General features: G+C 41.3%; 1 protein-coding gene and 1 pseudogene across 1 annotated transcript; both read left to right on the forward strand.

Annotated features, from left to right (window-relative positions):
• The first annotated feature begins 24,827 nt into the window (after positions 1 to 24,827).
• LOC148013050 (uncharacterized) lies at positions 24,828 to 80,803 on the forward strand. Its single transcript, XM_087667574.1, has 4 exons — positions 24,828 to 25,940; positions 64,401 to 64,547; positions 79,630 to 79,710; positions 79,819 to 80,803. Exons 1-4 carry the CDS (start codon positions 24,924 to 24,926, stop codon positions 80,059 to 80,061), a joined length of 1,488 nt encoding a protein of 495 aa, XP_087523700.1. The 5' UTR covers positions 24,828 to 24,923; the 3' UTR covers positions 80,062 to 80,803.
• On the forward strand, positions 59,757 to 64,373 carry LOC148013051 (uncharacterized; annotated as a pseudogene).
• Positions 80,804 to 144,179: the final 63,376 nt, after the last annotated feature.

A 144,179-nucleotide genomic window follows, 5' to 3' on the forward strand; every position in this document is an offset into this window, starting at 1 on the left:
CAACTGTGTACAGCAGTGATTTACTATTCAAAACTAAGAATTTCAGCACCAAAAATAGCTCCAAATGGTTGCCAAACAATAGACATACATTCCCCTAACATCCGGGCATCAAACGGGACCAATCGGACATCAAATGACAATGCCAAACAAGCTGTAGCATCAAATGTCAAACTGCCTATGGACTATTATGACAGTCCCAAAATAGTGTTAAATCAGTCAAAATGCTATGCCAACACATCAACCATCAAAACCAAGCATCAAAGCATGTTTATATACCCAAAATGGAGCCTTTCCAAGTGCCAATGGAGGGGGATAGCTGCTGTTGTGACTGTCAATGCTAAAGACACATAGTGGAGGGCTGCGTGATTGCACCAACTGTAAATGCTAGTCCTAGGGCTGCAAAAAATGATGGACAAGCTTCGGAGGGGTCCGGTTAAAGCCAAGGAAGGCCTCAAACAAGCTCCAGCAAGGGGAGAGCAACCCACATATGAAATGAGAGCTGGGAGTGTAATGGCTGCCCTATTTCAAGAGGGCTGAAAACTAAGGTAAACCCTGTAAAGAGTGAAGCAATACCTCTATGTGAATGCCTTGAGGGTGCCCAAAGGGGCCGAGAAGGTGCTCGGGAAGCCGGGGAGTGACGGGAGCTCGAAGGAGTCAGATATGGCTGCCGGGAAGGAGACCCAATGTGAGTGAGGAGTCGATTGGAAGCTGAGAATGCTGCAAGCCAAGCTCAAGAGTCAGGAAGCCGAGCTCTGATACCAGTTGAAAGGTGAGAATGATCGAAGCTTGCACGGGAGAGCTATGGCGGGAGAGCAAGAGCAAGAAAGAGAGAGACAAGAAATGGGAACTCCAACAGTCACAATGTGTGACCGGGCCTTCCTTTATTCAAACTGTCACTAAAAGAATAAAGAATAAAGTTACGGTGACGGGCACCCGCCACATGTAGTGTGCAGTGGTGGTGATTGTTAGTGTAGTAATACACGGGCGGCTAGGCGGAGGCACCTTTACCCCCAACACTAGCTTCACATCATTTTTTTGAGTTTACATTTGCTCCCATTTGCCTTCCTCGCTATACAAAGTAGGTCTTCATCGTGATAGAGTAGCCCAACTAGGATCTTTCACCTAGTCAAGTTGCCTTACTTAAAGGATTGAATACCCATGGCATATGATCGATAGCTTAGAACAACACTCCCCTTCACTAAAAGCACCCTTATTAGAGGGAAAGTAATAGACACATCCCCAAAGATGACTACCCCAAAACTTAAACCTTTAATACACACATAATAATAAATCATTATTGCCCTCACCTTAATAAGCAAATAGCATGCAACTGAAAAGTAAGTAGATAGAGATACTTGGCACAAATAAAATAAATTTCATTATTTCCTAATCTTATTCAATGCCATCCAAAAGGTACTAGATACAAATATATCCAAACAACACACTCATTAGTAGCACTTACACCCAAAAGAAATGGTTGAATGGTCCTATTGGCCTAATGCAAATAGGACATAGAAAACGTAGCATAACAACACTGAAACTCACTTCTTTGATCCCTATGACACTAGCACTCTATAGAATGCTAAAGCAAAGGAAATACACAATCATTCTTTGATGAGATAACACAAGACAATGGGCGCCACAATGCTATAACCCATTGACTTTTAATCTCCTAGACAAATAAGACCCATGCCTAAGCACAATTAGTCCCTCAAACAAGGACTAAAACCCTAACGCTAAAGGCTAAAAATCCTAACAAATGCAATCCTCTCCTCATTACAAGATGCAACTTTGATTGTGGCTATTTTGGCACTAGCAACACTTGGAGATATGTACTTTTTACTTTCCACTTGCATTGATTCTCTAGAGACAATCCACCATTGTGGGTCATATTCTCATCAAGTACTCAAGATAAATTATACAAGCCATCCTCATCTAATGAAGGCTTATGACCATTTATATTTATCATGATTCCTACCTTAGTACCAAGATTGATGGCTTAATTGGGGTGGTAGACCTAATTGCATTTATACTGGCCATTTCATCTCTCAAAACTTCCTTAGAATCTAAGTCCCCATTAATACCCTTTTTGAAACTCAAACACTGTTAGGATACATCTTTGCTAGCTCTTGACTTAATCTCATCATGACACTAACTTACAGATTTCCTATTTTTGGCTCCATAATCACTAGGATTCTTCTATACTTGAACTATCAATTTTAAAATTGGAATATAATGCAAGATTTTTTATTTCCATACCCATTTTAGGTGTGGCATCTTTTCATTATGCTTGGATCTACCCACATTGCAACCTTCATTTTGTCTTATTGTTCTTTTCTTCTCAAAATTAGCCCCTTGATTTTCCATGGGGACTTGCACTTTGGGCATGATTAATGGCTTAGAAGTTCTAACTTTAAAGTCATTGACCACCATTTTTCCATCCCTTGGATAGAACTTGGACCCTTTTGCTATTTATTTAGCCTTCCCATTATTCCATCTTTTGGTGCATGTTACAAAGGGTTACATGTCGTAGGGTGATCCATGATGCTAATCCTATGAATGAGCTTAGCTTAACAAAAACAAGAAGATGACCCAAATGGCTTTTCAAAAGCCCTCTGTAATGTTTCCCACTATGGGATTGTGGGATCCTTAAGATTTCATTTGTGTTATGCACACTCCAACAACAATATATGGGCCTAGCTCCACTTTGGACTTGACCACAATGCCCTATTCACATATTTTTAAACGATTGTAGAGAATCCATATCTATTTGATTAAAAGTCACATAATCTAGTTGACCCATGGAGTTCTGGTCTTGCCTTTGCTTCTTGATTGTTCCTCCTATAATAACAAATGAATTAACTTTTCAAAAGTAATTGGCATTATACTATTACGCATACCTAGAGTTAGAGAGGTATGGAATATTTAATGAGATGTTGGAAGCGAATGAGAAGTGAATCAAGAACTTTTGAGATCATATCATCATTTGGAATGACTCTATGTACGTTGAGAAGTTGTTCGTGTAGAGCTTTGGCCTTTGTGTGTGATCCACCATGTCTTCTTCTTCAAGCATTCTCATATTGTTTATCTTGTTCTTGAGAAAAGAAATCCTAACCATTCTTTGACTAAAACATACTCTTCAAAACATCCCATGCTTACTTTAATGTTTTACAATATCTTATATGTGGTATGATGAAATGCTTTATGGTTAAAGAAATTATTGCTAAAGCTTGTGAAGCCTTTGTATCCCACCTCTTTTGTTCTAGAGTAGCTATGGAAGTGCTTGCAACTACAATTTATGTACTTGTACATGATGCTTCACTACTTTCCTAGCAGGAGTAATTGTTCCTAATTGAATTTCTTTCCTAAAAACATAATCCCACAATCTGTTTCTACAAAACTGTTTCTAACCGTAAAGCTCTAAAGAGATTTTTCCTACCATCCAATTTATCTTTCTAAGTGACAACCTCAAAGATGTCCTTATCTCTTTGAGTAGCCATGATAAGAGATGCACAAAAGCAAATACCATCACAAAAATCATTGCCAAATCTCACAAAAAATATCTACAAAGTTATTTATAAGAAATCAAGGATTACTTCATTTCACAAAAGAATGTGCTTACAACTGTCCTATATAGGAAACTATATACCCATCAATTTCGATGTCACAAAAATTTATATTCTAATCCATTGCTCAAAACAAAATTCTGATGGCATGAACAACTCAAAAAGGGGGGTAAAACCCTAGGACATCTATTTAAATTTATTTCGAATTGTGTGAAATGTCTAAATTTTTTTTTACTAAAAATTGATTAACAATTGTGCACACATGGTGAGATGATGGAAAAAAGAATAACATAGAAAATTAGCCAAGCACACAATCACGGAGAAGAGAGCACACAAACAAAGCACACGCTATATTCTTTGAGAGACAAAGGAACACTAATATATCTTAATAGCTCGATTTGTGAACTACATGAGCATTGCAAAACCCTAAAAAGATAATGTTGCTCATATCACATCACACTCGTATCTAGGGGAAGAAACATTGAGTGGGATAAAAAGTGTTCATGGTGAAGTCCCTAAGTCTTCATAAGTAACACCACACCATAGAAGAAATCAACAAGCTTGCAATGCGTGTGATAAACAATTAAGTTCCAAATGGTTACATCATTTTTTTATAACATTTCCAACCTCAGTTGCTCCTCACATGCAACACTTATTAGCTTCTTCCTTACTTTGTCTTTGATTTGTAGTTGTTGTGTTTGGGGTTACATTACTCCTCTTGCTAGTTGAGTGACAAGCTCTAGGCACCTTTCATTCAAGGTAGTAGAATAGACTGGACATCAAAATCAATAAGATACATGTGACTTGATTGATAGGGAGGGAATGCTAAAGGTTGATAGCTACTAACAAGAAGATGGTAAGGCTAATATCTTTAATTCCCCAAGGAGAGTGTTTGCTTTTTGACCATGCAATGTGATGGTGCTTGTGTAATGTGCAGTAAGGAGTTGGTTCTAATGCCATGAGAGTCGAAACTTCCTCGGTCAGTCCCATACTTGAGGAGCAAGTTGGTATAAAGGGTAGGTGGGTGTGGTGGAATACTAGGTGACAAGTTTGTTGAGCAAGCTTGTGATGTCCTCCCCCCTCCCCCCCAAAAAAAGGTGCCCTAAATTGTGATGTGGGAGAAAGACTCATTTGAAGTAGATTGGGTTGCCTATAGATGGCAAACTAAATGGAGTAGACCTAGTTGAAGGGTTTTGACTATATGAAGCCCATAGCCAACATCAAATATGCTCCACGAGTACAATTAAAGTCTCAACACAAGAATCAAATATGCTTTTCCTAAATATGTATAATAAATATCTATATGTCTTCATGTGCTCCACACAAGTCATAAATTCCTCTTTTTTGTCCCATATTGAGCTATGATTGAAAGCTGAGAAGGATCGAAGCTTGCTTGGAAGAGCTATGGCAGGAGAGCAAGAGCAAGAAAGGGAGAGAGACCAAATGGGAACTCCAATAGTCACAATGTGTGACCGGTCCTTCCTTTATTCAAACTGTCACTAAAAGAATAAAGAATAAAGTGACGATGACGAGCACCTACCACCTACAGTGTGCAATGTCGAGTACTATCAATGTAGTAATACACGGACGGCTAGGCGAAGGCGCCTTTACCCCCAACAACCTCCCACTTAAAGGAGAATCTACCAAGTGATGAGTGAAAAGAAAAAGAAAATACAGTACAATATACACATGTACAACAGGATGAGGAAAAACATCATCTCATCCAACACCCATCAATCTCCTGAGGAAGGCAAAGCGTTTAGTAGTGAGGCTTTTCGTGAGTAGATCTATAGGATTTTCGTTGGTGGAGATCTTAACAAGGTGAACAAACTTGTCCTCCATGACCCCACATATGAAGAGATACCTCACCTCAATGTGTTTCATCTTCACATGGAAGACTGGATTCTTGGCTGGATTCTTGGCTAGCTAAATAGCACTCTTAGAGTCCGAATGCAGCACATGTATAGTATCAATCCCAAGGTCATGAACCAAATGGCCCAACCATATGGCCTCCTTGCAAGCCTTAGTGGCTGCAACATACTCAGCCTCAATGATAGAGAGAGCCGTACACTTCTGAACCACGGACATCCTGAACCTTGGACATCCAAGAGATAGCACCTCTAGCATAGGTGAATACATAACCAAAAGTGGACTTCCTACTATCTGCATTCTCTGCATAATCGGAGTCTGTGTACCCCACAACTCTTATATCCTGGCTACCATAGCAAATACACAAATCTTCTGTGCCCTTCAAGTATCTCATCATACCCTTCACGGCATCCCAATGCTTCTTGCTAGGTGTAGCCATATAGCGTGCCACAACACCAATTGCAAAGGTAATATCTAGACGAGTGGCTATCATAGCATACATCAAACTGCCCACGGCATAGGAATCTTGGCCATCTCAGCCCTTTGCTAATCTATCTGCGGACAATTGGCCTATGAGACCTTCACATAAGAAGTAATGGAAAGCCAATAGACTTCACGTCCTACATGCAAAAATGCTCAAGGACGTTATGAATGTACTTCCTCTGTGAGAAGTAGAGTAGTCCCTGATGCCTGTCACGCTTAATGTGCATACCAAGAATGTGAGAGGCATGTCCCACATCCTTCATCTCAAAGCTCTTCTTCAATTGAGATTTAGGAGCATCCAGCTCATCATGAGCTTTTCTTGCTCTATCAGCATATCATCCACATAAACTACCAAAATAAGCAATGAGCCATCATGGGCTTTTTTCATGTAAAGACATGGATCCATAGTACTCATGCTGTTGCCCTGTGACTGCATAAAGGCATAAAACTTATGATACCACTCCCTAAGCGCCTGCTTCAAGCCATAAAGACATTTCTTCAACTTGCACACTAGGTGTTCATTGCCAGGTTCTGCAAAGCCCTTAAGCTGCTCCATGTAAATCTCATCATGCAAATCCCCATGCAAGAATGCAGTCTTGACATCCATCTGATACATGTCCAAGTCAAGTTGCGTGACTAAGGCCAAAACCAAGTGTAGGGTAGTCATCTTGACCATAGGAGAAAAGACTTCATCAAAGTCAACTCCATGCTCCTGTTTAAAACCCTTAGCAACAAGTCTTGCCTTATAAGCTAACTTGGGGTTTTTAGATATGCTCAATGCCCCACCCTCATAAGGTGCCACCAATGATCCATGGTGCTCAAAGTTGTAAGGCCCTCATTATGAGGAGAAGCCAAATGTGAGCCCGGACATTGGTTGAGTCCTGACTTGTATATCAAATGAGGTCTATGTGACCAGATGGCAAAAAGGTGACCATTGTGGGTCTAATCTTTGGGTTGGATTGAGTAGTTAAGCTGGTAACAACTAGAGGCACATTGCATCAAGTTGCGGGGTAAGGGAGTTAAAAGAGGCCCCTATTTTGGGGTCCGGGGGCAGCATCCCTGGCCCGATGGTAAAGGGAATATTCCCTAGCTGACTAGTGGAGGCTCATATGGTAGGTCGATCATGCCAACCTAACCACCTTCGTGGGCTATAAAAGCTAAACACCTTCACAACCATCGATAATCTATCTTTCACCCAGTCAGAGTTGTTCCAGCTAGCCTTAAGCCCTTCACCTATCTTCTGTCTAGATTGCCATCTAAGCTTCACTGTGGAAGTGCACGGGTGGACAGAGCTATCTCTGTATCAGTTTTTTGGAGCTAAATAAATTTTCTAATTCTCCTCTTATCTGTTGTGTACTCTCTATCTCTATCTCTTTCTCAGATTCTGTTCGTTGAGCTGTGTAATTTTTACATAGTATTAGAGCCCAGGGGACTCTAGGGATCGAAGAGTGCGCAAGAGGCAAAGGCTTCAATAGCAAAGAGGAACAATGTCGTCTTCCAGAAGTGGTTCTGGTGCATCAAGAAGTGGTGCAGGAGGTAGTGTTGTTGTACCAACTATTCAAACACGGAGGATTTGTCCACCAACCTTCAGCGAAGGAAAGTTAGATGGTACAAACTATACCTTGTGGAAGTTCAAAATTACAACTATCCTTGATTCTTATGAGCATTTGGAGAATGTGCTGGGGACTAACGTAGAACCACAGCCTACCCTTGACCCATCAAATCCTAGTGTGATGATTCCTTTGAATGCAGATCTTCTACGAGCTTGGAAAGGAAGGAATGCAAATGCATTGTGTGCCTTAGTTACAAGCTGTTCTAATAGTGTTATGACTTTGATTCAGCATACAACCAAAGCATCAGAGGCTTGGAATGTACTGAGGAGTCAGTATGAAACGTGAAACCAAACAAGGATTCAAAACTTGGAGAATCAACTAGCAGCGGAGAAGTTTGCTAAAGGAGAGACAGCTGAAGCATTCATCACTCGGATTAAGAATCTGTGCAACCAGATGACTGGTGCTGGGATACAAAAGACTAGCGAGGAACTAGCTTGGAGGAGTCTTCGAATTTATCCACAAAAGTTTGATGGACTAGTAACTGCCCTTAATACTCAAGTGAGACCTCAAGCTTTGAGTTTTGAGGAGTGTGTGCATTATTGTTGGAGGAGGAGTTGAGGCTAAAAGCCCAAGAAGGAAGCAACAATGGAGATGTTGCATTCTCTACCAATGCAAAAGGCAAAGGTGGTTCCTCCACCAAAAAAGATGGTGACAAAAAGAAGAAGAGCGGCAATAAGAAGTTTCAAGGAGATTGCTTCTACTGCAAGAAGAAAGAACGTGCAATCGCAAATTGTCGTGTAAAAAAGGTAGATGAAAAGAATGGTACCCTTAAAAGTAAAGGGAAAGAGACAGCCAATACGACTAAAGCAAAGTTGGAGTTATTCATGGCGACCATTGAGGAGGTGTGCTCCTCAACGCAAGAAGAATCTACCATTGACTCATGGGTGTTGGATAGTGGGGCCTCCCGTCACCACATGACCAATAAGAAAGGCCTATACAGTTCTATGCAGCCTCTACAAAAATCCATCACTGTGACGGTTGGAAAAGATGCGAAATGCCCTACTGCTGGCACAAGTACTATTTCATTTGTTGCTGCAAATGGTGATGTCAAAAAGCTTTCGAATGTGTTGTATATTCCCGAAATTAAGAGAAATCTATTATCAGTTTGCTGCCATAACTGATCTTGGTCATGAAGTGAGGTTCAAGAAGATAGGTGCAGAAATTCTTGACAGTGATGGCGAAGTTGTTGGCAACGGAGAAAGAAGGAACAAGCTATATGAGCTAAGTGCTCTTACAGCCATCGTTGGAGTGGGCACAAGTAAGCTTTGGCATGAAAGGTTTGGACACATTGGATTTGCAATGTTGAAGGAGATGCACAAGCAAGGTATGGTTGCTCACCTACCTGCAATGACTGAATTGATGGAACCATGTGAAGCTTGTATGATGGGCAAGCAACAAAGAAAGTCATTTCCACTAGAAAGCAAGAAAAGAGCACAAGCTTCTCTAGAGTTGGTGCATGTTGACTTGTGTGGAAAGATGCCTACATGGACCGTGGGGGGATCTTCTTATTTTATGTTGATTGTCAATGACTACAGTAGGAAGATGTGGGTGTACTTCCTTCGTAATAAGGCTCAAGCTTTTGGTAAATTTAAAGAATGGCTAACACTTGTTGAGAATGAAACATGGAAAAGTGTGAAAAAATTTAGAATAGATGGTGGTGGTGAGTTCAACTCAAAGGAGTTTGAAGACTTTTGCAAGAGCAAAGGGATCAAGCGTTAATTGATGACGCCTCACACACCTCACAGAATGGTGTTGTGGAATGCAAGGATCGCACCATTGTGGAGTTGGCAAGATGCATGCTAAAGGGCAAGGGATTGCCTAACCATTTTTGGGCTAAAGCTGTTAATACTACAGTCTACATTTTAAATCGAAGCTACACAAAGGCTCTCAAGGGAAAAACGCCTCATGAGGCTTACACTGGTAAGAAACCATCTATCTGACACTTTAAATTTTTTTGATGTGAATGTTATGCACATATTCCAGATGAGAAGAGAAACAAGTTACAATCAAAGAGCAGAAAATGTATATTCTTGGGTTATAGTGATGAGCAGAAGGCTTACAAATAATATGAACAAGAGGCAAAGAAGATCATCGCGAGCCGTGATGTGGTGTTCAAGGAGCAGCTACATATAGTGGAGGAGGAGAAGGCAAGTTCTTCCACTTTATCATCAAGCGAAGAAGTAGTCCACTATGAACCTGTCCCAAGAGTTGTCCCTATCCTTAAGGAGGAGGAAGCATCATCTTTAGATGATGAGGAAAAAATTCACCAACCTGATATCACCCCATCGGAAAATCCATTGTCGTGTTGGGTGAAGCAGCTCTATGACCACAATAATCCTATGCCCACATCTATTGAGAAGAAGGCAGACGGACCAAGGAGGTCTCAGAGAATAGAGGAGCAAAGGAGGGCTTCTGCTCACATAGTCAATATGGCCTTGATGGGCTGAGATTATGAGAGAAGTAAAGGAGCCAACTGACTTAGAAGAAGCACTTGCAGATCCAGTATGGAAGGCAACTATGCAAGCCGAGTATGACATCCTAATGAAGAATGACACTTGGGAGCTAGTGGATCGACCAGCAAAGCGGAAGGTTATTGGCACCAAGTGGATCTGGAAGGTAAAGTACAAGGCTGAAGGTACCTTAGAAAAGTACAAATCTAGACTAGTTGCACAAGGATTTTCATATGTTGAAGGGTTTGATTTTCAAGAGTCATTTGCCCCAACTACCAGAATGACCACTATTCGCACAATACTTGCAGTAGCCACCCACAAGCAGTGGCCATTTTACCAAATGGATGTTAAGTCAACGTTCTTAAGTGAAGGTGTATGTGGCTTAGCCACTAGGGTTTGAGGCCCCCACAAAGTGTGTAAGCTAAAGAAGGCCTTGTATGGGCTAAAACAATCCCCCCGAGCATGGTACCAGTGGATAGATAAGTTCTTTTTAAGCTTAAACTTCAAAAGATGTGCCTCAGATGCTAACTTGTATGTTTACAGGGATGGTGAAAAGTCTGTAGTGATTGTCCTATATGTGGACGACCTTCTTATTACAGGTGACTATGAAGATATGATCAACCAAACTTGAAAGGCTTTGAGTTCTGAGTTCGAAATGACAGACTTGGGCTTGCTGCACTATTGTTTGGGAATTGAAGTCTGGCAAGAAATATCTTCATCTCTCAGAAGAAGTATGCATGGGAGATCTTGAAGACATTTGGCATGACCGAGTGCAAGGAGATAGCTACACCTATGGAGGTGAATGCAAACTTATCTGTTGAGGATACATCAGCACAGGCAAACATTGGGAGGTATAGGAGGATGGTCGGCAGCCTAATCTACTTGTGTAATACTAGACCAGATATCAATTTTTCTATTGGTATTTTGAGCACGTTCTCAAATAAACCTCATGAGAGTCATTGGAAGGTTGGGATGCGGGTGCTAAGATACTTGAAGGAAAGTCTTGACTATGGTATCACATACAGTTTCAGAGCTTCTCTTATAGGGAATTGTGACTCAGATTGGGTAGGAGACAGTGATTCCAGGAACTCAGTTTTTGGTTATTGTTTCTCTTTGGGTTCAGGAATTTTCTCTTGGATTAGTAAGAAGCAACCAACAATGGCATTGTCTTCTACCGAAGCAAAGTACAAGGCAGCTTGTTTTGCTGCATATGAAGTAGTATGGGTGAGAAGGATCCTATGGCATATGGGAGTGTAGGATGAAGAACCAACTGTGCTGAGATGTGACAATTAGAGTTGCATTGCCATTGCCAAAAATTCCAGTGTTTCATGCACACACCAAACATATAGAGATCCAGTATCACTATGTGTTTGATTTGATGGAGGATGGGATAGTGGTCTACTGTCCAATAGAGGAGAATGGAGTGGATATCTTCACCAAAGCACTTATGAAGAATCTACTTCAAGTTCATCTTCAGAGACTTGGCATTGGACCAAGGAGATAGTTCACCTATGGGTGGACATTGAGGGGGGAGTGTTAGATATGCTCAATGCTCCACCCTCATAAGGTGCCACCAATGATCCATGGTGCTCAAAGTTGTAAGGCCCCCATTATGAGGAGAAGCCAAATGTGAGCCTGGACATTGGTTGAGTCCTGACTTGTATATCAAATGAGATCTATGTGACCAGATGGCAAAAAGGTGACCATTGTGGGTAATCTTTGGGTTGGACTGAGTAGTTAAGCTGGTAGCAACTCGAGGCACATTGCATCGAGTTGTGGGGTAAGGGAGTTAAAAGGGGCCCCTATTTTGGGGTACGGGGGCCGCGGATGGTGGGGGTCTGAGGGTAGCGCCCCCGGCCGACGATAAAATGAATATTCCCTGGACAACTAGTGGAGGCTCATATGGTAGGTTAGTCATGCCGACCTAACCGCCTTCACGGGCTATAAAAGCTAAACCCCTTCACAACCATCGATGATCTATCTTTCACCTAGTCAGAGTTGTTCCAGCTAGCCTTAAGCCCTTCACCTATCTTTTTTCTAGATTGCCATCTAAGCTTCACTGTGGAAGCGCACGGGTGGATAGAGCCATCTCTATATGAGTTGTTTGGAGCTAAAGAAATTTTCTAATTCTCCTCTTATCTGTTGTGTACTCTCTATCTCTATCTCTTTCTCAGATTCTGTTCACTGTGCCATGTAATTTTTACAGGGGTGTCTAGGGGTACTTTTCAGCTTGTACACCCATTTGCATGGCAGAGTCTTCTTGCCAGCAAGTAAGGAAACCAAATCCCAAGTCATATTCTTGTGCAGGGAGTTTATCTCAAACTGCATAGCCCTCTCCTAGGAGTGATGGTCACCCATGCACATAGCCTCATCATAGGTAAGAGGCTCTCCTGCATCTGTAACCAAGACATAATGCATCGAGGGCTCAAATTGATCAAGTGGACATCTAGCTCTAGTAGACCGTCTCACTGCAGGCTCTGTTGCATGTCTAGCATCCTGTCCAACACCTTGGCCATGTGTACCAACTACTGATGCAGACTGTCCAACTGGCTGTGCAGGAGCATATGGCTCCTCCTGGAATATAACCCTGTGTATCTCTACCACCTTCTTAGGTTGCCTATGCATCTTGTCTTCATGGAAGACTACATCATGGCTGTGGATGACTTTCCGCGTCTACGGATCCCAAAGGCGACAAGCCATCTCGCCTGCATCTCCATAGCCAAGGAAAATGCATTTTGATACTCTTAGGATCCAACTTAGTCTGCTTGTCCTTGGACACATGGCAGAATGCCTCACATCCAAAGACACATAGATGTGCATAAGACGGAGGTTTCGCAGTCCATACCTCCTCTGCAACTTGGAAATCCAAACCACTAAAAGGTGATCTATTGATAGCATGCACAGCTATTGATAACATGCGTACACGCTCCTAGATGGTTCTATTCATCCACTCAGCCAAACCATTCTGGGGTGGGGTATAGGAGGTGGTTCAACTGACGGTTAATACCCCTCTCATTACATAGCTGCTCAAAGGCACGTGACACATATTCTCCCCCATTGTGAGTCCTAAGGCATTTCAACCTATGCCCAGTTAGGTTCTCAACCAATGCAAGCCATCTCTGAAACATAACCAAGACATCTGACTTAAGCTTAATGGGATAAGCCCAGACTTTACGCGAGAAATCATCAATGAACATCACAAAATACTTTGCACCACCCATAGACTAACAGGGCATAGGCCCATAAACATCTGAATGTACCAATGCTAGGGGCTCACTCATGTGTGTCCTACCAAACTTCTTATACATATTCCTAGTCTGTCTGCCATAAAGACAATGCTCATATGAATCAAAACATGCATAGTCAAGGGGCGGTAAGTACTGCAAACCAGAAAGCATTTTCATTCCCTTCAAAGACATATGGCCCAAACGGGCATGCAAAAGAGATACATGTGGGATGGAACTGACTAACAAAACATGGTCAATAGAGGACCCATCAACTACAAAAGGATAGAGGTTGCCAGCCTTGGCACCTCTAGCAAGCACAAGTATGCCACGAGTGAACTTCCAGGCTAAATCCCCAAATGAAACATGAAATCCAGCATCATCAAGCTACCCTACAGATATAAGACTATGTATAAGTGTAGGTACATGACGTACATCCTGTGTAACAAAAAAGTATTGCTAGTAGAGAACTATAGCCGTACATCCATAATGCCAACAATAGCATGACATGTCATCACCCAAGCGAATTGAACCAAAGACAGTGCGGTAGGAATGGAACCACTTATGGCATGGTGTAACATGAAATGAAGCACTAGAAACCAAAAGCCAGCACTGCACATACATAGAGTGAAACCTCAGTCAACGGCATAGCATCACAAGAACTAGTTGCAAGTATGTACTCCCCATCAAAGTCATCAGTCAACATGACATTTATCTCCTCGATTTTTATGCTCGATTTCACAGGCATAATGATGCGATCAAAGGACTTTTCCTATACTTTGTCTTTCCCCTTCTCTTTGCGCTTTTATTTGTGCTTCTCATGACACTATAGGCGTATGTGACCCTTCTTGTCGAAATGATGACATGCCACATTAGCATTTCTTCCACGAGACTTACCACGCAACTTAGACATAGAGTTATGTGAGTCTCTGCCATGTCCATATGCACGGTCATTCTTTCCATTACCATCTCTGCCTCTAATAGTCAAAGCATGCGACACACGAGAGGCGTCGAAGTTCTTATGGTTGATCTCTTCCTACAGAAGAGCACTCTCTACATCAGGCAAGTTCATAATAGTAGCAATAGCACATAAAGTGGTGCAAAATACATCCCATGACTCACTCAGAATCCCAAGCAAAAACAATGGAGAAACCTCATCATTAAAGGTAATGTCCTATGAAGTCAAGTTCTTGAGAATAGTATGAAACTGCTAGACTTTTCTTATCATAGAGGGTCTTAATTTTATCCCAAAGTTGTCAAGCACCCTGTTCTTCCTCAACCATGTTATTATGCACATGTTCAATGAGAGACAAGATGAGGATGGACTTACATAACTCATCAAACTCATCCCATTTGTAATCAGTCATAGTTTCAGGTTTCTTGCCATCCATCCTTAGTGGCGTTATCTGTGATTTCTACACCAATACCTACCAAACTTGGCTTGTTCAATAGGCATGATTCGTACCATCAAGCTTATTGATATTGAAGATAGAACTATTAGTAGAAGAAGATGCCATACTTCAGTCCAAAACGGTGCAAACTGTTCAAATTTGCTTGTTGTTTTCTACTGTAAACAACCAAAATACCACCAAAACCAAGGCAAAATGACCACGAACTGATAGTTAATGATGCTTCCTACCAAGTACCATCAAATGTACATAAAATCAAGATGATTCAACATGAAAATTCCACGTTAGTCCATGCATAACTTCTTGCTGTAATAAATTACAGCCATGTACAATGAAAGCAAACTCTAGGCAAAATGAATGCACCAAGTCAACCACTGACTATCAAAGCATAACTAGCATCAAGCAGGCATAAATCAGCATGTGACAGTTATATGGACATCGAGCAAGCACCCAAGCATGTCAAAAGAATCCGTCAATAAGCCGGCACACCCCCTGTGGAATAGGGCAAAGTGTACACAACACTAGCAAGACCTGACACAAAGATGTTTATGCTCAGGGAGTGCAAAGCCCAAATCAGTCCAAGTACATCAATGAGGACCATGGCATATTAGCCATGCAACATCCAAGTGAAGATCTCAGTCTCAAGTATCCAAATGCTCAAGTAGCATAAACCACCTGCTCAATGTCTGGCAAGCATATCAAGACGCTCCCACTAGCACAAAAGCCATAAATATCAAGCAAAGAAGCTCAATAAGAGCATATGATAGCACCAGTGCCAGAAGATCCAAGATCAAGCATCAATAAGATCTCATGAGCATATAGGCCATGTAGCATCCGTACATAGCATCCATAGACATCAAGTACATCCAAACTATAACTCTGACAAGCCAAGAAATAGCCAAAGTTAGCTCCAAAGGCAATCAAATGTCAAGCCAAAGTAAGGCTTAGTAGCATCCAACTCCAAACAATGTAATGGACATGTAGTGTTGGCATAGGCCAAGCATGTCAAGACCGGTTAGACATAAGTAAAGTACATGCCATAAGTACAGCAGAGATGGAGATCAAAATGCTATGCAAAGCGAGCTCAAGCTCAACCAATGATTCGAGAGTAAATCCAAGCTCTATGTCAATCCCCGAGAGTCAACATATCAATGTATGCATCCAAGACATAGCCCGAATGCAATAGGCATATCCAAACATAAGCAAAAGAGCTTCATCCTTGAATATTCTAGCAGCAAATAAATGTCCAAAACTAAGCAAAACTGTGGCTCAATCCAAGCTCAAAACCATAGGCATACTTCCCCATATATATATGCGTAGGCACCAACCGAGCATAATCGGGCATCAAATGACCATGTAGCATAAGCATAAAATGTAATGACAGGGGGTTTCCCTATGTTGGGCTGCCTGTGGATTGTGTAAAATAGTCAATGGCTGAGCGAATTCAGCCCCAAAAGCATCTCATATCATAGGTAGACATTCCCCTAGCATTCAGGGAGCATTCGGGACCAACCGAGCAACAAATGTTAATGCCAACCAAGCATAAACATAAAGTGATGATGTTACACTGTGTGTGGCTGCCTGTGGACTATGGAAAACAATCTTGGATTGAGGTAAATTAGTCCACAAATCAATGTCAATGATAAGCACTAATGTTGAGCATCAGGGGGGTGTTCCCCAAGTGCCAATTAAAGTGTTTTCAAACTGCCAATGAGTGCCACAGGAGGGCTGAAGTAAAAAATGAATTTTTTGTAGGTCTTTGAGTTGGCCCAAATTGATATGGGGCATGTGGAAGGGTTGGGCAAGGTCAAGGCAAGGTTGGGGGAGTAGTCAAGGACCCCCAGGAGCTCCCTCTTGAAGGGCAAAGTCACCAGTAGAGAGTAGGCATCACAAGAAGCAAGATGAGATGGTTGCCTTGCTTCACAAAACCTGTGGATTGAAGTAAAACAACAAAAGAGAGCTCTAATACCTCTGAAGGAATGCCCTGAGGGTGCCCAAATGGGTCGAGTAGGTGCTTGGGAAGGCGGGGAGCAACAAGAGCTCGGGAGAGTCGGTTATGGCTATCAGGAAGGAGACCCAATGAGTGTAGGTAATTGATAGGAAGTTGAAGGAGTCACGAACCAAGTCTGAATGCTCGAGCAACCATGCTCTAAAACCAATTGAAAGGTGAAAATGATAGAAGCTTTCTTGGAAGAGCTATGGCGGGAGAGCAAGAGCAAGAAAGAGAGAGAGAGAGAGAGAGAGAGAGAGAGAGAGAGAGAGAGAGAGAGAGAGAGAGAGAGAGAGAGAGAGAGAGAGAGAGAGAGAGACCAAATGGGAACTCCAGCAGTCACAATGTGTGACCGGGCCTTCCTTTATTCAAACTGTCACTAAAAGAATAAAGAATGAAGTGACGCTGACAGGCAGCCACCACCAGTAGTGTGCAATGGCGTGTAATGCTAGTGTACTAATACATGAGCGGCTAGGTAGAGGCGCCTTTACCCCCAACAATGACATCAACTCATGCATCTTAAAGTTTACACAGTGAAGCATCAAGTTCACACAACACAAGTGTCTTAATCCTACATGCTTACAAATGGTCACTTGTTCATGGCTACTATCCCTAAGCTCAGTATCCTAGTCACATGTCTTTAGCTACAATCAATATTGTGTCTTGATACACCATTATTTTAAGGGTCAAGTTGTCAACTTTTGAAGTGGCAATTGTTGAATTGGCTTCCATTAAACTTCTTTAACAAAGGCATCATTTGTTGCAATTGAATCCTCTCCTCTCTTATATCTGTGTCATCAATTTGACCACACCCAAATGTCCATTTTGTTGCTTATCATCAAATTTTTATTAAAGATATCTCATGTGATTAACTTCATAGTGTTTTGAGGGTTTTTATGTTGGGGATGCTTTTTAATTTAGGCTTTGACTAAGAGATTGTCTTGTCATAATTACCATAGACACCTTGGAGCCATTGTAAAGCTCATTCAAGTGTATATATTGCTTTTAATACATTTTGCTAATCACAACTTACCTCCCATCTTATCTGTGTCTTGTGTATGCATTCTTGTCAATCTCATACTTTCACTAGCCTAGGAGTGCACCTAGTTCTCATTAAAGGGGGGACTATTTGTATTTGCACTTGTTTGTGTCATAAAATCCAATTTTTGTGGGGATGGCACAATTTTTTAAATGCCCAAAGGACATATCTTTGGCTACCTCACCTTGAGGACCAACTTCACAGTACTAACGATTCTCTTTGGAGCTTTCTACTTAAGAATATGTTAATTGCAAAGGGGCTTTAGGATGTGGCTATGGGGCAAGAGCCTTGTGAAAGTGCGAGAGAGGATTGCATCAAAGGAAAACTCTCTTAGAGAGTGAGGTTGTACGAGTGGTGGTTAAAGATGTCCATTAAAAAACATTAAAATCATTTAAAGTAGTAAAGGTCGCATCTGGGTTAATGCCACATCATGGCATCCTTGTCCATGCAACCCTGAGGACTTGGGATGAGGTAGGGTGATAATGGCAAACAACAAAGCATGTAGGTGAGTAAGGAAAGTAGGTATGGAGATATTATGGAGTTAGATTACCTGGCTACAACAAAGCAAGTTGAGGTGGACATCAAAATAGAGAATGCTATCCATATTGAACTCAAATAATTCTCAAAGAGGGAAAAAAACTTGGTGCAATATAAGAAGAAGGTTCACCACATGCACATGGCCTACTCACCATAGTGGATCTAACACAAATTTATATACTTCTATTTTTTTGATATTTTCTTTTTGTTTTTATGGGTTGTATTATTATTGAAGAGGAGTTTAGGAGGCGATTTCTTGCTATATACAATGTGCAGAAACTCTCAAGAAATATAACTTTGTTGGAAGTTGATTTTATTTTGCACTTGTGGGGTCAAAGGAAGAAAGAATTTGGATCCTTGGTTTTGTGGTGGGATATTGTGGTAATTTCACATGTCTTGGTTTGCCCAATTCATATTTCTTTCCTTGGCCTCCCCAACTATGTGGATGGAGAGGTGAGAACACTAGTAGAGTCACTAGGAAAGGTGGTGTATATCTCAGCTACATCCCATACAATCCTCAAAACGAATAAGTAAGCATGCATATTGTGGGACCATAGAATAGATACAATCAAGTTTTTGGAAGGTTATGTTTCTAATGGTTTGGAAATTCTAGTGGAAGTTAGGTTTTATTTTTGCCTATACTCATGCTATTTATGTCATGGTGTAGGGCATTTTGCAAGCGACTTCTTGTGTTGAAATGGTGCAAGGGATCATACGTCGAAGCAATAGGAGTGCTAAAAGGGCAAAGAATGGTGGAAATCAAGAAGCCAATAAGTGCAAAATCGAGAAGAGGGGCACTATCAAACATGATGCTACTACCATTGGTTGATTGAAATGTTTTTGTTGTCTTGGATGGTGATGAAGAGTTTGAAGATATAACAAACACTTCTATCAATAGAACAACAAAGGTCTCTATTAGTTTATGGAATGCAAGGGACCTATGCTCTATGTATTGGGATTTTGAGAAGAAGAAAGCTAGGCATTCGAGCACTATAAGAGATCCAGATTCAGCAAGAGGATTATAATGAGAAAATTTATCATCTTACAAGATCCAACAAGGGGATTGGGATGAGAAAAATTTATTGTCATACATGTATTGCATGGCAAAAGTGCTACAAGGTGATGAGGCACTCTGTTGGTGAAAAATATATGGCAACCAAAAGTAAAGTGGAAAGATGAGGTTGGTTGTTTGCTTTCTTTCTCAATCCAACTAGGGCAATAAGAACAATAAATTTTCTTTGTTTACATTCCCAATGCATCATGTAATAAAGTTAACAAATGGAACAACTTGGAAAGCAATACATAATTGGCATTGACACACTCAGTAGTAGGTGATCCCAGCATGAAAAGAGGTGTGAGTGATAGATCACATGTTGCATGTGCTATGTTAAATGAGGGAAAAAATCACTTTGGGGATTATTTATGCTTGATGCAAGGTCCTATAGACATGGTGCATATCTCAAAGAATATCAATCAATAGTGTTACTTAGCGTAATCATAAAAAAAGGGAGTTCTAGAGGCCTAGAGTAGGCTTATGCTAACCAAGGTTCCTAGCGACTGGCTCCCAACCCCAAAATATGGTTGATGATTGTTGACATCTTTGGATTTGACCATGTCCAATTAGAAATTATCTACAAGTTGGTATAATTTGCTGAAAATAGTCAAAGTCCTTGGGCATTCAAATTGAATACACCTCTTTCTAGATAATGGTACCTATTTAACTAAGGTGAAAGAGGTCTAGAGGAATGCTGGTGCTATGCATTCTAAACCCTTTGAGGATTTAAGGAGATGCATGTTCTCGCAATGAGACTATTGTTAATAATATGGGAGGATAGAGCTGGAGATAGAAGATAAGATGTTGTTGCCACTTCTTATCATTTTTGCTATACTTGACATTCTTAGTTTGTATCCTGATAATGAAAACATTTTTGAACATTAGGATGTTGAAAATTCCATTAAAGCTTAAGAGGGATACCAAGATGACAATATTAAGATTTAATTAAGAGCTAAATTTGACTTGGAAGGTGAGGAACCGCACCCAAGTTTCTTCCAAGTATTGAAAGCAAAATTGAAGGGGGAGACCATCACTAGTATCCAGAATGTGGATGAGGCTATCCACAATGATGATGTGTCCATCATAAGGGTATTTTAGCAATACTCATCTTGTATGGTTGGTCAACCCCTAAACTATCTTGCTTGGTATTTTGAGGTCCTTAATGATTTTCTCAACCCATGTATTAGAAAGGTGTATGTTGACTTTGGTTGCTTTGGATAGGTAGATGATAAACTACCGGAGACCCTCACCATGTTAAATGTTTGTTACAAAATCAATGTTAAGGCACTGGCCCTCTACACAAAGTAGCTATTACTAAAAGTTCTCCACAAAGATCAACATGGTTTGTATTCAGGGTGCTATTTTAAATTTAGTTTTTGGAGGGGAACTTGCACTCAAGAGAGGTGGGGAATTCATGTTGGTCAACATGGATATGGTAACAAGTCATGAATCATGCAAATAGACAACAAAAATCCACAAAAATAAATAAAAAGAAAATCATTTTATTTTCATAGCAATTATCAAAAGACATGCACAATGGCTCATTTATCATCACTCTTCTCCTCATAGCTTAGTATGACCAACATGGCACAACATGGTCACATGTACTATAAACCACTTCACCCTACCTACAAGATTGTAGATGTGCATTTTCTATGGTCTCTTTTTGCTTGAGGGGGTAGGGCTTGTGGCCTAGCATCAAAGGGGATAGTAGTGCACAAGTTAACTGCCTCAATGTACTTGTTGTATCTTGGCACTTAGATACCGAATCGAAGCCCATCTAAACAACAAACAATCAAAGAGGCTAAACTTAAATGACATAGAGGGAGGACTAGTGAGGGGCAAATTAAGGTATCAAATTTAAGTGAAGCTCCTCAAAAAGGAACAAGACTCGAGCAATATGATGTACCATGTGCGCAAGGTTGAAGGCTAAGATCGCATGCTGAGTCATTGTTAGAGGCTTGTGAAAGAGTTAGATGGGATATTATAACTATTGCATTAATGGCTATGGGATTTGGTACTTCCTTCCACAACATGATTGTAAGCCTATTCTTTAATGTCACTACCGTGGTAAGTGTAAACGACTTTTATTCTCTAACATTTCAAGTGAGAAGATATATGAGGTAGGGCTACTCCCTTGCCCCATTGCTATTTGCTATTATTCCAAACCCATTGCTTAAGATGGTAGACTACAAGATCCAACGAGGGAATTTGAAAGGCTTGCTACTTCTAAATGGGCCTATGGGCTTATATGTTGCATCAAATTTTTGTAGACGACTATTCAAAATTTTACCATTGTGAACAAATACAATCTTGATAGGCTCATGAAGATCTATATCGATTTGTCATTGTCTCTAGGTTAGTGATATGCATTAGGAAAATTCAATTACTTTATTTGTCTTATCAAGGGAATGTTGAATGAAGATCTCAATACAATTCTAAAACCTTAAAAACCATGCTAGAGTTTTAGGTACGTTGGATACTCGATGGGGATTGCTTTGATGATGAACCATGAGTTTTAGTAGCTAGTTCAGAAGGTGGAGGACAAAGTTCTTCTCAACTCAATTATGACACTTGCAAACTCATTTGTAGTAATCATCTATGCCTTGTCTTAGGCTAATTAGGAGCTACTAGAAAGGAAGTGTAGGGATTTTGCATGAGGGTATGTCAGCAAATGTAGATGGCATGGTATTACTTGGGAGATTTTACATGCATGTAAGGCAAATGGGGTCATGGGATTGGAGCTATCAAAGATGAGGAATCTGAATAACCCTTCAAATTAGTAGGAAAAATTCATCTTGATGTGCCGTGAGAAATCATTGTGAGATATTGCATTAGCAAGGCATGCCTAGTAAGTGGGCATGACTTAACTAGGAGGACGTCTTGCTTGATTGGACTTGAAAATTTCAATATCAAAAATAGCCAATGCCCTACTATAAGATTGGAAAAGCACAGTCAAGCCATCTTTTGAGTGATCTATGGGCAAGATCAGAAGGGGAGATGCTCCATTGATCCAAGTGATATGGTTGCTCACCACATGCTTTCCAAAATGGGGATATCCTTGTACTAAAGGCTAGAAGCTACCTAAGGCTCTTGCCAAGAAGGGTGTCTTACGATGGGCTAGCATATGGAATTACTATAGGGAAGAAATGATGGACATGCAAGATCTAGAAAATTCAACAGATGAAGCTAAAGTGAGGTGTCTAGGAGAGCTCTTGTAGTCCAATGCTAATTGCTAGCCTATGTCAAGGTTGGTGGTGCAAACCCACCCCTTACAAGTCATTCATTATCCCAAAAGGTAAGAAAGCTTGATCAACCAAGAGTAAAAATAACTTTAAAGAGTAGAAATGATGTTTTTATGTAGATGGCTACAAAGTGGAAGGTCCTCTTACTAAGAACTAGATGGAAAACCTAGAAACATAGAATGTGAAGAGTGTAGGTGAGTACTCCATCCACTAAACTAAATATGCTATCATGGAAAGTCATGGCCAAGAAACTAGATATTAAATATATGATTGGCAAAATCATGAAAGTGTCACCTTGTGCCCCATGTGTTTTCAAAAAAAGAAATGATACCTTAACTATTATGGCATTGTACCTCAACACAAGCCACGTGGAAGAGGATTAAGAGTTGGGTTCATCATTTTAGGATCTAATGCTAGTAGGGGAGGCCCTAGAATTACCTTTTTGGAGACAGATGATCTCTAGATGAAGAGATGAAACTTAAGATATGGGACACCATTAGAGCAATAGCTATTAGAGGCACATGAAAAAATCGGAACAAAGTTGCTATGTCAAAAGAGTCTAGGCTCAAAGTTGAGCTAGCTGTTTTTGGATGTTGTGGTAAGGAGTCTTTGGCTATTTTGTAATCACTCAAAAAGAAAGGACAAGTGTATAAAGTTAGCTATATGTTGCTAAAAAAGACATGATGCTAACTATCTTGAGTGTCCATCATATCTTTGTGATGCACTTGTAAATATTTTGTTGATAGCAATACCATATTTACTTGCTTTGAAAAAAGAGTATAGCTATATAGCTATTAATATGCAAGCATGTTTTATTTATGACCTTGAAAATGAATTAAATTCAACAAGAGAGGAATATAGATCCATTTTTAAACAAAAACTTTTCTTTATTAATTATTGCTTTACATTTTGTGCTCTAGTTTCTCTTTTAATGATATATTGTATTGGCTCTAAGTTTCTCTTGAATGACACGTAGGATTAAAGCACATTTTCAAGGTACGGTATCAAGTTGCCACATGGCTTAGATATCCTTCCATACAGTGTAAACAAGACTTTTGTGTGGGACACTTGAGCAAGGGATGATGATGAACGATTACCCATGCAAGGCAGTGGGGCACGTGGTGCATGTAAACTTTGTATTTTTGGGGCTAAGTAAGTGACCAACAAAAGCACAAGCTTGGTGTTGCAATGGTCCATCTTTAGGTTTGTGATGTAGTTCTTGGTGGGGGAGGGGTGGAATATGAGAGTGTTATGAGGAGGGAGAGGAAGGTGGAGATGGCCACTTGGTTTGTGTGATGGGTAGTAGCACCCTTCACTTGTAGCTTGTCTTCTTGAAGGTCTTGCCTCCTACTTCTTGCCTGCATTTGTTCATACCTCTGGCTATGAAATGAAGGTCCCTATCATTGAAGCTAGTGTTATTGAGTAGTCTTGTTCTCTACCACTAATTATGTTAGCATTTGTAGGGAGATTGTTTTTAGGATGAGCTCATCCACTCAATCTCACTATAGAAACTACCCATATATATGCCATGGCCTAAACCACGTGATCTCCATCAGTTATTACCAACCCTATTGATCAATGAGTTATAAATGAGAAGAAGATGATGACTTTAATGTGAGAGAGAGAGAGAGAGAGAGAGAGAGAGAGAGAGAGAGAGAGAGAGTCTAGGTTAATGTGACATGTGAAATTGCACCAATATATACAAAGAGTATATCTCTCATCTAAAAAGATAAAAGACATGCCAATGAGACTAAATGTTATATGATATTCTATGTGAAAATATGTCTATGGGACAGATGTAAGTGATATTGCTAAAGAGAGAAGAATGAAAAAGATAGAAATACTATTTTTCTCAACAATGAAGTATCTCCCTTAGATGGAAATGCAACTTTGTGTGGCTAAGGTGTCTCAACACCTATCTCATGCGGTGATAAATGATAGCTCTAATCAACATATGATAAGGGTTTGTGGGTCTCCTCTCGGGTGGATGTGAAAGTCTCCCTTGATTGAGTGCTAATGTTCCATCCAAGGAGATACCCCAGAGAGAGAGAGAGAGAGAGAGAGAGAGAGAGAGAGAGAATAGCATAACTTAAGATCTCGAACCCCAATAGGTGGGAATGAAAAATCAAGAGAAACTAAATTGTTGTGTGATAACATACGACCTCGCTTCTCTTGTGTTGTTGCATTGCGAAGCGACCTAATGGCCTTGTTGGGTCACTTGATAGCAACTTCGCGACCTAGTAGCCTTGCTAGGCCACTTAATAGCAACTTGATGCGAATCCATGCGATACTACACTGGGAAAAGCGCTAGTATCGATTACATACCTGAAACGGATTCATGCATCGGTACAGTCGTCGCTTAAAATGAAATACGCAAAACGTTTATCGAATAAGCCTCGCTAAAACCCTTAGCCAAATATTATTAACGCTGCGCCATCATCGTCATGCAGGCCCTGTGCTTGCGGTCCATGGTTGGCCACACCTGCCTTCAACAACGGCATGACAATACAGGCTTCTCTTCTCGATCGCCACATTCTCATTCGCAGGTACAGCTTCTTTTTCTTGGAGCTCCGCGCAACAGCAGACGTGATGCTACAGACAGAAGCTTCCCGTCCTTTCACGAAGCTTTCAGCGGCTCAAAGCCTCAGCTCCCAGAAGCAGGGGGATGGAGAAAGACAGAGAATATCGCATTAGCTCGTGAATGGACGGGGATTTTAGATACATCTGATAGCACGGAAAACAATTCCACCATAGGCGAAACTGTACCGTTAGGGAAGCTTTCAGAAGCACGAGGGAGAGAGAGAGTCGCATTGGTTTGTGAAAACAAAGGTACATTGGGAGGAGATGGCAGAAGCACGAAGAACAGTTCTCGTATCGGTTTAACGGAAGCCAAAACTTTGCTATTCCTCCTCAGTTTTTTCGGAAGAGCTTTGCTGTTTGTAGGATTCGGAATAGGCTTCAGCACCTCTGCCATGGCGAAGCCAGCTGCAACGCATGTCACCACAGGGAGCACACAAATGTCGAAGAAAGAAGACAGTACCATGAAGCACAAAGAAGCAGATAAAAGTGAGGTTGTTAGTCCCAATGAGGTAAAATATCAGCAAGTTGTGAGTAGCCAGCCTCAGAAGTATGCTGATTTAGATAATGATCGCCTCAGTGATGCTTTCTGGAAAGGCATCCCCACTCCTGTTGATTCTATCATGCATAGTTTGAAGATACAGCTTGACAGCAACCCCCGTGATGAGATAGCTCTGGGAGTTCTCCTGCGTGCAGTTCTTGAAAAACGCGACATGCTGCGTGCATTGACAGTCCTTGAGAAGTTGCTTGAATTGCAGCCTAAATCATTGAAGTGGAAGTTTCTAAAGGCTCAGACACATGAGTTCCTGGGGGACTATTCAGTGGCAAGACAGGAGTATGAAGAACTTTTGAAGTTGAAGCCATTTTCTGCCCGATTTCTCCAGGTGATACAAAGCTATCTAAAGTAAGGAGTTCTTACAAGCTGGAAAGTGATGGCTGCTATATTTGATAATTTACAACTACAAATTGTGAAGGGCAAGATCCCTTTGGTCAGGCTTTTGACTAGAAGGCGCTTGAGTCAATACAAATGTACTAGATCTTAGATGATCCACTGCATTATGACACAGCCTACATAACCATAGATGGATGTGTATGTGGTGTGGGGGGGGGGGGGGCGGCGGGGGGCACACGTGTTGCTAATTTTTAAGCATGCTGTTGGACTTGTCACTTTATAAATCCATGCTTGTATTTAGGGATATTCAGAGACTATATTGACATGAACCTGCATAGAAACATAATAAGTAGGGTTTGCATAATAGATTTACATGTAATGCACTTACCTTCACTTGTAATGCATTTGGGTGCCTAGGACCAAGGACCCATTGGTTACTTGGTGGGCTTATGATATGCCATAATCTCTAGAGTAGTGCACACCCTTGTAGTTGATTACCATTTGGCAATCGACTTTTTCAAAGGGACTAGTTGGATAGGCGATGAAATTAGTTGGGTTGTTCCAAGAGCTTATAGGCAAACTCTTTTCATATTAGGGATCATTAATTCTCATTGACTTTCGAGGATGCAACATTGGTAGGCCGAGATTGGCAATCTGTTTTGGGTGGACAACAAAGATTGGTGATTTGCAGGATAAGAGTCATAGAATTTAAAATTTTTTGTTCCTTCTTCAAACAATAGGATAGATGTTTCTTCTTCACTATGGCAACTTCTTGTTGCAAGTGGAGGTGACATGTATGGAGGTGGTGTCCTATAAATCCAAACGACTGCATCACTTGACAATCTCTCCACTTCGGGACCAAATTTTGGGAGGTTGTCTCCCCAGTGTGCATGGAAGATTGCTCCTTGGCAAATGGGAGACTTGTCTACTCTACATCTTTTGCCTCTGTCCTCTTGACTCTCTTTCTTAGCTAGTGGGGTGGTAATGGAGTATCCATACATGTTCGATGGGCCTCCACATCACCATTCATGTGAAGGAGTAAGGGGTGAAGGCAAATAAACTTACCATCTCAAAATTCGATGGCAAGTGGAAAAGGAAGCTTGTCTATAATGAAGGAAGGAGTTGGATAAAGTCCTTGCTTCAATGTGGCAAACAAAGGGATTGAAGATTCTTTATATTTAAAAGAGTCTTATAGATGGAGTGGCTCTTTGTTTGGAGTTGTACTTGAAGACATATGCTATGAATACTTGGTGGGAGATGCATGCAACCATTTGCTAACACTTCACTCAATAGATGACAAGTTGCAACAAAGGAAAGGGTACAAAACCTTTTGGTAGACATAGAGGAGGGCTTGGAGAGGTTCTTCACTCCTTTCCCAAATTTCAACTATCTCTCAAGTGACAATAACTTTCCAAGTTTATGGGCAGCTTGCACATTCAATTTTTGTAAATGTGGAGTTGGCCACAACCCAACACATATTTGGAGTAAGACGTGTGCAAGAAGGTTGGTTAGCGTATCTAGTCTATAGCTGCAAAAGCCAAGGATAGAGAAGCAAGTCAACAAGGAGTGGGGGAGACTCTTCCAGGTTGCATGTGAGCAAACAAGTGTTTTAAGAGGCATAGTGTGGAGATATGCTAGGGTTTTCAAAAGAAAGCATAGAGTGTATGACCATGATTGATACATAGGCAACTCAAACACAAATGCAAGAATGCAAAAACACAAATAGAGAAGAAAGAGAACTCTAAAGTGAATGAATGAATGCTGTAAATGATGGAAGATGCTCAAAGGTAGAGCTGTCCAACAGCCGAAGACTATTGTGGTTCGGTTGAGGGAGAAGTCGAAGAGTGATGTCCATTGGAGATGGATCCCGAGCATCGTAATCACGACTCAGAGTAGAGATGCTGAAAATGGAAGGGTAGCAAGTTGGAAACCAAAATGCAGCAGTCTTTGGGGATAGAATTGGTAAATGTAGCAATGTAACTCCAGAAGAAGATGGCAGTTGATCACTTGTGGCATGGGCAATAGTTGGAAGAGGAGGATTTGATACGGGCCAGCCTGAAGAAGCACAAAATGTAGGGCTGAACTGATTACCTGTTTGCTGAGTTGGAGTAGTTGCTAGGTGATTAAGGTGGGCTGAATGCAATTGTTGGGCAGCAAATCAGCAAACGTTGTGAGAGTGTGCAATGGAAGAGGAACACAAACGTTGAGAGAAAAGGAGAAGAGAAAAGATAGTAGGAAGTGAAGAGAAATCTGCACTGAATCTGAAGTGAGTGCTGAATACAATGCGGACGATCAATCCTTGCATGTAGCGCAAAGCATCAATTGGATCAGGCTAGAAAATGATGACAACATTGGAGACAGTGATGGTGACGGAGGTGGAGTATGCAGCCAGCAATCCTCGCAAATGTTGAGGAAGAATGGCCAAGTTAGAGTGTGCACTGCAAGAGGAAGAAGAGAATGTGTTGGGGGTAAAGGCGCCTCCGCCTAGCCGCCCGTGTATTACTACACTGACAGTATCCGTGCTTGCACATTGCAGGTGTGGCGGGCACTCGTTACCGTCACTTTATTCTTTATTCTTTTAGTGACAAATGAATAAAGGGAAGACCGGTCACACATTGTATCTATTGGAGTTTCCACATTGTGAGTCTCTCTCTCTTTCTTGCTCTTACTCTCCCGCCATAGCTCTCTCGTGCAAGCTTCGATCCGATCACTCCGCGGCTTCCTGAGTACCTACCTGGCCCATTTGGGCACCTTCAAGGCATTCCTTCAGAGGTATTGAAGCATTCTTTTGAGTGTTTATTTCAGTTTGTAGGGTACAACAGGAAGGGGCAGCCATAGCTTCAACCATTGGAGCTCCCCCATTTCATATCTTGGCTCTTACTTGATTAGCTTGACAAGGCTTTGTGTAGGCCTTCTTTAGGCCCTACTTGAGCCCTCCTTCCACCCCATTAATGCCACGTGGACCAACAGCATATCCAGAAACATCAGCCTTGTTTGGGCTAGCTTGAAGATCTGCAAAAAATTCGTTTTTTACTTCATCCCTCCCCTGGCACTCCTTGGCAGCTTGAAAACACTTCATTTGGCACTTGGGAACACTCCCTTAATGCTGGGCATTGGTGGTTATCATTGGCATTGATTTGTGAATTGATTTACCTTAGTCCAGGATAGTTTTCCACAATCCATAGGTAGCCACAAAGTGTTACATCAGCCACAAAGTGTTACATCAGCACTTTATGTTTATGCTTAGATAGCATTGGCCATTTGATGCCCAGTTGGTCCCAAATGATCTCCGAATGTTAGAGGAATGTATGTCTATTGATTGGCTATCATTTGGAGTTGATTTAGTAGCCTGAAATACTCAGTTTTGCACAATAAATCATTGTTGTATACTCCAGGACTGAAGCTTATTTAGTCACTTTATACTTTGCCTATTGGTCACACGGGTGCTTCTTGGGTGTTTCATATATATGACTATTGGGATGCAAATGAAGGTTGGTAAATGCTTTGGATGGTTTTGAAGTGTATTTTGAGCCTTGTTTGAGCTCCGTATTGGTTGGCATTTACTTGACATTGGTCTACATTGGTATGCTTTGTGTGACCTTGGATACTTCGTCAATGGTGCTCTTACATGCCTTATTTGAGCTTGGATGCTTGATTGTTACGGCGTTTGTGCTAGTGGGAGAGTTTATGTACATTGTCATTTGATAAATATTGAGCACACGGGTTATGTACTTGAGCTTTTGGATACTTGCGATTGGGATTTCCTCGTGGATGATGTATGGTTGATATGCCTTGGTCCGTGTAGATGTACTTGGGCTGATTCGGCTTTGTATTCATTAAGTAGACACCAATTTGTGTTAGGTCTTGGCAGTGGTATGTACATTTTGCCCTTTTGATTGGGGGGTGTACCAACTTTATTGACGGACTTTGTTTGACATGCTTGGGTGTCGGCTCATGTCAATTTGACTGTTACATGCTTGTTGATGTCTGCTTGATGTTGGTTTTGCATTGACAGTCAGTGATTGACTTTGAATATTGGGTTTTGCCTATTGTCAACTCTCATTGTACACTGCTGTCATAAATTACAGCAAGCATATATCTTTGGATTGTCATGTATTTTTCATGTTGAATCATCTTGATCTGATGTACTTTTGATGGTACTTGGTGGGTAGCATCATTAAATACTTGTTTCTCGCCATTTTGCCTTAGTTTTGTGGTTTTTTGGTCATTTTCTGCAGTTTACAGCAATCTGTTTTGAACTGTTTGCACTGTTTTAGCTTGCAGTATGACATCTTCTTCCACTAACAATGCTATCTTCAACATCACTAAGCTTGATGGTACGAATTATGCCTATTGAAAGAGCCAAGTTTGGCAGGTATTGGTATAGAAATCGCAGATAAAGTCACTAAGGTTGAGTGGAGAGCAGTCTGAAACTATGACTAATGACGAATGGATGGAGCTTGATGAGTTATGCAAGTCCACTCTCATCTTGTCTCTCATTGAACATGTACATTACAATGTGGTTGAGAAAGCACAGAGTGCTTGGCAGCTTTGGGATAAGATCAAGAATCTCTATGACAAACAAAGTCCTGCAAGTCAAATGTATTGGTTAAAACAGCTTATGGATCTCCGTATGAAAGAGAATGTGACCATGCTAGCTCATCTGAGTCAGTTTCATGCTATTCTTAAAAATTTGGTTTTACAGGACATTGATTTGAAAGAGGATGTCATTCCATTGTTCTTGCTTGGAACTCTTAATGAGTATTGGGATGTATTCCGCACTGCCTTATGTGCTTCTACCACTACTCTAAAGCCATTTGATGTTGAGAGCTCTCTTCTACAGGAAGAGATAAACCATAAGAATTTGAATGTCTCTCGTATGTCTCATCCTTTTGACAGTTAGGCTCCGATACAATGGATATGAATTGCGCAATGAAAGGCGCAAAGACAAGGGAAAAGAGAAAGTGTAGGTAAAGTCTTCTGAATAAAGCATAGTACCTGCTAAGTCAAGTGTTAAAATTGAAGAGATCAATGTTATGCAGTGCGAGGATAGTGATGGGGATTATATCCTTGCAGTAGCTTCATGTAGTGCTTCGCAAATGACAAAGATACACTCTATGTATGCATAGTGTTGGCTCTTGGACTCAGGTGCATCCTTTCATGTGACACCTTGCCGAGAGTGGTTTCATTCATACCGTTCTGTTTCGGGTTCTGTGCGCTTGGGTAATAATAGGTCTCTTGAGATTGTGGACATTGGTGATGTTAGGTTGCAGTTTCCTTCTTGTAGTAGTTTTGTTATGTACGATATCTGTCATGCAGTCTTATGTCCGCTGGACAGCTTGATGATGCAGGGTATTAAGTATCTTTTGAAGACTTTGCATGGAAGATTACTTGTGGCAGGCTTGTACTTGCGAGAGGTGCCAAGGTTGACAGTCTCTACCTCTTAGTTGTTTTTGGATCTACAGTTAATCATGCTTTGTCTGTGGGGTCTTTACCTCATGTATCTCTTTGGTATGCCCGTTTGGGGCACATGTTCGTTAAAGGAATGAAAATGCTTTTTGGTTTGCAGTACTTACCGCCCCTTGACTATTCTCATTTTGATTCTTGTGATCATTGTCTTTATGGTAGGTAGACTAGGTCTACACATAAGAAGTCTGGTATGTTACACATGAGTGAGCCGTTGGCTTTGGTTCAATCTGATATCTGTGGGCCCATGCCCTGTCAGTCTATGGGTGGCGTGAAGTATTTTGTTACTTCCATAGATGATTTGTCACATAGAGTATGGGCTTATACCATAAAGCAGAAGTCCTATGTATTGGCAGTTTTTTAGAGATGGCTTGCTTTGGTAGAAAACCAGTCTGGGCATAGGTTGAAATACCGAAGGATAGATAATGGGGGTGAGTACGTCTCACGTGCTTTTGAGCAGTTATGTGATGAGAGGAGTATTAAGTGTCAATTGACCGCTCCCTACACCCCTCTCCAAAATGGTAGGGCTAAGTGGATGAATAGGACCATCCAGGAGAGGGTTCATTGTATGCCTAGCCTTGCAGGCCTATCCTAGCACTTTTAGGCTGAGGCAATTACGACTGCCGTGCATATCATTAATAGATCGCCCTGTAGTGCCATTGATTTCCAGGTTGCAGAGGAGATACGGATAGGAAAGCCTCCCTCTTATATGTATTTACGTGTCTTTGGATGTGAGGCATTTTGCCATGTGTCCAAGGACAACCGTAATAAGCTTGATCCTAAAGAGTGTTAAATGCATATTCCTTGGTTATGGAGATGCAAGAGAGATGGGTTACCGTCTATGGGATTTGCAGACGCGGAAAGTCATTCGTAGCCATGATGTAGATGCATAGGTAGTCTGAGAGAGTCGTGGAGATATGCAGGGTTATATTTTAGGAGGAGCCATGCGCTCCCGTATAGCTAGCTAGACAGCCTGCAGTAGCAACAGATGCTCATGGCCATGATGTTGGACAGAATGTTGGGCATGCAGTAGAGCCTGCAGTGTGGCCTTCTACTAGAGATAGACGTCTACTTCATAGATTTGAGCCCTCCATGCACTATGTCTTGGTTACAGATGCAGGAGAGTCTCTCACCTATGATGAGGCTATGCACAGGGGTGACAGTCACTCATGGGAGAGGGCTATGCAATTTGAGATAGACTCCTTGCATAAGAATATAACTTGGGATTTGATTCTCTTACCTGCTGGTAAGAAGGCTCCATCATGCAAGTGGGTATACAAGCTGAAAAGTATCCCTAGACAACCTAAGCTGGTATGCAAGGCTAGATTGGTAGCAAAGGGTTTTAAGCAGGAGCATGGTGTTGACTTTGATGATATCTTCTCTCCTGTGGTTAAGATGACCACCTTGTGCTTAGTCTTAGCTTTGGTTGCATAGCTTGACTTGGACTTGTATCAGATGGATGTCAAGACGACTTTCTTACATGGGGACTTGCATGATGAGATTTACATGGAGTAGCCTAAGGGCTTTGCAGAGCTTGGAAGGGAGCACCTAGTGTGCAAGTTGAAGAAAAGTCTTTATGGATTGAAGCAGGTACCTAGGGAATGGTATTATAAGTTCGATGCTTTTATGCAGTCACAGGGCTACAGCTGTAGTGCTATGGATCCGTGCTTGTATATGAAGAAAGCCCGTGATGGATCTTTGTTTATTGTAGTACTCTATGTGGATGACATGCTATTAGCAAGGAAAGCTCATGATGAGCTAGATGCTTTGAAGGCTCAGCTCAAGAAGAGCTTTGAGATGAAGGATCCGGGACGAGCCTCTGACATACTTGGTATGTGTATTAGATGCGACAGACATCAAGGACTCCTCTACTTTTCACAGAGGGAGTACATTCATAAAGTCATTGAGTGCTTCTACATGCAGGACCTGTAGCCTATTGGCTGTCCATTGCCTTCTTATGTGAAGGTATCATAGGTTGATTATCCGTAGACAGATAAGCAAAGGGCAGAGATGGCCAAGATTCCCTATGTACTCGTAGTGGACAGTCTTATGTATGCCATGATAGCCACTCGTCCAGATATTGCCTTTGCAGTTGGTGTTGTAGCACGCTATATGGCTACACTTGGCAAGAAGCATTGGGATGCCGTGAAGGATATCATGAGGTATTTGAAGGGCACTGCAAATATGTGCATATGCTATGGCAGCCAGGATACAGGAGTCGTGGGGTACATTGACTCTGATTATGTAGGAGATATAGACAATAAGAAGTCGACTTCTGGCTATGCGTTCACTTATGCGGGAGGTACTGTTTCATGGATGTCCAGGGTGCAGAAATGCATGGCCCTTTATTACAGAGGCGGAGTATGTTGCAGCCATTGAGGCTTGTAAGGAGGCCATTTGGTTCATGACCTTGGTATTGATGCTATTCCTACCTTGCATTCGGATTCTATGAGTGCTATTCAGTTAGCCAAGAATCTGGTCTTTCATGCGAAGACAATGTTGGGTATTTGACTCACGTCTCACTTACTTCTACGCTCATATGGGAGTGTCGGTGATCAGTAGGACACTGGGGCATTTTTTACTCTTGGTAGGAGAGGTTTTTTCCCCCAGACTTATGGTCTTATTGTCGTATGTACTTATGTGCTTATGTTACACACTTATGGGCACTTAGTGTGTGTCGGGTGTGAACACCCCCTACAACCCTAAGGTTTAAGGGTTGTACTTTGTACTTTCTGGTTACACTCTTTCAATCTATTCTCTTGGGTGTCGTGCTTCACTCTTACTCTCACACTGTCTACTGAATCCCAGTTGCACCTCGATCCTTCCATCTCACATTTGGTATCAGAGCTCAGCTCCTGCCTGCAGTGTGCAGTCCTGACCATACCCGAGCCACCTCTGCTCTGCGTCTGCTCCAAGTCGTCAGTCTTCAGCACGCCAGTGCTGTTCGTCAACAGTCGCCAACGTCAGAGAGCCACTCGCTTGTTGAGCGCTGCCCACCCGACTGCCCCGTTAGACAGCGACTCATCGTTTCACCGTCTGCCCAGCCACGTCAGTCGTCAGGCGTCATGTCAGCTGCAGGTGCAAACGTCTGCCAGCGCGCAGGTTCAAACGACACACGTCTGCTCGCTAGTTGTAGCCATCCTGTTCGTCAGCGCCCAAACGGCCGCCCGTCTGCCCAGTCCACGTCAGCACTGTCGCCTGCGGCACGTTAGCTGTAAAAACGTCTGCTCGACTGTTTGCCCGCCCGACCCCGCCTGTTAGTTTGCCGCCAGTTGCAGACGTCACGCCATCACGTCCTGTCCGCCCGCTGCAGTCTACGTCAGGTGTGTTTTAAAAAAAAAACAAAAATATTTAATTTTAGCCTAGAACAAAGTTCTGGAACATGAGGTTCATACGCGGCAGGCACAGCACGAATACATGCGACAAATTTGATGTAAATTTCTGGACTGGATCATCAGAAATTTTGGGGCTTTTGTGTATTTTGAGGACAGTTGCATATGAACTGATGGTATAGTCACAAAAAGATTGTTTTGACAGAAATTTTGGCAAAAATTTTGGGGATTTTGATATAACAGTGTTGCTGAGCACTGTTTGTACCTTGGAAAGCGTGCATTAAAATACAGTTTTTGACAGAGTATGCCCTTGCACATTAATTGCAGAAGCGTGTTTGCTGCAATTTCTGGAAATTTGCAGATTTCCAGTCCACACTGCTTTGACATTGCTCATTTTGTCTTTGGAAATTTGTCATCATGGCAAATCAGGGAGGTGATGTCTTTATGTATGTATCCAAGGAAGACAGATTGGATGGAAATAATTATTCGCTATGGTCATTCATGATGAAGAATGTATTAGTGGCCAATAATTTATGGGATTATGTCAGTGGAGAGGAAACTCGACCGGGAGTTGTAGCTCCCGTTACTCCTCCTCCCCATGGCGCACGTGGACAACGGGGACCTCAGCCCGCTCCACCTCAGCCACTTCCTCCAAGAATTGCAGCTCAAAAAGCTTGGGATACACGTGATGCACAGGCCTTGTTGCTGATTGCTCTGGCAGTTCAGCGGTCCATCATACCTCACATCCGTTCGGCATCTTCTTCACGAGATGCATGGTTGACTTTGGAGCATATGTTTGCAGGAAAGAATGAGACTCGGATCTCTTTCTTGAAGAAAAAGTTGGAAACTTTGAAGATACATGAGGGTGATTCTATGCAGGATCACTTAAATAAGGTTCAAGACTTGAGAGAGCAGCTCATGAATGTAGATGAGTATTTTTCGGATGCACAGTTGATATCCACCACCTTGAATTCCTTACCTCCTTCGTACTTGTCTTTTCATACTGCATTGAACCTCACCATGAGGATTACTGAGCACCCACTCACTTTTATTCAGTTGGTTAGTTTGCTTCTAGAGGAGGAGCAAACATGGAAAAATAGTGGTGTGGATGCTATAGTCTCTGAGCAGGCTTTTGTGGCAAGACAGAAAGGCAAAAACAGCAAGGTGAAAAATGCTCCACAGAGTTCTGGCACTTCGGGCACATCGCAGAATCAGACACAAGGGGGGACGCAAGCTAAAAAAGGCAAATGTTACTATTGTAAGAAGCCCGGCCACTATATCACTGAGTGCAGGAAGCGTATTGCTAAAGAGAAGAAGAAGGAGTCAGGAATGTCTGTTTCTACTACTGCTTCCACTGCTAGTGAGTCCGCGTCCTTTGTTGTGGACAGGGACTATTGTTTTTACACTTACAGTTATGACATCTCTTGGGCCGATAGAGCACTTAGCTCTACAGAGGATGCTGACACTTGGTTCTTTGACAGTGGTGCTTCTAGACATATTACATCTCGCAGAGATTTGTTTGCTTCAGTTAGTGCATCTCCCGTTGGGAAATCGGTACAGTGTGCCAATAATGCATCATACCCTGTTCGTGGTATTGGGGAGATTCAGCTCACAGCCTTTGACGGCTCTATTCTCCGCCTGTAGGATGCTTTGTTTGTGCCTGGAATCAAGAAGAATTTGCTTTCTATTTCTTCTTTGGCACGTTGTGGTTTGCAGGTCACATTTGATGATGACCGTTGCATGGTTAGAGATAAAGAACGCATGACTTTGGTCTTGACAGGATCTTTGTGTCATGGTTTATATGAGTTGGATGCTCTTTCAGTAGATCAGTCGGTATACTTGACATCCACTCTTACTCCTTCTATGATACAGGCGGAGTTATGGCATGCTCGTTTGGGGCATGTAAACTTTGGCAGCTTGATGCTTTTGCAGCGTACTCAGACGCTGGATGGCTTATCTCTCTTGGAGAGACCTCCTGAGCACTTATGCGAGGGATGCATTTTGGGGAAAATACATCGTTTCTCATTTCCTCATGATGTTGCTTTCAGAGCAACAACCAGATTGCAGTTGGTGCATTCAGATGTTTGTGGGCCTATGCAAACCATGTCATTGGGCGGTTGTTATTATTTTGTGACATTCATTGATGACTTTACACGTTTTTGCTGGGTCTACTGTTTGAAAAAGAAGTCAGAAGTGTATGATGCATTTTTGGCTTTCAGTGCACTTGTTGTAAATCAATCTGGATGCAAGATTAAGACTCTCCGTTCAGACTGAGGGGGAGAATACATGTCCTCTATGTTGAATTCCTTTTTGCAGCAGAAGGGCATAGTCCATCAGTATACTACAGCCTATACTCCACAGCAGAATGGGGTAGCAGAGAGGAAGAATCGGTCACTCATGGAGATGGCCAGATGTATATTGAAGGCAAAAAGCTTGCCTCATAGTTCTTGGATGGAAGCAGTCATGTGTGGTTGCCATGTTTTGAACAGATGCCCTACCAAAGCCTTGAAGACCATCACATCTTTTGAGGCTTGGAACAGCCGTAAACCTTCTGTTGGTCACTTTCATACCTTTGGGTGTCTTGCCTATGCCCATATTCCACAGGTACTTAGAAAAAAGTTGGACAACAAGGCTGTTAAGTGCATTTTTATGGGATATAGCAATGAGAGCAAAGGCTACAGACTCTATGATCCCGTTACAAAGAAGGTTTTTGTCAGCAGGGATGTTGTTTTTGATGAAAAATCAGAATTATCCTTGGCTGGTTTGGACACATATCAGGCTGCGCGTGATGTTTTTGAAGGGCTGCTGCCCATTCCTTTTGGTGATTCAGCTGGAGCTTCAGAAAATGAACCTAATGTTCAGCCAGCTGCTCCTATGGAAAGTGCAGAAATTCAGCCATTGGCTGATTGGAATATTCAGCATAATGCTGAAACTGAAATTCAGCAAGAGCTTGCACAAAGTCAAGATGCTAGACAGCTACCTAGATGGTATTTGCAGACTATGCAAGATAGTCCTTTGGATGCACCCATGGCTGGTCGTACTGGAAGGCAAACTCGTTTGCATGATTCAGCACATACCATGGAGTTTATTATGGCAGCAAGTACTTTTGATAATGAAGAGTCTGAATGTTAGAGTCTGAATGTTATGAGGATACACAACACAGTGTGCATTGGATGGCAGCTATGCAAGCTGAATTAGATTCTATTACTAGAATCAAACTTGGGATTTGGTGTCCTTGCCATTTGGGAAGAAAGCCATTGGAACGAAATGGGTCTACAAACTGAAAAGGAAAGCAGATGGATCCATTGATAAATACAAAGCACGGCTTGTAGCTAAAGGCTACCCACAGAAAAAGGGCATTGATTATGAGGAGACATTTGCTCCTACTTCCCGTATGACGACCATCAGGTCTATGATTGCTTTGGCTGCACATTATGGTTGGACAGTGGATCGGCTAGATATCAAGACTGCATTTTTACATGGGGAACTTCAAGAGGAAGTTTATGTACAGCAGCCCATTGGTTTTGCAGTTGAAGGCTCAGAACATTTGGTATGCAAGCTCAAAAAGGCACTATATGGTTTGAAACAAGCTCCTAGAGCTTGGTATGCAAAAATAGATGCTTTCTTGCTTGGTCAGGGGTTTCTAAACAGCTCATCTGAGTCTACCCTTTACGTATGTAAAGAAGGGGGATCTATGCTGATTATATGTCTTTATGTTGATGACCTTTTGCTCACTGGAACACATGCTGATCAGATTTCAGCATTCAAACAAAATTTGCAGCAAACTTTTGACATGTTTGACTTGGGAGTTTTGCATTACTACTTGGGCATCGAGTTCATACATAATGCTCGAGGTATTGGGCTATCACAATCAAGGTATATTGGGCAGCTTCTTGAGAAGTTTGGCTTACAGGATTGCAAGCCAGTTTGTACTCCCATGGAACCTGGACTGAAACTGTCATTACATGATGACAGTGATTTGTTTGATATACATGCATATGCTCCTGTAGTTGGATGTCTTATCTATCTATGCAACACTAGGCCGCACATACAATTTGCAGTTTCAGCTTTGAGCAGGTATATGCATCAGCCACGTACGTCACATTGGCAAGCTGTCAAGCGTGTTTTTCGCTACTTGCAGGGTACTCGATCTCTTGGGTTGCTTTATGCCAAGGGGAGACCACTGCAGTTACATGCTTACAGTGATTCTGATTGGGCTGGTGATTATGATACACGTCACTCCACTTGTGGCAATTGTTTCTTTCTTGGCTCTTCTTGCATTTCTTGGCTTAGCAAGAAACAATCCATTGTTGCCACATTGTCATGTGAAGCTGAATACAAGGCAGCTTTCACTACCACAGTTAAATGCGTATGGCTTAGACGCTTGCTAGCTGATCTGGATGTATATGTTACGGAGCCTACTCCTTTGTTCATTGACAGTCAGAGTGCCATTGCAGTGGCACGGAACCTAGTGTTTCATGCCCGCATGAAACACATTGAGATCCATTATCACTTTGTCAGAGAGAGGCTACATGCAGGTGATATCAGCCTTGTCTATTGTCCTACCACTAGTAATGTGGCAGATATCTTCACCAAAGCTCTTCCTCGTGACAAATTTGAAGCATTTCGCGATGCTTTAAATTTGATATCCTTTGGTGGCGGATGATCCTTGTACTCTTGATCACTCTTCACTCCAGGGGGGTTTGTTGGATATTTGACTCACGCCTCACTTACGCCTATGCTCATATGGGAGTGTCGGTGATCAGGACACTGGGGCATTTTTTACTCTCAGTAGGAGAGGTTTTTTCCCCCAGACTTATGGTCTTATTGTCGTATGTACTTATGTGCTTATGTTACACACTTATGGGTACTTAGTGTGTGTCAGGTGTGAACACCCCCTACAACCCTAAGGTTTAAGGGTTGTACTTTGTACTTTCTGGTTTCACTCTTTCAGTCTATTCTCTTGGGTGTCGTGCTTCACTCTCACTCTCACACTGTCTACTGAATCCTAGCTGCACCTCGATCCTTCCATCTCACAGACAAAACACATTGAGGTGAGGTATCACTTCATACGTGGGGTCATTGAGGACAAGTTTGTTGATCTTGTCAAGATCTCGATTGATCAGAATCTTGTAGATCTACTCACTAAAAGCCTCTCTACGGAGCGCTTTGCCTTCCTTAGGAGATTGATGGGCGTGGAATGAGATGACATCTTTCCTCATTCTATTGTACATGTGTACATATTATACTGTCTTTTCTTTTTCTTTTTCACTCCTCAGTGGAGCAGATTCGCCTTTAAGTGGGAGATTGTTGGGGATAAAGGCGCCTTGGTCTAGCTGCCCATGTATTACTACATTGACAGTACCCATTCGTGCACATTGCAGGCGGCTGGACGCTCATCACCGTCACTTTATTCTTTATTTTTTTAGTGAGAGATAAATAAAGAGAATGCCAGTCACACATTGTGATTGTTGGAGTTCCCACATTGTGAGTCTCTCTCTCTCTCTCTCTCTCGCTCTTGCTCTCCTACCATAGCCCTCCCTTGCAAGCTTCGATCCTTCTCACCTTTCAAAATGATCTGCCCCAAAGTGGTAATTGGCTACATATATCCAAAAATGGCCTAAATTGGCCGACTAGCAGCACGGACCTAAAAAATGCAGTCGGCCAATTAAAAACTGTACGACCAGCCCCAGTAGTGCACAAAATGCTTTTACCCTCTCAAAAAAAAAGAAGCTTGGCTTTGAACATGCATAGACTAACTACTATTCATTGTGAAGATTGAGAACTGACTGCATGCAGAGTGTGAACACACCTAAATCAACGGAAAAAGAAATGCATGCTCTAGAAAGAGGTGTCTCCTCCGTTTAAACACATGATAGACATGTTAGAGCTCCTAATGTTCATGTCTGACTTAGACTGAGGCTCACTAGCAAGAGATTGTTGAGTGAAAATTCATTACATACTGATTGGCTATTTAAAACAGCTCCAAAATAGCAAATTACCAAAGATTTCATTAAAGGGGGAGTAGTTCTAGAGAGTTTTTGTGTCCCACATGCAAAACCCTAATTCGGAAGGATCCTTTTGCATCTATAAATAGACAGGCAGCCCACCATTGAGCCTCATCCTTGTGTGTAGGTTTCTCACTCCCACATGCAAATTTCAGCCATCATCCACCTTCCCTCTGCTGTCTAGCCCTTGTTGATTGTAGCACCATCCTCTCTAGCACTTTGCGTCTCCATCCTTGCTGTTGCCTTGCTGTCTAGGAGCCTCAAACTACTACATTTTCAGTTGCTAGCTCTGTAGCCTGCAGTTCCCTCATCATCAACACTTAGATCAGCTTGCATTTGCAGCTCGAGACTTGGCAATAGGCCGATCTCCATCGGGCGATTGTATCAGCCTGTGTTTTTGCAGCTGGTATGGCTGCTCACGTCATCCTCCATTTCCTCTTTTGTCTCCTCGGTCTCCTACTGCCTTGGTGATCAACCTTTAGCAATTTCTCGCACTCCAACATCTCCGACTAGTGGTTATAGCACTTGAGATCATCTCTGGTGGATGTCAGACTCCGATACTCTTCGGCTCTACCCTTGAGCATTTAGGATACTCTTACATTTATTCACAATATTCATTCACTTCAAAGTTCTTCTTCTGTCTCTTTTTGCACTATGTTCGAGTTTCAAGTTTTGCATCTAGGATTTGGATTTTGTGTTTGAGTCTTTGTGTTTTAATTGTGGTTGTACTTTGTGTGTTTCCTTAGCGCAAACCCTAGTACATCTTCATTGAGATGATAGTATATGACAAACATGACTGCTAACACCCCCTCTAAGATCCTAGATGCGGTTGAAAGCCAAAGAAGATACAGATTTGAGGGTGATGGGAAGAGTACCAATGCCGAGGAAGTTGGTTTATGTAGATTGTTGATGAGGAAGCTCCTCAGGATCCTGGGAATCCCCTGAAACATGAGGAGGTAGGGAATCCACAGTTGCATCATCGATATCGTTCCCCTCTGAAAGGGATGGGAGGTATGAGGGAACCACTCGAGGAGTGGGTGAGAGATGGAAATGGGACCTGTGGAATAGATGGTGCATTATATAATATATTCTACGTTCTTGTTCAGTCAGTGCAATATTTCTTCCTTCATCAGTCCCCATCATTATATTCTACATTCTTGTTCAGTTAGTGCAATATTTCTTCCTTCATCTTTTGCTTCCTTTCTCTCTCTCTCTCTCTCTCTCTCTCTCTCTCTCTCTTTGTGCACTTGTTTCTTCTGTCGCGCACTCACATGGTATCAGAGCCTAACTGAGAGCACGGAGGTGAGATCTTTTGCAGAGGAGGAGCCCAACCATCAAATGCAGCCTTCAGCCCTTGCGTTTCAAACGCAACATTTTGTGGAGGAGGCGTGAGATTTTTTGTGGTACAGTTTGCATTTTGTTGCAAATGCAGCCATCTAGGAGGAGGCGACATCACTCAGAAGGAGGTGACATCATCTGGTGGGGTGGCAACAACTTTTCTTCCCCAGGTGTCATCTTTTCCTCTCTCTTCCTTAGGCGACATCATCTTTGGTACAGGCCAAGTCCTTTTGTGCAGGTGGCACATTCTGTTACCTGATTCCTATCTTGTGTTGCGACTTTCTAGGCGATTGCAGATTTGAAAGATGTCTTACTAGTTTCAAGGCTTTGATGACTCAGACAAAGAGCTTAGCTCACACCACTCGTCTGAGCGGAGACGTGATTATCGGGAGTTTTGTGATTACCAACAACGAGAGGAGTCTCCTTGAACTTGTCTTGCTCATCTATCATAGCGGGCTCCATCTGAAGTGAAGGCCCCATCTGAAGTGAAGATGCCTTCCTTGAAACCCTCTATTCAGGTGCATGTTCTCCCTTCTGTGCCCAAAGAAGACAAATTGGATGGTTTCAACTATTGCTTGTGGTCCTGCAAGGTGGAGTGTATACTCAACACCTTTTATCTTTGGGAGCTTGTTTCTTCACCTATTCCTTGTCCTCAAGAGGATCTAGCTAATGGGTCCTCTATGGACCGTGTTGCCTTATGGGATCGGCCCAACTCTTGAGCCAGATCTTTTCTCTTTACAAGTTTGAACGGCTTTGTTCTTGCACATGTTTGCAGGTTGGAGATTGCGGTGGAAGTGTGGAGCAAGCTTGTGTCTTTGTATCAGCACAAGACATTTGTCCAGAAGATCTCCCTTGAGAAGAAGCTACGGATGCTCAATCTTGATGACTTCCCTATGAAGGAGCACATCATGAAGATGGAGGATGAGAGCTGAGTTTGCCTCTCTTGGACGGAAGATCTCTTCTGAGGATATGGCTATGATCCTTTTGACTCAGTTGCCCTCTCCTCGGTTCTATGTCTTCTACACCAGTCTTATCACCTTGAGGACCCGCGAGAGACTTTTATGGAAGGAGCTTTCACCACTTGTCTTGGAGCATGACGAGCGACTCAGAGAGGTGGTGTCCAATGGTTTTGGCTCCACCAAGGCATTTATTGTAGGTACAGGAGGTGAGAAGCAGTAGAAGGAGAAGGCCAAGTAGAAGAAGAAAGAGGACAAGAAGGATTTGAAGGAGAAGAAGCCCAAGTGCCTACAATGTGGGAAGGGCACTCATCATGAGAAGTATTGGCAAAAGTACTTCCATTTAAAGCCAAAGGAGAAGGATTTAAAGGATTTGAAGGTGACCCTTGCTATGACAGAGTTTGCCTTTGTGCATATACTTGTCGAGGAGGATACAACTCTTACTTCTTCTTTCGAGGAGAAGCCTTGGCTCGTGGATAGCGGTGCTTCTTCTCATATGACCTATAGACAGGATTGGCTTCAGGATTTGAGATCTAATGGGGGCACCGTCACTATTGGTGACAACTCTGTGGTTCTAGTTCATGGAGTGGGGATGATTCCCCTATTACTAGATAGATAGTCTTCTTCTGCCAAGAGTTCTTTATGTTCCGGAGCTGGGCTTCAACCTCTTATTTGTTTATGGTCTTACCTAGCTAGGTAGCTACGTGGTCTTCACCAAAGATGCAGTGACTGTAGAGGATGAGTCTACGAGAGTGGTTTTTTGGACCAGTACACAAGAGGATGTGCTTTACATGCTCACAACTTTAGCCATGTGGTCTTTCCACAAGCTTGGGCTGCTTTGGCATGGTTGTTATGGTCATTTGAACATGGATGCGATTTGACGGGCTTCTCAGAGGAAAATGGTGGAGGGACATTCTGATTTCCCTCCTATTCACAACCTTTGCCCTAGCTGCTTGAGGGGCAAGCAACATCCCCAGGTTTCTTATGGTCATTTGAACATGGATGCGATTTGACGGGCTTCTCAGAGGAAAATGGTGGAGGGACATTCTGATTTCCCTCCTATTCACAACCTTTGCCCTAGCTGCTTGAGGGGCAAGCAACATCCCCAGGTTTCCACATGAGGGGCTTCTTCATCGCTTGAGTTGGTTCATACTGACCTTTGTAGACCTATGGGCTTGGCCTGCCTTGGGAAGGCCAAGTATCTAATGCTGATTGTTGACGACTTTAGTCGTTATGTGTAGCCTTGTTTTCTGGAGTACAAGAGCAATGCGTACTCCTGCTTCTCTGAGTGGAAGGTGTTTGTGAAGACACAAACAACTTTCAAGGTCCGAGGCATACTAGTGGATCACAATGGTGAGTTTACTTCTAATCTCTTTTCTTAGTTTTGTAGGGATCATGGGATTCGGGTGCAGTACTTCCATCTGAACACACCATCTAAGAATGGTGTGGTAGAGGGGGCGAATTGGACCATGTTGGAGATGGTGCGATCTGCGTTGGAGCATAGGGGCCTACTTCATTCCCTTTGGGGTGAGGTAGTGGCTATACGAGTTCACATCCGCAACCGATCTGTGACTTTTGCTTTGGTGGTGGACATGACCCTCTACGAGACTCTTTGGGAAGAAGCCTTGTGTGTCCCATTTTTCCATCTTCGGATGTGAGGCATATGTCCGTGTGGACAAGAAGAAGAGGGAGACGAAGCTTGACTGGAAGTGGCGGAATCTTATCTTCATGGGCTATAGCATGACCATGAAGGGCTATTGGCTCTACGATTGGTCCACACGGAAGATTGAGGTGAGTCAGGATGCGATCTTCGATGAGGTTGTGGCCTCTGACAATCCAGTTGATGGTTCTTGTGCAGGTGATACCTTGTCATCAACTGACCCTCCTCCATCCTCTTTTCCTCTTCCTCCTTCCAGGTTCCCTATTAGTACCTCTCCCTCATCATCGTCTCCTCCCCCTCCACCTACTTCTTCATCTAGCCCTGCTTCCCTTCCACCCTTGACGGATGCTACTTCTTCATTGATTACTTCCATCCCTTCAGTCTCCTTATCGGAGTCCTCTAGCGATCCTTCACAATTTGAAGGGGAGCCTTCTTCATATTTGGAGGATGTCTCTTCACTTCAAGAGGGGGAGTCTCTTTCTTTGACAGGTGCATTATAGGTATTGGAGACTTCCTTGTCTCCCTCGCAACAGGATGAGCCTCTCCACATTCCCTTATGGTATAAGCAGCTTATGCAGGATTTTGGTGTTTCTAACTTTCCAGCTACCCCTTTAGGTCCCGTAGATCCGCTCGATTACAAGCCCAATAGGATAGTTCACTCTGTGTGAACTATGCTCTTATGTTAGATTTGTCAAGATAGAGAGTCTACTATAGTTGATGAGGCTCTTGCACAAGATGTTTGGAGGCAAGCTATGCAAGGTGAGCTCAATTCTAATGAGCGAAATTAGACATGGGAGTTGGTTCCGTGTCCTCGGAAGCGGAAGGTGATTGGTGTGAAGTGGGTCTTGAAGACCAAATATCTTGCAGATGGTTCCTTGGATAAGTGTAGAGCGAGGCTTGTTGCCAAGGGTTTTGCACATTGTGCAGGATTGGACTATTTTGAGACTTTCGCACCTATAGCCCGGATGTCTATTATTTGGGCTACCTTGGCTATCGTTGCCCATCATCATTGGCTTGTTTACTAGATGGATGTGAAGTCGGCTCTCTTGAATGGCATCTTAGAGGAGGAGATTTATGTTTCAGAGCCTCTAGGTTTTCTTGTGCAGGGGAAGGAGGACCATGTCTACAAGTTGTGGAAGGCCCTTTATGGCCCGAAGCAAGCTCCCAAGGCTTGATACCAGAGGATTGATTGATTCTTCTTATAGAGTGGCTTCCATCGATCAGTACATGATCCCAACCTTTACTACAAGGTTGCGGGTGACAGCTGCGTTTTGATTATTTTGTATGTGGATGATCTTATCATCATTGGGAGCTCTACACAGGAGGTTGATCGGACTCAGGAGATTTTGAAACGGGAGTTTGACATGATAGATCTTGGGATTCGTCACTTCTTCTCTGGATTGGAGATTTATCAGATGGCACAAGGCATCTTTATTCTTAGGCTCCAGCACAGGTACATCTCCGAGCTTCTTTTGGAGTTTGATATGGCGGAGTGCCAGTCTCTTTCTTGCCCCATGGACCTTGAGTCCAAGCTTGTGGTAGCAGGAGACCCCCTATAGATGCTACCCGTTATAGTACCTGTTGAGCTAAAAATGCATTAGCTTCACTTAAACAGCCCCAAAACATGCTTAAAGGAAGAAACCTTGTTTGTTTAAAAAGAAATGTGTTCCTAGAGAGTGTTTGTATCCCATAAGCACAAATCCACTTGGGAGGCCCCAAACTTTCTATAAATAGGTATCTTGCCCTCCATTCAGCCCTAATCTCGTTTTTGCAGGTTTCAGGTGTTTTTAGCTTGTTGCCCACACCCTGTTTGTGGAGGACATCGCAGTCCAAGCTGTCCATTGCAGTCTTCACTCGTCTGGTGAGTGTTTCCAGCCCTCCGTCATCAATTTGCTATTGTTTTCAGTTGGGCGACTGCTGCTGTCCATCATCTAGCCGCCACCATCTAGCTGTCGTGCAGCTTGCGATGTCAGCATACTGCTGCGTTTGCAGACCGCAGTTGCTGCCCTATAGATTTTCTCTCTCCTCTAGCTGTCGCCATCATCTGCTCAGCTTGTTGCTGCTGTTTTCTCTCTCCTATAGCCTATGTTTGTTGTTTTCTCTCCTCCCAGTTGTGTTCACAGTTTTCTCTCCTCACTTACTTTTTTAGTCTTTCTCTCTCCTGCACTATCATTTGCATTAGATCTAGCCTTCCTTGGCTGTGTTTGCTAGTGTTCGATATCCAGAGGCTGCCTTGTTGTGATTCGGGATCGGTTCGGAGTATGTCACACTCTCTAGCTTATTACCCTTGCCTCGATCCTTGAGATACAGGAGTTCTCATTTTCTTTTGCTTTGACCATTTTGCTTTTCGAGGTTTAGTATTCGTTCACTACATTGTGTGTTTGCTAAATGAGCATTGTATATTTAGTAGTCATATCACTTCATTCATTCTCTGTGTTCATTGTCTCAGAGTTACCCTAACCCTAACTGTGTTCTTCTATCACTTTGTGCTTTGTCGTACGGTGTTATTTGTGTTTGTGTGTTAGGGTATTTCTTCACAATGCCTTGTTGGCTATTTGATTTGGCTTATTCATTCTCGGCCGGACATCTCTTTTGTGGTGACTTTGTTGTCTTCCTTTATGAAGACTCCTACGCAAGATCATTGAAGAGTAGCCTTGCACATTCTTTAGTATTTCTAGGGGACTTGGTCCTATGGGATTATGTATGGAGAGAGGTTTACTCTTTTTGGATGGAGTGACTCTAATTGGGTAGGTAATGTGGATTCGAGATGGTCCACTATAGGTTATGCTCTCCCTTGGATTGGGAGCTATCTCTTGGAGTTGTTTAAGAAGCAGCCTATTGTGGCTCTTTCTTTTACAGAGGTGTGCCCTTTGTTCTACAACCATGGAGGAAGTTTTGGCTCGACGTATGTTGGTGGAGATTGGCTTTTCTTAGACAAGACCTACTACTTGCGCGTGGACAAACGGAGTGCCTTTGCTTTGGTGAAGAACGTGGTGTTTTATGCTCCCACGAAGCACATTGAGGTTCAGTATCATTATGTTTGGGAGCAGATCGTGGATTTCAAGTTAGTGGTGGCCTAGTGTCCCATGAAGAACATTGTCCCGGATCTCTTCACAAAGCCTTTGCCTCAGGCTTCTATGCTTCATTGCACGAGATTGTTGGGTCTTTAGACACTCCCAAGATTTGAGAAGGGGTGTTAGCCTACCTGATTTAGTCATGTCATTCAGTCATCTCCTAGTTATGAGCTCCTGTTAGGGTTTGATAGAGACATGGGAGGTCTGGCAATTTAATGTGGATTTCTCCCATTTTAGGCACATTTCTTGTGCATTTTCCTAGTTTGGCAAGAGGTTTTTTCCTTTGGTCAGTGCCAGGCTGCTCCATGAGTGCTGGATATTTTTGACATCATTTTTTCCATTTTTTAAAGTAGTCGGACTGCATTAATTGCAGCCATTTTTTGTGTATTTGTTGCAGTCGGTCAGATTTAGGGCCTCCTAGGAGCAGTTGCCCAAATTTGGAGGATGTTGGCTATTTATAGCCACCTCATTGATGACTCTCTCACTTTTGCAGATTATCTTCAGCACACTCCTCTTAGACACTCTTAGACATTGGTGCTACCTTCATCATCTCAGCTTGATCTAGTGTCCTCACTAACGCTTTCCTTCATCTTTTACTTCCTCTCTCTCTCTCTCTCTCTCTCTCTCTCTCTCTCTATTCGTGTTTCTTCTTCCATCACGCACTCTTACAAGCGCAAGTCTGGAACATGTAGGACTTCCAAAACGGAGCTTGTTGAATGGGCTGGCAATATGGCAAAGTGCCAAAACCACTAATAGGCACCAAGCAAATGTCACCAACAGTGACAAGACCCTCAAATTGATGAAGATCGAAGCACCGCTATCAATAAGGCAAGGCCTCTAGGAAGACAAGGCAGCCACTAAAGAAGGCTGCTTCAGTACATGGATATGAAGGAACATAGATTCACGAGTAATAGTTGGTATATGGGTAGAGGAAGCCTTAAAGAATTCAGCCCCATCCGTCATTCCTAGATGAAGGTGACGGTACTTCTTCCAACATTTCTCCTTGGGATGTGTCCCCTTTCCACAGTGTGGGCATCTAGGCTTCTTTGAAGTGTCAAAGCCTAAAGAACTCTCTCGTTTCTCCTTTTTAGTCTTGGCCTTTGATTTCTCCTTCTTCTTCTTTCCCCCTCGTGTACTTTTGGTGAAAGCTTTTGTGGAGTTGGATTGATTGTCTACCTCTTTGAGAGGCTCATCATGTTCCAAGACAAGCGGGGCAAGCTCCTCCTATAGAAGAGTCTCTTGGGCCCTTGATATAAGAAGGTAGATGTAGAAGACATCATATTGCAGAGATGGCAACTGAGACAAAAGAATCATAGCCATATCTTCTAATCTTTTGAAGATAGCCATATCTTTTGTCGGGGAAGGCAAGCTCATCCCTCATGTCCTCCAACTTATTGTTGTGATCCTCTTAGCTTGCCTATTTTAGGGTTTTTTAGTCATCTTCTGGTTGTGAGCTCTTGTTAGAGTTTGATAGAGACAATGTAGCTTTGACAGTTTAGTGTGCATTTACATACATTTCTTTTGTTTGTGCACAATTAGTGTGCTTTTCTTGGGCATTTTCTGCATTTCCCAGCCTATCTCCGGTTGTTTGACATTGTCCGACACCCATGGTAGAAAAGCCTGTCTGCACTGCACAACATTCATTGCAGTTGATCCCTTTATGGTAGGTTGTTCAATTCTGGTTGTCACCAACTATTTATAGCTGGCTGGGGCTGGGGTAGACTCATTCATCTTGTGTAGTTTATGGTGCACACTTTGTCTCTAGCATACTTCTTTGTCTTCGGTGTTGCTGGCATCATTATTAGCCTGAATTGATGCCCTCATTGACACCTCGGGCTGCGTGCAGGGACTGATTAGTCCACATTGTTGTATTCAGCATTCATTTTCAGTTAGTGCAGATTTCTTACTTCCTTCTCTGGTTGTCTCTCTCTTCCTTTCTCTTTGTGCTTGTGGTTCTCTTCCATTGCACACTCTCACATGGTATCATCACCAAACAAGAGGACATATAGGTCATCGAAGCTGAGGCGACCCTTCAAGGCTGAAAATACAACCTTCAACATCTATGTTTTGTTGCAAATGCAAGTTGTTTCTTGCACAAGCGATTGCTTCTTTTCCTCGGATGGACCATCTATATTGATTCCATTGCGATCGTGTAGCTGATTTCCTTTGTTTGAAGGGCTGTCTACAGCAAAGGCAGCTTTTCTAGGTATTTTGTAGGTCACTATCGTGATGATGTTTGTGGAGACTGAGAAGAACGGAGGTCACCAAGCTCATTTGTACGGCAGCCCTCTCCTCCCCTCTCCATGTTTCCCAAAAGACCTGTCACCCTGGTCTTAAGATGCCTCCTATGGTGCCCTTTGCCCATAGAGGACCACTTGGATGATTGTAACTATTCATTGTGGTCGTGTAAGGTGGAGTGCATTTTCGACACCTTTGACCTTTGGGAGTTTGTTTCCCATCTTGTGCCTAGTCCCGTGGAGGATCCCAAAGTGGGATCAATGACGGACCGTGCCACTCTATGGGATCGGCTCAACTCATGAGCTAGATCCTTTCTTTTATAAACTTATAGGATTCTGTCTTAGTACATGTTCGCAGATTGAAGATTGTTGCAGAGGTGTGGAAGAAACTAGCGTCTTTGTATCATTAGAAGACCTTTGCCCATTGCATATTTTTTGAGAAGCAGCTTTGGATGCTTAGTATCAATGATGTTAGAAGTGGTGTAGGAATGGAAGCATAGACAAGTGTTGAGATAAACTATTGAACACAAGACAAAAAAGAATGAAAACAGAAGAACATTGCAAAGTGTGAGAACTCAAAGATATGCTTGGGAAATGGAATCCATATACCAAACACGAGAATGATGCATACAACAGTGAGTCTTTATCTTCAAGGCATTGGCACTGGCTCGCTCTCTCCATAGAACTTGTAGGTGATGATGTGACTGAATGAGGAGGGAGCCGAGCATATAAAGAAGAAAACAATGCCAAAATAGGGCAATCCCGCCATCATAAAATGCCCCAAATAAGCATCATAATAACCATAATAAAATGCCTAACTAACCTAGCCATTTCTAGTCAGAATCACACATGAGTTGTCTGGATTGCTAATGCCCTCTCTCAGATCATGGGTGATTTGATACAAGACAAGGATACAATGATAAAGGCTTATCATAGTCCACACAACAAAGAACCACCAAAGTGAAACCATGGATACCCAAGCAGTGGGTGATCAAGTCACCACCAAGGTGCCTTGGAGAGAACCTGATGTCGATGTCGATCGTACCGATTCCTGAAAGTAGGGAAGAGTCATAACAAATCTCTGTAGAGGCTCTACCCATTCGCCTAGTGCTGGAGCCCATAGTAGACTGCTTTGAGGTATAGGAGATCATAGGGAGTCTTATTGGTTGGCATATCTGGAAGACGCGGTGTTAGGAGGCTTTCAGTACAGGCGACCTTAGCAGTGCTCTGGATCTCCATTATCCACCCCCTCCGTGGCTGATTGGATATCGTGTAGGGCGAGTCCAAGGCTCGTTAAGGAACTCCGATGTCATTTCATGTGCACTTGGGGTGACGAGGACCTGTTTTTCGTGATGCAGGCAGGCAGCCCCAGATGGTGATACACCCCCTCTCCATGGCTTCTTGCCCCCATCCCTCCAGACCGCCTTGAGAGGCTTGTATACATGATGTATTTGTGGCTTTCATCAGCTCCAACTAGTTTGTTGAGCATGAGCACTTCGTTGTAATCTGTTCTTCTTTGAGTAATATAATCAGCCACATTTTACTTGCAAAAAAATGTAAGGGGCTGAAAAGGAGTGGCAACAATCATGGTGCTTGCTTTAAAGAAGTAGTTAGAAGCAAAGATTGGAAGGACATGGATGAAGAAATGGATACATTACCCAAGAATAAGACTTGGGATCTGGTTGAGTTGCCTTATGGCAATAAAGCAATTGGTCGCACTTGGGTTTATAAGATCAAGTGCAAGTCGGATGGCACATTGCAAGTATGCACCAGAGTAGAAGCCTTCATGAAGCCCATAGATTTATCAAAAGCATGTTTACGACGTTTGCCAACAAGTTGATTATTGGAACAAGGTACCATTTCTTTCATGTATGGAACAGTTTTCTCTTCATTGTTAGCCATAGAATCCAGAGTAGCTGTGGCCTCTGGTTAGAGCAAGGATTGTAGGTTTGTTTTAATACAAAAGATTGCTTTGTGAAAGATTTTAATGATAAGTGTAAGTTGGTCACAAAAGGAAGTAGAGTTGGCCACATGTTTACTTTAGATGTTGGGATTCTTGCTATGAATGCTGCTATGTATACTAAAGGCAAAGGAGTGGTTGCAAACATTGAAATATGGTACAGCCTCCTATTGTTGAAATTTGCGAAATAGGGATGAACAAAATGGTTGGGCAGCCTCCTATTTATAGATATAGATTCTCCAAAAATTAGGGTTTTGGCTTATGTGAGACAAAAACTTTGGTAATCTTTAACTTTTGGGGATATTTTAATGATCTAAAGAAGATTTAATGTGTAATGCATCTTTTTAGCTTAACATCCCCCCTTAGGCCCAAAGTTGGAACTAGAAAGGGATTGTAAGTAGAGGTCAGCTCATAATACCCCAAGCAAAAGGGTGCACATCGGCTGTCCAAGGGCCTACCAAGACTATAGAGGTGATGGTTATCTTAACTTGGAAATCCCAAGGGCCACCCTAGAGGTGCCAGGGAGAAACCAACCTTTCGTTTGGGGAAAGGGTGGTAATGACATGATTAGGCACTAATTATAGCAAGTATAAAATTCATCTAAATTGAGAGTGCAAATGTTACCATTTAATCTTGGACATTGGACACCCGATTGGTCGCAAAACCAAGCACCTCTTGCGGGATTTCTTTATCTTCTATTGTAATTGGAAGAAGTACATTGAGATTGCTCCAATCTCCTTTGCTTTTCAATGCTCGTTATGACCAGCAAGCCTACCCTTGATGTTGAGCTAAGGGATTGGCCTACCCTTGGTGTTGAGCTAAAAAATGCATTATTACTTAATTAGCTCCTAATTTGAGCCCCAAAACTCAAAACTTTCATTAAAGGAAGCGCTTTCTAGAGAGTGTATGTGTCCCATAAGCCAAACCCTAATTTGGGAGGGCCCATCAATCTATAAATAGATATGCTTCCCACCACTCAGCCCCAATCTCGTTTTTGTAATTTGGAGGTGCCCTCTCTCTACTGTCCACACCCTGTTCGTGGAGGATATCTCAGTTTGAGCTGCTAGCCACTTCTGTCCAAATGATCAAGTACCTATTGTGCAGCCCCTTGTTGCTGTGGCAACAGTTTTCAGCCCGTTGTCATCACTAGAACAACTATGTTTACTGCTGCAGATCATGTTCCAGCCTGTGTTTATCCTCTCCCTGCTATCACCAGTTGTTGATGTCATTAGTAGACCCAGTGTTTGCTGTGCAGCATTGCTACATGATAGCTAGATCTGCATTTTGCTGTTCCAGCCTGTCACCCAGCTGCAAGGTCATTATTTGATCAGGGTTTCACTGATTTTGCCCCCGACTGCTATGTTAGACATTGATTCAACCTCTTTTTAGCTATGTTTGTTTGCTGCTGCATGACATCTTCGAAGATTGTCTGTTGTGATTCAAGATCTGTTACAGTATGAAACACTCTCCAACTCATATTGTCCGCCTTGGTCCTTGAGATGGGAGAGTTCAAGGACCAATATTTTACCTTTGCATAGTGTGTTTGCTGCATTAAGTATCATACATATCGTTTTATTATCTTCTTCCATATTCATTGTCTCTGAGCTACTAACCCTAACTGTGTTCTTTATCAATTCATGTTTTGTTGTACTATTGTATTTATTATTTGTAGATGAGTATTTCGTTACATGGTATCAGAGCTAGATACTCTTTGAAGAAACCTAGGCCCTCGATCGGAAAGCTCGTAATTAGAAATAGGTACATAGAGGGAAGATGACTTCAAACACTTCCATACCACTTTAGTCTTTGATATGTCCTATGCTGAGAGTCAAGTAGGAGTGGGCTTCATAGCTTGACAAGTGAAGTTCCGACACTGTTGGAGAGACATCTATCTGACTATCATGGTATCTATAGACCCTACACATTTCATGGGTTGAGTTTGATTTGATTCTCATGTATCAAACCCAACAAGAAGTGGAAGATAACATTTTTTTTGTACATAGGTTTAAATTCTAATGATTTTGTAGGAAGGACCAAAGAGTTGTGGGCTAGGCATTGTAGTCTATTTTAGATATTTTTAATTGTCATCATTTTGATGATTTAGGAAATTTATTGCTGGGCTGATTGCATTATTAGGCTGACCTGTTTATTTCTTGGCATTATTTTATGCCTATATATTCGGCTCCATCCTCCTCAGTGTGGATCATCATTATCTGTGAGAGTGCGCAATGGAAGATGGAACAAGAACACACACACAGACTCTATAAGAAAAAAAGAAAAGAAATCTGCACTGAACAAGGAAAGAATGCTGAATACAAGAAGAGGGCTGATTAGTCCTTGCATGCAGCCCACATCATCTATGAGGGCTCCAAATTAAGCTGATGATAATGGCAACATTGGAGATGGAGGAAAAACTGAAGGCGGAGAAGCAACTTGCTAAGTGAAAGACAAAAGAACGTGTCTGCCAAGTGGGAGAAGTGCCATATATATAGGTACAAATCATGAAAATTGGCCAATTGCACTCTGGGGGCCAAAAATGTGGCCAATTAGCATTTAATGTTGGTCTAGCTGCAATAAATGTAGGGAAAAATGGGCACGGAAAATTCTTGACAAATATGGACAATGTCCAACAAGTGGAGACAGACTAGGAAATGGAGAAATTGCCCTAGGAATGCACACAGAAACATGACTACTAAAGGAAATCCACAAAAATGCATGCTCAAATAGAGCTGCCTCCTTTGTTAAAACAAGTGACAAACATGTTAGAGCTTCTAAAGTCCTCGTTTGACTCAGATCGAGGTTCATAGGCAGGAGATGGCAAAGCATGACAATCATGATTGCTAACATCGTCATCCACTTTTAGATTCTTGGTGCAGGTCCTGTTGGAGAGATAGAGCCAGTGTTGGTGCCCACGTACCCAATGATTCACTATTGTATGTGATTGTTTTGTGTTTGGTATATGGATTCCATTTTCCAAGCATAGATCTGAGTTCTCCCTTTGTAGTGTTCTTTTGTTTTCTCTTATCTCGTGTTGTGCAGTCTATTACAATAGTCTCCTATGCTTCCATCACTGCACCCACTTTTGACATGGTATCAGATGTCCATGTTTGGGATCTAGGTGCTGTTTTCTGCTGTGGACAGCCTGCCCTCACACCTATTTGCCGTGCAAATTGGCTTGATTTTCTGCCCTTGAAGCCTGTGTTTAATCTCAGCTGCATGTGTTTTTGATTTTCTGCATTCACTTAATGCTGACAACTCCATTTAATACCTTATCTGTCTGTGTTTTGATCTACAGCTGCTTCCTTTTCTGCATTTAATGTTTGTCCAGGCTGGGTGACATGTTTTTCAGCTTTTTGACAGTTTTTTTGACTATTTTCACCTGCTTATCTCAGATTTTGCAGCTGTTTTCTGATCAGCCCCTCGTCACTGCGTGTGAACTTGTCATTTGTGCAATTTGTATTGTGTTTGGCTGTACTCTCTCTCTATTCTTTATCGTCTCTTCCTATCCTCTCCAGATGATTCATCCTTGGCTGTTCTACTGAACTTCATAGCCTTGATTACTTAATACGGAGTGCTGTTATGGGTGCATAGTTTGTGCAAATGCTATTATGGTACGTTGTTTTTGGAGCTATTGAGTGTCCTTAGCCTCCCACTCCTCTTCCAGATGATTCGGACTAGGAGACCCATTGTGGAAAGCTGCGGATCTAGAGCATGACACAAGCTATGGTGGATGAAAGATGAAGACCAAACTCATAATGACATGAACAAGTAGAGACAAACTGTTACACAAGTGAATTAGGTTCCAAGATAGATTAGCTTGGACTTATAAACACAATCTTATGTAAGATCGACAATGACACTACACTTAATTGAAAGTACAAAGCATCGTGACATAGTATTCATTTCATATTCAAGTACAATGCTTTATAGAGTTTAGGTTGTTCCACTTTTCTCACTGTGGATATGGGATTCAGGAAAGCTCTTCTTGGAGCATACATAATTTTCTATTTTTTAATACCCCCCCTCAAATGATGAGTCCCTACACTTGCTGGCTTTTGTCTCCCCTTCATGATAACATGGCTCGGAAGACTAGCTCATAGGCAGCCTAGTTAAGTTAAAGCTTGAGACTTTACATCTTTGGCAAGGGTTTTACAAATCAAATCCACTAAGGGAAACATGGAGATTCACTATGGGAACAAATTCCTTAGAACAACTTGTCAGAGTTGTTGATGGTAGCGGAAGTATATTTTTCTTCTTCTTCATTCATAAATTGACTTTGGTGATGGTCATTTTGCATCTGCTGTGCTCTTTTCTTGTGGAAGCATTCACTGACAATATGGTTAGTTTTACCACAATAATGACATGTCATCCGACTTCTATTGACGGTGTTGAATCCTCGACCTGTTTCTTTGGGTCTAGTAGCTCCTCTAGTGTATAAGAGGTTTTCCCTTGAGCTGGTCTCTTTTACATCTTTGCTTTTAAATTTGCTTTCTCCATCAATGAGTGAGTGCTCAATAGCTTTGAGTGAGAGGCTCGGAACATTACTTAGAGCGGACACAAGGTTCTCATATGGATCCTTGTTTACACTTGCAAGTAGTACGGCTATTGCTTCATCTTCATCAATATTCTTCTTAAGAGTGGCAAGCTGGGTTTTTAGGCTCTTGAACTTGTTAATGTGCGTGGTCATAGAAGCACTGTCTTTGATATCTAGTTTATAAAAGTGCATGAGTAATTTTACATTTGAGTTCTTTGCTTAGGTACCAAACATTTTGTCAAGTTTCTCCCAAGCAGTTTTAGCATTTCTATTGCCATATATATGATGTAGCACATCATCACTTAGTCCCCAGGCAATGGTATCTAGTGCCTTGTTATTCATATTCTTCCATTCTTTGGTTTTAAACTCGTGTTCTTCAATGAACCCGTCTTCATCATCTTCCTTCTTGTTATATGCATCATCTTCAAACAGGTCCCACAAGTCCTTTCGCATCAGGTGATACATGGTCTTTTTCTTCCAGGCATAAAATCCTTCACTGTTGAATTTAGCTATTTGCTCAAGCTCTGCCATGTTGCTAAACTTCAGTTAACCAACAAAAGATTGTATTTTAATGTGTGAAGAGACCGAAGAGAATCAGTGTCAAATTGACACTAGTTGAGTGTTAATGGATACTAGTCGGTACTTGATCTGCTTTCTCTTAGGAACTTCGTGGATGGCTTCTGAGCTTCCTTGGGCACTTCCAGAATAGTAATGAAATTTAGAGAGTATTGCTCAGTGATTAAAATCACTGTTGATGATGGTAGTGAGAAAAGGAACAAGGTTGCCAAGCTTTTGAAATTTTTGGATATGGCTTTCTCTAGGGTTTCAGACAGCCGACTGTTCTTTCAGTTCGTGCAGCTCAACTACTTGACCATGGCCCAAGATATTGCATGGGGAGTAGGCTTGCATAGTGAGCTTCAAAAGCCCTATGCTCATAGGGTCGATCGCGAACTGTACGATTGGCGATAGCAGTACGACCGTGGACAGGCACAGACAAGACAACGTGTTTCGATTTTTGCAATGCTAGAGCTGGGAAGCAGTAATGTCGTTGATTGAGGTGCTAGGATGAAGCGTCTTGAGTAGAGGAAGATACCTCCAGAAGGAATCACTTGAAGATATGGCCTGTAGAGAGAGATCCAAAAGCTCCAAGGTGGGTAGGTGCAGTCTGGCTATGGCTGCCACAAGGTCCAACTGAGATTTGAAGTTGAAACTGGAGATATGAGCTGAATGTGAGCTGGTTAGAGATCACCAGAGGTGAAGGGAGACTAGAGATTCAGAGTATGAGCTGTGTCATGCCCAACTGGGCTCTGATACCATGTGAAAAGCTGCGGATCTAGAGCATGACACAAGCTATGGTGGATGAAAGATGAAGACCAAACTCATAATGATATGAACAAGTAGAGACAAACTGTTACACAAGTGAATTAGGTTCCAAGATAGATTAGCTTGGACTCATAAACACAATCTTGTGTAAGATCGACAATGACACTACACTTAACTGAAAGTACAAAGCATCATGACATAGTATTCATTTCATATTCAAGTACAATGCTTTATAGAGTTTGGGTTGTTCCACTTTCCTCACTATGCATATGGGATTAAGGACAGCTCTTCCTGGAGCATACATCATTTGCCTATTTTCAACACCCATGAGGAAGCTGGGCTTACATGGGAATTCGATGGTGCCCTTGTGTATTTCACTCTTCTCCAACGTATCTCTAAAGAGCTTTTGCCGGTGGTCACCTGCTACTGGATAACTTCAGCGGCAGGGAGAAGCTTCAGATGTTGTATGATGCTCCCTTAGCTATGTGTGTAGTTAACTGTTACCCTCTATGGACAGCTCCAGCAGATGAAGTTCGAGTTGAAGGATACTATCCAATCTTTCTTACTTCGTGGTACGCAAGTATAGGATTAGCTTTGGCACTTGCATTCTGCACTTTCAAAGGCTCATCTAGTTGGGATTGTGCTCTATAAGCTGCCTTTGGAGTTTTAATGGAGTAGTGAATGCTTTGCAGGCCTAGATATCCTCGAGGTAGTCATGCTCCAACTCTTTGGGAAGCCTTTTGCACATGACTCTGTTAAGTGTATAGGCTAGTGGTCCAGCCACCAAATCTCTAGCATGAGTTAAATGCTTCGCCCTAGTCCATCATGGTTGTGTGTCCTCCCTCTGCTGAGTCTATCGATAGCATCCCGAAATCTATCCTCTGTAAAGAAAGTGGAAGTTGTTGGATAGGGCTTTGGTGGATTTGGAAGAGGAGGCTGACCTGTCACCATATATAGACTGGCTGCATACTGCTCCCATGTAGATGACGATGTAATGGTTGTGGCTGGGAAATGCTCTCTAAAGAGCCTCTAGGCTTCTCTAGAGTCTTGACTTAAGAATTTTTGGTATAGATTGCGCTCTAACTAGGCCAAGAATGGTCTCTTCTTTTGCTGTAAAACACCCTTGTCCGTTTCAGTGTTCTACATTGGGCTAGGAAATCTCTTATCATCTCTATGGTGGGAAAGCGTACGTTGTAGAATGAAAGCATGGTCCTTTGAGCTCTCCTTTGCACTATCATGGGTAACCTTCTTACCCACTCTACAAGCAGATTTGTGCAAATCTTTGCCTATGTCAATCAAGGCATATAGTTCCTTGGCGTCTCCTTCCACATTCTCATGCATTTTCAGCACCACCACTCCAACAATAAGTGCCCACACTTTTTGTTTTTGTTCTTGGAGCGTGTCAATTATGTTAGCTACCGAGAATGGATTGGCTGGTTGCTTTCCTTTTTTGGCTACTTGGATCCATTGCTCCCCCTCCAACACTTGCTTTTACGTCTTCTTGAGTATCTCTAGCCATGAAGTGGCCTCCTTGGTAGTTTCTTCCTCGTTCTTTTGTAATTGATGGTTTTCCTCTTTTATTCAGCTGAGAGAGAGAGAGAGAGAGAGAGAGAGAGAGAGAGAGAGAGAGTCGTGGTTTAGTGTTGTGGCAGATCTTCTCTATGGTGATCTAGTTCTTCCTGACATCGCTGCTCCCTCATTGGATATTGTTCGCTCCACTCCACTTGTTTTTTCTATGTGACATTTTTGTGTTAGAGTATTGTAGACTTTCATTTATGTTTGTTATTTTCTAGGCTGACCTGATGGTCTGATGTAAATATTTACTGCTTAATTCAATTATCTTCACACACACACACACACACACACACACACACACACACACACACACAGAGAGAGAGAGAGAGAGAGAGAGAGAGAGAGAGAGAGAGAGTTTTCAGAATCCTGTGCGGATACCGTGATTTATGGGAACAGCTTCTGTCAGTGCTTCAGGGCAGGCAACCCTTTTTTGCCATGGCTGTGGATCGTCCTTGGCAGGACTGGGACCTTGCAAGCCGCTTGAGTCTGGAAAAGGCGTCTGCTAATCACGTGTATCATCTTCTGATTAAAGATCATCAATGGCTGGGTGTGAAAGCTAATACTGTATGGGGATTGCGGAAATCTCAGTCATGGTGGAAGGCAACTGTGATGGAAGGCTGGTTGAATAAGACCCCTTTCAAATGTAAGGTCTTTCTTTGGCGGGTCATGATTGGTGGTCTCCCTCTTGCCTCGGCCCTTTCTAAGCGTCGAATCTCGAACGACAATTGTTTCTTCTGTACCACTATTGTGGAATCGGCCTGACATCGATTTATTTCTTGCCCTCTCGCCAAGAATATCTGGTCGCTCTTGTCACAGGTTTGGCGCGCAGTGGTGGGATCCTCACTAACCCCTTTCGATTGGGTTTTTGTGCGCCCAAAATACCCCACACCGCCACAATTGCATATGAAGATCTTATTCCACTTCTTCAGATACTGGGGATGTTGGCACATTTGGACCACTCGGAATGCCTTTCTTTTTGATTCAGCATCTAATGTACCGAGACACATTGCCCGGCTTAAAGGTCTCTTGCATTGGTAGATAGATCTCATTCGGCACTCGGACTTCCTCCCTCGGGAGGACTTGCTTCCCTGGCATATGGCAATTTCCTCTGGGTCTTTGCCATGACTTGTGTAACTTTTTCGTGGCCTTGTATTGGGATTTTACACACGTTGGCTTAGGGCCCTCGTGTTTCTTGTAATCATGTAAACTTGTACCTTTTTTCGTAATTAATACAATTACCTTTTACGAAGAGAGAGAGAGAGAGAGAGAGAGAGAGAGAGAGAGAGAGAGAGAGAGAGAGAGAGAGAGCAGTCTAGTATAGCAAAATGTCTTGAAAATAGACTCTTCAAGTTGAAAATATGTAGCACAAGCATGTGTATGCTTGTTGAATGGAGATAAGGATTTGTGTGCACACAAAATGTATGGCGATGAATCCAATGGTACCTTCCAATCATCAAAAAAGCATACACAAGTTGCAATTCATCGGTGGCAAAACTCAAAGGGTCAAGGCTGTCATGCTCTATCACAAAATTGAGACATTGTGAAAGAAGTGAATGTAATAGTTTGTGCCTTCCTCAATTGCACAAGCCACTTTGCACATTAACATAGACTCTTCAATAGTAAGTTATTTTTATGAAATTTGTAAATTTTTAATGCAAAATAGGTTTGAAATTGTACATGAGAGCATGAGAGAGAGAGAGAGAGAGAGAGAGAGAGAGAGAGAGAGATTGTTGGTTTGTCTCTTTCTAGTGGGGTCCAACTTGGGGGTCAATCTTTGGCAGGTGATTCCTTTATGTTTCTTAAGGGTGATCGCTCCAATGTTAATCGGGCAATGGTTGCGTGGAAACTTTTTGCTATGGCATCGTGACTACATATAAATGCTCAAAAATCCACTCTGCTCTCTTGTATAGAAAATGATTTGCAGGCTTTGGGTTGGAATTGTATTGTGATTCCCAAGGGGAATATAACTAGACACTCGTATTGGGGTGGAGGTGGCTCCTCGTGCCTTGTTGGATTGGATGACACCTCGTATTCATGATCGGTTTATGTACTGGAAGTCACAAGGCTAGCCTCTCCATGTGAGACTTATAATTGCACAATGCATTATGATCAACATGATTTCGTTTTTCTTGCCTTTGCTTCCTTGGACTAACAAGTCCCTATTGGAATTGGTCCAACCTATTCGATTCATGTTATGGAAGAAGAAAGGAAATCGCCTGGGTCAAGTGTGGATTTCATGGCAACATGTGACTACTCCTAAAAGGATGGGGGGAGCAGCTCTATTGGATGTTAATTTTCATATGGCTGCTTTGAGGTTAGATCTTTTGCAAGCTCTTTGTGTACAGACTCATCCCTGGACAGATATGGCAAAATATTTTATAGAAAAGATTGGCATTTCTCATGGTAGCACGGTTATTCATGCTTCTTGGTGGCATGTACAACTCCACAAGATCTCTTAAGGTCTCCCAGTCTTTTCCCCTTTCCCATATGATTGCATCTTGGCAGGCGATGTTACGTTTTTCGGTTTGGCGCCCCCTGGATTCTCGCAAGGAGGAGAATTCTCTCCTAGGCGAAGTACTGGCCTCTTCCAGGTTGTTGGACTGGCCTGACAAAGATCTGTAGAGAGACAAGTTTAACCGCATGGCTCGGTTGGGGTTGCAATCAGTCTAGGATGGTGTCATTCCTTGACAGGCCCGTCTTTATTCACTTCAGCGTATTCACTAGCACTTTCGGGTGCCTAGAGGGTATCATGTTATTTGGATGGCCATACAGGACAGAATTACGAGCTACTATCCTTTGCCTACATTACAGCTCTCGTCTCCCTGGAGTGATTGGATGTTTGTGATTCCTGATGATTTCAAGAAAAGTTCGGCCAATCAGATATATCATCAGATGGTAGAGGCCAAGAGATGGGTCACGGATAAGGCAAATAAAGTATGGCACATTCGGGAGAGCAAAAAGAAGTGGCAGGACATATTCATCCAGCTCTGGAAATCTAAGGTTCCGTATCAGGGAAAAGTGTTTATGTGGAGGCTACTTATTGGGCTCTTCCTACTGGGACTGTGCTGCGTGCTCGTAAGATCTCTGCTGGGCGATGCATATTCTGTACTACATGTGATGAGACAGTGCTTCATCTTTTTGTCTCCTGCCCTGTTGCAAGACAGATTTGGAATTTTGTTTTCCGTGTTTGGTCCTTGTTGACTCGATACCGGATTTCAGCTCGTTCGTGGATTTTGGGGAAGATGACCTCCATGACCTCTTTGAGTCCAGATTATTCCTGCCTTTTCCATTTCCTCAGATGGACAGCCTTGTGGCATATTTGGCATACTCGGAATGCCTTCATTTCTGATTCAATATTTGGGATTCATGGTCATGTGGCTCGAATCCGGGGTTTAGTGTTGTGGCAAATCACCTCTATGGTGTCTGCTGACCTGGTTCTTCCTGATATTGCTACTCCCTAGCTGGACACTGTTCGCTCCACACCAGCTGTGCTTTCAGTGTGATATTTCTGTGTTAGAGTCTGTGATATTTCGCTCCACACCAGCTGTGCTTTCAGTGTGCTTTCTGTGTTAGAGTCTGTGTAGACTTTCCTTTAGGACTGTTATTTTGCGTTATTTCTAAGCTGACCTGATGGTCTGATGTATTTACTACTTAATTCAATTATCTTCACGAAAAGAGAGAGAGAGAGAGAGAGAGAGAGAGAGAGAGAGAGAGAGAGAGAGAGAGTTCTTGATCCTTTGTGAATTGGCTGGTCTAGCTCTGGCATGCCCCTTGTTCTCGTCTTTTTTGTATCTGGTGAAGATGGTTTATGCATGATGGCCCAGAGCCACTCTGCAACTTGTAATCCTGTACTTTTTCTGGTAATTAATACAATTATCTATTACATAAAAAGAGGAGAGAGATATACATCAATGTATACAAGGAACTATCATGTTTCCTAAAAGAGTAAAGAAAGTATAACATCTGGCTAAGAAACAGCAAAAGTTGGGACACACACACACACACACACAGAGCTGTTAGAAGTCATGATTGATTGAATAAATGAAGTAATGAAAGCACAAAACACCAAGGTACAATAGCAGCAATGCCTAGGAGGGTGGTCACACAGGGGCAAAACCCTTCTTAACTTGAAGGTAAAAAGTGCTCATGTGCTAGAGATTGTCTGGATTAGAATGACTAGTAATTTGCACAGCCTAATTGTGTCATGACTGGTTTACAGAGATTTGCAAAGAACAAATAGCTGGGAGAGACACACACACACAAAGCTGTTAGAAGTCATGATTGATCGAATAAATGAAGTAATGAAATCACAAAACGCTAAGTTACAGTAACAGCAATGCCTAGGAGGGTGGTCACACTGGGGGAAAGCCCTTCTTAACTTGAAGGTAAAAGGTGCTCATGTGCTAGAGATTGTTTGGATTAGAATGACTAGAAAGCAGCATTGCCAAATTGTGTCATGACTGGTTATGTACAGAGATTTGCAGCACTTTTTCTGCATTAAAAGTGTTAGCGCATCCCCAACTGAGCACTAACACTTCCTAGTATAGGCTAAAGGCTGGTCAATGTGTTCATCCGACACCAAACTAAGGCACTGCATGTGACACGTCTCATATTATCCAATATAACAGTAACGTTTTTGTGCAGTCAAATTAAGTGTTACAGGCCAGAGTTATGTTGGTGCAGCTCATGTTGGACCACAAACATGGCCAGCATTGATGCAATCCTGGTGGTGAACTCTGGTTGACTGGTTGCAGTTTGTGTACATCGCACTAGTGTAATCTGTGCTCACAGCTATTACACTTCTTACAATAGTTTGTGGGTCATACAGACCTGTGAGGAAAGTGACTATACTGGATTCGTTTGACTGCTCTCAAAGTTGATAATGATTTCTGGTCATTATGCAGTTCAAAATATTTTGGCTTATAGATTAGCACCTTGATTAATCACAGGTTCCAAGCATTTATACTATTGCTTACGAGTTTTTTGCAGGGCCTCGTCATGCTTTTAAATCGTGCAGGAGAAGGAAATGAAGCTTTGGAGCTTATTCAAGCAGCTGTGAACAAAGCTATCTCTGAGAATAAAGATATTGAAGCAAGAAACTTGAGAATGCTTCTTGGCCAATTTTATACTCAACAAGTAAGCTTCAATTTACACTCAAGTAACGGAATTGTGAATTCTGCTTTATTCAGCTTTTGATGTGTTTGAGGAAGCTTGATATTTAGGAATTTCTTCTTAATATGATCGATGATGGATCAAGCCTTTTTTTTTTTTTCAGTATTCACTCTGCTCTGTCCTTGTATATTTATGAACTGTTATATTGTGGATTGCTACTTTGTACAAATGGATCAATTTTTATGAGATTAATCACCATCTACAATGGTTTTCTCTTTGAACTGTGTGCTGTAAGTATTGTAGTCTCTAATCTGTTCAGCTGATCTATGTAGACTTGATTTTGGCTGTGTTTTGCTTCTTCTGTTTTGGAGAAATCTAATTCTGCAGGCACACACCTCTCAACTTTGATTATGAACTTATATGTTCATCTCCTTGTATCATCTCCATTTGTATCAAGATGATCATTTTACAGAAGGCTGCTTCAGTGTGCAAACAAATCTGTAATCTGATTTCTTTTGGCCTAATTAAACTTCAAAGTAGCCCCAAAAAGATTTTGTTCAAAAGAAAATGATGTTTTGATCTTGGTAGGAAAAATGGCTCAAAAAGTCATGTGAAAGGAGAGTCTTGGGGTGGCCACTCTTCATTCCCATCACCCACACTTTATCGCGATCATTGCGTTGATCTACTTATAACCTAGACTCCTACCCTGCTTCACTTCATCATCAGCCATCATGGTGACCTCCTACTATCCCATCACCGTCATCTCGGTCATCAATCCATTGTATCACTGCCTCTCAATGGCTGCATTTCGATATCCAGTCTGCCATTATCAACAACATACCCTTGTCCTTGGCGATTGCTGTCTTGCTGGTTGACATAAAATCTGCTGCTGTTTCAGGACCTGCTGTTGGTATTTGTTACTAGTTCAAGCCCCCAAGAGGATCTGCGTTGCTGCATTTTCATCTTGGAATGTTGCCTGTCACCTTCCAAGTTCCAATCTTCCTCATTCTGCCACATCATTGAGCTAGTCACAGATGTGCTTTTGGTATCCACATAGCCACAAAGCTGAGTGGCTTCATTTGAGCATGGTAGGTGGATTGCAATTGCTGCATTTGGAATAACACTTGGGCATGGTGCATGTTGTACACTCAGTGCCTTCTTTTTTTGCTCTAGCATTTCCTTATAGCGCACATGCTTTTTTTGGGTAATATTTGCTGTTGCTGTATGGAGAAACCTCAAATGGGATGAACACACGTATGCACCTGTAGGTGCACACACTTTGGGAACTATTGCAGTTGCCTAGTAAGCTTGAGCAGGCTCTCGCAAATGGAACTCCATGGATGGGATGCTAGGTTAGGATTCAGTAGCATGCACACTCCCACACACTCATAGTGAACAAGTGAACAAGAAGAGAGAAGGGAGTGTTGGAAGGTCACATCCACTATGTGAGAATGATAATGAAAGTATAATCCCTAAGTTACTAAGTACCACACCACTGACGGGTGTTCACTCGGAGGAGTTTGTATCCTGTTGCTTCTTCTTCTTGTGCTTCTTCCTTGAAGCTGCTAATTGTTGGCAATCCTTGCGCTAATGTCCTTTCTTTCCACAGTGATAGCACTGGGCCTTCGACTTCTTCTTTCTGTCACCCCTCTCTGAAGTTGTAAATGCCTTAGTGGAGCCACTATATTGAGATGGAAGTGATCCCTATAATCACAAAGATGCCTCATGCTCAAGCAACACACATGTAAAACTCACTAGTGTTGACATCTCGGTCTGCAAAGCATTGGCCACTCCAATCAAATGCTGTAGGGAGCTTGTAGAGCATAGCCCCAACAAGATGAGGCTTTGGAAGGGCGGACTACATGTGTTGAAGCTGATCCTGTACATGTGTAACATGAAGCAAGAAGGATTGGATAGTATCCTTTGACTCAAAACTTCATTTGTTGGAGTTAACCATAAAGGGTAATTGCATGCATAGTCGAGGGAGCCTCGTACAACATCTGAAGCTTCACCCATATCGTTGAAGTAGTCTTGGAGGTGACTGCCGAAATAACTTCTTTAGAGAGACAATGAAGAAGAGCAAAATATGCATGGGCATCGTTGTTGTCCCATGTGAGCATAGCTTTTTCATAGTTGTCCTCGTTCAGTTGGAAGAGGAGTGGGATGCTTAGGACACTCAAAAGCTCCAGAAACAATGTACCATAATGGCTTTTGCACAAACCATGCTTTCATAACAGCACTCCATGTTAGGTAATCGGGGTCATGAAGTTTGTCATTAGTAGAAGAGTAGGGGGAGCCATTTGGAGAGGATAGGAAGATAAAACAAGGGAGAGAGAGAGAGAGTACAGCCAAAGCATTGTAGAGACTAGAGTGCACATGCACTATAGAGATAGCTGATCACAAAGTCACTATTGCAAAAGGACAAAATCTGATCAAACACTGCAAGAAGGTGAAAATTACAGCCAACAGAACTTGAAAATATAGTTGCCCAGTATGCAGGAGTCAAAATCTAGACAAAACAGGCATTAAATGCAGCAGTACCATAATAGAACAATACAGAAAATGCAAATGTAGCCTGCTGGAGACAAAATGCAGGTAGTAGGAGCAATAAATGCAGTACAAGCAGACTGCAGAGGCTGGAAACAGGACAATTGCGAACAGATACAAGTTGCTTGATGAGTAGAGGGCGGAAGAAGATCAGCAATAGGCCAAGGAAGATGTGTAATCAGTAGAAAACATCAGTAGGAGCGGAGATCTTGAGCTTTGATACCGTGTCAGAAGTGGCTACAGTAATGGAAGCATGAAAGAATGCCGAAATAAATTGCTAAACACAAAATAGAAGAGGAGGAGGAGAAAACACAACTTAGAGATGTGCTCGGGAAATGGAATGCATATACCATACAACGCTGTGTACAACAACGAGTCACTAGTTGTGTGGGCACTAGCACTGGCTCCCTCTCTCCACAGGGCATGCAGTGGATTTACAAGTGATGAATGAATCATGATAGAGTGTGGAGGAGGAGCTTGAATAAATAGAGCAAAAGGATGCCAAAAATGGTCTTAGGTCAGCCAACATAGAATGCCAAAATAAGCAACTAAATGACTACTAAAAAACACCTAAAGTACTCTTAAATGTTTAGTCTCCTAGGACACATGCTAGACTTCTCTACTAACAAAAAGGCCCCTTATTTTGCACACAATGGACAAGATCTTTGAGGTTGATCGGTATGTAGAAAACATGGATGCAATCTATGTGAAGGTTAAGTATGCTCTTTAGAGGTCTCAAGAGAAGCAAAAGAGGACAACTGATTGCCATAGACGTGCTTTGTAGTTTGCAAAGGGTGATTATGTGTTGTGGTTTGAAAAGGCAAGGTTGAAAAAGATGAAAGGTAGAGAGAGGTTATATCCAAAGCCGAGTATGAGATACTATGGGCCCTTTTAGGTGTTGGAGAGGATCAACGATAATGCTTACAGGATGAAATTACCACCACATTGGCAAATGCACAATGCATTTCATGTGAGCTTGTTGAGGCCTTTTCATGGTGATGTGTTTGAGGATGTATTTGGTGAAATTCAGCACAGGTTGAGAAGTGAATGAGATTTTGGTACTCCAGCAGATTTTGGCACATAAAGAGAGAAAGATCAGAGGTAAAGTTTCCAGAAGGCATCTGGTGAAGTTTCAGAACTATTCATCAATGGATGCTAGGTGGATGACTTGGTAGAACATCCTTAGTTGTTGCAGCTTTACCTTTAGGTTTTTTTGTTAGAGTCGACTTTGGATTAGACTTAGTTAAGTTCAATAGAGCAGGGGTCCAGAGCATTTTTTGATGCTTAAGGGGAGGGGGTAATATCAAAGTGCAGTGAATGTAGAAGCCTATGGACAAGACTAAAAGACAATGAACATGAGAGAAAGGGAGAGAGAAAAGAGATAGAATATAGAGTCAATGGATGTTGAAATTAAGAGGACAGATATACAAGGGCTGTTGATGTATCTCCTCAAGCCGAATCTCTCGCACCAACCTGAAATGAACAAGTGAAGAGGGCATGCTGAAATGGCCAGTAAATAGCCATGAAAAAAGAGAAATATGGCAGGTTGGCCAGCCAAATTAGGCCTCTGTTAGACTTGGCCGACCTACCAAATTTGGCCGAATACCACTAAAAATGGCCATTTGGATAGCTGCAATAAATGTGATGTAGCACTGAACTGTCCACGAAACTTGCCTAGAGATTGACTATTGTTCGAAAGAATGCCCAAACAATCGACAGGAAATGCGCAAGTCTCTCTGAGAGAACTGACTGCACTAATTGTATCTTGAGAAATGCTAGTCTAGGGAATGACTAATCTCTAACACCCCCTCTCAAATCTTGGATGCGACATAAGGCTTATGGATTTGGAGTGCTGTCGGAGAACAACCTGAGGAAGCACCTTCATAAACAAATCTACTAGATTATCCTTTGTCTTGTAGTAAACCACATCAATGGTCTCATCCAAGATCTTCTCTAAAATGAAATGGTATTGAATCTCAATGCGCTTCGATCTAACATGAAACACTGGCTTCCGCGTGCCAAAAGCAATGCAACTTTCATTGTCACAATGAAGTGTCGTAGGACTTGCCTAAGGACAATCAATCTCTCCTAGCAACCTTTGAAAAGCCACATTGGCTCACATGTGGTAGAAGACGTTGCTCAATACTTTGCCTTTGTGGAAGAAAGGCCAACAGTGGTTTGCTTCTTACTATTCCACGAGATAACACCTTGCACCCAAAGCAAAGCAATATTATGTTGTTGACCTCCGTTGGTCAACATCAATGGCCCAATGTGAATTCATCCATCTTGTAAGAATCAAAGGTGAATCTCCAGTAGCGGTTGGATAATGAATATCAAGATCGGGGGTTTTTCTCAAGAACCATAAAATCCTCATAGTAGGCTGCTAATTTACCATCTTTGGTTTACTCATGAACCTGGACAATAAACCTATAGGAAAACACAAATCAATTGGAGTGTTAAGAAGCCAAATCAAGGGCCTAATCAATTGCCTGTAGAGGGTAGCATTTGCTGCCCAAGAATCTGCATGGGTTGTGGCCGTCTAGGAGTAGAAATGGCCTTACATCTCCCCATCTCAAATGTGGCCAAAAGCTTCTGTACATACCGTTTGTTGGGAGATGAAAATTCCCCTTGTAGTTTGGTAAATCTCATGGCTAAAAAGAAATGGAGAAGGCCCATATCTATAATCTTGAACATCTCGTGTAGCGCCTCCTTCATCTCTTTGACCTTTTGGGCATGTTCACCTATCAAAATAAGATCATCCACATAAAGCATGAACCTCTTATGTCCTCTAGCTTAGGTGTGGACATATGATTGGGGATGAAAAGAGGAACATTGATACCTCAACTTCCCTTGGAGAACAAGTCTATCTTCTCGTTCCAAGCACATGGAGCCTATTTGAGGATATAAAGGGCCTTCTTCAACTAGTATACTTGTCCATTTGATGAGGAAAAACTAGGAGGTTACTCAACATAGATCTCCTCCTTCAAATCATCATTTAGGAAGACAAACCTCACATCAAGTTGATAAACCGACCTTCTCGTATGGCTAGCTAAGGCAAGAACAGCCCTAATGGTAGCCATTTGAGTGGTAGGTGCAAAGGTGTCACGGAAATCCACCCTTGGGCGTTGTGCAAAGCCCTTTGCGATGAGCCGTGCCTTGTGCTTATCAAAGTACCATCACTGTGATATTTGGCCTTGAAGACCTATTTTACACCAATCACCTTCCTGTGAACGGGTGGAGGCACAAGATTGCAAGTGCCATTCTGCTCGATAGCATCCAACTCTCGCTTCATAGCCTTCTTCTAATGTTGTGATTGTAAAGTCCCCTTCACGGAGATGGACTCCATATTGTGCATGGCATGGGTCATCAGACAATAGTTAGTACAAACAAGCTTGATGGTATATGCTTAGTTTCTCCAAGATTGTCGCGGACCATCTTGCGGTTGCCACTCCTCAGGGACTCCCTCAATCCTTGAATCACAGTGTGTGTCTTGAGCCCAACGAGGAGGTGGTTGATATTTCCCCCACCACTCTCCATTTGCCGAAGTATTTGGAATATCCACTAGGGTTGTCTCAATGGGTAAATCTAGTGGTGAAGCAATCTCTTCCTCCATCAAGGGTGGAGCCTCAATAGGCAAAGGTTCAAAGGCACTGGAGTAGGTGCCCAACTGTCACCTTGATCTCCAAGAACGAGATAGTCAGTACCCCCCTTTGTAGTTGGAAACTCCATCAATTGAATGTCTCGACTTGTGTATACTCCCATGAACCGAGATTATAAAGCTTGTATCCTTTGGACTGCGAGCTATATCCCATGAACACTTGTCTCTTGGAAGCTGGCTCAAACTTCTCTCTTTTCTTCTTCGAGATGTGAACATAGGTATCACACTCGACACCCTGAAATAAGAGACATCCGGCTTCTATCCAAAATAAGCCTCTAAAGGAGGCATACCAACCACGACTGAAGTAGGGGTTGGATTAAGGATGTGGACATCGGTAGCCATTTCTTTAGCCCAAAGACTTTGAGATGTCTGTTGATGCTCCATCATAGTTCGCCTCATCTCGATCACTCTGCGATTCTTCTGCTCCAATATTCCTTTCTCGTGAGGGGTATTCGTGTTGGCAAACTCTTAGTGAATGCATGATATGCATAAAAACGAGTTAGCTCATGGGAGATAGACTCCTCTCCCTTGTCGGAACGTAGGGTCTTGAGTTTCGTGGTAGACCTATTCTCTTCAAAGATAAACCAATTCTTAAAACGTGAGAATGCTTTGGACTTCAAGGTCAAGAAATATGCCCATGTCATCTTGCTAAAATCATCAACAATTAGCATAAAATACAAACTCCCCTTAAGGGACTTCGGTCTCATGGGTCCAGATAAGTTCGTCGAAACAAGCTCCAAGGGCTTCTTAGCCTGTTGTGAAGCCTTGTTAGGAATAGTATCCCTATGCTGCTTGCCATGAATACAAGATACATATGGTAGGTGCCTCACACCAGTCTCTAGCAATCCATGTACTAGCTGACCACAAGCTACCTTTTGAAGGCACTCATAGTTGAGGTTGCCAAACTGAGCATGCCAAAGCTCGGCTTGAGTACATGAAGAAATAAGAAGAGAAGAAAAGATAAAAGAAGACCACATCTTGTAGATGCCATTCTCCTCATGTCTTGCATGAAGAACCGGTTGAGAAACACCATCAACAACATGGAAGGAGTTCTTATCAAGCTTGATTGTGAGACGAAGAGGGACCAAGAGTATAGATCTTGCCTACTGAAAGAAGATGATACCCTAGACGTGGCACATAGAGCATCTTTGAAGTGTGGGCACCTCCTTGCCTATTCAAAATTACATGTATATTACCCTTGCCTTTGATGGAAACTGAAGAGCTGTCACATTTAAGGATTTGCCCATGTATCGAACGCATGCAAGAAATCCCTTCTGAAGGAGTCTTGTGGTGGGAAGCACCATTGCCCACCACAATCCACTCATGAGAGTGTGGGGCCATCATCGTTGCATTAGTGGCCGTCGGAGGAACATCCTCTACCACCTCCAAATGGAGGAAGGTGGGCTATGAAGGAGCAGTCACCACCCTTTAGTCCTTTGTAGTCTTCTCCTTCTTGGTGTCCTTTTTGTCCTTGACCTGTCTTGCCACAGATGTGACAAGTAGACTCCTTGGCTTTGTCCTATTTTGACTTCTCTTCCTTCTTGTTGTTGTTATTCTTTTCCTTTTGTTGGGAAAATTGTCTTGTCAAAGCCTCCGGCATGGGGGCATTTTGACCTTTGAGTTGTTCCTCTTGGTCCAATACCATAAGAACCAACTCCTCCCACTTCAAGGTCTTTGTTTGCCTTGAAGCAATTAAGGCGGAGTAGAATGCATTGAATTGGGGCCGTAATTGAGAAAGAAGAGTTATTGCCATGTCCTTCGAGGTAATTGCCTTTCTTGTGTTCTGGACTTGCATCTGCAATTGCTGAAGCTTATTGATATGCTTCCACATAGAAGAAGATGTGTTAGGACTCAAAATCCTCCTTGAACCTCCGAAGACACTCGCTTCATCATGATCATTTGATTGTACATTTGATCTGGCTCCAACGATATCCCTTGAGCAAGGATCAAGTGCTTGATGTGAGCAATGATGGCTGGAATGCAAGAGAGAAAGAGGAAAGAATGGAGGCGGGCATTCGATTTGTCTCAATGTGCTTGTACCTTCATAAACTCGGCTTTCTCATTTGCAAAAAGCTTGGAGGGAACATGGGCCATAGGATGGTCTATACCCTCGGTCATGAGCTTTGCCAAATCATAAGACTCAAAGATGGCAAGCATCATTATGCGCCAAATGCGGTAATTCTTCCCATTAAGCTTTTGATTTGAAGGAAAAGCTGGCAACACGGGAATCTTATGGTCCATAATAGCTTGAAACTCCCGGTCAATTTCGGTTGACATTGTTTTTTTTCCAAGAAAAGAGAATTCTATTAATAACACCTCGAAGAAAAATCCCTTAGGTAAATACAACGTACAAGGAACTCTGTGAAGAGTAACTAGGTACATCAAAGATACAATGGTTGTGTGAGCAACCAATCTGGTGGGCTAAAGTGCGAGACCATCTGAGGGGTAGTATGAAAGAAGTTGTCTGAATCCTAAATCTGCAGGAAAGCCTCTCTTTTCTTCCTCATCCTCTTAGAGCTGCCTTGCATCCTCTCCCATCTCCCATGGAGAGTGTGGACTATCTCTGTCCAAATTGTCGATAAAGACTCCCTAGTGGGTATATCTTGAAGATCGATGACCTGGCTACATCTCGCAATCCATATGTACCAAGCTATAATACTGGAAACCAGCTTCCATTCGAAACAATGTACCCCAGTCCACTGTGTCTATGAGTAGTCTGGGGTAGGAATGGTGGTCAGATGTTGTCCAATGATGAGAAAAGAAATGCTCCCCTGAGTGTCTTGATAGCTGCAAGATGGACCTCTGTCTGTGACCCAAGCTACAGCCCCCCATGTTGCCACCATGGACTCCATTTTTCCATGGAATACTATCCTAAGAGCTCTCCTCCAAATCTTTTGGGCTTTGGGACAGTCCCATAGGCAATGTCTCTATGTCTCCTCTGTTGACATTGTAAATCGAATGACTTGCACAAAAACAAGGGCAACCCTCTCTGGCTCCGCGCATGGTGCCGGTGCCTACCAGGCCTTCCTTCGTTCATTCCCAAAGAGTTTCACCCATCAAAGGTGATGAAAACTCAAAATCTGTAGCAAAAGGCTGAAAATGTAGCCTTCATTGTAGCCTCCGAAGGCTGAAAACTCAAAGTTTTGTCGTGAAGAATGTTGAGAAACATGGATTGTTAAGCAAGGTATAGCTATGGAGGATGGAAGTCAATGACAAGAAGCATGATGATTGAGACTACAGACACTGGCTGTTACTCTAGTGAATCAAGTTCCAAGATGCAGATCTTCTTTTCCTTGTCCTTCTTCACTTTGATGCTCTCCGCTTTGCTTGCTTCTTCTTTGTCTTTTATCTTCTGGTCCCCCTCAAGCAAAGAGATCACAAGCTTCAGGTTTTGCATGATGACCTTGGTGGCGATTAGATGTAGGCAACTCCATCTCTTCCTACAAGTAGAGCACAAAAAAACTTCTATGTAGTACAAATGAGCAAGAGAAGTTGTGTCATTCTTCATGGAAGGCATCCATATGAAAATCTTCATGTTGGTCATTCCCATGACTGAGAATCAGCTTTAAATCTCTGAGTTTTGACCAGTAAAAGAGCAATTGTGTCAAAGAACAAAAGTAATGCCAGTGTTAGATAACACTATGTAGTATCAAAAGATACTAGCTTGAATCTTAATGTTGTTGATTTCTCCCCTTGTTGATTTGAAGTGTAAATCTTGTCTGAAATTAAGTCAGACTTGGATCAGAGCGGCAGACACTCAAGTGAGCTGAGGATTGAGAAAAGGAAGAGTTTTATGAGCTCTAGTGAAAATGAGCTATGGCTTTCTTTAGGGTTTTAATAGGTTGATTAGTTTTTTCTTCCCTGCATCTTGTGGAGATGATCATTCGCTGAGATACTAGGTAAGAAGGAAACTCATATAGCAAGCTTAAAGAGCCCTAAGCTCACAGGATAGATGGCGGACAATTCATGCTGGACAGACTGTATGACAAACAATTGGCTTGTTTTGACAGCAAGGTTAAAAACGTGCAATGCTAAGCTAGATGGTCATTAATGTCCTGGTTTTAGGTGACAAAAGGGGGCGCCTTGACTCTTGAGTAGAGAAGGAGGTCCATAGAAGAAATCATGAGCTGATATGACTTATTTTGAGAGATCCAGGAGCTCCAAGTAGATAATGTGCTGGTTGGCTATGGAGGTCAAGAATGGTAGAGTGGAAATGAAGTGAGAGATGAAAGATTCTTGTGAAGCTAAGCTAACTAGAGGTTGTGGGAAGCTGGAGGAGCAATGAGCTGAGCTAAACCGAGCTCACCATGGCTTTGATACCATGTTGAGAAAAACAGATCCTTGAGCAAGGTCTAGCTATGAAGGACAGAAGTCAATGACAAGAAGCATGATGTGTGGCGATGGGTTAGGCACGAAGATCGAGACAGCAGGTGTTCCTTAGGTGCGGAGAGATAGAGAGAGTGAGAGAGAGCAGAGTAGAGAGTGTGCACGATTTGTAGGTACAATGACAAGTGTACCACTTTAGGTTTTTAGATAGATATATATGTGTAAGTACAAGTGCTAAGGGTGTGTTCACACCCGAGCACATTTAAAGGCACGAGGGCATTTATTCCTAACAACCTCCCATCTAAAGGCAATGTGCCTTAAGAGGAGAAAAGAATCAGCTAAGTCTAGGTATGTACAAAGCTGAAAACATATATCTATCCAACTCCCATCGGCAATGAGCAAACCGTTTAGCTCAGCATCCTTGGAGTCCCTGTTTTTGGCCCCTACTACTTATTTGGTTTTCACTATGTTGTCACATCTAGTTGAGACTAGGTAGTTGGCTGGTTTATCCCTCTCATTGAATCAACACTTTGTTGGGTAGACATTGATTGATGACACTTTTATGATATTGAAAGCTGATTAGGATATCTTCTGCAAGGCATTAGATGTTTGGGACTTGCTTGGTTGAGCTTTAGGCTTTCATATTAATGCTGCTAAATCTTCTCTTATTACTTGCATTGAATTAGATCTATAGGCCTTGGGGTGGGGTGGTAGGCTGAAGTGGTGTAGCAGGGCAATACTGTGAGGCATCTGGGTTACCCTTTGGATGTTGATGTTTAGCCTAAACGATTGCTGCAATGGATTTATTAGAATCTTGAAGCTAAGTTCCTTCATTGTAAATCTTAGGCATGGCCCATCAATGTGTGTATCAAAGTGGCATAGATTGTTATGCTACCTATACTCACCTATTATTCGCCCTTTTTGCCTTGGATTAAGAGTAGTTTGAGTGACCTTACTTGGCATATTAGTTTGATGCTATGGAAAAAGAATTCAGTGCATCCTAGTATTTCTTGGATTTCATGGAGCCATGTTTATACTCCAAAAAGCATGGGTGGTGGGGTTGTTTTGGATGTCTAGACTCACATGGTTGCCCTTTGTTGGTTGTTATTTCAAGCCGTGTGTGCTGGCCATTAGCCTTGGGTCTCTATTATTCATTTCTTTCTTGAAGACGGAGTTGTGCATGGGAATACTAATCATTGTGGTACATGCTCAACACTGTCTTCTAGCTCTCGGTTGCTTCTTCTGTTCTCTTGACCCATTTGGTATGCCCATGGAAGGTTGTCTTTTAGAATGTGAACTAGCATTTAGTGGATGATAGACTACATGGTAATTCCTTGTAGATTTAGTTTTCAGTTGTGTCTTGATTGCGCTCTTGGGAAGGAAAACAAGATGATCGCTCCAAGTTCTATGAGATGACATGCTTGAGTTTGGTTTCTATTGCAGATGCAACTTTCTTGGCTTGTACTATGTTGATGCCTTTTTCAACAGCCAAACAAGTTTTCCATATCCCTCATAGATATCATGATTTGTGTAATGTGATCTTAGTGCAATTGCAAGATCCCTAGCCCTTCTCCACTCTTGATTTGGATCATCCTTGGTAGGATTGGAGACTTACGTTTCGGTTGCATTTGAAGGGTGGTTTGTTTAACTAGATTTATCATTTTTTGATTAGAGACCATGTTCTACTAGTGGCTCGCCTATTGCACTTTATGCATCCATTTCTAGGGCATCCAGTGCGTCTTCTAGGACCCCTTTTCCACCTTGCCATAGGCGATGGTGGCTACACACTTAGCCTTTCCCTTTTTTAGACTTTCGTTGCATACTTACATACTCATTGCATTGCACTTAGCTTTGCTTTCTTTTATTTTAAGTTTTGTTTTTTGGAGCATCTCACTATTTACCTATGTACTTGCATATTTTGATATCTTTTGCAGGGTTTTGTATTTCAATGTAGAGCTAACATATAGGCTTGCACCAGTCCTTCTTGAGCTAGAGACGGGAGATTCGTGCCATTCCTTTCATGGTTTCATCTTCTTGGAGTTTTGCTCTTCTACTAGGATGGAGATTTTCCCTCTCGCAATGTGTAGCATCTCTCTCGATGCTATCATGGCGGTGTCTTCTATCTATTCTTGCTCTTTTAGTCAGGATGCTTTATCATTTTCATCCGCATGGTTCTCAACACCACACGAAGGTTGACATCCTTAGGCTCCTCTTCCTTCTTTGGCATCGACATCTAGGTTGAGACGGGATTTCTACCCTTCTTGGTATTCTATAGGTTTCTACACTTATTTTCGACATCGGCCTTCCCCCTTGTCGTACCTTTTGCTATGCATTGCATGATTTTATCATCTTTGTACTAAGGCGCTTGGGTAGGCAAATAATTTTTCCATGAGGAACATTGTCCAAGTGGTACGTAGTGCATGAGCATTCTTCAACATGTAGCATACTATGCATCCCATTGCGCAGAGCACCATTGGATGGATCCTATGCTATTTTCATTAGTAGATTACACCATCCTTTTTTACATGATACTTCATCACCTTTCCCTTGTCATCGACATCTCGAGTGGTTGGGTAAGCTTGTATTTTTTTAAAATGTGGTGAGCGTATCATCCCTAGTTGTCTTTTGGGCCACTCTTACTTATTCGGCTGCCACCCCTAAAATTTATTTTTCAATCCCAAAAAGGAAAGTTCAATGTGGTTGCATCCATCTTGTAGTTTTTGGTAGGCCATTGGGTAGCTGATGAGAAGTCTTTGTCTGATGCCATGTCCTCTCTGGGGTGACTACTTAGACTCCCTTGGTGAGATAGCCATTGCCTATGGAGTCTTGGTAGGCCATTAGGCAACTGACGTGCACCCTTTGTTCGATGCCGTGGCTGCTTTGGTGTTGGATACCATGGGGTACACATTGCCTGCCTACCCTTTTAGGCTTAGTTTTGAGCTTGAGAAGGGGTGTTGAGCTAAAACACGCTTTACAATTGATTAGCATTTTTAAGTAGTCCCAAAACATGCTTAATTAATGAAAAATGCAAATTTGGTGTGTGGCTCAAGAGAGTTACAATGGTCCCCCAAAACCTTAATTTTTTGGGGGCCCCTTCAACATCTATAAAATAGACGGGCTGCCCACCATTCAGCCTCATCCTTTTGTGCAAGTTTCTTACTCTACCGTGCAGATTTCAGCTATCAACCACCTACGATCTATTGTCTAGCCATCACCGATTGCAGTTCATCACTAGCTTGTTTTTAGCTATCTCCCTATTGTTTGGAGGTCTCTATCTGCTACATCATCATAGCACCTGATTAGCTTGCATTTTCAGCATCCGGTGCTAGGTGATAGGTTGCTAGCATCTCTCCCACTGGGCGATTGCTGTAATACCTGCGTTTTTGCTGTTGAGTAGGCCATCTACATCAATAAACACCTCTTTTGTTGTCTTTTGATAGTTCTCTGCCTCGGTTGATCATTTTTCAGCCTTCCTCTAGTGGTACATGGTTGCATTTACTAGATTTCAGCCTTGGATTGCTAAGTTTTGGTGACCAGCCTGCTGGCCTTTATTATTCAGCAATCTCTCATCACCGATTGTTGGTTACTGCACTTGGGATCCGTCTTCAGTGGACGTCACTCTCCGACATTGCATTGCTCTACCCTTGGGCATTCTGTACACTCTTACATTCTTTTGCAACATTCATTCACTAGAGTTTCTTCTCTTTGTGTTTGTCTCTGTGTTTGAGTTTTGAGTTTTGAGTTTTTGCATTTTGTGTTTGAGTTTTACCGGTCTCTATTTGAGTCTTTGTGTTTCAGTGTTGGTTGTACATGTTGTGTTTCCTCAGTGCAAACCCTAGCATATCTTCACACCTTTGTGATTGGGTTTTTGTCTAGTCAAAATATCCCACCCCACGGCAACAACAAATGAAACTTATGTTTCATTTTTTAAGATTTTGGGGTTGGTGGTATAATTGGGTCACCCAGAATGCTTTTGTCTTCGATTCAACTGCAAGTGTTCAAGGGCATATTGCTAGAATCGAGGGTCTCCTACATTGGCAATTAGATCTTATCAAGTATGCTGATCTTCTCCCTTGAGAGGATTTAGTTCCTTGGCATACAACAAATTGCTATGTTCCATTGCCATAAGTTTTGTATCTTTTTGTGCATGATGGCCTAGAGCCATCCTACGTCTTGTAATCTTGTACTTTTTTTATAATTAATACAACTAGCTATTAGGAGTGTTTGTGTGTGCATGAGAGAGAGAGAGAGAGAGAGAGAGAGAGAGAGAGAGTTATCTTGCAAGTAGACAACAAAGCTGAATAGATTGATGTGATAATATAAGGCTATGGGTTTATTTTATAGGCTTGGGATTTCCCAAACCCTAACCGTAGACTTAAACACACACTGAGGTGTGTTCACTCATGGAGGTGGTAGAAACTAATAATAGCTTGCTTGCAAAGCCAATCTTAATAGATTGAGATAAGTTGCATCATACAGGTAGTCATGTCTGCATAGTTTAGCCTTTTTTTCCTTTCGGCTTTTATATGTGCTTGTTGGTGCAGATCATTCTTGCTAATGATAAATTCATTGTAGGGGAATTTTGAAGCAGCTTTGAAAGAGTTTGACAGTATGATAGCCCAAGATCCAAATGACTTTCGACCCTATTTATGTCAGGTAAGTATAACAATGACTATTTAAGATGTAAGGAAATCATGTCACAGGTTCATGCAATCAAATGTTGGAGTTGTTATAGCTTCTCGTACCATGTGTCTTATACAACAGGGGCTTGTGTACACCTTAATGGGTGAGGAGGCCAAAGCTGAGCAGAGCCTTCAAAAGTACCAAGAGCTGTGTCCCAAAGAATTCCTGGATCGAAGTTACCTGGACGACTTGATGCTGAAAGCTAAGGCTGGTGGCCGCAGAGATAGAATTGCAAGAAGCAAGATAAGGAGGCCAGCCAAGAAACAGAAGAAACAGATGAAGCAGCCCACTTTCATAAACAAGACTCCAGTATCTCAACGGTGACGCAAAATATGCACAAACAGGTTGTTCATTATACGCAAGTGCTCAGTGCCACAGCTTGTGTTCCTCTTTGGAGGAAGCATCTCCTATCTGCTTCTCTTGCACATCAAGGATTGGTTGTTGCCGAGGAATGGAGGATCATTGCTAACATTTCTCTCAGCTGTACCTATATCCTGTGAGTGGCAGGAATGATGGTGGGAGAATGCCTTAGTCACACAGACACACATTTGTATGAAATGGCACGATACATGTGCGGGAGTGAATTCCAATCTTCATATCTCAAGCCAATCACACTTTTCAGGGTATCATGTACTATTCTTAATGATGCAATATGTGATCCCTCTACTCTTAATGATGATACCGACTTTGCCATTAGTGAATACAGTAGAATAGGCAATCTCCCCAGTATTATTGATGGTACCACATTGTGTAATCTCCACACTCTTAATGATCATACTGACTGCATGCAGAATATTGATCCTGGTGTAATTATTATTTTTCTTGGTTTGTATTACTTGTCACGTTGAAAGCTTGAGCTTTCTTGAGGCAAGTTTGTCCTGTTTGTCAAATCAGATGGGTTGTCTGAGATGTTTCTCCCCTCAATATCTCCTTTCACAATCAAACTCCAAGTCTCAGCATGCTAATGTAAGCATGAAATCGGACATTTGTGTTAATCTCATCTGTTATTGTACTTGTGAGAACATACCAAAATCTGTAGTGCTGTTAATCATTATCCAAGGATATACAGAGTACAAATGACTATTCATCAATGACCTCTCTTTTAATGGATCCCCATCTTCATGTCATGATTCTAATTTGCTGTGTTTAGAAATATTGTTTCAATCTTATGTTTTTTCTATGTCTTCTGAAATGTAGTGGCCATCACTACGAAGACTGGCGACAGGCAGTTGGGCAAGTTTTGGCAGAGTTTTGATGGCTTGTTTTAGATGTAGAGGGACAAGGAGACTCAGACATTGTATATGGGATTCCCCTAAGGTGTAGGATATTTGGAAGAGAGTGCTTAGATTGGTCTTTCAAGGCATGCGTGGAGAGATTATGATGAGGATTGGCTGGTGGATCAAAGATTTTCAAGGGAGCAATGGCAGAGAGCCATGTCTAGGCTTGACTTTTCTAAAGCAAGGTGAACTGTTGAGATTATCATAGATGAGAGATCATTCTATGGTAGAGCAATAGCTCCCCTCAGTAGGATATGCACAGATTATTCATGCCATTTGAGGTATTTGGGAGAGATTGCAAGGTGATTCAAAGCACCTGAATTGAAGGTGAGGCGTTTTTAACAATTTAGGTCATCTAGCACTACTAGCGATCAGATTGGTTATGTTAGTAGTAGCCTTGTATTGTGTGCCTCCCTTGTGTGCAGCCAATGGAGTGTAGACTTTAGTTACTTTTAACGTTTATTTTCTTCTGTTAAGAGTTTGTTTTTCTTGTGCAAAAAGAAAAGGAAATGCTATTTTCGAAATTATGACTCTCTTGTCCACCATGAGGCAAGCATCTTTAGTAAAGGTCAAGCTCAAAGGGAAGCATTATGTTCAAGGGTAGAATATATTAAAGACACTTGGTATTGTCCTTTAGGATAACAATGTAAGGGGATATGATTGTGTGACTTTGATCTAGCAAAAGAAAGGATTGAGATGCCTTTTTTTTGTTGCTATATGAGAGATCGCAACTACTAGACTTTTTTTTTCCCCCCCAAGAAAAGAGAAATCACAACTACTATAATTAAGGTTGCAAAATTCGAAACAACAGATACAATGCTTGAAGTATCTCATTCAAAGAAGTAAACATACTCATCTCGTTTGAAGTTTTGATATACCTTTCTTCATAAAAAATAAAAGCCATTCTTGAATATTACACTAGGCATCTTCCACATGACTCTTCTTCTCCTATAGTTTATTGTCGTGTGAATCTCATTGTTGGTGCCCTAAAATGCAAGCACCAATACATAGGCTAAGGACGTTCTATTGCTTAGCTAAAATGGTGTGTGGAGGCCAATGGAAAAGCAAGTATAAGACCAAGATTATGGTAAAGCATGACTTCGTACATGGAAAAAACTTCAAAATAGCCCTTAGTTTTTGTTAGACTTGCCCATCACATGTTAATCAAACCATTACAAATGTTAGCAAGGGTTTATTGTGTAAGAAGCTTCGAAAGAATAGTGTTAGGTGGAAAATGTGAGTGAGAGCCACAACGATGAAAAATTACGAAGAGTTTAATTTAATCCCTCTTCATACATATGAAATCAATTTCAAAATAAGCATTACATTTTACCTAACGTCACCCTAACTATTAGTGTTTAATGTAAGGTGCCTTAGCATACCTATACTTGTGTGTTTTTAAGATGATGCATCCTTGGTTCAAGGTCTTTTGTAATCGATTGCTAATTTTAGTGATAGTTTGTTGGTGAAATACATTAACTTAGTCTTGAAATGTGGTGACATGAATCACTTTGATGGTGCAAATGTAGGATAAGTAACAATATACAAATGATGAACATAAAAAAAGAACCAACGATGTCACTCATTTTTCAAATCTTAGGACTACCTTTGTATTCTATATGAGGTTGAGTAGGTAAGGATAACTTAGGCGTAGTTAGTTTAGGACAAGCATCATATTAACCACATGTTGATGTTTTTTAATGAACACCTTTGTATTTGGAATGCCTAGAAATAAGGAGTCAAGATCATGCCTATATGGATTTTGTGTGTAGGTGTAAAGTTGATTTCAAAACTTGCCTTTGAAAGTTACATGCCTTGAGTGTTTCAAGCAATGGAAAATGATGTGACAATTCTCCATTTAAACAACATGGTCCCTCTTTCTCTTTTTTCCCATTGTTACATCCTCTTTGGTTTCTTCTCTTCTCTCCTTTTGTTCTCATCCCACTTCTCTTTCCTATAAATTATATAGTGTTAGTTACATTTATGCTAGTAATTTATGAAAGTTCCATTGCTATATGCTGTATAGCCTCTTCACTTCCTCTTTTGTTGCTTTTTCTCTCTTTTGTACATGTACAGTCCCTTGGGAGCATAATAGGGGGTTTGTAATAGAGTCTCTCCCATTCATTTTATGCCTTACATACGTAGGTTTGGATTGGACTTTGGCGTATCTTAGTTATTGTCAAATTTTTTGTATTATTATTGTAGTTTGTCCCTTGAATGCTTGTGCTACATGTGTGTGTTGTCACAAAGTGAGTTAATGAGTTTGCATAGAGATATGTTTGCAGCTTTGAATTTGTAAACGACTTGAGATTTTAGTGGCTATCGTAACCTATAGAGTGAAGAGAATATACAGTGACCTTCATGTTGCTTGTATGAGGGTGTGAATTGATGTCATCCATCCTCGGGTATCTTTGCATGCCTTTGACAATGCAAATTAAATGTTTGCCCCACAGTAGTGATGAGGTTGATGTTTTTTATGATCATACAAAGAGCAACAATTACAATGGCGTCTAATCCATGAAGTCTCTAACCTTGCAACTATATACCCATGTATTCCCACTCATATATTGATCACACTCTCTGGTTTAAAACATCCCCATCACATCTTCTCATCCATGCACAATTCACCATTTTGGCATGCCAAATTTCATAGACAAGTGTCACTATGGTATGTCTACATATATCATAATATACTTTATGACTTGGCTATCCAAATCCCACATGTATTCTTGTATTACAAAAACAAAATTTGGCTGAAGCTAGGGTTTACCTCTCTAGCCTATATGCAATAATAATGCTATAGAAATGGAGAAGATAAGGTGAAGGTTGATCAAACACAAAAATAATGGATGTTTCTTAATGTTATCTTAGAGGAAGAGTGTTGTTAACTATTGATGAGTACTCATTCATTTTGTCTATTTTCCATAAACTTGATTCCCAAGCACAGGAAGTTTGATTGAGTTTTTACAACCATCGTTATTTCATATGTGATTCAATGTGGACAAGGCATTTCTTATGGGTAAGCTTGACAACATCTAGTCTAATGGACAAGGCATTTCTTATGGGTAAGCTTGACAACATCTAGTCTAATGGTGATAACAAATTAGCTCCTCTACCTAGTCACATATTCAAGCTATCTCAAGGTGACAAAAATCCCTCCAAGGTGAGGCTTGTTGGAAATGTTTATGTCAAGAGAAGGGTATTGATTTTATTGGGACTTTTGCTCTCACTTATCACATGGATCAATTCATTGTATATGTGTATTCAACGTTCGTAGTTTTTCATAAGTGAAATATCCATCTATTGGACATAAATATTCCATTTTTGAATGGTGATCTTCATGGCGATGTGGCGACTATACTTGATATATCCATTTAATGGACATAAATATTCCATTTTCGAATGGTGATCTTCATGACGATGTGGCGACTATACTTGAAATATCCATCTATTGGACATAAATATTCCATTTTTGAATGGTGATCTTCATGATGATGTGGCAACTATACTTGATATATATCATAGCCTTGTGATTTTGTTTAAAAAAAAGGAAAATGAAAACAAGCTATGTATGTTAAAGAAAGCATTGTGCAACTCAAAGCAAGCTCCTTGTGGTTGCTATCAAGATACGTGCATACTTGATAATGCATGGTTTTTATACTAGTACAATTCAAAGTATTGTCTCCATGAAGTGGAATGGTGATGCATTGTTGGTTATATTGCAAATTTTAAGGTTGATTCGAACTTGGCTTTGAGATGTCAAATTTGGCTTGTTGCATTATCATTTGGGGCATTCCATTGTGAAGTATGTATTCCCTTGTTACAACCAAAGCATATTGAGACATTGTTGAATAGATTTAGACTTGAGGATTGCAAAACTTGCTTCTACACCTAGGTAGCATTCATGCTATCGGTGATTACTTTGATGTTACTCACTATTAGTAGCTTGTGGATTGCCTAATCTATGTATGCATTACGAGGCCAAACATTCATTTGCAATCTCATATATGAGCAAGTTTATGCATACCCTAGGCATGAAGTGGTGGCCTATTTTTTTCTACTCGAGTGGTACAAGGCACCTTAGATTGTTTTATCCTAAGGGGGGTAAAACAAATTGAGGGAATGATTGGCATCTAAATTGCATGCTTTTTTATATTCAAATTGGGCTAGTTGTTGTGATGCACAAGTATCCACATGTTATTTATATTTTTGTAGTGGTGATTTGTGTGTCTCATAGGCTTAGTAAGAAGTAGCCCATTGTTGTCACATCTAGTTATGCAACAAAATATAGGGTAGGGGGAAGGACAAAAAACAAGATTTTTAAGCAAGATTTTTTTTTCGATCCACCATGATTTGTTTTACTTTTTCCATGCCTCTCCACCACCACATCCACCATCTCCATTATACTATCACCACCACCTCTAGGATCATGGCCACCATTCCTCCTCCTCCTCCTCCTCCTCCTCCTCCTCCTCCTCTTCCTCTCTCTCTCTCTCTCTCTCTCTCTCTCTCTCTCTCTCTCTCTCTCTCTCTCTCTCTCTCTCTCTCTCTCTCTCTCTCTCTCTCTCTCTCTCTCTCTCTCTCTCTCTCTCTCTCTCTCTCTCTCTCTGTGACACCTATCTATCTATGTGTCAAATATGTGTGTGACACCTATCTATCTATGTGCCACACACATGCACGCACGCACGCACACACGCACACACATGCATGCATGCACGCATGCACACATGCGCGCGCGCACGCACGCACGCACGCACGCACGCACACACACACACACACACACACACACACACACACACACAGAGTTAAAGTGGATGAGCCATGCTAGTCTTCTCTTTGGATTTGATCATATGGGATAACAATCTCTCTCTCTCTCTCTCTCTCTCTCTCTCTCTCTCTCTCTCTCTCTCTCTCTCTCTCTCTACTATTTCTTAAAAACGGAGCTGAAAAAATATCCTAACCCTATAGATGAGGAACAACATGATAAATTGTGACATGCTTCATGCAAGTGAAAATAAGCATAGATGATGCCTACAACTTCGTCGAACTTGACTAAGCCATGGATGGAAGCCCACCTCTTCGAGTGCAAATGTAAAAACTTAAAGAAGTTTTCCGAATTGTGACAATCGCTTGGGGCACTTGGACTTTGGATTATAACAAACAATGTATAGTAATTGTGATCCATTTTTCAAATTTAGGATCCTAAGGAGCAATTCAAAGCTAATCTTCCTTATAGTGCATAAGTGTGGATTGTTCTCCCAATGTGAGGCATGGAAGGGATTTCTCTAACAAAACCTTGTATAGTTTTGTAAAGGCAACTAAATTCTTGAGGTAGAGCAACAATGCATATAGAAGGATACTATCCGTAGGATTTTTCCCAAATGTTGTTTGATTTTTCATGAGTGAGGTGGGTTCATTTGCATCTTCTGTTGAGATATCGAGCTCCACTCGTGATACGCCAGGGTGACCGTTGTGTATTTATGTCACCGACTTGTCAGTTGCAGACGCGGTTGGTACACCGCCCATGAATAATAGCTACATGATAGCTATCCTTATCTACTCTAGTTCGTGGCTCAGTTAGTATGCCACCTTAGTTAGTTGAGTTTGGTTTTGAGACCCATATAGAGGGTTCTTCTATTTCTTTGTACTTGAGTTCTTTTGGCTTACACAACTAAGAAGAGGAAAACTGTTTTCAGCCTCCACCCTTGTGTGTCTTCCCCCATTGTGCAAGCAAGAAAGCTTCAAGTGAGACTCCTTCCTTCTCTCCCACAATCTTGACATGGTATCAGAGCCTTGTTCGTGGTAAGGAGCTCAAGAAAGCAAGCCAAGCTCGCGGTGTTCTGGTAAGAGGAGCAGTGTTGCTTTCATCTTCTGTTTTGGGAGCAGATCTCTGCAGGTAGCACAGCCGGAAAGTGCAGGAGTGCATTGTCTCAGGTTGAGATGCCCTTCGCGGTGAAGCAAGAGGGCAGTATATGCTGCGGGAGTGGGCTTTAGCCCTTGGCGACCTTGTTTTTTTTATTTGAGGCCATTTCGGGGCCTGTTTTGGAGGCGGAAGTTTTCTGCACGCACTCAGAAAAAGGCTCAGTTTTATACTGTGCAGCCACTGTTCTACAGGTCGGTGAATAGTTACTGTAAAAATTGCATTGTATGCTTGTGCACAGAGACATTGGGAGTTACAGAATCATCCCTGTTGCCTGTTGATGCAAAATCGTCACTAGGAAGTGACTGTGTGGTCAAATACCACTTTCGCCAGTTTTGCAGATTTTCCCTTGTGAGGGTGAAGCTGTGGTTTTTGCAGTGACAGAATTTTTTGCAGTCTTTTGTAATGGTATCTGATTCTCTTTCATGGATTGTCACTGAAAAGCTTGACAAGAACAACTTCCAAGCATGGAAGTTTAGAATGACGAATTTCCTTATGGGAAAAGGATATTGGGAATTCATTGCAGGAAATGAAGAAGAACCAGTTCTTCCTGATGTTCCGAATCAACAGCAAATGCAGGCATTCAAAACATGGCATGAGAGAGCCAGGAAAGTTATGTATTGGCTGTCTATCAGTATTTCAGACTCTATGATTGTGCATATTCAGGATGCAAGTACGCCAAAGGAGGCATGGGATACTTTGTCAAAAATGTATAGCACAAATACGCAAGCCAGGAAAATGCAGCTCAAGCAAGAGTTGCATAATGTGCAAAGAGAAAGTATGAGCATCAACGACTACCACATGAAGGTGAAGAAGATTGCAGATGCACTTGCTTCCATTGGGTCGCCAGTGGAAGATGATGATTTAGTTTCCGTGACCTTGAATGGTCTAGGAAAGGATTATGCACAGTTCCGAACATCCATTTCCGTCCGTGAAAGATTTCTTGATTTTGAGGAGTTGATTGCTCTTCTAATTTCTGAGGAGCAGAGAAATGGTGGTGCATCTTCTTCAGGAGGAACTTCAAAAGAAGCTGTCTTCTACTCAAATGCTGGAAGAGGTAGAGGCAGAGGTAGAGGAGGCCGATTTGGAGGCCGTGGCAGAAATCAGAATATGCAGCAAACTCAAGAAAACCAGTCCTATGGAGGAGGACGTGGTAACTCTAGAGGCAGGGGGAGCCAAAGAGGTCGTGGTGGATGGCAAAGAGGTCAAAATGCAAACAGTAATGTTGAATGCTACTATTGTGGTAAAATGGGTCATATGGCTAAAGACTGCTATAAAAAGCAGAATGACATCATGAATGGAAAACTGCAACAAGGGAATTATGCATCTTCTAGCAGACAAGGTGATGACAGAAATGAGTATTTGTTCATGGTGCAGCACATGACCAATTCTGTGACAAGTGCAGAAGAAAGCAACGATGTATGGTATGTTGACTCAGGTGCATCAAACCACATGATAGGTCATGCAGAATGGATGGAGGATGCAAGAAAAATGGAAAAACCAGGATTTGTGGAGACTGGTGATGATACTGCACATCCTATTGTGCAGATTGGAAAAATTCCCTTGTCTATGCAGGATGGGAAAAAGAAATACCTGTCCGATGTATTTCATGTCCCGAATATCACCAAGAATCTGGTTTCTGTTGGTCAAATGGTTGAGTAGGGCTTGCAGGTCAGATTTAATCCTCATGGATGCTTTGTTGAGGATATGAAAAATAAAGGTCGCTTGATAGCAAAAGGAAAGAAGAAGGGCAGAATGTTTATGCTAGATGCAGACATGTTTGAATTGAGTGCAGCAATGTTTGCACATGGGACCGGTGTAGTTGCAGATATTGATATCTGGCATAAACGCATTGGTCATGTTAATGTACAGCGACTTAAATCAATGCAGGCCCAAAATATTGTTGCAGGATTGCCAAAATTCAAGGTTGCAGAAATGCATAAGGTATGTGAAGCTTGTCAGTTTGGAAAACAGGCAAGGAAATCATTTCCTAGACATGTTCAAGAGAGTGAGAAGCCATTGGAATTAATCCACTCTGATGTGTGGACTACTAAAGCTGCATCTCTTGGAGGCTGTCATTATTTTGTCACTTTTATTGATGACTATAGCAGAAAAGTTTGGGTGTATTTTATGAAAAAGAAAAGTGAAGTTTTTGGGCATTTCAAAACTCTTAAAGTGATGGTTGAAAAAGAAACAGGCCTGCAGATAAAATGCCTAAGGTCAGATGGAGGGGGAGAGTACCTCTCAAATGAGTTTGCAAAGTTCTTGCAGGAGCATGGCATAAAGCAGCAATATTCATGCAGTTATACCCCACAACAAAATGGAATTGCAGAAAGGAAAAACAGGCATATTGGAAAGGTATCTCGTGCCATGCTCAATGAAAAAGACTTGCCAGATTTTTATTGGGCTGAAGCAGTTGCTACAGCAGTCTATATAATGAACAGGACTCCCACTGCGGCAATACATGGGATGACTCCAGAGGAGAGGTATACTGGTAGGAAACCAGATATTTCTCATTTGAAAATTTTTGGTTGCATTGCCTATGTACATGTGCCAGATGAGTTGAGATCCAAGTTGGATCCAAAAGCTGAGAAGTGCATCTTTATTGGTTACTCTCTGCAGCAAAAAGGGTATAGATACTATTGTTAGATATGATCAATGCCCCACCCTCATTAGGTGCTACCAATGATCCATGGTGCTCAAAGTTGTAAGGCCCCCATTATGAGGAGAAGCCAAATGTGAGCCCGGACATTGGTTGAGTCCTGACTTATATATCAGATGAGGTCTATGTGACCGGATGGCAAAAAGGTGACTGTTGTGGGTCTAATCTTTGGGTTAGACGGAGTGGTTAAGCTGGTAGCAACTCGAGGCACATTGCATTGAGTTGCGTGGTAAGGGAGTTAAAAGGGGCCCCTATTGTGGGGTCCGGGGGCCGCGGAAGCGGCCCCTGGCTGGGGGGTCCCAGGGGGGCCAGCGGCCCCCCTGGCGGGGGTCCGGGGGCAGCGCCCCCGGCCCGATGGTAAAGGGAATATTCCCTGGAATATTCCCTGGCCGACTAGTGGAGGCTCATATGGTAGGTTGGTCAGCAGGCCGACCTAACGACCTTCGCGGGCTATAAAAGCTAAACCCCTTCGCAGCCATCTCACACTCATCTTTCACCCAGTCAGAGTTGTTCCAGCTAGCCTTAAGCTCTTCACCTATCTTCTGTCTAGATCGCCATCTAAGCTTCATTCATTGGAAGCGCACGGGTGGACAGAGCCATCTTTGTATCAGTTGTTTGGAGTTAAAGAATTTTACTGATTCTCCTCTTATCTGTTGTGTACTCTCTATCTCTTTCTCAGATTCTGTTCGCTGCGCCTTGTAATATTTTACATGGTATCAGAGCCCAGGGGGCTCTAGAGATCGGAGAGCGTGCAAGAGGCAAAGGCTTCAACAGCAAAGAGAAACGATGTCGACTCCGGGAAGCAGTTCTGGCGCATCAGGAAGCGGTGCAGGAGGTGGTGCTGCTGTACCGGCTATTCAAACACTGAGGATTCGTCCACCAACCTTCAGCGAAGGCAAGTTAGATGGTACAAACTACACCTTGTGGAAGTTCAAAATTACTACTATCCTTGATTCTTATGAGCTTCTGGAGACTGTGCTGGGGACTGACGCAGAACCACAGCCTACCCCCGACCCATCAAATCCTAGTGTGATGATTCCTCCGAATGCAGATCTTCTACGAGCTTGGAAACGAAGGAATGCAGATGCATTGTGTGCCTTAGTTACAAGCTGTTCTGACAGTGTTTTGACTCTGATTCAGCATACAACCAAAGCGTCAGAGGCTTGGAATGTACTAAGGAGTCAGTATGAAACACGAAACCAAACAAGGATTCAAAACTTGGAGAATCAACTAGCAGCGGAGAAGTTTGCTGAAGGAGAGACGGTTGAAGCATTCATCACTCGGATTAAGAATCTGCGCGACCAGATGGCTGGCGCTGGGATACAAAAGACTAGCGAAGAGCTAGCTCGGAGGTGTCTTCGGATTTGTCCACAAAAGTTTGATGGACTAGTAACTGCCCTTAATACTCAGGTGAGACCTCAAGCTTTGACTTTTGAGGAGTTTTGTGCATTATTAATGGAGGAGGAGTTGAGGCTGAAAGCCCGAGAAGGAAGCAACAATGGAGATGCTGCATTCTCTGCGAATGCAAAAGGCAAAGGTGTTTCCTCCACCAAAAATGATGGTGACAAAAAGAAAAAGGGCGGCAAGAAGAAGTTTCAAGGAGAGTGCTTCTACTGTAAGAAGAAAGGACATGCAATTGCAGATTGTCGTGTCAAGAAGGCAGATGAAAAGAATGGTACCCTTAAAACTAAAGGGAAAGAGACAGCCAATACGGCTGAAGCAGAGTTGGAATTATTCATGGCGACCATTGAGGAAGTGTGCTCCTCGGTGCAAGAAGAATCTACCACTGACTCTTGGGTGTTGGATAGTGGGGCCTCCCGTCACATGACCAACAAGAAAGGTCTATACAGTTCTATGCAGCCTCTACAAGAATCCATCACTGTGACGGTTGGAAATGATGCTAAATGCCCTGCTGCGGGCACAGGTACTATTTCTTTTGTTGCTGCAAATGGTGAAGTCAAAAAGCTTTCAAATGTGTTGTATGTTCCCGAAATCAGGAGAAATCTCTTATCAGTTGCTGCCATAACTGATCTTGGTCATGAAGTGAGGTTCAAGAAGACAGGTGCAGAAATTATTGATAGTGCTGGCACAATTGTTGGCAAAGGAGAAAGAAGGAACAACCTGTATGAGCTAAGTGCTCTTACAGCCACCGCTGGAGTGGGCACAAGTAAGCTTTGGCATGAAAGGTTTGGACACATCGGATTTGCAGTATTGAAGGAGATGCAAAAGCAAGGTATGGTTGCTCACCTACCTACAATAACTGAATTGAAGGAACCATGTGAAGCTTGTATGATGGGCAAGCAACAGAGAAAGGCATTTCCACAAGAAAGCAAGAATAGAGCACATGCTCCTCTAGAGTTGGTGCATGCTGACTTGTGTGGTAAGATGCCTACACAGGCCTTGGGGGGATCTTCTTATTTTATGTTGATTGTCGACGACTACAGTAGGAAGATGTGGGTGTACTTCCTTCGTGATAAGGCTCAAGCTTTTGGTAAGTTTAAAGAATGGCTAATACTTGTTGAGAATGAAACAGGGAAAAGTGTGAAGAAATTTAGAACAGATGGTGGTGGTGAGTTCAACTCAAAGGAGTTTGAAGGCTTTTGCAAGAGCAAAGGGATCAAGCGTCAATTGACGACGCCTCACACACCTCAGCAGAATGGTGTTGTGGAACGCAGGAATCGTACCATTGTGGAGATGGCAAGATGCATGCTAAAGGGCAAGGGATTGCCTAACCATTTTTGGGCTGAAGCTGTTAATACTGCAGTCTACATTCTAAATCGGAGCTACACAAAGGCTCTCAAGGGAAAAACACCTCATGAGGCTTACACTGGTAAGAAACCATCTGTTTCACATTTCAGAATTTTTGGATGTGAATGTTATGCACATGTTCCAGATGAGAAGAGAAACAAGTTACAACCAAAAAGCAGAAAATGTATCTTCTTGGGTTATAGTGATGAGCAGAAGGCTTACAAGTTATATGACCAAGAGGCAAAGAAGATCATCGCGAGCCGTGATGTGGTGTTCAAGGAGGAGCCGCATACAGTGGAGGAGGAGAAGGCAAGGTCTTCCACTTTATCATCAAGCGAAGAAGTAGTCCACTATGAACCTGTCCCGAGAGCTATCCCTATCCTTAAGGAGGAGGAAGCATCATCTTCAGATGATGAGGAAAAAGTTCACCAACCTGACATCACCCCACCGGAAAAGCCATTGCCGCGCTGGGTGAAGCAGCTCTATGACCACAATAATCCTATGCCTGCATCTGTTGAGGAGAAGGCAGACGGACCAAGGAGGTCTCAGAGAATAGAGGAGCAAAGGAGGGCTTCTGCTCACATAGTCAACATGGCCTTGATGGTTGAGATTATGAGAGAAGTAAAGGAGCCAACTGACTTAGAAGAAGCACTTGCAGATCCATCATGGAAGGCTGCTATGCAGGCGGAGTATGACAGCATAATGAAGAATGACACTTGGGAGCTAGTGGATCGGCCAGCAAAGTGGAAGATTATTGGCACCAAGTGGATCTGGAAGGTAAAGTACAAGGCTGATGGTACCTTAGAAAAGTACAAAGCTAGACTGGTTGCCCAAGGATTTTCACAAGTTGAAGGGTTTGATTTTCAAGAGTCATTTGCCCCAACTGCCAGAATGACCACTATTCGCACGGTACTTGCAGTGGCTGCCCACAAGAAGTGGCCAGTGTACCAAATGGATGTTAAGTCAGCGTTCTTAAATGGTGACCTCAAGGAGGAGGTGTACGTGGCTCAGCCACCAGGGTTTGAGGCCCCCCATTCTGAGAACAAAGTGTGTAAACTAAAGAAGGCATTGTATGGGCTGAAACAAGCCCCCAGAGCATGGTACCAGCGGATAGATAGGTTCTTTTTAAACCTAAACTTCAAAAGATGTGCCTCAGATGCTAACTTGTATGTTTACAGGGATGGTAAAAAGTCTGTAGTGATTGTCCTATATGTGGACGACCTTCTTATTACAGGTGACTATGAAGATATGATCAACCAAACTCGAAAGGCTTTGAGTTTTGAGTTTGAAATGACAGACTTGGGCTTGCTGCACTATTGTTTGGGGATTGAAGTCTGGCAAGAGCCAGGAAAGATCTTCATCTCTCAGAAGAAGTATGCATGGGAGATCTTGAAGGCATTTGGCATGACCGAGTGCAAGGAGATAGCTACACCTATGGAGGTGAATGTAAAGTTATCCGTTGAGGATACATCAGCACTAGCAGACATTGGGAGGTATAGGAGGTTGGTCGGCAGTCTAATCTACTTGTGTAACACCAGACCAGATATCAGTTTTGCTGTTGGTGTTTTGAGCAGGTTCTCAAACAAACCTCATGAGAGTCATTGGAATGCTGGGATGCGGGTGCTCAGATACTTGAAGAAAACTCTTGACTATGGTATCACATACAGTTTCGGAACTTCTCTTGTGGGGAACTGTGACTCAGATTGGGCAGGAGACATTGATTCCAGGAAGTCAGTTTCTGGTTATTGTTTCTCTTTGGGTTCAGGAATTTTCTCTTGGATTAGTAAGAAGCAACCAACAGTGGCATTGTCTTCTACCGAAGCAGAGTACAAGGCAGCTTGTTTTGCTGCATGTGAGGCCGTATGGTTGAGAAGGATTCTATGGCATATGGGAGTGCAGGATGAAGAACCAACTGTGCTGAGATGTGACAATCAGAGTTGCATCGCCATTGCCAAAAATCCAGTGTTTCATGCACGCACCAAACATATAGAGATCCAGTATCACTATGTGCGTGATTTGATGGAGGATGGGATAGTGGAATTGGTCTACTGTCCAACAGAGGAGAATGGAGCAGATATCTTCACCAAAGCACTTACGAAGGATCTGCTTCAAGTTCATCTTCAGAGACTCGGCATTGGGCCGAGGAGATAGTTCACCTATGGGTGGACATTGAGGGGGGGTGTTAGATATGATCAATGCCCCACCCTCATTAGGTGCTACCAATGATCCATGGTGCTCAAAGTTGTAAGGCCCCCATTATGAGGAGAAGCCAAATGTGAGCCCGGACATTGGTTGAGTCCTGACTTATATATCAGATGAGGTCTATGTGACCGGATGGCAAAAAGGTGACTGTTGTGGGTCTAATCTTTGGGTTAGACGGAGTGGTTAAGCTGGTAGCAACTCGAGGCACATTGCATTGAGTTGCGTGGTAAGGGAGTTAAAAGGGGCCCCTATTGTGGGGTCCGGGGGCCGCGGAAGCGGCCCCTGGCTGGGGGGTCCCAGGGGGGCCAGCGGCCCCCCTGGCGGGGGTCCGGGGGCAGCGCCCCCGGCCCGATGGTAAAGGGAATATTCCCTGGAATATTCCCTGGCCGACTAGTGGAGGCTCATATGGTAGGTTGGTCAGCAGGCCGACCTAACGACCTTCGCGGGCTATAAAAGCTAAACCCCTTCGCAGCCATCTCACACTCATCTTTCACCCAGTCAGAGTTGTTCCAGCTAGCCTTAAGCTCTTCACCTATCTTCTGTCTAGATCGCCATCTAAGCTTCATTCATTGGAAGCGCACGGGTGGACAGAGCCATCTTTGTATCAGTTGTTTGGAGTTAAAGAATTTTACTGATTCTCCTCTTATCTGTTGTGTACTCTCTATCTCTTTCTCAGATTCTGTTCGCTGCGCCTTGTAATATTTTACAACTATAACCCTTCTACTCGTAAGTTTACAGTGAGCAGAGATGTTGTTTTTGATGAGATGAGTAGCTGGTATAAACCAGTAAATGTGATTGATGATGTAGATGCACAAAATGGTAATGCTGCACAGAATTCACAGCAGCAGTCACAAAATATTAGTGGACCTGGAGCGTCCTCTAGCAGTGGTTCACATTCTTCGCCGTGGACAGGCAGATTGAGATCAGGAGAATCTTCTCAAAGCAATGCAGATAGTGGTATGCAGGTATCACGAAAAGGAAAAGAGAAGGTTGATCAGCCCATGTTTGATGTGAATGCAGGTCACTCTTATGTGGATGGTGAATCCAGTGGCTCAGAACAGAGCATTGATGATGAGTTGGGTATTCCTTCTATTGTTACACCTGGAGTAAGGAAGACCAAGGATGTTTTGAGAGCACCTGGGAGTAAACCTACTTTGCGCAGGTCTACGAGAGCTAGGTATCCTGTGGATAGGTTGAAATATGATGGATTTACAGCCATTCACTATGCATATATGGTCAAAGTGATACAGGAACCAGAATCCACATCTTTTGAGCAAGCCATGGGAAAAGAAAAATGGGAGAAAGCCATGGATGAAGAAATGGATGCCTTGGAAGAAAATGCTACATGGGAGTTAGTACCTTTGCCTAAAGGTAAGAATGCAATTGGCTGTAAGTGGGTTTATAAGGTGAAGTACAATGCAGATGGTTCTGTGAACAGATACAAGGCAAGATTAGTAGTCAAGGGGTATGCACAAACATATGGCATTGACTATGAAGAAACATTCAGTCCGGTTGCAAGGATGGCAACTGTAAGAGCAGTCATTGCTATGGCTGCATCAAAGGGATGGTCTTTACATCAGATGGATGTAAAGAATGCCTTCTTGCATGGTGATTTGCAAGAAGAGGTCTATATGGAGCAGCCACCAGGTTATGTGCATGCGGTTCATCCTGAGTTTGTTTGTAGGTTGAAGAAAGCCTTGTATGGCTTGAAGCAAGCACCTAGAGCATGGTCTGACAAGATAGGACAGTATCTTGTCACTATTGGCTTTCAGATTTCCAAGGCAGATTTCTCACTTTATGTGAGAAAAACAGAGAAAGGTATTATGCTACTTGTCATTTATGTTGATGATTTAATTATGACAGGTGACAGTGATGAAGATATTCTTCATGTGAAAATGCTATTGAAGCAGAAGTTTGAGATGAAGGATTTGGGAGAGCTGCGTTATTTCTTGGGCATTGAGGTGATTAGATCACCAAGTGGGATACAGCTCTTGCAGAGGCAGTATGGATTGGACATGCTGTCCAAATATGGGATGACAGGCTGTAAGCCTATTTCAGTTCCTTTGGAGCAAAATGTGAAGCTGAGCACAGATGCAGGTGAGCTTCTAGAAGACCCTACTATGTACAGACGCATAGTAGGAAGTTTGATTTATATGACTATTACCAGGCCAGATTTGAGCTATGTTGTTGGATTGGTAAGTCAGTTTATGCAGGCTCCAAGGAAACCACATTTGGATGCGGCTAGACGCATACTCAGGTATGTGAAGTCCACATTGCAGTATGGACTATTTTATGAGACTAGGGTTCAGATACAGTTGCATGGATACACTGATGCTGATTGGGCTGGTAGTATTTCTGATAGACGATCTACCAGTGGATATGTGTTCTCTTTTGGGAGTGCTGCAGTCACTTGGAGCAGCAAGAAACAGCCTACAGTTGCCTTGTCGAGCACAGAGGCTGAGTACAGGGGTGCAGCAATGGCTGCATGTGAGGTAGCTTGGTTGCATAAGCTACTTTATGATATGCATCAGTCTATAGATGGACCAGTTGTCATTTATTGTGACAACATGAGTAGTATACACTTGGCAAATAACCCAGTCTATCATGCTAGAACAAAGCACATTGAGGTGCATTATCACTATGTGCGAGAGAGGGTTTTACTAGGTCTTATTGATCTAGTTTATGTCAGCACAGAGGATTAGGTAGCTGACATATTCACGAAGGCATTGGGCGCAGAGAAGTTACGCAAGTTCAGAGACCTGCTTGGTGTGCAGGAATTGGGATTGAGCTCGAGGGGGAGTGTTGAGATATCGAGCTCCACTCGTGATACGCCAGGGTGACCGTTGTGTATTTATGTCACCGACTTGTCAGTTGCAGACGCGGTTGGTACACCGCCCATGAATAATAGCTACATGATAGCTATCCTTATCTACTCTAGTTCGTGGCTCAGTTAGTATGCCACTAGTTAGTTGAGTTTGGTTTTGAGACCCATATAGAGGGTTCTTCTATTTCTTTGTACTTGAGTTCTTTTGGCTTACACAACTAAGAAGAGGAAAACTGTTTTCAGCCTCCACCCTTGTGTGTCTTCCCCCATTGTGCAAGCAAGAAAGCTTCAAGCGAGACTCCTTCCTTCTCTCCCACAATCTTGACATCTTCTCTATGTTGTCGTCCACAAATAGGGTTGTTGAATGAATAAAGTGCTACAATTTAATATCGTCAAAATAAAATACTTGTTGAACTCTATCTTGGGGCTATTTTTGTTCACGTGCTTCGATGGATTAGAACCTTATGTTTTGTAATTGATTTTGCATACTCAAAAATAAACATAGACCTAGGTCCCCTTTTCTTGTACATTCTTGCCTTACATGGAACAATAACTTCCTCAAGTGTCATTTTGCAATGTGCTCTAAATAGTAGTATCGAATAGAAAATGTAGCTCGCTTAAGAACTTTGCCAACATTGGACTTAGAGGACCCAATATTTATTCAGTTTCAAGGAAGTGATACCAATGACCCTCTTTGCCTTGGCCACCTAGGTAAAAAGCTCCTCATTGAAGTCAAACATTATGAACTTCCTAGAAACTGGGGGTGGCTATGGATAAACAAGAAAATAATGAAGTTAGATATCTACAATCATAAACAAATGAACATATTGTATCACTATTAATAAATAATATTTCGTACTAGGCTTTGTGACTCAAGAAAATTTCTCTTGAGCTAAGATTGAAGCAAGCATAGGACAGTCCATCCTTCTTACGCTAATGCTACAACAAGATTTACAGATCGTATCTTGTAATCTATTATCATGTTGCATTGATGTATGTATGTTCGCAACAAGTGCCACCAAAAAGCATCATTGCATTTTAAGCCACCTATATAATCCATAGTATCATACCGAGGGCACCATTACTTGTAAATGAAAAAGAAAAAAATTGTATTACACATACGGTTACTACGTTTGTCAAGCACCCAATTAGTAGTACTAACCTTATCCTTCATGAGATCTACGGGGATGGTGCCCTTGTATGTATCATTCAATCGTGCATACACATACATGAATGAAATGTGACTACTTTGAGTATGTATACTGACTAGGTTGAAAAAGGATAGCATAAAAGTAATAATATCGTAGGTTCCATTTATAAGATTATTATAAGTATAAACTAATCATGGTTATATCTCTCTTATTATTTATATATTAGGATCTTATAGTACTTGTGTATCAACCAAGTTTTATTCCATGATTCCATACACATATATCCACAAATTGCATGATGAATCCCACCATGGATGACATGGTGGCAATGATCACAACCAATCCTTCATCTTTGAGAGGACAATTACCCACTTACATTGCATCAAAAGACTTTACATTTGTATGAGAGTTCTAGGAAGGAATAACTTAGAACCATCCCAAACACTATGTTGTCACTAAGCATTCAAACTACCATTACATTACATCTAGTATCCCTATAGTTATGGTGAATTTTGAACCACTTATCTTGGTTGATATAATCTAATACCTCTGTCAATTGATTATATGGTCCACATTCTTGAGTGATGAATATTCAACGTGTTCCCTCCTTCAAATGGGTCAGAGAGGATAATGTGCCATTCTAACTTTTCCATTGCTTGTTTAGGGGATGTATCGACTTTGGCACATGCCACCACATCCAAGACATTAGGGGATGCCATCACATCCATCCCAATGATGCTGCTTGATGTGGATGCTTGAATCCACATAAACAAATCATGATATTAGTGCTTGGAGAACGTTAATATTTGGTGATTGTTCCATGATGCTATAATCATTGATATTTATAAGTTGACAGTGGCTCTCAATCTTCTCCTCACATTGTGTAACCATTGTGTGATGTACTTCTTATTTGTCTATGCACCGAAAAAACTTCATGATGTGGTGTTAAATCATAAATATATCATAATATTAGTGCATGCAAACTATTATTGATACATAGTGATTATTTTATGATACTTTAGTCCTTGTTAGTTACAAGTTGATGGTTGTTTCCTTGTTTTGGCTTCCACCATTTTCTCCTTGCACATAACTAACCTCTTCTTATCTTTTTTTGCACTTGTGAAAAACACATTTTGTGTGTATCAAAGATGAAATAATAGATAACTTGCACAAACTATGGTCTTTCAACATCAATTAGTAGCTTGTGCACAAATATGTAAGTTTTCATTGCCATCCAACTTACTTATGTGTGTCAAACACTCACCTTATATTGAAATTTCTATTGTCTTCATTTCTTCCATTTGCTAGTAAATTGAAAAGCATGCAATGAAATGATTGCCAATACGTAAATATGAGAAGGTGATAGAAGCTATTATCACTTCCTTTAGAACTCTACAAATGTTCTTTTATAAGATTTTTCATTTACATGCAATTTGAAAACCCTGTAAAAATTTATATTGTTTTCTAGAGTCAAGTATTGTAAAAGAACATGCATAATTTAAGAAGACTAAAAAAAGGTCCATTTATATGTAATTTGGAAACCCCCCATAAAAAGTGCTACCATATTCTAGAATCAAGTATTATAAAAGAACATGCATAATTTAAGAAGACTAGATAAAGGATATCAAGACAAGAAAGTGATTCTATCTTGTACTATAAGTGGGTCAATAGTAGGTGCAATACCATAATTGACATGGCCTCACACCAATAGTCATGTATTCTTGACTCGAGTAGTCCTATCTATATGATTTTGCTCTCTTATGTCACATAGCAAAATGATTTATTAGAAAGCAATTATTGGCAATCACACTAGACTAAACTATTATGGCGGCACATTCGTAATTCAAGTGGATGAAAATAAAAAAGTGATAACATGATAAGCAAACAAAGTGATTACCTTGAATTGTACACAACTATCATTGCTCTTGTCCATTATATTATACAAGCAACAATTAGTGAGATATTATCACTAATCGATGATTATAACTAATCACACAATGTAGAAAGCACAAACAATTTCATGTAAACTTCTAGGTGTTGGGACTATCCAACCATATTGGTTTCATTCTATGCCCTATTGGAAGTTTGTCTTTAGTAGTACTAGCTTTACTTTGATGTGGCAACACATGGCTATGATTGGCTTATAAGTGATAGAGGTGTTACACCATCAAGGGATATCACATACATGGTTCACATAGTAGTGACAACTAACCATAGATTTCTATGCTTATTCTTCTTTCCCTTCGATAATATTTGATTATTTGATGTGGAGTGCTTTCTCCTGTGGGGTGTACTCTCCTTCTATGGGTAGTCTAAGAACATGGGATATTATTTAGCATTGCCTTGTCTAGGTGTTGTTTCATTTGATATATCTATATTCATTTTCTTCCTTGCATTCTACAAGAAAATTAATCAATATCCCTTTTCCATCTTATACATAAAACTTTCATGAATCAAACCATATGCTAGTACAAATTCGAAGGGCTTGAGTAAAAGCCAAACCATCAAATAGCAAAGACTTTTAGTACTTATATATATATCCCCAAGATGTAGGCTTGGGCATCTCTGGAGTTGTAAAAAAATGTAAATACAAAACTACCAAATACTAAATCATGGAGTCCTATGGTATATGTATGCATGTCTCTATGTTGCAAGTTTGGGCCACTTTTGAGCTATCAAGGCTCTCTTAGGTTTGAAATTCTTCAAAGAAACTCAACATCTTCTCTCTATACCTTTACTTTGTCTCTTGCATGTGATAGAAAAACTTTTGATATTCTATTATATTGTGATTAGATAGAAAGTTCTCCATCACCCCAGTATCTCCTACCTAGCAGTGTGCACCATAGGGGGTCACTCAAAAATATGTATCACATGGTTTCAAGAGAAACGATTTTTGAAATAATTTTTTTGGAATTTTTTTCGCACTTTGAAGGTATCTCATTCGATATTCACAAGGTGAATAGAAAAATAGCATGTTTCATTCATGAAAAGTTCATAAATAAGGGGTTTTCTTGGGCCATTTTTACATGTAGAATGGTATCATCTAATTGGGTATTCACAAGTTAAATTTAAAAAAAGTATATTTCATTCATGAAAAGTTCACAAACAAGGGGTTTTCAAAGTAGACCTTAAATGTACACAATAATGATTTGCATATACTAAATCCTCTGAATGTAGTATGCTACATTCTCCTTATTTTTAAATTTTAAATAAAATTTTTTTAAACACTTATTCTTGATGGGCCACATTGCCAAAGGGATGTGTCCTACAAGTGAATAACATCACTCATGTGATAAATATAGAAGAAGGGCCTTGTTAGTGTAAGAAGCTGGGAATAAGGATTTAGTGTAAAAATAATATTGATGCTATGCCATGTCACATTGACATTGGTATAAAAGGAGAGGACATGTAATTTTTCATATCTTTTGACACATAAATACAATTACTATCCTTCTCTCCCATCTTGCTTACAACTTCTATGGCTTCTTTCTCTTTTCTATCTTTCTCTCTCCAATTCTAGTATTTCTCTCTCCTCGTCAATCTCTTTCTCTCTCTTCATGTAGTCTTTCTCTCTCTTCTGCAGTCTTCTCTCTCTCTAGTTCTCTGTGTGACAAGTGGTATCAGAGCATTGGTCTTTGATCCATTTTTCCTTCTATTTTCAGTCCTATTTTCTCCATCAAAAATCAATTTCAGACAAGTACTTGGTAAAGACAGTGACTAGTGGAGTGTTGTAGACCATCTACAGTTGGTAAGAGACTACATCTAGAGATCTTCAAGGTTAGATATGGAGGAGGATGGCTAAAGTAGCAGGTCGTCTCATTAAATTTCATGCAAAACTAGATGTAACTAGGGTAAAGGAGAGTTAACCGGGCTTAGTTTGGGGTTAACTGTGGTTACTTTTCAAAAGAGGTCTTCCGTTTCTCTTTCTCCAAGCTTTGGCCAAGCTTCCATGGAGTTCTTCAGATGAGATCTTCTCTTTATTCATTGATCCTTTCTCTCCTTCAACAATGGCTTGCATAATGGCCTTCTAGGCATCAAATGCTATAGGTTGCATACAATTTTCTTGACTAGAGGATCAGCCACGTGTGTAGGACAACAGCCCAAAATTTGTGCTGATTGTTTTTAGCCTATTTCTCACTAATCTTCAGCCAATCTCCAGCACTGATGCTTCTCAATGGTCTTTGCCATTGATTACTTCAACTCTCTGATGTGCAGACTCCAAAATGGGGCTATATTCTTCATCCTTTCTCTCTCTTGAAACCCTACATGAACACTCCATGGGCAGCCATGAAAGCTTCAGCCCAAGCTCTCATTCTTCAACAATTTCTTTAGGATTCTTCATCAATTTAGCCTGTGGCATCATCTCAGTGAGGATTCTTCAACAAACTACAAAGATTTCAGCCCGTGGAGGACTTTGAAGCTCATATTGAAGGTTTATTTTGGGGCTTTTCTTCAAGAGGCTTGAATCTTTGGTATTCAAGTGTTCAAGCAAGCCCAGGCCATTGATTCTTCACGGATTTGAGCATATTGAGCTCATATGGACTGATTTAGTGGATATTTCAAACTTCATGGTGGATTTATGATGGATTTTGAAGAATTTTTCCATCAATGGAATTGGACCTGACATTTATCATTTTCTTCAAGCTTAATCAAGGTATTTCTCTCGCTTAATCTCTGTAATCTCTCAATAATCTACTTGCTAATGCTTTTTCACTTGTTGATGAGAGATTATTGATCAATTAATTCTCTGAATTGATCAATAGATCAGAGATTAGTGTTATTTCCCATTAATCTTAGCCTATTCCATTGAATTTCAGTATTGATTCAATCATAACCTCATCATAGATATCATTTGCCAAGTTTGATGCATAACCTTGACTTGTTTGGTTGAATTCTTTTTCCCAAGCTAAAATATTGTAAAAGGGGTAAGTACTAAAGCAATCAGTAAGTCACTAAATTGCATTGGTAAGACCCTTTCCTTATCCAAAATTTCCAAATTTCATTCAATTGCATCTGATGAAAAGGGCTGAATGAATATTTCAGCAATGCATTTCATACTGGTTGATTAGAATAGAATGCCATTGCCATGTTGATATACCCACCGAGGAAAAAGGTGGATGCCAGGGGAGATAGTGGGACAAAAGAGAGGCGACCCTCCCCCTCCCTCACTATCAAAGATCCCGAAGGGATGCAACCAACCGACTCGGGGGGAACTTTGCCCACCTCTCAGTGATTCGGAGCCCGTGTAGGGAGCCTATCATGCCATTTTATCCCTCACACAAGTACAAATCAGGATCAAAACAAGGTAAAACATGGATTTTACAGGGCACTACAGGGCATTTACAAGTTGTTACATGTACACCTTTCATTACTGAAGTACATGTGCAAGTACTACAGGGGTACCCACAGGTTCTACTCAACCTTCTATAGGGTTTGGTAACCATTTAGGGTTACTATTTTACCTTACATGGTCAAAACATGGCATTTACAGGTCAAAACAGGGTGCAGGCCTGGACAGTTCAGACTCAGAGATTGAGTTGCAGAATTTTCTGTCCTAAATTTGTTATAGCATGCTATAGCTCATCTCGAAGAGGGCATTCTTGGCTTTGATTTGAACAAAAAAAATTTGAAATCGGAGTTCCCTAGAAAAATTTATAGCCATTTTTTTGATGGGGGTACTACATGAACACTATTATGGCAGGGTATAAGGGTAAAAATAAGGTCCAGGATGATTATGCTCAACAAATCAGAGATTCCATGTTGGATAATGTACCTCAAGAGAGCCTTGAAGATCCTCAACAACAAGGGAAAATTATTATACTTAATGATACCTTGTGCATACATGAACAAGGGCATAGAGAACGTCATGAGGCCCTACTATCAAGAATGGAGCAAATGGTTTTGTCTACTGATCAAATGAAGCTTCCATTGAGAAGTTAGTAGATTCAACGACTCAAACAAAGGCTTCTATTGACAAGTTGGTGGAATATAATGCTCAAATTATGGCTCAATTCTCCCGATGGATGTAGATGCAAATGGGATCTAAAGAAGCCAAGGAAAAAGCCTATTCAAACAGTGAGCCTTCAATCCCATTTCAGCCATCTAACCAAAATGGTCATGGTCATGGAATTATTGGACGAAGAGGCATTCCAAATAGCCAATATGAAGTAGGTCAGACTTCATAAAGTCATGATGACTATTTGGGTAGTTTGAATGGAGCCAACTCTCAAGATTTTGGGATGAATACTCAACTTCTTAGGGGTCATCTACCAACGGGAAGATTGTGTAGTGGTTCTCAGCCACCTATGGGGAGATTTCCATCTCAATTTGGGGGTTCAATGCATGGTACTCATGATCAATCAATTTTTGAACAGCAACCATTCCATGAAAGAGAGCTAAATGACAAGATCATTTTAGCCAAGTTTAATGGACAGTCATCTTCACCATCTGATTTAGAGGAGTGGACCTCTAAGATGGAATCTTACTTTGACATATTCCCCAAAACTCATGACATGAAGATTCATTTTACTTCTTTGCATTTGGAGGGATTTGCCCATACTTGGTGGAGGTATATAAAAAGGGAAAACATACTTGTAGAGAATTGGGAAGCTTTCAAGGCACTTATAGCTGAAGTATATGTCTCCCCTCTTGAAAAATAGAAATTGGCACGAAGATAGTATGGTTTGAAACAAAGAGGCCTAAGTGTAAGAGAGTATACTAACCAATTTCTCAACCTAACCATGTATGTAGAAAGCATCAGTGATGAGGCTAAGCTCCACAAGTACATGTATGGTTTAGAGCCATCTTTATCAACTGATATCATGGCACAAAACCCTACTTCTCTCTTTAAGGCTATTGAGCTTACGGAGCGCTACGAAAGAAAATATAGAAGAGAATCTTCATTTTAGCCTGGTTTTGGACAGCCAAGGACTGTTTTTAAACAGGGGCAAGTTGGTAACACTTATGGTAGCAATCATGTGTCAAATGGGAGCTTAAGGATGCCAACTTATCCACCATTCAATGCTTCTAGACCTCAAAGTAATTTCAGGACAGTAGACAGTCCTAGAGTTGACTTCAAGTAAGGGGACAGCAAGCCTAAATCCATTTCAGTCAACATGAATCCTAAGTCTATTCCTATGGATCTTTACAAATAAAGAAAGGAGAAAGGCTTATGTTTCAAGTGTGGGGAAAAGTATACACATGATCATGCCTTAAAGTGTGCATATAAAAATGTCAAACCCAAGCTTTAGAGTATGTTACTCTTTGAGGATCTTGAAGATGAGATGGATGAAGCTAATGCAATTACACTTAATGTTGAAAATGAAGATCTTGAGGAAGAAGTTGGGCAAGAGTATTTCTATGATCTAGCCGACTCTTTTCCGTTTGATCCATGTGGAAGTGTTCCTTTTGATCTAGGTGGGACTTGTCATGAATCACTTGCTACCACTAGTTGTTCTATTTCCATGGATTCTTGGACAGGTTCTAAGAACCCTAATACACTCCATATGACGGGTAACATTCATGGAAAGGCTGTGTTCATTCTGATAGATAGTGGCAGTACCCATAGTTTTGTGAATAAGTCCATTATGGACAAGATGAATTGTATTCCCACATATTTACAGCAGCCCATTAGAGCTCAAGTGGCCAATGGTGAAGAAGAAATCAGCACACAGATATGCCCACAGGTTTCTTTACAACTGGCTGAAAATTTTGAAGCAAAAGTAAACCTGATTAATTTGGAAATGGGGCCTATAGACATTGTACTCGGTTGTGATTGGTTGATGACATTAGGCAAGATCACTATGGATTTCTCACAGTTGTATATGGAGTTTATTCTCAATGGAAAGCTCATCCATTTACAGGGAATTCCTAGTAGATCAAATTTTCAGCTTATTACAATTCAACAACTCAAAAGGGAGTACAAGAGGCATTCACAAATATTTGTTTTATATTTGAATAAAGAGATGCAAGATCAACCCAATAATTTAGCAAACCATCCAGCCTTGACAACTCTTCATGAGGAGTATAGGGATTTATTTGAAGTGCCTACTTCATTGCCTCCCAAGAGAGCAGTAGATCACCCTATTGATTTGGAGCCCAACTCAAAGACAATCAATAAGCCACCTTACAGATTATCTAAGTGTGAACGAGAGGAAGTAGCCAAGTAAATCAATGAATTTCTTGAGATGGGATTCATTGAATCAAGTTCTTCACCTTATGCATCTCCAGTTTTGTTAGTAAAAAAGAAAGATGGATCTTTCAGAATGTGCATTGACTACAGGGACCTTAATAAGATCACAGTGAAGAATAGGTATCTGATACCCATGATTGATGATTTACTTGATGAGCTCAAGGGGGCTCTATTCTTTACGAAGATTGATTTGAGGTCAGAGTATCATCAGATTCGCGTGCGAGAGGGTGATGAAGTCAAGAATGCTTTCAGGACTGATCAAGGGCTCTATCATTTCTTAGTGATGCCATTTGGGCTTACAAATGCTCCAACTACCTTCTAGAGCCTGATGAATAAGATTTTACAGTCTTTCCTCTTTCATTTTGTCTTGGTGTTCTTTGATGACATTCTGATCTACAGTACGACTTTACAAGATCACTTAGCACATATAAGGAGGGTTTTTGATGTATTGAGACATCACATACTTTTTGCTAAGGAGAATAAATGTTCTTTCATGCAGACTAAAGTGGAATACTTGGGATATATTGTCAGTGAAAAAGGGATTCAAGCTGATCCCAAGAAGGTGCAGTGTATAAAAGATTGGCCAACACCCACTACTACTACCTCTCTTAAAGGATTCCTTGGTCTATCTTCATTCGATCATCGATTCATCAAGCATTATGCGGCTATTGTAGCTCCTTTGACTGACAGGTTGAAGAAGGAGGCTTTCTTTTGGGATGCTCTTGTTGCAGATAGTAGCTTCAATCAGTTAAAGGGACTCCTTACCTCTGCTCCTATCTTAGTATGATCGGACTTCTTCTAAGAATTTACTATACAGTGTGATGCTATTGACTGTGGCATTGGGGCTGTTTTGTTACAAGAGCATGGAGTGATTGCCTTTGAGATCTGTAAGCTTACAGATAAAGAAATGGCCATGAATGTTTATGACCAGGAGATGTTGGCTATCTTTCATGCAATTAAGAAATGGCACCATTACTTGTATGGCAGCCGATTCAAAGTCCAGAGTGATCATAGACTTCTTAAGTATTTTCTTACTCAGTCCAATCTTACTTCTAAGCAGCATCTGTGGGTAGCTACATTATAGAATTATGATTTTGACATCACTCATACGAGGGGCGAAGACAATATAGTGATTGATTCTCTTTCTCATATGTGGGCTTGCAAAGTTTTAGCTATGACTGAATTGCATAATGATTGGATTGAAGAACTACAAGAGGCTTATCTTTTGGATGAAGAATTCAGCCATATTTTTTAGAAATTATAGCAAGGTCTTATGGAAGAAAACTTGCATTATCAGTTTAAAAATGGCCTTATTTGGTTGAAAGGCAAGATTGTCATTCCTTCTACCTCTTCTTTTACACAAAAAATTATGGAGGAACTACATTATTCGCCTTTAGCTGGACATCTATGAGTTTTCAAGACCTATGACAGGATCAGTAAAAGCTTCTATTGGAAATGACTGTGGAAAGATGTCAAGGTTGTCATGAAGTGTGCCTTGTCAGTAGAATAAGGACACCACCCATAAGCTAGAAGGTTTGTTACAGCCATTACCTATTCCTATAGGTAAATGGACTCACATTACTATGAATTTCATTACTAGCTTGCCTACTATCAAGAAGGGATGGAATAGTATATATGTGGTGGTAGATAGACTCACCAAGGCAACCCATTTTACTCCAACCAATATCCAGTTTATTGCCTCTCAAGTGGCCAATCAGTTTATGGAGTAGATTTTTAGACTACATGGATTACTGTAGGTGATTGTTCATGATAGAGACTCAAAGTTTATGAGTAACTTTTGGAAGGTGGTATTTACATCTATGGACACTAAATTGCCTCCATCTACGGCCTATCATCCACAAACTGATGGACAGACATAAAGAGTTAATAAATGATTGGAGACTTATCTTCGCCATTTCTGCTATGATGTTCAAACTTCATATGATTCTTGGTTACATTTGGTTGATTTTTCTTACAACAACTCTACCCATGCTAGTATTGGAGTTTCACCCTTTGAGGCTCTGTATGGCTACAAGGTGCCCTTACCCACAGTCATCTTTAATGAAAGGATCAACCCTCATGGGAAGGAAGAGTTGGAAAGAATGCAAATCCTTCTTCAACAATGTAAGATGAATCTTAGGAAAGCTCAAGACCAAATGAAGATGTATGCTGATGAAAAGAGGCGGCCTTTAGAGTTCCAAGAAGGAGAGCTGGTCTTATTGAAGGTGCCCAAGTCTAGGTACTCTACATTAAAAGATGGATCTAGTAATAAGCTTGCTCACAGGTTTTATATCCCCTACAGGATTCTAAAGCGCATTGGAGACTTGGCATGCAGATTAGAGCTCCCTTCTTCCACAAAGATTCATAATGTCTTTCATGTTAGTCAGCTCAAGACTTTCTATGGTGATCCAATGGATATAATTGATGAGCTGCCACCCATTGATGAAGAATGTCTTATTTAGTACATCCCAGAGGTTGTTATAGGTTAGCATGAGAAGAAGCTTCGATCTTGCTCTATCATGGAATATTTGATCAAATGGAGAGGTTTACCACCTAAGGAAGCTTCTTGGAGGCTTGATTCTATATTGGATGAGTTTCCTTTCTTAAGGGATACATTAGTGGTTAAAGGCTATTGATTATGGAGCTAGTTTTGGTGCAGACATGATTAGGACAACATGTTGTTTTAGAACAGTTTTTATTATGCCTAATTTTTAGAATTAAGCTATCTACATGGGCTTAAAGTACTCTTCAATGTCAATGTGACATGACATGTAATATTGGTAAAAATAATATTGATGTTATGCCATGTCACACTGACATTGGTATAAAAGGAGAGGACATGTAAATTTTCATATCTTTTGACACATTAATACAATTACTGTCCTTCTCTCCCATCTTGCTCACAGCTTCTATGGCTTCTTTCTCTATCTTGTCTTTCTCTCTCCAATTCTAATCTTTCTCTCTCCTCATCACTCTCTTTCTCTCGCTTCTACAGTCTTCTCTCTCTCTTTCTCTCTCTCTCTAGTTCTCTCTTTGACAGTTAGTATATTAATATGATTAAGACTAAAAAAAGATCACACAATATTCTTTTTTGAAGCTTTAATGGAGCTCTTTAAAAAAACTTGAGTATCTTCCTTGGATAGGCAATGTTGTGAGGTAGCTGTTGATGCAAAGAAGTAGCTTATTGAGATAGGCACAAATGCAAAGAATAAGGCTTGTTGTCCATGTGACCACACATGTGGCACGGAAGTAACCAAGTCCACCTATTATGTGGGTGGGCAGTATATCTTCTTTACCTTTGAGCAATTCCAAGCATACCCAATAGTCAAGATGTTTGAACTAACAGGGTGACAAGGTGAAGCCTCTCAAGGCTCCCAAGGTGGAAAATATGGAATATGATGAGGTTCAAAAGGCTCATTTGCAAAAGAGAAAGGAGAAGGAAAAAGGATTTGAATGAGTCGAAAGCTCAAGGATCATCAAAAGATACAGTTTTTGGTGTAGTAGCTTGTGGATAAGAGTGAGGTAGAGAGAGGTAGTGAGTGACCAATGTAGAGGATAGGAATAAAATATAGAGGTGATAAAAGATTACAACAATTAGATTGTCACAATGTAATCTATTGGAGGAAGAGATATACATAGAAAAGCTAGATGAGTTTGCATTAGTTGGTGCCTCTTTAGATAGGAAAATGGTTAGAACTAATACATTGTATTGTGTCCACTTGTTAATGCCAACTCAATCATCCACTCAACCAAATTTGATATTACAATGCATGCAATGTTAAGAGTGTGGGCTATACTCAGCACCACTCTATACTCTTAGTAGTACACCTTTCCGGTATCCTATGTATACTATCACTCTCATAGTGTAAAACTATGCACGACTACAATCTAGTTACTTAGAACAATCTATATATGTCTCTAATTGGAGCCAATCTAGGATGTATGCTTCATAATATGGGAAACAATTTTTCTTCACAGTTCATGTCAATTATTCAACTCCCAAAATAGGTAGGTAGGTGCAGTCTAAATTTCCATAGTTATATGACTAGCTAACTTTATGGATGCATAAAATATTATAGAGATCAAATCTAGATGATCCCAATGTTCAAGTTGTAATACATATATAGAAGAACATTTTATCTTTCTATTTCTCTAAAAGTTAATAGTTGGATTGAGAGATATTCACTCTACAATATTATTCATAGCCAAAGTGGTAATCATAAATTTTCTCCTTCCTTGATTTAAGAATACTTTTTTTCTCTGAATTTTTCTACAACCAAAAGGTGTAAAAAAATGTCAAATATATGACTTAAGTCATATGTTGTATGCCATGTCACCATTGTGACTTCATCCCATGGATAAAGAGTTAAATGCTAATTAGTAGGTTGTTGTATGCTAATTAGTAGTAACATGTGTGATGCCTTGTGTGCTAATTAGCAGTTGCATGAATGCTACCCTGTATTAGTAGTGACTTGTGACTTGTTTGCTCTCTTATATGTTAATTAGCAATGACCTATTTGCTATCTTCTATGCTAATAATAGTGACTTGCTTGATGTCCTATATGCTAATTAGCAGTTATATGTGTGCTAAACCAAAGAGAAATATTCACACCTTTGACATGGTGTGAACTTGCAAACTTTAACAAGGATTGCTTATCATACCTATGAAAGTCTAGATGAGAACTAAGTTGTGCTACAAGCAACTTTTGTATGATGCCCCACTTTGTTTTCTTATATCACTAGGGATCACAATCTAAGGATTCTATTTAGGGGACTAAGAGTCCCCACATTTCATTTAGCATGTAAGTAAGTGATTTTAGTCCTCCCAAGGAATCAAGATTATAGCTCCACATTCTCTTCCTCATTGCCATTTGAGTTAACCACAATTGTGGACATGAAATTTACAGTTTTCTTTAGATGTTGAACCCACTTGTCTTCACTTTTTTACACTTAATGTCTTTAAAAGATAGTATACCTTAGGCCAATTGAGCCTTGATAGCCTTGAGTTTTTTTTTTTTTTTTTTGCATCTACTTGTCTTTCTCTACTTAAACTCCAGCCATTTTTAAAAAACGCAAGTCATCTACTTGTCTTTCTCTATTTAAACTCGTCATTTTTTTTCACTTGTTTGACACTTTCGATAATTCCACAATCGTTTTAAAGGAGCTATGCTTTATGATGTTTATCCAAAACTTAAGCTATACTTAAGAAACCTCCATCCTTCAAGGTGAAGAGTCAAAAATTGAGAAAGATATTGAAGATTGGATTGAAGCATTAGATAAGTACATCACTGTTCCTTGAAGTAGTGCAATGGATTGATCAATCTTCACCCTCTTTTAGCTAGTTAGACTGACCAACTAAAGTTACAAAATAATATGGAAGAAGTGGTGAATAGAAAAAAAAAACTCTTATGTATTGCTTCAAAAATTGAACAAGTTTTTCTCCTTGAGAAAAATTATATGACTCTTTTGTATTGCTTCAAAAAATTTGCCATACTTTCTTTTTACACATTAGACCACTAGATGAATAAGCATTTCCCATGGGCAAAATTCTATTATGATTTTTCCATGTTCAAAACTAGTGTTTCTCTCTTAATCATTAAAGATTTTTTAAGCCACTTCTAGTAATGACTATGTTAGCATATTTGATACTCTAGTATATGAACTAAACATGACCCTTAGTGTTAGTTTTGGGTTTGGAGATGAGCTCATTACTTGTACTTAGTAGCCATAGCTATGCTTTCTCTCTTGAATAAAGTCTAATGTTGTTTCCTCTATATTGACATTGTATTGCAGGTTGTTATTGTATCTCATTTTCTCTTCATCACCAAATTTTCTCATGGTATCAGAGCAGGCTCTTTTAGAATCTTGCCTTGTGTGAGCCTTGTCTATGTGAAAATCCTAATTTGCTAAATTGTTTTCTTGAAGTTGGAAATGGCACCTGTAATCCACACATACTACATTTGGAGGGAGCTGAAAATCTCAATGGCACCAATAATGTCACTTAGAAATTGAAGATAGAGTTACTCCTATTCTTTCAAGATTTTTGGGAGTTGGTCTCAATATAGAGACCAAAAGAAGATGAGGTTACTGGATTGGATGTGACAACTCCTAAGAAAGCATGAGACCTTGGAGAGCGTACATGAATAGCAAAGTACATCAAGATAAATAACCTTGAGAGTTGAGCTGACCCACACAAAGAGAGAGTGTCAAGGAAGAGGAAGACACCACTCAAAGCAGCCTAGCCACAACAATAATCAACTATATCAAGAAGGTAATAAGTCTTCTTATGGAAGAGGAGGCCATTTTTCTAGATGTAGAGAAAGAGATAGGGCTAGAGATTATCATAATTGAACTCAATATCATTACTATTTAAATATGGATATTTTGAGAAGGATTACAAGAGGAAGCAAGTTGATTGGAAAGGAAAATCAACTAACTTTGTTGATAGAGAAGTAAGCTCTCAATGCTTCTCTCAAGACAACTCTCTACTCTCAATTGAGGATACTACACAAGTCAATAATGTAGACTTTGGTATCAAAAACAACCATATCCGATTGATAGTGGGGTAAGCTCCCACATGACTTCTCATATTGAATATTCCTCTCAATTGAATTCTACTCACAATGGTAATATTTATAGTGTAGATAATAATTCTAATGCTATTGCAAATAAAGAACACATACATTTCCAACTCAATACAAGGCTAATAATGACACTTAGAGACGTTCTCTTGGTATCCTCATTGACCATACTACCTACTCTTAGTTGGAATGATGACTTAAAAAGGCTTCAAAGTAGAGTGTAAAGGCTAGCAATGTCTCATTAAAGACATAATGGATCACTAGTACAAATAGATAAAAATGAGTCCTTGATCTCATTCATGTGGATATATGTGAATCATCCCATACACCTTCAATAGGTGGAGAAACATAATAAGTCAGTTTTATTAATGATATTTTTCATGAATTGCATGGTGGGGGGACTTGCTGGAGTTGTTGTGCCAACAAACACACACCATACTCACAAGGGGAAGCTCACTTAAGAACACAAGAAGAGAGATGGAAGCCAAAACATTTTTTCGCTAGTTTCTTCTTCTTCTTTTTACACACAATACAATGTACATAAAGTATAGATAAGATACAATATAAAGGAAAGTGGCCTGCTAAGTTAAATAGTGCATAACTAACTATACTAATTGACTGGTGTTATAAGTCTACTAGTTGTAGGTAGGTGCAACAAACCAAATATAATAAGTGTCAAGTTAGTGGCCATGTGAGGATCATAATGACCGCCAATGTGCTAAGTGTAGATGTGTTGACCCACCTAACGAGGTGGTCCATCATGAATATCCACACATGTTGAGCTAGCAATCTCAACAATCCCCCTTAAGCTCGATCGTATCTCTTTAACTCCAAGTAAGCTTTGAAAATTTTGAAGCTTCTTTGCACCCAATGTCTTTGTGAAAATGTCAACTATTCGACCTTGCATGCTGACATATACCAAGTCAATCTCTCATGCAAGTATCTTCTCTCTCACAAAGTGGTAATGCACCTCGATGCATTTTGTCCTAGTGTGGAACATTGGCTAACAGTATGCTGCTCATGTTGTCATAATGAATCACAACTAGACCATCTTCTTGCAATCCAAGTCACCTAATAACTTTTGCAACCATACAACCTTACATGTTGCTGTAGTAGTACCTTTGTACTCAGCCTTTGTACTTGATACAACAAATGTAGGTTGCTTTTTGTTGCTCTACGTAATTGTCGTACTACTAATGGAAAACATGAATTCTCTAGTAGATCTTCTATCAGACATGCTACCAACCCAATTCTCTATGTATCCAACACATGTATATGCTTACATGCCTCATAAAAAAGTCCATAATGTAAAGTGGACTTCACATGCTGAGCTCAATGTGCATCTAGCTGCATCTAAATGAAGCTTTCTAAACATCTACATAAACTAAATGATGAGGCCAACAACATAACTCAAATCTAGCCTTTTGATAGTCTTATATCTCATCCCCAACATCAGCATTCGACTTCACATTTTTCTTCAATGGCACTCAAAGAGGCTTACATGTTGTCATACCATACTTGGACAATATATCTAAGCCATACTGCCTTTGGGACATCCATATACCATTATCACATTTGATCGACTCAATACCAACAAAATACCTTAGCTCACCCAAATCCTTCATCTCAAATTTATTCTTCAAAAGGTCCTTAACTTTAGGAATCCCACTATTATTGTCACCTATAATAAAGTCATCCACATAGATGACTATGGTGACCAAAACTGCATCTTCCTTTCTCACATAAAGTGAGCGATCAACATCAAAAACATAAAAGCCAATGTTGATAATATGCTCTTTGATATTGTTAGACCATGCTCTAGATACTTGCTTCAGTCCATACAATGCCTTTTTTCACCTGTACATATATGTGAGATGCTCTAAATCCTCATAACCTGTGCTGGCTACTCCATATACACATCTTCTTGCAGTTCACCATGCAAGAAAGCATTCTTTATATCTATTTATACAAACTCCAACATTTGGCTACTACCAAAGCAATCATATATCTAACAATTACCATTCTAGAAATTGTACTAAATATCTCTTTATAATCTATGCCATATGTTTGAGCATAGCCTTTTGCTCTACTAACCAAGCCTTATACTTGCTAATAGAACCATTTGTATTATGCTTAATTTTGTAGATCCTCTATCTAAACATCATCATAGTTGTAAATCCACAAGGGCATATCCTCCTTATAATCATTGCTCTCAAGAATCTGCAAGATCTTATCGTTGAAATATATGTATATCAACTTCTTGGCCCTTTTTGCTAACAACCTATTTTGAATAATATTATGCATATACCTAGATGTACTCCATTTTTGTTTGGAGCTAGAGTTGCTAGCGCATTGCACTAGTACACACACTACAAGGGGTCTCAAATGTGGATAAGTATCCCCTACCTTCATGGTCCACCACTTCCACACTAGTTGCTCCTTGGCCACCTCCTATATAGATGCAATTGAAAATGAATATTCTCTCAGTATGAATCCAGAGATATGCTTGACATATTCTTTGCATTCTACCTCATCTTTTGCATAGAATTTGCTAATCACGGTATAGAAATTTTTCAATACGTGACAATTGCACCACAAATCTATTTATCACATTATGAAAATTTGTCACTACCCCACTATTACTTCACAAATCTAGGCCCCAATACTTAGGATCTAATAGTTATGGATACTATGCAATGGTGTGTGGGCTACAACCCACCTCCTCTATACATACTTTAGTAACACCTTTTTCCGAGATGCCTTGAATGGTTTTTTCCATGGCTTTGCAATGGAGTCTTTAATCTCCTCAAGAAACTCTAAACTCTCTTGCACTATCCACCATGTCATCCATACTTTTCCCATGTTTTCCACCCCTTCATCCATGTTGCTTATGGCATACATGATGGGTATTATTACATGGTATACACATCAATCACAAACTGCTACCACTTGTCCTTTCTTAGACTATGAGAATGCAATTCTATGGCCTTATCTCTCACTTGCATACTTTTCTCAACCTCTCAGTCATACATATCCATAGATGGGAATGTCTCTATCACAACACCCTTGTTTCGAAGAAAGGAGTCCAAAGTATAAAAAGGGGTGCAAACTGTGTCTTTGCAAGAAGCTTTAGCATGCATTACATTCGATCCTAGTAAATGTTAAGTATTTGACTTTTCTTGAGAAAAAACATGACAAGTCTCCTGCAATTAGCAATCATGCTAGTGAACCTTTCAATACTAGATTAAGTAAGTGAGTATTACAACCATTATAAGTTTGCATAACACTCATGTACAAGTCTAGTTGCATTTTTGCAATTCTTTGCAATATCCATAACTACTTGCACCACATGATGATGCCCTATCTCTTCAATAGTCTTGCATAAAAACTATGCAATGTACTCCCCTCATTTGACTTTTCTTGTCCTGTCTATGGCTTTTAGGAATGTCTTTCCCTCTTGGTGAAACTAACATGATGTTTATTTGATAGTAGCCATTGAAATTTGGACCATCCATTTGAAACAATAGTGCATCTAATCATATACAAGTTTTGTAGGTGACCCTCTCAACCCATTCTACCTCAAATTGGAACTTATCAAGAGCATCATGATGTATGGAGTGATAAGATGGTGGAGAAAAGCCACAATCCCAAACTCCCCAATCTTCTTCTATGCATGTTTTCACTGATCATTATCCACAATTGTCCTTTTATAGCTAGAAAACAAGATAGCCCTAGCGAAGGCCATTTGCAGTTCTAATTATGTTACACAAAAACTCTAATGTGGAGAGAGGCCTGATGAACACTTACTTTGTTCTTGGACTTATAGGTTATCCCATCATATTGTACTTGAGACTCTTTAGAGTTAAAAGCATGGGGTGTTTGAGATTGAGAGGACTTCATTTGATTGATGGGTCACTATACGAGTCAAACATCTCAACCTTAGTACATGAGACTATTGCAGTGAAAGGCCTCTTGCTTTCATAGTGCTCTCGGATGACTTTGGCTGATTATTTGGTAGTTGGGTGCTAAAACATACGCATGGACTTCTTCACACTATCATGGTATGTAAGATGCATAACTAGACTTCACGATATGGCAAACATTACATGTCAAGATTGTGGGAGAGAAGGAAGGAGTCTCGCTTGAAGCTTTCTTGCTTGCACAATGGGGGAAGACACACAAGGGTGGAGGCTGAAAACAGTTTTCCTCTTCTTAGTTGTGTAAGCCAAAAGAACTCAAGTACAAAGAAATAGAAGAACCCTATATATGGGTCTCAAACCAAACTCAACTAACTAAGGTGGCATACTAACTGAGCCACGAACTAGAGTAGATAAGGATAGCTATCATGTAGCTATTATTCATGGGCGGTGTACCAACCGCGTCTGCAACTGACAAGTCGGTGACATAAATACACAACGGTCACCCTGGCGTATCACGAGTGGAGCTCGATATCTCAACACTCCCCCTCGAGCTCAATCCCAATTCCTGCACACCAAGCAGGTCTCTGAACTTGCGCAGCTTCTCTGCGCCCAATGCCTTCGTGAATATGTCAGCTACCTGATCCTCTGTGCTGACATAAACTAGATCAATAAGACCTAGTAAAACCCTCTCTCTCACATAGTGATAATGCACCTCAATGTGCTTTGTTCTAGCATGATAGACTGGGTTATTTGCCAAGTGTATACTACTCATGTTGTCACAATAAATGACAACTGGCCCATCTGTAGACTAATGCATATCATAAAGTAGCTTATGCAACCAAGCTACCTCACATGCAGCCATTGCTGCACCCCTGTACTCAACCTCTGTGCTCGACAAGGCAACTGTAGACTGTTTCTTGCTGCTCCAAGTGACTGCAGCACTCCCAAAAGAGAACACATATCCACTGGTAGATCGTCTATCATAAATACTACCAGCCCAATCAGCATCAGTGTATCCATGCAACTGTATCTGAACCCCAGTCTCATAAAATAATCCATAATGCAATGTGGACTTCACATACCTGAGTATGCGTCTAGCCGCATCCAAATGTGGTTTCCTTGGAGCCTGCATAAACTAACTTACCAATCCAACAGCATAGCTCAAATCTGGCCTGGTAATAGTCATATAAATCAAACTTCCTACTATGCGTCTGTACATAGTAGGGTCTTCTAGAAGCTCACCTGCATCTGTGCTCAGCTTCACATTCTGCTCCAAAGGAACTGAAATAGGCTTACAGCCTGTCATCCCATATTTGGACAGCATGTCCAATCCATACTGCCTCTGCAAGAGCTGTATCCCACTTGGTGATCTAATCACCTCAATGCCCAAGAAATAGCGCAGCTCTCCCAAATCCTTCATCTCAAACTTCTGCTTCAATAGCATTTTCACATGAAGGATATCTTCATCACTGTCACCTGTCATAATCAAATCATCAACATAAATGACAAGTAGCATAATACCTTTCTCTGTTTTTCTCACATAAAGTGAGAAATCTGCCTTGGAAATCTGAAAGCCAATAGTGACAAGATACTGTCCTATCTTGTCAGACCATGCTCTAGGTGCTTGCTTCAAGCCATACAAGGCTTTCTTCAACCTGCAAACAAACTCAGGATGAACAGCATGCACATAACCTGGTGGCTGCTCCATATAGACCTCTTCTTGCAAATCACCATGCAAGAAGGCATTCTTTACATCCATCTGATGTAAAGACCATCCCTTTGATGCAGCCATAGCAATGACTGCTCTTACGGTTGCCATCCTTGCAACCGGACTGAATTTTTCTTCATAGTCGATGCCATATGTTTGTGCATACCCCTTGACTACTAATCTTGCCTTGTATCTATTCACAGAACCATCTGCATTGTGCTTCACCTTATAAACCCACTTACAGCCAATTGCATTTTTACCTTTAGGCAAAGGTACCAATTCCCATGTAGCATTTGCTTCCAAGGCATCCATTTCTTCATCCATGGCTTTCTCCCATTTTTCTTTTCCCATGGCTTCCTCAAAAGAAGTGGGTTTTGGTTCCTGTATCACTTTAACCATATATGCATAGTGAATGGCTGTAAATCCATCATATTTCAGCCTATCCACAGGATACCTAGCTCTCGTAGACCTGCGCAAAGTAGGTTCACTCCCAGGTGCTCTCAAAACATCCCTGGTCTTCCTTACTCCAGGTGTAACAATAGAAGGAATACCCAACTCATCATCAATGCTCTGTTCTGAGCCACTGGATTCACCATCCACATAAGAGTGACCTGCATTCACATCAAACATGGGCTGATCAACCTTCTCTTTTCCTTTTCGTGATACCTGCATACCACTATCTGCATTACTTTGAGAAGATTCTCCTGATCTCAATCTGCCTGTCCATGGCGAAGAATGTGAACCACTACTAGAGGACGCTCCAGGTCCACTAATATTTTGTGACTGCTGCTGTGAATTTTGTGCAGCATAACCATTTTGTGCATCTACATCATCAATCACATTTACTGGTTTCTACCAGCTACTCATCTCATCAAAAACAACATCTCTACTCACTGTAAACTTACGAGTAGAAGGGTTATAGCATCTATACCCTTTTTGCTGCAGAGAATAACCAATAAAGATGCACTTCTCAGCTTTTGGATCCAACTTGGATCTCAACTCATCTGGCACATGTACATAGGCAATGCAACCAAAAATTTTCAAATGAGAAATATCTGGTTTCCTACCAGTATACCTCTCCTCTGGAGTCATTCCATGTATTGCTGCAGTGGGAGTCCTGTTCATTATGTAGACTGCTGTAGCAACTACTTCAGCCCAATAAAAATCTGGCAAGTCTTGTTCATTGAGCATGGCACGAGATACCTCTCCAATATGCCTGTTTTTTCTTTCTGCAATTCCATTTTGTTGTGGGGTATGACTGCATGAATATTGCTGCTTTATGCCATGCTCCTGCAGGAACCTTGCAAACTCATTTGAGAGGTACTCTCCCCCTCCATCTGACCTTAGGCATTTTATCTACAGGCCTGTTTCTTTTTCAACCATCGCTTTAAGAGTTTTGAAATGCCCAAAAACTTCATTTTTCTTTTTCATAAAATACACCCAAACTTTTCTACTATAGTCATCAATAAAACTGACAAAATAATGACAGCCTCCAAGAGATGCAGCTTTAGTTGTCCACACATCAGAGTGGATTAATTCTAATGGCTTCTCACTCTCTTGAACATGTCTAGGAAATGGTTTCCTTGCCTGTTTTCCAAACTGACAGGCTTCACATACCTTATGCATTTCTACAACCTTGAATTTCGGCAAACCTGCAACAATATTTTGGGACTGCATTGATTTAAGTCGCTGTACATTAACATGACCAATGCGTTTATGCCAGATATCAATATCTGCAACTACACCGGTCCCATGTGCAAACATTGCTGCACTCAATTCAGACATGTCTGCATCCAATGTAAACATTCTGCCCTTCTTCTTTCCTTTTGCTATCATGCGACCTTTATTTTTCATATCCTCAACAAAGCATCCATGAGGATTAAATCTGACCTGCAAGCCCTACTCAACCATTTGACCAACAGAAACCAAATTCTTGGTGATATTCGGGACATGAAATACATCGGACAGGTATTTCTTTTTCCCATCCTGCATAGACAAAGGAATTTTTCCAATCTGCACAATAGGATGTGCAATATCATCACCAGTCTCCACAAATCCTGGTTTTTCCATTTTCCTTGCATCCTCCATCCATTCTGCATGACCTGTCATATGGTTTGATGCACCTGAGTCAACATACCATACATCGTTGCTTTCTTCTACACTTGTCACAGAATTATTCATGTGCTGCAATATAAACAGATGCTCATTTCTGACATCACCCTGTCTACTAGAGGATGCATAATTTCCTTGTTGCAGTTTTCCATTCATGATGTCATTCTGCTTTTTATAGCAATCTTTAGCCATATGACCCATTTTACCACAATAGTAGCATTCAACATTACTGTTTGCATTTTGGCCTCTTTGCCATCCACCACGACCTCTTTGGCTCCCCCTGCCTCTAGAGTTACCACGTCCTCCTCCATAGGACTGGTTTTCTTGAGTTTGCTGCATATTCTGATTTCTACCACGACCTCCATATCGGCCTCCTCTACCTCTGCCTCTACCTCTTCCAGCATTTGAGTAGAAGACAGCTTCTTTTGAAGTTCCTCCTGAAGAAGATGCACCACCATTTCTTTGCTCCTCAGAAATTAGAAGAGCAATCAGATCCTCAAAATCAGGAAATCTTTCACGAACTGAAATGGATGTCCGAAACTGTGCATAATCCTTTCCTAGACCATTCAAGGTCACAGAAACTAAATCATCATCTTCCACTGGTGACCCAATGGAAGCAAGTGCATCTGCAATCTTCTTCACCTTCATGTGGTAGTCGTTGATGCTCATATTTTCTCTTTGCACATTGTGCAACTCTTGCTTGAGCTGCATTTTCCTGGCTTGTGTATTTGTGCTATACATTTTTGACAAAGTATCCCATGCCTCCTTTGGCGTACAGGCATCCTGAATATGCACAATCATAGAGTCTGAAATGCTGATAGACAGCCAATACATAACTTTCCTGGCTCTCTCATGCCATGCTTTAAATGCCTGCATTTGCTGTTGATTGGGAACATCAGGAAGAACTGGTTCTTCTTCATTTCCTGCAACAAATTCCCAATATCCTTTTCCCATAAGGAAATTCGTCATTCTAAACTTCCATGCTTGGAAGTTGTTCTTGTCAAGCTTTTCAGTGACAATCTGTGAAAGAGAATCAGATGCCATTACAGAAGACTGCAAAAAATTCTGTCACTGCAAAAACCACAGCTTCACCCTCACAAGGAAAAATCTGCAAAACTGGCGAAAGTGGTATTTGACCACACAGTCACTTCCTAGTGACGATTTTGCATCAACAGGCAACAGGGATGATTCTGTAACTCCCAATGTCTCTACGCACAAGCATACAGTGCAATTTTTACAGTAACTATTCACCGACCTGTAGAACAGTGGCTGTACAGCATAAAACTGAGCCTTTTCCTGAGTGTGTGCAGAAAACTTCCGCCTCCAAAACAGGCCTCGAAATGGCCTCAAATCAAAAAAACAAGGTCGCCAAGGGCTAAAGGCCTCTCCCGCAGCATATACTGCCCTCTTGCTTTACCGCGAAGGGCGTCTCAACCTGAGACAATGCACTCCTGCACTTTCCGGCTGTGCTACCTGCAGAGATCTGCTCCCAAAACAGAAAATGAAAGCAACACTGCTCCTCTTACCAGAACACCACGAGCTTGGCTTGCTTTCTTGAGCTCCTTACCACGAACAAGGCTCTGATACCATGTCAAGATTGTGGGAGAGAAGGAAGGAGTCTCGCTTGAAGCTTTCTTTCTTGCACAATGGGGGATGACACACAAGGGTGGAGGCTGAAAACAGTTTTCCTCTTCTTAGTTGTGTAAGCCAAAAGAACTCAAGTACAAAGAAATAGAAGAACCCTATATATGGGTCTCAAACCAAACTCAACTAACTAAGGTGGCATACTAACTGAGCCACGAACTAGAGTAGATAAGGATAGCTATCATGTAGCTATTATTCATGGGCGGTGTACCAACCGCGTCTGCAACTGACAAGTCGGTGACATAAATACACAATGGTCACCTTGGCGTATCACGAGTGGAGCTCGATATCTCAACATTACAATCCTAATGCATATATCCACCTAATAAGTTTTTGACAAATTGTCACTCTATCCTTGGTGACATCTTTTTGTAGCTGGGACCTACCTTTGCATTATGTTGGTCAGAGGAAGAAGCATTAGCTGTCTTTGAAATCTAGAAAATTGGTGCCCTCATATTCTTGGATATTGCAATGCACATGGAGCAAGCAAGTAAGTGATCAATGGTCACTAATATGTAATGTTACTAGCTATAAGTTACAACAAATTCTTGTAAAATAGGACAAAAACAAACAAACAAGTAATACATGAAACAATCCATGGAATAAAAAACAATAAAAAATAAAATGCATATACTCACATGTGAATGCTACCACTTTGTCATTTTGATAGCTATATATGCACACTACTTATTTTTGTGATAAAGTGAAAAATTGTAATCAATTGTCATTTTGCAAATGTATCATGGTTTTATTCAAATCTTCTATTTATTTTTAATGAAGACATAATGCATGTGACATGAAAGAATTAAGAAACATAAAATTAAATATACAATGATCATCTAAATATTGATAGATTTTATAGATTAAGAATATGCACAGACACAAGTAAGCATGCAATAATACTTTGAACATTGATAGGTTTTACACCACACGAACGTGCATAAACATATGTATATGTATTGTGCACATGTACTTATATTTCAATTTTTGTAAGTAATTATAAGAAATTTGCGTACATAACTTGCAAGCAATAAGCATGACATTAAAGCACAGATTTAAACTAATAACAAACAAATGCTAATGAACTAATTTTACCTACATAGGGAGAACATAGTCTAGATAGCACCAAACAACAACCCTATTACAAACTAACATTGCCCAAGCTAGGATCTTAGTCCCTTTAAAAAAGATTACACATATTTAATTTCTCTTATCTAACCCAATGCTTCATATCTACAATAACTGTAGCTCGTGATGAGAGGACCAAATACTCAAGATATATGACACTATTTGTTTAAAAACAAGAATAAAGCCTAGCACACAATCAAGGATTACCTCTTGCTCCCAGTGGAATAAGTAACCCAATCTTATTTGCACCCACTTTAGTTCCTTGTTTTTTAAGTATCCCTATGCAAAGAGTGGAATCTCTATGCACACACTTTGGTTCCCTATGCAAAGAATGGAATCCACTCAATGCACAAGATACTCTTGTGATTTTATCCCATAAGAGAGTTCTTCACCCAATTAGAAGGATGCACTCCTCAAGAGACTCAAGTAGAAGTTGAAAAAGTGAGAAATGCTATCGAGGTCCTCTATCCATTGAGGTTTTTCTAGGTCTAGATAGCCCCACGAACAAAATTGTTATCTTGGTGGGTTTGCTGGGCTATTGCAATAGCCTAGTGGAATATGTGAGCTTGGTGAAAGGATGGATTGGGATCTACAAACCAAAGAGCCACTATGTATTAACAAACATGATTACTAAAGCTAGTGGTTGTAGTAACATCATTAATGTCCAAGGAATATATAATGTCTAAGCACTCATAAAAATGCAAGAATGGTAGAGATACAAGGCATTAGCATCATGCTTAGTGATAGCGAAGAATTGAACATCCCTCAACTTATTAGCATGATATATTCATAGTAGAAGTAGGAAGTGAGTCAAAGAGAGGGATACCCCTTTGACCCTACAAGGGTCAAGTTTTAAGTTAGCAAAAGATGATGATCCCCTATTATTCCAACATATTATATGGGGAAGGGTTTGAATCCATGAGAAGGAAGAATTTAGATTTAATTAAGAGAAGAAATTGGTCTTATGTCCATTTTGTTTTACATAGGAGGGAGAAGGATGTCCTTATAGTCCTCTCTCTCTCTCTCTCTCTCTCTCTCTCTCTCTCTCTCTCTCTCTCTCTCTCTCTCTCTCTCTCTCTCTCTCTCTCTCTCTCTCTCTCTCTCTCTCTCTCTCTCTCTCTCTCTCTCTCTCTCTCTCTCTCTCTCTCTCTCTCTCTCTCTCTCTCTCTCTCTCTCTCTCTCTCTCTCTCTCTCTCTCTCTCTCTCTCTCTCTCTCTCTCTCTCTCTCTCTCTCTCTTTGTGTTCTAACAAGTTACAATCAATAATAGTTACTGATTATCTTACCTTAATTCCCTCACATACATATTTCTACTTTGCCTCATATTTTAATTCAAAACTTATGTTGCCACAAAACACACGTACCAACTATCCTTCTCCTCCTACATGCAATTACACACATCATGGACACACACATATACATTCTTAGTCATACACAAACACATGCATACACTTAACCATGTATCTACTTTCTTGCTCACATTCTTATACACACATTCTTTAACACATTCATAGATCCATAATGTCAAAGTTGGTCCTACTTTAGCTTTGGTTAAATAGTAATACTCGCTCTTTCTATAGCTATCCTTTCACATAGACTCTCACACATATGTGCATGCACCTATCTAATGAGGTGGGTAGTCAACCATATCCTCATGTGATTTATAGGTATGCTTGAAGGTTTGATTGAATTACAACTACCTATACATGTGGTTTTATTTTGCTGATCACATTATTTGTTATCGCATTTTCTTGCCTATATTGCATATTTTAATAAAAGAAGATAGCCTTTGATTGCATTTTTGAGTAAGATTGCTAGCAAATCGATTGGTCAGTGTCTCATAGTGGCCACTAAGCTAGCATGAATTGCATGCCATTGGAAAGTTAAATATAATATATGCATTGGTCATATCAAAATAATCATAAGTTGAGTCTCTAGTTTAGTGCATATAATGCTTTAGCTAGGTGTGGTTAGCATCAAATCAGTGAAATAATATTATGGCTAGCCTTGTAGATTCTAAGAAGGGTTTGATTGTGATATCAAGTTGCATGTACACTCAATGCTTCCCATTGGCTCATCTTTGTTTAAAGCCAACACACTACATGTGCATACAAGTGTTTAGTCATACACACACCCACACGTCTCACACACACAGACACACATGTGTTAGCAGATGAGAGAGAGACAGGGTTGAGCACTAACTGAACCATTCAGATTCCACACACCTTCTTCTCATTATTCCATAATAGAGTAAAACACACATACAAGAGTAACATAGAGTAAGTGACCCGCTGACTAGACAGACTAACCATATTCAGGTCACCGACTAGCTAACCAACTTATTTAATGTAGTCATAAGCAGGAGACAGCTATACACTAGCTGTCATGTCGGTAGTACATAAAGACAGTCACACACTACACGGGGAGCTTGACTTCTAACACTCCCCCTCAAGCTCAAGACAGCATCTGCACACCAAGTAGCTGTCTAAAACTACAAAACTTATCTTTACCTAGAGACTTGGTAAAGATATCTGCTACCTGCTCATCAGTCCTCATATGCATAAGATCAACCTTTCCTGCAAGGACCATCTCACGAATAAAGTGGTAGTGTACCTCTATGTGTTTTGTCCTGGCATGGTAAACTGGATTCATGGCCAGGAGTACACTACTCAGATTATCACATAACAATTTCACTGGAGCATCAACCTGAATATCCAAGTCAGCCATAAGCTTGAGCAGCCAAGCAATCTCACATGCTGCCAATGCAGCCCCCCTGTACTCTGCCTCAGTACTGGATAAAGCAACCGTAGGTTGCTTCTTGCTGCTCCAACTGATCATGCCGCTACCAAAGCCAAAGGCATAGCCACTGGTAGATCGTCTGTCAGTTGAGCATCCTGCCCAATCTGCATCTGTGTATCCAATCAGTATCAAGGGCTTATCTCTGACATAGAACAGCCAATAGTCTACAGTGGACTTAACATACCTCATGATGCGTCTAACTGCATCCAAGTGCGGCTTTCTCGGCTTTTGCATAAACTGGCTTATCAACCCTACTGCATAGCTCAAGTCAGGCCTAGTGATGGTTAAGTAAATCAGACTGCCAACCATCTGCCTGTACATAGTCACATCTTCTACTTCAGCCCCAGTGTTCATGTCTAGCTTTACATTCTGGTCCAGAGGTGTATCCAGTGGTTTGCATTCAGCCATGCCATACTTCTTAAGCATTTCCATGGCATAGTGCTTCTGCATCAGCCATAAGCCATTTTTAGCTGGTACGACCTCAATACCCAAGAAATACTTCAGATCTCCCAGATCTTTCATGTCAAATTCAGATTTCAGCATCTTCATAGCATGCTAAATTCCCATGTCATCATTTCCAATGATTATCAGGTCATCAACATATATGACCAGCACTACCAAGCCACTGTCAGTCTTCTTTGTAAACAGGCTGTGATCAGCCCTGCCAACAACAAATCCAAGACTCTGCAAGTAACTGCTGATCCTAGCATGCCAGGCTCTCGGAGCCTGCTTCAGCCCATACAGTGCCTTTTTCAGCCTGCACACATAATGCTGAAAATCAGGGTGCTCATACCCTTCCGGCTGAACCATGTATACATCCTCTGTTAAATCACCATTGAGGAATGCATTCTTAACATCCATCTGCTGCAATTTCCAGCCTTTTGTAGCAGCCAAGGCAATAACAGTTCGTATGGTTGCCATTTTTGCAACCGGGCTGAATGTTTCATCATAATCCAAGCCATACTGCTGAGCATATCCTTTAGCGACCAGCCTTGCTTTGTACCTTTCTACACTGCCATCAGACTTACATTTGATTTTATAAACCCATTTGCAGCCAACAGGCTTTTTCCCTTCAGGCAATGGTACCAAATCCCAAGTCTGATTTTCAGCCAAGGCTTTCATCTCTTCGTCCATAGCCATGCACCAGTTTTCATCCTTTGCTGCTTCAGCATAAGTACCTGGTTCTTTGATCTCCATCACTTTTGTCATGTATGCATAATGCTTTGCAAAATAACCAGAGTACGTCAACCTGTCAACAGGGTATCTGACCCTCTGCGATCGTCTAGGCTGTGGTGCACTACTCGATTCACCTCTCTCATGAGGCGGAATGTACTTGTTCTGCCTCGTGCCAGGCGTATAGACAGTCGGAATACCAAGTTCGCTGTCTAAAGTATCACTAGACTCATAGCCCGAAGTCATTCTGCCAGGTGTCATCATACCATCCTCACTAACTTTCTCTTTTCCTTTGCTGTCCAAGACATCATGTCTCCCCCTCACTGACATACCCGTGTCAGTGGACGGTGAGCTCCTCAATCTCCCTGTCCATGGGGATACTGTCTGACTGATAGGTCCTGTCATAGCAGTGCTCTGCTGCATATCAACTGTAGAGACATGAGTGGAAGGCAAATCGAATGGCACTGCAACTGGTGAGACATACCAAGAGCCTAGCTCATCAAAGATGACATCCCTGCTTACCAAAGTCTCCCTGGTAGAGGGATCATAACATTTGTATGCCTTCTTCTCCTGCGAGTATCCAATGAACACACTCTTATGCGCTTTGGGATCCAACTTTTTCCTTTTCTCATCTGGAATGTGCACATAAGCAAGGCAGCCAAAGACCTTCATGTGTCTTACATCCGGCTTATTGCCATAGAGCCTCTCAAACGGTGTCATGTCATGAATGCCTGCAGTGGGAGTCCTATTCAGAATATATGCGGCTGTCACAACAGCCTCTGCCCAATAGTAAAGTGGCATATGCTTCTCATTCATCATGGCCCTGGCAGCTTCCATTAGAACCCTGTTCTTCCTTTCAGCTACTCCGTTTTGCTGCGGAGTGTAGCTGCAGGTTAGCTGCCTACGAATGCCATTTTCAGCCAAAAAATCAGCAAATTCATTGGAGACATACTCCCCACCGCTATCAGATCTCAAGCAAGAGATGTAACACTCAAATTCCTTCTCAACCTGTGCCTTAAATTTCTGAAAAACAGCAAAGACTTCATCTTTTGTTTTCAATATGTGAAGCCAGGTATATCGACTGTAGTCATCAATGAAGGATACATAGTATCTGGAACCCCCCATAGATGCATTATGAGCTGGTCCCCAAACATCAGAGTGCACTAACTGCAGTGGTCGTGTACTCTGTCTTACATGCCTGACAAACGGTAATCGTGACTGCTTACCAAACTGGCAAGCCTCGCAGACATGACCAATATCTGAATATTGGAATCTAGGTAGTCCTGTTACCAGCTGCTTCTTCTGCATGGTCTGCAGCCTCTGCAAATTGACATGCCCCACTCTCTTGTGCCAAATCTCTAAGTCCCTGATAGTGCCAGAACCCTGAGCAAACATAGCGGAATTCAGCTCTGGCAGTGTAGCATCAAGAGTGAACATTCTTCCATTTCTGTGGCCTTTCGCGATCAACTTGCATCCATTGCCAAACTCTTCAATAAAGCAGCCATGCTTATTGAAGCGAACCTGCAAGTTCTGCTCTGTCATTTGACCCACAGACAATAGGTTCTTCGTAATCGAAGGAACATGCAAAACATCATGAAGATTCTTCTTCCTGCCATCATGTACAACCAGAGGCACTTTGCCTTTATGCTCAATGCTATGTTGCGTGTCATCACCTGTGCATACATAGCCATGCTTTTCAGCCACCATATCCGTGAACCAATCACCATGAGGGGTCATGTGATTCGACGCCCCCGAGTCAATGTACCACACTACATCATCAGGTGATTTTTCAGCAGCCTTATCTTTGACATATTGCATGGCAAACAGTCTATCACCAGAGTCATCTGCCTGACTGGACGTAGCATAATGTCCATGCTGCTTGCCCTTCTGATTTCCCTGCTTCTTCCAGCAATCCTTTGCAATATGCCCATACTTTCCACAGTAGTGACAATCCTTATCTTTATTTGGATTGTCTGACTGACGCTGCTGCTGCCATGAGCCTCTGCCACGAGAGTTAGATCTCCCCCTTCCTCGAAAGTTGCCACCACCTCTTGCATGTGATGACTGCTGATTGCTATTACTATAGGATGCATTCTGCTGGCCTCCTCTGCCAGATCCATAGCCTCTACCACGGCCACCACGACCACGCTGATTCGAATAAAAAACTGCATCCTTATTCTTTGAGCTGCTTGACCCTGTAACTAAGCCAAGCTTCACCTCTTCATGAATCAACAACGCAACCAGCTCATTAAAATCAGGCATCTCAGCCCGCACAGATACTGAAGTGTCAAAGGACTTATACTCCGGACCCAAGCCATTTAAGGTCACTGCAACCATATCCTCATCTTCTACCTGTGAGCCAACAGATGCGAGCTGATCTGCTAAGGTTTTAATCTCCGTGACATAGTCCTGTATGGATCTGTTCTTCCTCTCTATGTTGTTGAATTTTTGCTTCAGTTGTATCTTCCTGGCACTCGTAGTTGTGCCATAGTACCTGACCAATATGTTCCATGCATCGGCTGGGGATTTACAGTTCATGATCTGCATCACCATAGCATCCGAGATACATAATGACAGCCAATGTAAAACTCTGCGAGCTCTTTCCGTCCAAGCTCGATGCGCTCGTCTTTGATCAGCTGTAGGATTCCTATCTAGAACTTCAGGTTCAGCCTCAACACCTGTCACTAAGTCCCAGTATCCTTTGCCTATCAGAAAGTTCTCCATGCGGAACTTCCATATTGCATAATTGTTGCTATCAAGCTTTTCTCCCACAATCTGGGTTACATTATCAGTTCTATCAGCATTTGCCATGTTGCAGACCTTGCCTGACTACCTGCAAACCAAGATTTTCTTAACAGTTCAACTTCAGCCCGAAACTGTTTATGACAGTTTTCTGCAATTAATTGCAGGAAAAAAACCAGTAAATTTCAGTCAAATATCAGCCCAAACAATGTCCCAATCGGTTGATCCAACTCATAAAGACAATTGCCAATACATATGCCTGATGTTCGGTTCAGATTTAACTCCTGCAGATCCACTGCCAGGTTCCAAAAGCATGCAGTCCAAACCTGTAAACTGCAATTACAGCAGCCTTTCCAAAGTCAAACTCCACCTGGATACATGTAATGCATGTTCCAAAGCTGCTAAATTGACTCCTGGTACATATGCCACTTCAGACATAAGCATAGAGACATCAGCCAGTGTATTCTTAACAAGTGCCAATGCTAACAGTTTATGTAAAGATTGCAGTCAATAAACCAGCATAACCCGCTTCAACTAGCTCAAAAAAGTCCTTAAATCAAACCATACATTTGTTTCAGTATGTCACCGTCAGTACATGACTATGTAGTGACAATACCCTGTCTATATCTGACAAGCAAGTCAACCAAAAATGTCTGCAATTTATATTCATCCCAAGAAGACAAGATTTCTTTTATTTCAGCTGCAAACTTCCAGTATTCAGTGGCTTTTGATGCTCCTCTCAACCCAAGACAATTCTAACATGCATATGACAGTATATATGTCTTTCAGATGTCTGCATCTGTCACTCTGTGCTTCAGTAGAAAGCAAAATGCTTACTGCCCACAATCCAAGACAGTTTCCAGCCACAAAAGAAGCTTCAGATCTGTGTATTTCAGCTACCAAACTCAGCTTGCAATTGATCAAGACAAGTACATGTAGCCTCCAGCATGTACCTATACTTCACAGGTGCTTCTGGGCATACTCAAGAGCTTCCAATGCTCTTCAAAGTGTTGTAGACTCCATGTATGCTGTGTATACAGCAGTGCAGACAATTTACACAATTCTGCCCACTCTGTTTCAGCTCATATCAGAGCTCAACCACAAGTAGTTACTCCATGTACTTCACAAAGACCTTTTTCAATAGCCATACATGCTTCTCATGACCCATTTATGGTCACCAGTGATTGCAGTAGATAGTGCAGGCCTTCAGCCCAAACAGGCGCAATCACGCTGATTGCAGACCTCTGTTTCCAGTTCCTGCTAATGAAGATGATGATGGTGATGTTGATGCCACACCCAAATGCACTCTAACCAGCCTCCTCAGGGCTCTCAAGAAGCCACAAGCTCTGATCTTGACCCTGGAGTGTGTAATGAACAAATGCCTACCTGCAGTCCACAATGGCAGCCTGTCTGCACAAAAGAAAAATGAGTCTTCACTTCCTGGAAGTAGATCTTCACTTTCTCCAACTCTCAGAGATCCACCAAGTCCTGCTCTGATACCATGTTAGCAGATGAGAGAGAGACAGGGTTGAGCACTAACTGAACCATTCAGATTCCACACACCTTCTTCTCATTATTCCATAATAGAGTAAAACACACATACAAGAGTAACATAGAGTAAGTGACCCGCTGACTAGACAGACTAACCATAGTCAGGTCACCGACTAGCTAACCAACTTATTTAATGTAGTCATAAGCAGGAGACAGCTATACACTAGCTGTCATGTCGGTAGTACATAAAGACAGTCACACACTACACGGGGAGCTTGACTTCTAACAACATGCACATGCATCTGTTCTCTCTTTCACACACACATGCACACATAAGCATTTGTTCTCTCTCTCTCTCTCTCTCTCTCTCTCTCTCTCTCTCTCTCTCTCTCTCTCTCTCTCTCTCTCTCTCTCTCTCTCTCTCTCTCTCTCTCTCTCTCTCTCTCTCTCTCTCTCTCTCTCTCTCTCTCTCTCTCTCTCTCTCTCTCTCTCTCTCTCTCTCTCTCTCTCTGTGACCCCAATAAGCTCGAAGTTCTTATTAGTTGGTGGTCTCAAACATGATAGGATTTCCCATATGCTCAGTCCCCGGCTACTACTATTACCAGTACCACCACACCTACTCTCACACTAGCTTCATTCCTCACACTGGCAACATGGTGCCTATTTAGGGGATGGGAGATCAAGGAAGATGCCCTATGTTCTATGCCAAAAGAGGCAATTTGACACCTAGATGCATTTGCAAGCTCACCCTCTCCTTTAGTTTTTAGACTAGCCATATACATCTTCAAATCTAGAACTTTTTGGACATTTAAATTCTATATGTATATATTTCTAGAATTACTCAGATAAGTTTAAATAATTTTCTACTCTTAAAAGATTTCTATATGTTCCATTTTTTGAAGGGAATAGTGACACAAACACACACGTACTATAAGAAGCCAGAGTTGTTGTGTTAGGGTTTTTTGATACCATATTAAGGGATGTGCTAATGCAACTCGTAAAGAGTTAAACATAGTACCATGACTGCTTTAACATGTCTATCCAAGGCTTTGATGTGTTAATGAAATATGGTTAATTGAGAAAAAACACTTATCTCTTGATGAGCCTTTAACCGCATCAAAAAAGTGATTAGTTCTTATATAAAAACTAGGCATACCCAATGACAATTACTAATTTTATGATGACCAAGTTGACACCCAAACCCTCTTCTTTGAGGAACTTGGATTTTCAAAACTTTACCCATGTTACTTACATCATTTGAATGGGTTCACACACACACACACACACACACATTTCTACTTTGTTTTATGTTTTAGTTTCACACTTATGTTGCCACAAAACACATGCTTGTATACACACACATTTCTACTTTGCTCTCTTGTCATATTGCCTCACTAGCCACACATACACATATAAAAAAACTATACATACCTAGATGACAAATTAATTGTATACATAACCCTTGATATGTGTAAGGAAGTTTTCCATGCACTATTTGTTTCATCTTTGGATGCACTAGCAATGTGGCTAGAAACATATCTCTATCTAGTCTAACAAACTCTTGAAAACATTAATCGCCCCAAGGGACCTTTAGACTTGTGGAGACTATACTTCTGAGGGACCTTTAGGCTTGTGGATTATGTTCCTTTAGTGCCTATACTTCTAAGTGTATATCTTAATCTAATGTGTTTGATTAGTTTAGATTATGTTCCTTTAATGCCTAGCTAAACTAAAGCTATAAATGGTGTGTGTTTTCATTATTAACTATGAATTTTGTGTGTGTGTGTGTGTGTGTGTGTGTGTGTGTGTGTGTGTGTGTGTGTGTGTGTGTGTGTGTGTGTGTGTGTGTGTGTGTGTGTGTGTGTGTGTGTGTGTGTGTGTGTGTGTGTGTGTGTGTGTGTGTGTGTGTGTGTGTGTGTGTGTGTGTGTGTGTGTGTGTGTGTGTGTGTGTGTGTGTGTGTGTGTGTGTGTGTGTGTGTGTGTGTGTGTGTGTGTGTGTGTGTGTGTGTGTGTGTGTGTGTGTGTGTGTGTGTGTGTGTGTGTGTGTGTGTGTGTGTGTGTGTGTGTGTGTGTGTGTGTGTGTGTGTGTGTGTGTGTGTGTGAGTGATAGCATATTTTATGAGATCATATTATGAATTCTTATAGGCATAGCCTTTGAAATGATATGTTATGCTTTTTCATTGGTCTCATGCGAGGATGTTTAGCCCTTAGATCATAAGAATGTGATCATGTTGTGTGGTAACAAGCAAGGCTAGTTGGATTATAATTTCTTCCTACTTGGTAATAATTCATAAGTGGTGGATTGGTCCCATGGCGATAATAACTTGATGTCATCTTCTTAAGACCAAATATAAAACATGCATGAAAACTTAGTGAAAGCTAGAGTGTAATAGCACTATTATCATGGTGTGCGAGGATGAGATAAACTCCTTTGTACTAAGGGATATGAAGAAGGGATTAACTCCATTTCATTAAACACTTGTTTTGTAACTTCACACATGCTCTTATCCTAGTCCTACATAACGAGTCAATGTGCTTTTATAAGTACTACATGCTTCTTTTCTACGCTAAGATTTAGATTAATTTGCCTAGCTCCAATTTATGTGATGTATTTAGATAGAATTTAGATACCTACTATGTATAACAAAGTAATTGATGGTGTTTTGAAAGTTAATTTGTAATATTCGGTCACCTTCTAATTTTTGCACTTAGGTTGTATAACATTGGTTGTATTCTCAACTCGGGAAATTTTGGCTTATCATTATTGCTAAGGGTTAAGCCATGAAAATGCTTATGGTATAGATATAGCTTCACAAGATGTTCACTTATTAAAGAGTAACTTAAGCAGTCTAGTCCTAAATTACTAGTTATGAAAGAGTAACATGCACATACGATGCGTGCTTGGACACACACACACACACATATGAACACACACACATACCATAAGAAGCTAAAGTTGTCAAGGTTTTTTGATACCATGTTATGTGATGTGCTAATGCAATTGATAAAGAGTTAAACATAGTTCCATGGTTTCTCTGATCTATCTATCTAGCTAAGGCTTTGATATGTTAATGAAGATAACTAGCTAAGATAGTATGGTTAATTGAGAAGAAAGACTTATCTCTTGATGAGCCTTTACCTACATTGAAAAAGTGATTAGTTCTTATAAAAGCTAGATGTATCCAAGGAAAATTACTAATCATGTGATAATCAGCATGAAACCCAAACCCTCTCCTTCAAGCAACTTGGATTTTCAATTCTCTATTCAGGTTATCTACATTGTTTGAAGATGTTCACACACACACACACACACACACACACATATAAGCACATCCCCATATTTGTATTAATATGAATTAATGTGTAATTGCTGAAATTGTTGAAGCTTAGATAAGACAAGTCACTCCATGGTTTGAAGGCCTACAATGGAAGTTGAATGTTTATCAGGGCTTCGAGAGGTATCTACTAAGTTACCGTAAGATTGGTTTTCTCTTTAAAGGTACTTTAAAAGAGAAGTTAATTGGGATTATATCTTTATTTATTTAATGTGTCTTGAGTTTTGTGAGATTATTCTTGATCTTATGGTTTATGCCAAAAGATTATCCTTGAGGGCAATACGAAATGTTGATTAACCTAGAAATTAGTATGTTCTTGGGCTATGTGGAATACCTTATGCATAGATGATGGGATGTCTTAATATTTATCTTGATGACATGCTCTCTTGGGCAAAAGATTGTTAAGAAATATATTTTCATACAGTGTAATGTATAGGTACTAGTCAAACTTAATAACTAACTTAGAAATTATATTTATTATGTGACAATCTTACTGCATGATTTGTTCAACCTCTTCATCAATCAACAAGTGGAATAAAAAAGAAAGGTCAACTATCATACCTTTGAGAAGAAAATTTGGGTCTGGAAACCTTGATGTATGCTCCTTTAGATGTAGGCCATCATATATCCGAGCACTTTGTAAAGATGGAGATTTCATTTTTCCTTGCTATAGGTCATCTAATAAAAGCATGGGTTGTGATAGACAAGGCTTATACTTTTGATAAAAAGTGATGTACTTATTTCATCACTCTTGTGAGCAACCCACCAAGACCCACAAACCGCTTATTGCTTCAAGTGTTTCAAGCCAAGAGCTATGGCTACCTCTCACATATCCGTGTACACTCTTCCGCACACAAATGTAGTGAGCTTACCTTTGAATCCAATTGAGTGCCTCCCACAAATCCACCAATAGCTCCATGATTTGTGATGCACTCTCAAGAAAGCTCCGAGCTTCGACCTCCATAGCCATGTGTGCAAGAAGGGAGAAGAGAAGAAGATGAAGATGAAGAGAGGAGAAGAAGAGCTTCTCCACAGTCCCTCACTCTCTCACATACACAGACACTCTCTCTCTCACTCCCTCTCTCCCTCTCTCATGCATAAGAAGGAAGTAAGAGCAAGAAGAAAGAAGAGAAAAAGTTTGGCCACATGCAAGAATGAGCTTCTTCATTCATTTCCTAACTTTTATACATGCCCTATCCCCTCCTTGGGTGGCCATCTCCTTTTTGGTCCAGCCTTTGTTCCCAGGGCCCCACGCACTATTGGAGCGTTTGGGGTCAAAAATCTACCACGGGGTAAGAGATAGTAGGGTGAAGGGAGATTTAGGGAGAGAAGTAAACGGAAGAGAAGGGGTTTAAATATATAGAAGATGTAGAAGAATACTCATAGAGGTGAAGCCTCCTATCAATTTATTTCTGCATCCTGAGAATATAAATCTGTTGTAGACCAAAAACGTGCATAAAACAATAGCTTCATCTTTGCTGCTCATACCGCCAATCTAATGCTTCCATTGGCTTCAAAAGGGGGGTAAAATACTAGGACACTTGGCTAGAATTCTTCCAAATCACTCCTTATTCTCTCCGTTTGGAGTGATGTTCATTGACTGTAAACTGTGATCGTGCATCACACGATTTCACCAATCTTTCTTTTTTCATAAAATCTCCCAAAAATGACCGAAAGCCACTTGATTTTTTTTACATGTCATCCTATTCTAGAAGTTGTCTACATCTTTTGGATATTTACAAGAAATAATATCTAAAATAGACTAAACTTATCCAAAAATCTAGTATTTTTGAACCATCCACACCATGGACACTGACACTAATGGCTAATATGGCATTGACTCTCTAGATCAATAATGTGTCTGCATAGTGGCATGACATCCACCCCCACTTAACCTACACATCCTTTGGCATGTGCCAAAGTCTTATGGATTTGTAGTGTCACAAGAAGTATCCTCTACCATGTCAATGTCTTCATCTTCTGCCTCTTCTTCTTTAATTTTCTCATATTCATGCTTAGTATCCAACTCCTTCAACTCATATTTTGAAGACTCCCTACGTTTAAAGAGCTTGATACATTTTCTAGCCACCACTAGAATCCTTAGAGCTATCCCATCCATCTCATTTAATGCATAGGTAGCATTGTCAAAAACAAACCTTGCCACATATGGACCAAGCCATTGCTTTGCCATCTTCTAACTGGCACTATGTTGATTTTTCAAGCTGTTGTCATAAACTAGCACCCAGTCCCCTTCCTGTATAGCTTGTGGTCGAAGTCTGTGTCGCTTGTCAAACGTGTTCTTGTTCTTGATCCTTGCAGTCTTCAGCTTTTTCATGGTTGTCTCAATGTTTTTAGGCCTTCTTTCTAATTGTTTAATGCGTAGGACCAACAACTTTTCTTTATTCAAACCCTCTTCCCATGGTAGAACACTCCAAGTAGCAATAGTCTCCTCAATAGGCATGATTGGCTGTTGTCCATACATTAATTTAGTAGGCATATACCTTGTAACTGCACTATGAGTGGTCCTATCAACCCATAAAGCAAAGGGTAGCATTCTTGACCACTTTTTCATCCGATCCTTGCATGACTTTGCTAATGCCTTAATGATAGGCTGATGACCTCTTTCACTTTTTCCATTTGCTTCAGGGTTGTAGACTGAAGTTAAAGCTAGCTTGATACCCAATCATGAAAAGAAGTCACGAGCCTCATCTGCATCCAATTCTCCTCTATCTGTAACCACTTTACCAACATAACCATAAGTGGAAAAGACTTATTTCAATAAGAACTTGCAAACTACTTGAGTAGTCTTTGTACTAAGAGCTTGACCTTCCACTTGATTTGTCAAGTCTTCTCACGCAAGCACTAGATATCGCATATTCCATAAACTTGTAGGCATAGTAACCAAATCAACTACCCATTTGTAATGCATAGACAATGGATAGGTCGGTTGTAACCCATCTCTATGCTTTACCATGGAATACATCTGACAGTCATTGCATGATTCCACATAATGCTCCACATCTTTATACATATTCTGCCACCAATACTTCTCTTTGATCTTGGCAAATGTGCCCCAAACTCCTCTATCCTTTTGAATTCAACTTCAGACCACCCAGCCTTTTTGTCATGAAGCTGAGATATTGAACTATTTTCAACCAATCATCCTCATACAACTCTTCCAAAAATTGTGTTCTCATTGAAGCATAACACTGATGATGCCTTCTCTCTACTACCCATCTCTTATTCATGGTTGTAAGTTCTTTTCTTACTACTGAAATCCCTATTACAACAATTGTACCTACAGTAATAGTAGCTACATACTCATTCCCTGCTATCATAAAGTCATTTTTAGCACCTATCACATCGTCCTCTTCATCTTCCATCAGCTCCTCTTTATCTTCAAACCTTGCTCATGAAAGCATGTCAACCATAGGGTTTTCTCTACTTGCAATATGTTGGAAATTAGGGTTAAGTGACTTTATATATACAATCCACCATAACATGGCAATATTAGGAGTTGAGCAATTTACTATCATGCCCAATAGAGGTACACAATCAGTCTCTACCACTAGATGAGCTCCCATAAAATACTCCCTATCACAAGTAAGGGCCGTCACTACACCAAGCTCTCTTTTGACTTGAGAATACCGCCGTTTTCGTTCATTGAGGACCTCCTCCAAACCGAATGGCATACATATTCCCATCAGCATCATCCTGACACACTACCCAACGAATGCTAATTGGGCTTGTATCCATGATGAGAATAATAGGTTGCCCTTTCTCATAATTTTCTCTTTTTAGTGTTGGGGCTGAAATCAATAAGCTCTTTAACTTTTGAACTGCCTTCGTATGATGTTTAACCCACCAAAACTTTTGCTCTTCTTGATATTCGGCCCTCAGCCCTGCCGACTCGGCCCACGAACAAGTTGCCACTTGGCCGAGTCGAATTCACCATTCAGTCCAGCCCTCGGCCCACTTGGGCACTCAACCCTCGGACAACCGCACTCGGACTGGTCGAAGTTAACATTCAAACCAGTTACATTCGGCCCTTTCTCATTCGGCCCTCGGTCATTGGGACGGGCCGAATCAAGCATTCGGCCCCTGCAATTTAGACCTGTTGGGTTGAATTTGGATTTTTTCAAATTTTAACCTGTAGAGCCTGAAAGTGACCGAGAGACCATATAGAGCCGAAATCACATCATAGATCTATCACTGGGTTGAAATCTAGAGCAAGTAGTTTAAAACTTGGCTATAAACGGTTCTTCAAATCGTGCATGGCATTTACCGTAACGGCCCTACGGGCCGGGGGGGACTGCCCCCCCCCCCCCTGCGGACACCCGCAAAGGGGCCTCTGCCCCCTCCACACCTCCCCCAAGTAGGTTGGAGAGAAAACACGCGTCGTGACAGGCCCTCCAAATTAGATCCCAGTGTAGTAATGGATCTACACAAGCATGGATTCGTGCTTGCAACGGAGTGACCAAAAGCCCATACCCGAACAAAGAAAAACAGAGACCCTAGAACCTCAATGGGCCAATATAGCCAACAAGGGCACAAAGGCCATACCACAAAAACATGTATAGATTATGTCCGGACTGCATCTAGTCAAAGTAAAAATCAACAACATCAAGCTACAACTGCGAGGATGACTAGATATGACAATCCTGACGATAGATACACCTTGAATAGCACTGCACAGATGATCCAAGACATCAATGGAGAATCCACATCTGGTCGTGCAGTTGGGGACTCAAGGGCATTTGTCAAAAGGCTTAAATTTATAAGCCAAGACCTGAAAGATGAAGACATAGTACCACCTGCTTATCTCAGGGTCAAACTCACCTCGAAAAGAGAGCACATTGTCAATGCTCTGATTGATGAAGGAGCAGATTTTAATATCTTGACCTATGACACATGGACCCTACTAGGCCAACCAGAGTTCACACCGACTAATGCAACTCTTAGTCCTTACGGGGGACACCCACAAGCACTTATAGGGAAGTGCAAAATCCTTGCGACAATTGAAACGAAAAGTTTACCTATCCTCTTCCATGTTCCTCCAAATGGTGCTAATTGTGGAAAAGAAACCCTCCTAGGAAGACCCTTCAAAAGGGCGACAAAGCATGAGGCTGATTACGTAGCACAGAGGATACACTTAACACTACCGGGTGTGAGGATAGTCACAACCTTTAGCAAGGGTGACCTCATCGAACCTCGAGGGAAAGGCAAGGAATGTGCTGATATAACCGAAAAGCCTAGTAATGAGAGCAAGGACCTATTGAAATAGTTGATACAAGCACAGCTTGAACAACAAGAACTAGTGAGTGAGGCCATGCTTGAAACAAGAAGGTCAGGAGACAATGCCAAGGGTAGCCTTTGGACTTACAAACATCGTAGAAGACCATGAAAGAAGCCCAAGCCTTATAGACAAAAGCACCGATGGAGAGCTAGCACAACACCGTGATGGATATCCAAAGTGTCACTATGTGCTCAAGGGCATTACGTAGGTAACCGATGGATTTGGATACCAAAACCCCCTATTAAACCACCTTTATCAGCTGAAGGCTTGATTGTATCAAAAGAAAATAAGAACAGGAGGAAATCTAAGAGAAAATCCAGGTCTCGGGGCAAGAAACCAAACATGAGTATTAGAAAGGAAGAGCCTTAGCCTAGCATGCTTAATAAGTAGATGTCAAATGTAACCATTGAGCGTGCACAAAGACCACTAGTGCTCAAGGAGCTTTTGACTTCCCAAGAGGATCATGAGCGCCACAGGCACAACGTTGCTCATAAGAAGGCTAATTGCTCAACAAAGCAAATGGCACAATCATCTAACACCCATAAATCTTTCAGCCCCAAGTCCACCTAAGAGTCCCAGATCTCCTACACCCTCTTTCCCTAAACAGACACAAGAAGCACAACAGCAGTCTTCAAGTGTAGTTGCTCAATCTCAATCTCTATATCCATCTAAGCTTCCAAATGTCCAAGAGGTGAGAAATGACACCACCCTTAGCTCTCAACGTAAGGATAGGCCTGTGCAATCCATCGTGACTAGCTCAACTAATGCTTGATCTCCACAAGTGAATGTGCAAAGGGCAACAAAAGACACGACCACTTCTGATCTGCTTAAGGACTTGACACCACAATCCACCAACAATAGCCAGTCCACTGAACTAGCGGCTACTACTGGTTCTAATCAAGAATCGGAGGAGGAGCTAAACAGAGGGGAATTAGCTGAAGAGCTAGGCTCTCCAAAAAGAGAGGTAGTTGTACCCTCACAACCTAGTGAGGCTGTTCAACAGGCCGTAGCTATGTCCCATGAGGACACACTAGAGAAAGAGAATGTTGAGGCCTAGCCAACCACATCAACGACTGACCTAGTTCAAGGTCTTGAGTCTTCAACGGATACACCTCAATTGCCTAAGAAAAAGAAGAGAAAATAATGAAAACAACAACGGCAGTTGCAAGTGGTTGTAGACCCCAAGAAGATTGAGACCAAGAGTGCTGAAGAGCCGAGGAATAAAGCATCGAGTCCACCCATGAATGAGCCCATTGTCATCTCTCCTACATCAACGATTTCTTGCAACACTCAATCCACCAACAAGAGAACTCGCATTAACCAATCAAAAGTGGATACAACACTGTCAGTACCGATCACATCCAAGGAGAACCATGACACAATAGCAACAAGGCCTCAGGAGAAACATGGAAACCCCAAGAGGATAAGCAATCCTAGCATTGACCAATCGTGCTCATATAGGCATGAGCCCCCAGCTATGCTAAAGCCTAGGGAAACTCCTAGAACCTTGCATGAGTTAGCAACCGAGCAAGCCCTCATTGAACATAGAAGTGTCGCAAAATTCTTAACTGAGTTGGATGCTAAACTCAAACTATTTGCACGTGTCTACATCCTTGTGGACATGGGTGCATTCCCCAAGAAGCAGCTTGGGGAATACTTGCCATTTCCCCTATCCTGGGAAGAGCAAGAACATCTTGACGAGCACTATGACAGGCTCCCGCATGAACACATGAGACTCACCTCCGATGAGGAAGTCGACGAACTATGCTTCACTATAACATTCAATTATGTGCTCTGCCAACCAAATCTCTTAGAGATAGAGCAACTAAAGCGACAATCAAAGGGTCGAAGTCAATTTGAAAAACGTTGGTTTGAAAACCACATTGCAATGGCTGAACTAGGAGTCCAGATTATGACAGCAGTCTCAGAGAAGCGATTGGCTAAATGGCATTCTCAAAGAGACCCCTATGTGACTGCCATTCGGGGTATGGACTTAGCTAGAACTAGCCAAGAGAACTCTTTGACTGATAAGGTTCTCACTGAGAAGGAGCTACATGTTGCAAGTAGACTTGGACAAGGTACCATGATACTTAATGCTACAAAATATCTTATGTTATTAAGAAGGCTACCACGTGTACTGGATGCGTGTGCCACACTCTAGTACAATCTTGAGTTCTACAATTGGTTTTTATCCTCACAATGTGACATGAGTTCATAAATATGTACATAAATAAACAATGAGTTTTGTGACCCTGTATAGATAGTATCAACACATACAAGCAATGATAGTCAAGCGCAAGGAGAAGAATTGGGTTTGACATGCTAAGCTCCTCAAGTCCTCCTCTCACCACATGTCCAGAAATCGTGTGACCATTTCCGCCTCTAAGTGGAGGGCATGCAACCCTCATTATCACCATAGGAAGCCCTAACCAACACCTCTAAGAACGTAGATGGGGTGCCATCCCCTTCTATACACCTTCCCCCTTTTTGGTCTGTCCTTCTGAGGACGAGCCCTACTCCATTCCATCATGACCAATCCGGGCAACTTAGCATAAGACAAGATCTGCTATAGCTGAAATACGCCCCGTAGTCGAAACTGGATGAATATGATCACGGGGGCCGACCCTCTACAACAAACACTGCATGCCTTACCTCACCGCACTGCTCCTCATATGCGCTTAATAATCCACTGTTTAATCCCTTTCATGCAAATAATTCTATCATGCCTCAAAGCCTAACCTTGATTCACATTTTGTAGGTTCCTCTACAGTAGCCGCATAGCACGTCTTTAACAAGCTCATATGAGATGCATCACAATCAACACCATAGTATTTAGATGAAGTAATATATTTTTGTGTTGCAGTTGTTCATCATAATTGACGCATGTGATTTACATATACTCTCATGAAGAGTCAAGTGGATGCATGACGACACAGGTCTTTGTACGAAAGTGTTCAGTACTGCCTAGGTCACCGCAAGACCACCAACCTCACAAGAGCCATGACAGAAGCCTCATTGCCAGAAGCAAAAATCACCCTTGCGATCGTCCACATCGCATGGCCCAAAGCGTGATCAGTGGCCACTTTCTCTTTCTGGGTCAAATTCTACACCTAGCACTCATGACAACTGTTACCTCAATTGTACCAACATCGCACATTACAAAGAGGTTTTGCAAAATCTCCAGTGTATCTCTCCATCTCAACTGTTCCTCTAGCAACAAGGCTAGGACACAATCATCACTGTAATATCTAGTTTTGCAGTCTTTGAATCTCGACATTTCCCGATCCAATTGAAAGGCTATGGCCTCAACATATTGCAATGGTTGTATTGATGTTATTCTTTTTTTTTTAAGTGTGGGAAAGAAAAGAAAAAGAAAAAAAACAAGAAAATAAAATAAAAAAGTACTCACAATCAAAGCACAACACCTAGGGACCCTCAAATTAGGTACGCCCCCCTAGCCCTCTACACATCTCCCACAATTGTTCAGGGCACATCAAAGGTAGGACATACCTAGGGAGCTTGTCTCGCCTATGGTTAGAC

The sequence above is a fragment of the Lygodium microphyllum genome, chromosome 26 (genome assembly GCF_053477565.2).
Source record: "Lygodium microphyllum isolate KBCC chromosome 26, Lygodium_microphyllum_v1.1.10, whole genome shotgun sequence".
Taxonomy (NCBI): Eukaryota; Viridiplantae; Streptophyta; class Polypodiopsida; order Schizaeales; family Lygodiaceae; genus Lygodium; species Lygodium microphyllum.

What these genes read in the sequence shown, in the direction of transcription:
- LOC148013050 (XM_087667574.1), top strand. Translation starts at nt 24,924, where the DNA reads ATGCAGGCCCTGTGCTTGCGGTCCATGGTTGGCCACACCTGCCTTCAA. An exon ending in TTTCTGCCCGATTTCTCCAG is followed by an intron (nt 25,941 to 64,400) that starts GTGATACAAAGC and finishes AGTTTTTTGCAG; the next exon opens with GGCCTCGTCATGCTTTTAAA. An exon ending in GCCAATTTTATACTCAACAA is followed by an intron (nt 64,548 to 79,629) that starts GTAAGCTTCAAT and finishes AATTCATTGTAG; the next exon opens with GGGAATTTTGAAGCAGCTTT.